The sequence below is a fragment of the Entelurus aequoreus genome, linkage group LG19 (genome assembly GCF_033978785.1).
Source record: "Entelurus aequoreus isolate RoL-2023_Sb linkage group LG19, RoL_Eaeq_v1.1, whole genome shotgun sequence".
NCBI classification, from domain to species: domain Eukaryota; kingdom Metazoa; phylum Chordata; class Actinopteri; order Syngnathiformes; family Syngnathidae; genus Entelurus; species Entelurus aequoreus.
In genome coordinates, this window is record NC_084749.1 from 30829835 (window position 1) to 30974013 (window position 144179).

The 144179-nt window shown below is 41.0% G+C and overlaps 3 protein-coding genes across 7 annotated transcripts in view; 2 read left to right on the forward strand and 1 right to left on the reverse strand.

Annotated features, from left to right (window-relative positions):
• The window catches only part of jak1 (Janus kinase 1), a 58463-nt gene extending 16791 nt beyond the window's left edge, over positions 1–41672 (reverse strand). The window contains exons 1-16 of the mRNA XM_062028264.1: positions 41399–41672; positions 30519–30723; positions 28666–28789; positions 24698–24851; positions 23132–23295; positions 22641–22909; positions 22280–22398; positions 18023–18196; positions 17389–17546; positions 16355–16469; positions 16008–16206; positions 3434–3543; positions 2685–2831; positions 929–1016; positions 709–836; positions 470–608 (exon numbers count right to left, since the gene is read on the reverse strand). Of these exons, the coding sequence (XP_061884248.1) occupies positions 470–608; positions 709–836; positions 929–1016; positions 2685–2831; positions 3434–3543; positions 16008–16206; positions 16355–16469; positions 17389–17546; positions 18023–18196; positions 22280–22398; positions 22641–22909; positions 23132–23295; positions 24698–24851; positions 28666–28789; positions 30519–30699 (2269 nt within the window). The 5' untranslated portion in view covers positions 30700–30723; positions 41399–41672. The remainder of the gene's footprint in view (positions 1–469; positions 609–708; positions 837–928; positions 1017–2684; positions 2832–3433; positions 3544–16007; positions 16207–16354; positions 16470–17388; positions 17547–18022; positions 18197–22279; positions 22399–22640; positions 22910–23131; positions 23296–24697; positions 24852–28665; positions 28790–30518; positions 30724–41398) is intronic.
• A 12085-nt stretch (positions 41673–53757) lies between these two features.
• ak4 (adenylate kinase 4) lies at positions 53758–118301 on the forward strand. Of its 2 annotated transcripts, XM_062028267.1 has the most exons (6): positions 53758–54270; positions 73689–73745; positions 91111–91230; positions 105039–105211; positions 105754–105872; positions 111658–118301. In XM_062028267.1, exons 3-6 carry the CDS (start codon positions 91119–91121, stop codon positions 111779–111781), a joined length of 528 nt encoding a protein of 175 aa, XP_061884251.1. In that variant the 5' UTR covers positions 53758–54270; positions 73689–73745; positions 91111–91118; the 3' UTR covers positions 111782–118301. The 2 variants fall into 2 exon arrangements, with proteins under 2 accessions (XP_061884251.1, XP_061884250.1); XM_062028266.1 differs by lacking the exons at positions 53758–54270; positions 73689–73745 and adding an exon at positions 89564–90124.
• A 13716-nt stretch (positions 118302–132017) lies between these two features.
• Positions 132018–144179, forward strand: part of dnajc6 (DnaJ (Hsp40) homolog, subfamily C, member 6) — an 80791-nt gene continuing 68629 nt past the window's right edge. Inside the window, exons 1-2 of one of the 4 annotated variants that reach the window (XM_062028272.1) lie at positions 132063–132096; positions 132188–132282. The gene's annotated coding sequence lies outside the window, so the exon portion shown is untranslated. Of the gene's footprint in view, positions 132283–132940; positions 132989–142974; positions 142990–144179 lie in introns of those variants that run through there. The other 3 variants (XM_062028271.1, XM_062028273.1, XM_062028274.1) reach the window with 3 other exon arrangements.

A 144179-nucleotide genomic window follows, 5' to 3' on the forward strand; every position in this document is an offset into this window, starting at 1 on the left:
AATTGAGCACATGCAAAAGTGGCCCTTAAGGGTGATATGATTGTTGGGGAAAGTGGAATATAATTAATCTAATGCGTTCATATATTATAAATGTATTCAAATAATAATGCCTACTTATACAGTGCAAATAAACAACTACACAATAACATTATTGTTTAATAATTCATTCTGACATTAAAAGTCAAGCATTTGAAAGGATCTTTAATATGTATCATAGGATTGTTGTGTGTACCAAATAAAGAGCACAGAGAGTGCAAGAAACGAGGCTGCTTGTGCTGCAATTTCCTTTGTGGATCAATAAAATTTGTCTAAGTCTAAGTCCAAGTCCAAGCAAGTGGAAAAAAACAAAAGCAAAACTATTCTGGACAAGACAGTGTGTGTATGCAGAAATAAATCTGTAATCACATGAGTGCCAAGTGACGTATGAAAGAGCTTGTAACCCAAAGTAAGTGTTACGTCATCTACCTACCCTCTCTAGTGAGCACTGTGATTGGTATTCCTGAGTCACTGAGCTTGATGAAGGGCCCTTCTTCATCAGCTTCCAGTCCATCTCTCGCCAGCAAGATGTTCTTGGCACACACAAAACCGTGGACCAACTTTTTGTCCTCCTGCAAAAAAAAAAAAGTATATATATATATATTTTGAGATTTATATTGAGATTTGCTTAAAGCAGGTTTGTGTCTTTCACACTGGGGGTGTCTTTCTTACCAAGTAGCTAAGAGCTGAGGCCAGCTGCTTGGCCACCTGGAACTTCCAAGATGTGCTAAGTGGACATATCTGTCTCCTCATGAACAGATCCAGTGGTCCTTGCTCGACCAACTCTTCCACGATGATATCTGGTACACCACAAAAAAAATTCAAATGAGGTAAGACAAAGTGCTCTTCCATAATACGCACATTATTTAGGTCACTCTTAACAGGCACTTACTCTCCAGATGGCGGACACACACTCCATACAGAAGCACTATATGCTTATGGGAGACTTGCCGCATCATACTTGCGGTTTCAAAAAAGGCCTACCAACAGTAGGGAAAAATTTGAAGAAGAGTAAGGTATTGTATTTTGTGGATACTTTAAGTTATGTACAAACCCCGTTTCCATATGAGTTGGGAAATTGTGTTAGATGTATATATAAACGGAATACAATGATTTGCAAATCATTTTCAACCCATATTCAGTTGAATATGTTACATATTTGATGATGTTCAAACTGATAAACATTTTTTTTTTTGCAAATAATCATTAACTTTAGAGGTTGATGCCAGCAACACGTGACAAAGAAGTTGGGAAAGGTGGCAATAAATACTGATAAAGTTGAGGAATGCTCATCAAACACTTATTTGGAACATCCCACAGGTGAACAGGCAAATTGGGAACAGGTGGGTGCCATGATTGGGTATAAAAGTAGATTCCATGAAATGCTCAGTCATTCACAAACAAGGATGGGGTGAGGGTCACCACTTTGTCAACAAATGCGTGAGCAAATTGTTGAACAGTTTAAAAAACCTTTCTCAACCAGCTATTGCAAGGAATTTAGGGATTTCACCATCTACGGTCCGTAATATCATCAAAGGGTTCAGAGAATCTGGAGAAATCACTGCACGTAAGCAGCTAAGCCTGTGACCATCGATCCCTCAGGCTGTACTGCATCAACAAGCGACATCAGTGTGTAAAGGATATCACCACATGGGCTCAGGAACACTTCAGAAACCCACTGTCAGTAACTACAGTTAGTCGCTACATCTGTAAGTGCAAGTTAAAACTCTCCTATGCAAGGCGAAAACCGTTTATCAACAACACCCAGAAATGCTGTCTGCTTCGCTGGGCTCATCTAAAATGGACTGATACAAAGTGGAAAAGTGTTCTGTGGTCTGACGAGTCCACATTTCAAACTGTTTTTGGAAACTGTGGACGTCGTGTCCACAGAGGAAAAGAACCATCCGGATTGTTATAGGCGCAAAGTTGAAAAGCCAGCATCTGTGATGGTATGGGGGTGTATTAGTGCCCAAGATATGGGTAACTTACACATCTGTGAAGGCACCATTAATGCTGAAAGGTACATACAGGTTTTGGAGCAACATATTTTGCCATCCAAGCAACGTTACCATGTACGCCCCTGCTTATTTCAGCAAGACAATGCCAAGCCACGTGTTACATCAACGTGGCTTCATAGTAAAAGAGTGCGGGTACTAGACTGGCCTGCCTGTAGTCCAGACCTGTCTCCCATTGAAAATGTGTGGCGCATTATGAAGCCTAAAATACCACAACGGAGACCCCCAGACTGTTGAACAACTTAAGCTGTACATCAAGCAAGAATAGGAAAGAATTCCACCTGAGAAGCTTAAAAAAATGTGTCTCCTCAGTTCCCAAACGTTTACTGAGTGTTGTTAAAAGGAAAGGCCATGTAACACAGTGGTGAACATGCCCTTTCCCAACTACTTTGGCACGTGTTGCAGCCATGAAATTCTAAGTTAATTATTATTTGCAAAAAATAAATAAAGTTTATTAGTTTGAACATCAAATATCTTGTCTTTGTAGTGCATTCAATTGAATATGGGTTGAAAAGGATTTGCAAATCATTGTATTCCGTTTATATTTACATTTAACACAATTTCCCAACTCATATGGAAACGGGGTTTGTAATTACATGTTACAGAATGTGTGAAAGTGAAAGCCAATCTCACCAGGGATAAGTCTCGGTGTCCTGAACCAAGCACTTTGAGAACCACCCTAAACTCCTGGAAGGATCCATAACCTGCATCCTCGTCGCCATTTACCCTCAGTGTGCCAGAGAATATGTTAGTTCTTGTGCCCAGTCCGAGGTGTTCCTCCTAGTGCACAGCAGAGAGAGAGAGCATTAGCAAAGCGTCGGTAGAAAGAGTTGGATCAAAGACAAACAACGACCAAGTGGGAAGAGAGCAAGGAGCCAAAGAAAACGAGATCATTTAAAACTGAAAAAGACTGACATTGTGGTGAAATGTTTGCACTGTCAAACAGAGCTGACATTTTACAACAGCACTACACTGATGATGCAGCACTTCACTATGTAGTATACAGGTACAGTTATGATTCATGTTCCTTTGGTTAGACTGCTTTTTTTTTACTTTTAAATGTTTTAACTTATTTTTTCCTGATGTAAGTAATAAGTGGTGATGCTTCTGAGGTAAAGGTAACATTTTTATGTTATGTGTATTTATAAGAAAAAAGAATAAAGGTAATTAGAAAAATCCTTGTTTATTATATATAGCCTAAGACACGCATTGAGGCTAGAAAGTGTGTTTTATTTGATTACTAGATTAAACGAACAAAATAATCAATAGATTACTCGAATACTAAAATACAGTAATCGATACCTGCAGCGCTACACTACAAAACGTTGCAGACTGAACGCTTGCACATGTATTAACAAAGGAGAAACAGAAATTAAGTGTACCTGTTCAATTTCCTCCTTGCTAATGCGATGGATAATGACCTGGCTCTCCTGCATGGGTGTCTTGGGCACTGGTGCTCTATCTTTAGTGACCACCAGCAAGTTAGAAATTTCTGCAGAACACACACTCACATTTCAGTTTCAATTTCATTTGAAGCATGTTGAAAATTCATAAGCGCACATTTTTGATCAAATGATTAAAAGTTCAAAAGGAATGGGAAGAAGCAGAGTTTGTCTGGTTCCACCCTATGCCATAAGAAGCATTTTAAAGAGACCCAACTAAACCCCACATGAGTAAGCAAATGGCGGTGGAGGCAAGGAAAAACTCCCCTTCGGGAGGACACCTTGGACAGAACCCAAGCTCTGTGGGGTGACTGTCTCTACCAGTTCGGTTGGGATAGAGAATCAAAGCAGATGGACAGAGGGTAGCCAGAGACAGGAAATAGTTGAAAGAGTTGAAGTTATTTACTTAATCCATCCCATAGTTTAGTTCCACTAAATGTATTCAATGTTGTGAATACGAACAAATGCTTTGAATTCAGTTCATTCCCAAAATTTATTTTTTTCTTCTCTTGTTGAGAAGTACTGTTGAACATTTCTGGGCAACCCATTGTTATTCGCTTTATATATGATTTTTGCGGTTAAAAAATGTACGAGATCAGTGAATTTCATATAATTTTTTTCCTTATATCTCGACAAAGTAACATGTAAACATGTAAACAGCAGAGAACGGTACAGGGTATGGACTGTATTTTTGTCTTGTTCAATACTGAAATATTTATTGCGGCTTCATGTTGTATGTACCTAATGTGTGGTCTTTAACTTTTTTTTTTGTATTTTACAACCAATAAGTGGCAATGTTAGACTCTCAATTTTAAAATCATAATTGCTGTTTATAGTGATTGTCAATTATTAGGGATGTGCCAGTCGATCAAGCACCTATCAGACGGTTTTTGTGAAAAAGTACATGAATGCCGATGAATGACTTTTAAAGCCTATCACAAACGCCAATCCCCTCTGACTAACTGTATTTATTTTTATTCCCCCAGCTCGCAAGCAACAAGCAACAAATATTGTGTCTCCCCTAAGATAATAAAAATCATCTCCATTCCGAAAACTAAACTGCATTTCTTAGTATCTTAAGTATAATTATCACTGAAGGACAAGGTTACACATGTTAAGACACTGAGAGCAAGCTAGCAGCAGGCATCATAAAAGCTAAGCTAACCGCTAAGACAGCTTGAAAACACAAATAAATCATGCTTAGTAAACTTTAAGAAATGTAAATGGAACTGTGTTACAGCTAAAAGTAAGCAGCTATTAACAGGAAATAAACAAGATTAATAAGAGTTTAGAGAGAGGATAAAACTTGGTGCGTCAGCATTGTTGCAGTCTCGATCTATAAATGTGTGGTGTCCACACAGCACGCTAAAGTGATTAGGTCGACATCTTTATTTTCTCTAAATCCTTTTTGTTGTTTTTGTTCATGTTTACAAACTCGGTGAACACAGGCAGACCAAGTGCAAAAACAAAGGATTTAAAAGAACTAGTAGATAGTATTTTTTGCTTTTGTTTAGTCGTGTACTATTGACTTTGTTTCAATCAAACAAATACATGTAATAAAAAAGAATAAGATATTAGTTTAAATAATGTGCTGACAGTGTTAAACTGTCAATAGCACACACCATAAATAAACATGTACAGTTAATACATGTGATCAGCATAAGTCTTGGTATGTGCCAATCTCAATCATGGATGATCGGTTTTTAAATCTGCAGCAAAATACCTTTATTGAACTATCCCTATTACGGGTGTAACGATTGATCGATACATTGATAGATCGATATATATTCCTAAAATTGAAGTACCGGTATATCGATCTGTGCTCGGCAAGTTTGCCTTCCGGAAGATTGATATTGATCCAAGATCACTTTAAAATGAAATCAATCGACTCTATCGATACTAGAAAAAGGAAAACATTTGGTTGAAGAATGGCAGATTATACATAAATGATAAATGGGTTATACTTGTATAGCGCTTTTCTACCTTCAAGGTACTCAAAGCGCTTTGACAGTATTTCCACATTTACCCATTCACACACACATTCACACACTGATGGCGGGAGCTGCCATGCAAGGCGCTAACCAGCAGCCATCAGAGGCAAAGGGTGAAGTGTCTTGCCCAAAGACACAACGGACGTGACTAGGAAGGTAGAAGGTGGGAATTGAACCCCAGTAACCAGCAACACTCCGATTGCTGGCACAGCCACTCTATCAACTTCGCCACGCCGTCCCTGCATGAAGTTTAACACTTTTAAAAATAAGGACATTGAACGTTAAGTCGATTTTGCCTGTCTGTGACGTCATCAAAACAAAAATGGCGAATAGCTACAGTGGCTGAGAAAGGCCACAACAAACGCAAAAGCCATAACAAACGCAAAAGCCACAACACAATATAATTAAAGGGGCTGTTTGGAACATTTTTACACCAATGCCTAGAGGGCTCCAACTTTCCAATGTATTTCACACAGTATATCTCACCCTGTCAGGGCTTTTCCTACGAAATGACATAACGTACATACGGAACACATCCAAGCGCTTTAGCTTTCGGTGTTGTTAGCTAATAATAGCAATTTGGATAGATGGTGTTAGCTGTCATTGAATGTATATTCTCTCTTAACAACAACATGACTGAAAATGTTTCATTGCTTCACTTGGACTGCTTTTGTATGAGTGCACGCGCTCCATGCACGTAAGTGTTGACGAGACCAGGTGAGTGACGGCCGTGAACACCAATACTTTTTATTCGGGCCGGCAAAAACATTTCATTACATAAACTTTGTAATTGTGAAAAATATCGACAATTGTCAAACAATCAACATAAGCTAGTCGGTGGTGTTCTTGTAATAAATCTTGCATATATAAAATGTTACTGTGAGGAAGTTGCAAACTTTCATTTAATTTAAACCTTTAATTACAACACAACATATTTTAGCTACAGCACGATTGCAAAAGCCATAACAAATACAAACGACAAAACACAATATTTTAAAACAGCAACACAACTTCAAGCCACAAAAGACTCGACCGCCACACCGGAAGTGATAGCGGAGCAAGTTAGGCGACGCACCGACTTACGGAACACAACAACATATAGTGTAGTGTAACACACAACACCTAACTATAAGCCAAGAAGAATTAATTTCCTGAGAAACAAATAAATACAAGAGATGGATGAATGAAGCAATAGAAACTAGGAAGTGAGGTGCCAACACCATCAACAGGGATGAAGAGGCAAACATGCTTCCGCACACCTGGGACGCTGTCCATCATGGCAACGCCACGGCGGAGACATATATGTAAGAATGAGTCAGGGAACTTTATTTAGCAGGTATTTCTACTGTTAAAATGTTGGTTACTGTATTTTTTATGGAAATTTGCTTGTATGTTGAAAATATGAGCACAAAAGCTTTCTTCTAGTTAATTCAACTTAAAGTGTTGGTTGTACTTTATTTAAGTAAGATGTGAATGCATTAACCATTAATTGTTGTTTACTTGTTTGTATCCTAAATCATTTATACATAATTCCCTTACAGGAAGTAACATGAATATAAGAAACTTCACCTACTACCTTCTACCATGAATTAATTAACGTGGACCCCGACTTAAACAAGTTGAAAAACTTATTCGGGTGTTACCATTTAGTGGTCAATTGTACAGAATATGTACTGTACTGTGCAATCTACTAATAAAAGTTACAATCAATCAATCAAAACCTACAGTGTACAGTATCCAGTATTTATTTCACAGTCACCATCCAGCCATCCATCCATCCATCCATCTTCTTCCGCTTATCCGAGGTTGGGTCGCGGGGGCAGCAGCCTAAGCAGGGAAGCCCAGACTTTCCTCTCCCCAGCCACTTCGTCCAGCTCCTCCCGGGGGATCCCGAGGCGTTCCCAGGCCAGCCGGGAGACATAGTCTTCCCAACGTGTCCTGGGTCTTCCCTGTGGCCTCCTACCGGTTGGACGTGCCCTAAACACCTCCCGAGGGAGGCGTTCGGGTGGCATCCTGACCAGATGCCCGAACCACCTCATCTGGCTCCTCTCGATGTGGAGGAGCAGCGGCTTTACTTTGAGCTCCCCCCGGATGGCAGAGCTTCTCACCCTATCTCTAAGGGAAAGCCCCGCCACCCGGCGGAGGAAACTCATTTCGGCCGCCTGTACCCGTGATCTTGTCCTTTCGGTCATAACCCAAAGCTCATGACCATAGGTGAGGATGGGAACGTAGATCGACCGGTAAATTGAGAGCTTTGCCTTCCGGCTCAGCTCCTTCTTCACCACAACGGATCGATACAGCGTCCGCATTACTGAAGACGCCGCACCGATCCGCCTGTCGACCTCACGATCCACTCTTCCCCCACTCGTGAACAAGACTCCTAGGTACTTGAACTCCTCCACTTGGGGCAGAGTCTCCTCCCCAACCCGGAGATGGCACTCCACCCTTTTCCGGGCGAGAACCATGGACTCGGACTTGGAGGTGCTGATTTTCATCCCAGTCGCTTCACACTCGGCTGCGAACCGATCCAGCGAGAGCTGAAGATCCTGGCCGGATGAAGCCATCAGGACCACATCATCCGCAAAAAGCAGAGACCTAATCCTGCAGCCACCAAACCGGATCCCCTCAACGTCTTGACTGCGCCTAGAAATTCTGTCCATAAAAGTTATGAACAGAATCGGTGACAAAGGGCAGCCTTGGCGAAGTCCAACCCTCACTGGAAACGTGTCCGACTTACTGCCGGCAATGCGGACCAAGCTCTGACACTGATCGTACAGGGAGCGGACCGCCACAATCAGACAGTCCGATACCCCATACTCTCTGAGCACTCCCCACAGGACCTCCCGAGGGACACGGTCGAATGCCTTCTCCAAGTCCACAAAGCACATGTAGACTGGTTGGGCAAACTCCCATGCACCTTCAAGGATCCTGCCGAGAGTATAGAGCTGGTCCACAGTTCCACGACCAGGACGAAAACCACACTGTTCCTCCTGAATCCGAGGTTCGACTATCCAGCGTAGCCTCCTCTCCAGTACACCCGAATAAACCTTACCGGGAAGGCTGAGGAGTGTGATCCCACGGTAGTTGGAACACACCCTCCGGTTCCCCTTCTTAAAGAGAGGAACCACCACCCCGGTCTGCCAATCCAGAGGTACCGCCCCCGATGTCCACGCGATGCTGCAGAGTCTTGTCAACCAAGACAGCCCCACAGCATCCAGAGCCTTAAGGAACTCCGGGCGGGTCTCATCCACCCCCGGGGCCTTGCCACCGAGGAGCTTTTTAACTACCTCAGCAACTTCAGCCACAGAAATAGGAGAGCCCACCACAGATTCCCCAGGCACTGCTTCCTCATAGGAAGACGTGTTGGTGGGATTGAGGAGGTCTTCGAAGTATTCCCTCCACCGATCCACAACATCCGCAGTCGAGGTCAGCAGAACACCATCCGCACCATACACGGTGTTGACAGTGCACTGCTTCACCCTCCTATAGCGGCGGATGGTGGTCCAGAATCGCTTCGAAGCCGTCCGGAAGTCGTTTTCCATGGTTTCTCCAAACTCCTCCCATGTCCGAGTTTTTGCCTCCGCGACCGCCGAAGCCGTACACCGCTTGGCCTGTCGGTACCTGTCCGCTGCCTCCGGAGTCCTATGAGCCAAAATAACCCGATAGGACTCCTTCTTCAGCTTGACGGCATCCCTCACCGCCGGTGTCCACCAACGGGTTCTAGGATTACCGCCACGACAGGCACCAACTACCTTGCGGCCACAGCTCCAATCAGCCGCCTCGACAATAGAGGCGCGGAACATGGTCCACTCGGACTCAATGTCCAGCACCTCCCTCGTGACATGTTCAAAGTTCTTCCGGAGGTGGGAATTGAAACTCTCTCTGACAGGAGACTCTGCCAGACGTTCCCAGCAGACCCTCACAATGCGTTTGGGCCTGCCAGGTCTGTCCGGCATCCTCCCCCACCATCGCAGCCAACTCACCACCAGGTGGTGATCGGTAGAAAGCTCCGCCCCTCTCTTCACCCGAGTGTCCAAAACATGAGGCCGCAAATCTGATGACACAACTACAAAGTCGATCATGGAACTGCGGCTTAGGGTGTCCTGGTGCCAAGTGCACATATGGACACCCTTATGTTTGAAAATGGTGTTCGTTATGGACAATCTGTGACGAGCACAAAAGTCCAAAAACAAAACACCACTCGGGTTCAGATCCGGGCGGCCATTCTTCCCAATCACGCCTCTCCAGGTTTCACTGTCGTTGCCAACATGAGCGTTGAAGTCACCCAGTAGGACAAGGGAATCACCCGGTGGAGCCCTTTCCAGTACTCTCTCGAGCGCATCCAAAAAGGGTGGGTACTCTGAACTGCTGTTTGGTGCGTAAGCACAAACAACAGTCAGGACCCGTCCCCCCACCCGAAGGCGGAGGGAGGCTACCCTCTCGTCCACCGGGTTGAACTCCAACGTGCAGGCTTTGAGCCGGGGGGAAACAAGAATTGCCACCCCAGCTCGTCGCCTCTCACTGCGTGCAACGCCAGTGTAGAAGAGAGTCCAGCCCCTCTCGAGAGAACTGGTTCCAGAGCCCTTGCTGTGCGTCGAGGTGAGTCCGACTATATCTAGCCGGAACTTCTCTACCTCGCGCACTAGCTCAGGCTCCTTCCCCCCCAGCGAGGTGACGTTCCACGTCCCAAGAGCTAGCTTCTGTAGCCGAGGATCGGACCGCCAAGTGCCCTGCCTTCGGCTGCCACCCAGCTCACAATGCACCCGACCTCTACGGCCCCTCCCATGAGTGGTGAACCCATTGGAGGGGTGACCCACGTTGCCTCTTCGGGCTTTGCCCGGCCGGGCCCCATGGGGACAGGCCCGGCCACCAGGCGCTCGCCATCGTGCCCCAACTCCGGGCCTGGCTCCAGAGAGGGGCCCCGGTGACCCGCGTCCGGGCGAGGGAAATCTGAGTCTTTGTTGTTTCATTCCCATAGAAGTCTTCGAGCTGCTCTTTGTCTGATCCCTCACCTAGGACCTGTTTGTCTTGGGAGACCCTACCAGGGGGCATGAAAGCCCCCGGACAACATAGCTCCTAGGATCATTGGGACACGCAAACTCCTCTACCACGGTAAGGTGGCAGCTCAGAGAGGAGTTTCACAGTCACACTGGTTGATTTTTTTTTTTTTTTTTGCTAAAAAGTCACACTGGTTGATTTTTTTTTTGCTAAAAAGTTCACTGAATCGTTTTACGATCAAATTGTTCTAAAAAAAAGTGTTTCTGAATCGTATCGGCAACCACAAATGTCAAATCGAATCGTTGTTAAAACGAATCATTACACCACTAATCCATATAAATTATTATTATATGTAATGATTATTTTATTGTTCAAACACAAAAACTGTTTGATTTGACATGGAAAGCAATAACTATGAGCTCTGCAAAGATAACATAATTAACAATGTCCTCTGTAAGCTCTCTAAATAATATAAAATATGGATGAAAAAGAACAACAGTTCTAAAACTGCATCAATGTGGCAATATTGTAAATTTGGTTGCCCTTTTAAGTTCTATAACTTCCCCCTTAGTGTACACTGTGTGAGTGTGTATTTTGCGGGTGTGACGTTGAAAAAAAAACCACCCATTGTAGTTCAGAAAGAAGATCATGCACAATATCATCGTACCAGTATAAAAGTACTTGCCTTAATGCAAACTCCTGATGTAACCAGCAGTCACTCTTAAATCACATGTTTCTAGTGCTAGTATTAACTTAAGCTAGCATTTAGACTTTATTGTTGTATTAAGGGCTTTAACAATACATTAATTGCTGAAATGCAATTGCAAGGATAGATTAAGTGATGGATATAGTCGAACTGGAGAGAAGATGTCAAATCTTTCATATGGAACCCAAAACATAAAAAACTTGCAGCACTGAAGAAAATCTAATTAAACCAACATGTACAGCCTCTCCTTCTGTAAAGTAAACAAAGGAGTTTTAGTTTGGCTGCGGAAACCCACATCTACAACTCTCTTCCTCTCTGATACCAATTTGTGCATGTTAAGAGTGCGACATGCCTTTGCACTCGTGGTCGGGCTGTTTTTGGCACTATGTCACAAATACAACCACCCTGAGTTAAAAGTTATATCTAAGTTAAAAAGTAAGTTAAAGTACCAATGATTGTCACACACACACTAGGTGTGGTGAAATTTGTCCTCTGCATTTGACCCATCCCCTTGTTCACCCCCTGGAAGGTGAGGGGAGCGGTGGGCAGCAGCGGTGCCGCGCCCGGGAATCATTTTGGTGATTTAACCCCCAATTCCAACCCTTGATGCTGAGTGCCAAGCAGCGATATGGCCTTTTTTTAATATCTCAATATTTTTAGGCCATGTCACGATACACGATATATATCGCAATATTTTGCCTTAGCCTTGAATGAACACTTGATGCATATAATCACAGCAGTATGATGATTCTCTGTGTCTACATTAAAACATTCTTGTTCATACTGCATTAATATATGCTCATTTTAAACTTTCATGCAGAGAGGGATATCACAACTAAGTCAATTTACCAAAACTGTATTTATTAAACAGTTATTAAGCAGTGGCACAAACATTCATGCCATTTCAAAACAGAAAGTGCAAGATTGTCAGAGACATTTTAAAACAAGCTATGAGTGCACTTTTGTGCACGATGTCATTAAGATGACATATCAAAACAACACTAAATTAAAGTGCACTTTTTGTACAGAATGCCACTACAATAGTTAAAAACAAATAAAGTGCACTTTTGTGCATGATGTCACACAAGATATTTCAATAACTGTCAAATAAAAATTAGCTGCATAATAGGAAATCAAATTGTGTACGTCCTTCGCTATGTGGTAGGTTCCGGCGGATGTTATCTCCTTATGTCGTGGACTATTTTTTTCATACGGTGTTGATGTGGAAATGGTTGCCTCTGCATTTTGTTGGTGTGGCACCGTACGGAGATGTTGACAAGCGGAGTTTCAAACACTCTTCATTCTCTAGCAGGTGACTTTTGAAATGATGCTACATATTAGCAGTAATGCTAATTTTTGTAGCAACGCTTTTGCGCCACACTTGACAAATTACGGTTGTCTGTTCGACATATTCCCACTTGAAGCCAAACCACTGCCAGACGATGGACACCGTGCTGTTTTTCTTGGGAATTAATTCTTCCTTCATTTGTTACCAGATTTGCACCTTCTTTCTCTCGTATTACCACTCGCACCACAGCTAACGTTACCCATGCTGCTACCTCTCTGCTCCGCTAGGGCGTATACCAGACCTGGGCATTCTGCGGCCCGCGGGCCACATGCGGCACTTTTTGCATCCCTGTCCGGCCCGCGTGAGGCCAATCATAAATTACAAAATAAATTTTAAAAAGTATCTATGTCGAGTGTGCAATACAACGGTGCTGCTTTTGTTTTGAAAAGCGTTATTTGTATTACTTCCGTGTGGACGTATGCGCGTGCGTGATTGTGATTGTGAGTGAATGTGAACAGCTGCAATCACAAATTACAAAATAAAGTTGAAAAAACATCTATGTCGTGCGCGCAATACAACTGTGCTGCTTTTATTTTGAAAAGTGTTATTTATAGGCGTATGTCCATGTGTAACCTGTGAGTGAAGGTGCACAGCGACAAGTGATGCACGGTTACCCCCGAGACGCTAAAAAGAGAAAAGTTGATGACGAATGTCGTGTTTTCAACAAGACATGGACTGCCAAGCAACGTTCCCTCTAAGGTGCGCGCCTGCGCAATTGCGCACTGCTCAAGCGTCCTCTGCGCACAGCAAATATATGCCGCGCACCAAATCAAATCCCATCTGAATTCTAAACAAAATAAACACATTTATTCTGTGTAATTTTGCAATGCAACTTTGAGTGACAGGGACAACAAGCGGCCCTAACGGTGTTCGTCAACACCGTTCAATTGAACACCGTTCAATTATTGTAACGTCTATCGAGATGCTTCGAGGCCAGGAATTATATCGATCACTTTATTGAGCAAAACTGTTTATATTCGGCCATAACCACACCAAAAACATGAGTAAAACACTCCTATCTCGAAAAACTAGTCATTTTCTGCCGTACAAACCAGGCCAAAACCAACTTGTCATCTGTCACCAACACGCATACCACTAAACCATTGGTGCGTTTATGGCCGCACAAAAAGTCGGACAACTCAAACACCACCCAAAGTTACACTATGACTCCTCAGTCATACGTGTGCTTATTTTATTGTCATTTATTATTAATGTTAATTTATTTATGTTAATCATGGAATGCTGTTACTAGAGAAAGTTACAGGAATGCACACTTCATCCTATGCTTACATTTCATTGTGCAACATGAGGATGTTTAGGGGGAACTAAATGTGATCTCTGAAAGGGGTACAAATGATTTCCAAAGCAGTGCTTTTGGTATAAAGTTAAGTTAAGTTAAATGAAAGTATTATAATTATTATTATTATTATTATTATTTATCATACGGTATATATCAAAAATAATATTGAGCAAAATTTAATTGAAATATTGTCCATGTGGCCCTCCAGCAGTGCTCGGGTTGCTCATGCGGCCCCCGGTAAAAATTAATTGCCCACCCCTGGCGTATACGTGTGTGACGTATGTAAGAAGGTGCGTTTGTTTATGTCTCTGTGAGAAGCAGAGACTAGAAAGAGTGAGAAGAGCCTGTAGTGTAATGCCTGCAGCTAAAAGCAAAAGCGTGAGAACGTATACTCGAATATCACGATATAGTCATTTTCTATATCGCACAGTGATAAACCCGCGATATATTGAGTATATCTATATATCGCCCAGTTCTATCTCACACATAATTTTTGCATTTTGAAAGTAAGTCCGTCATCATGCATGTCTGATGCAATAAAGTCATGAACATTCAACAACACTTTGATGCAAAGAGATCTAGAATTGGAAACTTACAGCACATTTAAGAATAGTACAGCATTAAATTTGACAATAATTGATCAGCCATTTATTTTAACAGCAGAAACAAATATGTCAATTTCAACAAAAAGAAACACTATAATTAATTGTTATTGCTTAATCCATATTTTGCACAGATAGACAATCATTCACACTCACATTCACACACTAGGGTCAATTTAGTGTGGCCAATCAGCCTATTCCTAGGTGCATGTCTTAAATAAACTATAACCATGCCACCTAGCTCAATGATATCATAATGCAGAGTTTACAATGGGCTCCAGTGTTCTGTAATATTCTGACACAGCAGTGACTAAAATGTTATACGACTAGTTATATTATTAGTGCATTACAGTGTTAGGAATCCCTAAGCTAAGTGTGCAAATATTTGGGGCTGCTTTATGCAGTTTCATCGAAGAAAATTAGCATAATTGGGTGGTTAAAGTTACAGTGGGGTAAATTATTCTTTAAGGAGGAACAACTATCCCCTTACAAAAAGACATGACATCAATGAAAACATGAAATCAAAGTTATGAATTAATTTGTTTGATTGATTGACTGACAAAAGTATTTGATCCCCTATCAACCAGCACCATTTCTGTAAACCGCACACCAGTGTCAAATTAGCCCTGGTTCTGAATTCATACGGTAGATCGTGGATATTCAGCTGAATTGTTTTGGGGGTCATATTTCCAGAAATCTAAGGACCGGGGGACTGAACTTCGATTTTTAATATTATTCTTGTTTTGTATATTCCGCTACAGCAGTCATTTAATTTTGGTCTATTTATTTTGTTAGAGTTACAGGAGAACACTGTTGACAGTCTTCAAAAAAGATAGTCAAAGATCATTTGTATGACATAACTCTAGTGTTTTTAGAATATACTCCAAAAATGTGTATCTCAAGTTTTTTTAACTGAACTGGCGGGCCACTAGTTAATTAGTACGAATGACGAAAAAGAGGACCTAAAATGGAACCTCAACTAAAGAAATTAAACAAATGACTACTGACTGCATTCAAAGTAAACGAGCTACAGTAACACCTTAGTTACATAAATCACATTACAGAAAAAAAAGTATAACTCTCAAAAAGGAAAGGACTTAAAGGGGTGCCTTGAGGAACGCCTCAATTATATAAATCACAAGTTTGGACTCCAGTGTTCTGTGTTTGCTAACAAGATTAAAATGTCAATGCAAGGACCTGCCAATGTGTCTACAGGGGTACAAGTTCATTTATACAACAAGAACACTCTAATGCCCTTTGAGACACTTGTGATTTAGGGCTATATAAATAAACATTGATTGATTGATTGATTATGTTTTTAGGAATTTGCTGCAAAAATGCCTTCCCCCAAGTTTAGAACTGAACTCTGTGTGGTTTTTTTCTCAGTCTGTATTTAGCCGCCGGGCCGGCTGTTGAATAGCCATACTTTAGATGCTTGGTGAGAAAGAGAACAGTGTTGGTAAATAATCAATAACATCTGCAGTGAATCAAATACGTACAGTATGTAACCCATTGATTATACCTACAACTTACATGTGACAGCATGAGCAAACAACAATCATAACTTACCTCGAGGTTGTGGTGGGCAGCAGCGGTGCAGATGGAACTGAAGATTGTCAGAGCGAAGACTCTGACCCTCCAGGTGCTCCAAGAGCTCTCGGAGTGTGGGTCTGACAATTTCTGTGCCGTACAGTCGAAACTCATCTGGAGTCACCTCAATCTGGAAGTTCTTATAATGTCGCACAGGACGGGATTCCTTCAGGTCATTCTAGAAAAAAGAGGTTAGTTAAACAGCGAGACTAGAGTCAACAAGCTTTGGATACACTCATGAATTATAACTAAGAAAATGACGTTAAACCTAAAACCAAACAATTTAAGATAGTGAGTGGAATAAACCACTTCACCTCATTTTTCACCTCATTGCAGACCACAGTGATGATGATGTATTGGTATTCAGTGCAGCTCCAGCGTAGAATGTACATGCCTTCCTCATTACCCTCCTGACGCAGCTTTTGCACGGCATACTCCGTACTTAGAAGGGAAACAAACAGTCAATTCAATTGAAAGTTGACATAGTGACAATGTTATACTGTTAGTGACAAAATCGTTTTTCCTCATAATCATTGTGCCTAAAATAGTGCAGTAGTGGGATTGATAATAGTTTTAGTTAATCGTTAATTTTAAATATTTACATTGAACAAGAGAGCACAGCCTACCAAGTCAAATTGTGTGTTTTACATACTTGGCCAATACAGCTGATTCTGATTCTGATGATCAATTTCAAGATACTGTATTACTTTAGTGACTGCACAAATTCAACAATAAATCTGGATAAAACATTTGTTCACTAAGTTTTAAATCAGGACAACCGCGCCACGCCATCCCCATTACAGACTCACGACCAGTGCTATATGACCATAAATTTAATTATGAGTGACCAAACTGTGTCTGAAACAATTGTCATGAACAGCTGAAGTAGAGTTACAACTATACATTTCCCACACTAGACTTCCTTTTTCCATCACTTTCCCAAAGTGAATAAACAGCATTCACAAATCATTTACCATGTTGAATGTGTAGTGTACATTATGTCCCTGTACTTCTTTATTAAAATTTTCAGAGCAGATCAAGCCTCTCATAATGGAAGCATGATGCATTGTGTCTATCAGTAGCATTCTGTCCACGGTCGTCCGTAATGTATTTTTATGATATTATCGTTAGCAAGTTTAAATTGTGTACTGCTATCTACAGGAACATAGGTATGAGCAACCAAGCTGTGGTTCTCAGTCAATCTAAATTGTTTGCTTTTACTGTCCCATTAAGTAATGCACGGTGTAAATTCAAATTTTGAAAAAAATGTAATAGTATGTGCCCACAAAGACGGCTTGAGTTAGTTTTTTTTTTAAAAACAGCTAAACCTGGTCACAAAAGTAAATTTGCAAGTACAAACCAGATAGGACCGTGGCAGCCGTAAGTGATGTTGTGCACCACTGAAGAAGGAGCCACTTCCCTGCACAGGTAGTGGTGAGCATCCACTGTCAACCTGAAGTATCCATCCACAAGGGCTGCAAAGGACAACGCTTCAGTCCGAGATTTCATATGCAACTCCTGAAGAGACAGAGGTGATTGAACATCACTATTATTCCTGTTTATTGGGGTCAGAGAGGCCATGCAAGTCCAAGCAGTTCTGCTGTTTGCTAAATGCTACAAAAACAAGAAACTGCTGACCATGTCAGTAAAATAGGTAATAATTAATAGGCATGAACATGGATCTGAGCAACAAGCATAAAATATCCTATTGAAGTGAAGTGAATTATATTTATATAGCGCTTTTCTCTTGTGACTCAAAGCGCTTTTACATAGTGAAACCCAATATCTAAGTTACATTTAAACCAGTGTGGGTGGCGCTGGGAGCAGGTGGGTAAAGTGTCTTGCCCAAGGACACAACGGCAGTGACTAGGATGGCGGAAGCGGGGATCGAACCTGGAACCCTCAAGTTGCTGGCACGGCCACTCTACCAACCGAGCTATACCGCCCCACCAACGCCAGTATAGATATGCGTTGTAATTACTTGTTCATCTCACCATTTTCTTGTGATCTTGTCTGTGAATTGTGACTGTTGCCTCCTTGATGGCAGCGTGCATGATCTCATGAAAGTCACAGAACCTCTCCCAGCCTTCATCAACATCTTTTGTTCTCACTTTCCCATTCATCTTGTTCTTCTTTGACTTGCCCTTGTCTTTGGATATAACTGGCACCTATTTCAACAGCACACACGGGTTATGGTGTATTTTCAGTACACCAGGCAAATGCTTTCACATGAGAAGACAAGTATTTAAAAAGGAATGTCATATAATACACATCTCAATAAAATCCCTATTTGTTGCGGTAACAATGTAACAGAAATACACGCTGCAGTTTGGTTTTAGATCCAGTTACTCCATCGAGACAGCTATTTGCTACATTAGTGAAAGATGAGTTTTTTTGGGCTGTGTTCCTGGATCCTAAGAAGTCATATGATACTGTCAATCATAAAAACTTACTTCCCAACATGTCATAATCCAGTCATTTAGTCAGCAGCCGTCAGTCTGTCCACCAGCCTTTCTCAAGGATCAAATTTACTAATATTAGGACCAATTCCCAACTTTCTAAATGTATGCTGACAACACTGCACTTTTTCTTAATGGTAGTACAGTAGTAACTCAACTTAGGAGTATTTTGAGATAAGAGCAGTCTCTTTGCTAATTGTTATGCTTCAAGTTGCAAGCAAAAATTTGAGGTATAAACATCCCGCACCATTAATTGGCAGGGCAAATGCCACAATGAACCTCGTTAGATCCAACCAAAACATCCGGTCTTACGCTCCAGCATTAGCTTATAACTAGTGATCAACATAACATTATTTTTCCAACTATTGGAAGGAAGACAGTGAGTGAAAGACAGTGATGACAATGAAAAGTGGATGATATTATATTAAATAATAAAGATAAAGATACTGTACACTATATTAAAGAAAAAAATAACATGACTGAGCGTGTCACCATGGTGAAGCGTTTCGAGCGTATCAGTGCTACTCTGCACCCTACTGAAGCAGAAGCAGTCTAACGCCAGCTATGAATGTTAAAATGATATCCCAACGGCAGACAATTTTCCATGAAAATATGAAAAAGCTGCTAATGGTCTGTTTGCAAGGAAGCAGCTGAAAGGAGATACTGTCGAACTTTAATCTCTAAGGTAAATGCTGTACATTATTATTGCATATTACTTCGTAAACTTACTGCATTTGTTAGTAGTACATTCTAATGTAATGTAGGCGTGCAACGATACGTCGACAGTAAAATTTGTCGCAAACAAATTCATTTGTCAACAATAGTCGGTGATGTAATCACTCAAGTTTTTTTCAGACGAAAGTGTGTCAACGTGGCCACTCACAACAACATCGCAGGTAAAAACATGTAAAGTGTGGGAACATTTCACCCTAATTTTGTTAAAGACATGAATCCTTTTGCAAGACCTTGTTTTTTATGGCAGTAAATCCGTTATATCAGAATCAGAATCACTTTACTAATCCCCGAGGGAAAATTAAGATTTTCAGGCCAATCCCATTCAAGGGCAGACAAACATTACAGGGAGACAGAACAGGATCGCTGACGGGTCTGCCAACTTCCGGCGGCCCTTACAAAAAAGGTGAGAAACAGGTAAACGCTGGGGAGGGGGGTGGGGAGTGAGAAAAAAAAATTCAGTCTAAGCCTGGGCCCCTGGAGGGGGGTTCAGACTGAGGCCAAAGGAAAATATGGGAGTGTTTAAAGTGGAGGATGCGATCTAAACGTGGTACTATAGTTAGCTGGTTACCTTGCTAACTAGCTAAAATGTGTGAGACGAAGTTGTGTGAAAAATAAGATTTAATTATCATTTTAGCCAAAGTCCGCGAGCTAAACTTTGTCTATATCAATTCAAGTACTTTATCTTTGTCAAAACTTCAGGTGCGAAGCAGCGTGCATTTGCAGCACAAAAAAGAAAAGCACAATAACAATCAATCGCACACAAACACACGCTCACACACGAACATTAGGTACCATGCTGCCGATATCATAAAATAATAAATATACAATCTTTTATATGCTAAAATGTTCCGAATTATTTGAGTCTATCAGATCGCTAAAATACTAGGGTTTAATCAATAATCAATACGATTCTTGTGTGTAGTAGCCTTTTAAACACATCATCACAAAATGCCTGTTTCTTTTTGAGGAAGTTAGATAGCTACAGTGTTTTGTGTTTGTTTTTATTGCTGCTATTTTAACTGTCCTTTGTTTTCATAAAAAATTATACTTTGTTTTTGTCAGCACTGGGCATGTCCTTGCTTTTAAATTGACAAACCTTATAGTTTTTTGGTTTTTGTAACAGCCTAATGAGCAACACAGTTACTGTATAAATACATATTTCTGAACAAATTAGTCACCTTTGTTAGTTAGCAAATGCCAAAAGTATTTTAAGGTGAATTTAAAAGCATATGGCGAAATTAGAGCCATTGAATAGGTTTATGCTTCACAAACTGATTAGTCGACTAATCGTTAATATAATCGATGACTGTCAAAATAGTCAGTAGTTACACCCTATTGTATTGTTTTTGTACAATATTTCTTATCGAAGGTTGTTTTTCTTTTTAAAAGGCATGTGACATGCTAAAATTTAGCACTTTTTAAGGAGGCCAAGCACTACTTAAATTGATTAAAATTAATTTCAATAAGAGACATTGATTTGAGATACAAATGTCTTGAGTTAAGAGCTCCACCAAAGAACCAAACCGGCACCAATGGAGCCTTACCGAACAACTAGAGGACCTAGACTTTGCAGACGATCTAGCTCTCCTGGCTCACACTCACCAACAGATGCAGGACAAATCACAAAAACTACAAAGAACTGCTGCATTTCTTGGGCTTAAGATCAATTCACAAAAAACAAAGGTCATGCGTATCAATAACAAGAACAATACACCAATAACAATGGACCATAATCAATTAGAGGAGGTAGTCAGTTTTACATACTTGGGGAGCATAATCAGTGTAGATGGAGGAGCAGATGAAGATGTCAAATCCAGAATAGGGAAAGCAAGAACATCATTCAACATACTAAACAAAATATGGAGAGCAAAAAACATTTCTCTCAAAACCAAATTGAAAATATTTAACTCAAATGTCAAATCCATCCTGCTGTACGGATCAGAAACATGGAAAACCACCAATAGCATACTCAATAAACTACAGACATTCGTAAACCGTTGCCTCCGTCGGGTCCTATGAGTCTACTGGCCAGACACCATCACCAATGCCAACCTGTGGGAACTCCCCAAACAAGAACCAGTGGAACTGCAAATCAGGAGAAGGAAGTGGAGCTGGATAGGCCACACACTCAGAAAACCAAATAAATCAATCACCAAACAGGCACTAACATGGAACCCACAGGGAAAAAGAAACAGAGGGAGACCAAGAACAACCTGGAGAAGAAGCACGGAACAGGAGATGAGGGCTGAGGGGCTGTCATGGCAACAACTCGACCGAAGGGCACAAGACCGGAATGGATGGAAGGCTTTCGTCGGCGGCCTATGTTCCTCAGGGAATACTAAGGCCTAAGTAAGTAAAGAACCAATTAAGCTCATAAGTTGAGGTACTACTGTAATGTCTCTCAGGTGGCAGAGAACCTCACTAACTCCATGGCTAATATCACAGCTTGGTTGAAGAATTGCTGCCTGCAGTTTTATACTTCCAAAAACAGTGGCAATGTTTTCACTAGGTCAACAAATTTTGTCAGAGGACAAATATCTGGAGATAATTGACACAAAATTGTAATTTCAATCACACACAAAAAGGATCAATTTGAACCTCAGTAGCTTTAGGCACTTTCGCCATCAAATTTCCACACAAATCTTCTCTCATATCACTTACTATTAACCTGCTTAGTCACAGGCTGGTGTACCATCACTGAAACCTCTGCAATCACAAACTGTAAAAACTCTGAACTAAGAAACCACACGTTACACCCCAGTTTTACAAAAACAGAAAAACGGGGAAAACTCGGGCAAAATATTTAAATCATGTATTTTTTATAAAATTATTCAAGGTTTACCATCCCCTCCTCTTCACCAGTTTGATCTCACCCCTCAAAAAATCAGAAATTTAAACACATTTATATTATGCACTGTCCCTGTAACAATTAAATGAGAAAAAAAGTCTGTGGAATCACCATAAGTAAAACTTTGGGAAATAATAACTAGTTTTGTTATACATTGCACTGGGACTAAGAGTCCTGAAGATAACAGCAAAGATAACAGTTTAACTTACTGTAGAGGACTTCTTCCTCCAGGAAATGCCTGTTGTGCCAGTCACTCGGACTTGTATGTCACGCCACGTATCCACGCTCTGACTTGGGCTCTGTCCTTGCATATGGTTGTAGTAACCAACTGAAAATGGCAATAAAATGTTATTGAAAAATTAACAGTACTGGGCCACCAAACCCAGCAAATTTCAGATTAGTTCAATCATACCACCAATTACTCATAGAACACACATAGTATAATTTAAAACATCCAAATTACATCTGCCCATTATTGTTGTAAAACTACATGCCAAAAAATGCCACACTAAGGTGCAGTATCCTTCCATTGTGACAAAATGTCCAAGAACTACAAATCAGAAGCCTTACCATAATTACTTCCATTCACGACACCAACTTCCCTTGTGACACTAAGCGAAATGGGTTCCACAAGCTCACTACCCAGGCCATTGGTCAGGCCCTCCAGAGTTGCCAGGTACTTGATCTTTAGGTCATACAGTGTAATGTTGCTGCCCTTGACTGTCCTGTTGTTGAATTCGTTGAGGAATTTCTTGAAGACATTATTGATGCGGATGCGGGTCAAAATGTTGCGCTGCTTTATATTGCAGTTCAGTGCCTCTGGGATGAAATTTTTGAAGCTGATGGGATAAAAACAGACAGAGAAAAGAATGTATTGATTATACTTCCCAGTACCCAATATGTTTTTTAAGTGACATGATGCTTTCAACAAGCCTCCTTAAATGCACTTTTGAGTACAGTTAAAAAAAGCTTTAAGATGGCAAAAGTTTGACTGTGTAAAAAAAATTCAAAGACAAAGTCAGATATTCAAGAACTTTCCTTGCTGTGCATCGATGGCTTACTTGATTTCTTGCGTAGCCAGGGGCAGAGGCATTCCCATACTCATTGAATGGTGCGTGATGGCGAGCACAGCCATTCCCAAACATTCGTTTTCTGTCTCATGCTGCTCTGCCTCGGATTGACATGCTCGCAAAGGTACCATACCGATCTGAAAATCATGTTGTCCCTGACGGGAAACATAAAAAAAATAATTAAAGGAATACAATTAAGTAGGGGAAGGCACCCTTATTTAAAACAAAGTACAAATGTTTCTACATGAGTATCTAACAGCTTAATTTTACTACAGCATCAGGACGCCCCCCGCATAAGCTACGCCAACTCGCTCATCCCACTTCAAACTTTTTAGCTGAGCATGAGATACACTTCCAAAAAATGTTTACTTTGCATCAATAGTGACACAGTCAGCAGAGCTGTGATTGGGCTGCATTTTTTTGTACGTCATTGCTGTTATGTAGCATTTCCTGTTGTTTTTTTCCTGCCAAAAGCACCGTTTTAAAAGGTTTTTAGAAGCAACATGCACAATAAAAGTGACTGATGTTCAACATTGAGTATTTCCGATCTGGTTGTGGCTTCAATTGCCATTGTTCACTACATCTAACAGGAAGCTAAATAGCTAGTGACAACACTGCTACTAGCAATTTGGCAGAGAATAGCAAGTTACATGCTCAGCCCACAAGTAATAATTATAGCAGAATTGTGAAGGGACTACGCTTTAGCATAATAATAAAAGACTACAGGTTGATTCGAGGTTTTATTATCAATCTTTAATCATTAGTCACCTATTTAGCATTTCAGCAGATATATTTGATTTAATTTGTTTATCGTACCTACCATATAGCGCCAGCACTTTAGGTGTAGTCTATTAAAATATGTATCTGACTTCACAGTCAAATGTAATAAATGCATATAAAATGAAATGCATTGTGCATTTTTTCACAGTTTAAAACAGCTCTAAGAAATTTTAATGACATGTCTGTAGACATTAAAGTGTTTTCGTGTAGTTGCTTGCGAGTAAAGAAAATGGTGGTCTTTTACCCAGAGAGCTTCCATTGGCTATCTTTTGTAAATAAAACAAATTGTTACGTCATAATCTGAAAATCTAAATTTGCCCATTTTCTTATATAGTCAGACAAGAACAAAAAATAGTTAAGGTCCGATTTACTAAGTCCTTCTGACACATGCTAAATAAAACGCAAAATAGTGCTCGCAAAACGGGGACGAGTGTTGACAAATCCCATTGCGTGTGCTCAATAATTATATTTGCATCTTCTCCTCCCAGTATTTTGGGCGTTTTGATGATCAGCATATACTTTGCATAATAATGAAGACAGAAACACAAAATGGATTGCAAGCCTTATTCTTTTCACTTAACAGACGCAATCCACTTTGCACAAGTTTAGTAGATCAGCTCTGCGTGTGATATCAGGTTTACACGTGGTACACACAAAACTTTAGTAAATCAGGCCCTTAGTTTTTTAATTTCACACTACTGGTTAGGAAGACACAGAGACACAAATAAGTGTGTATAAGAAATTAATAAGTCAGTATAAAATGTGCCCTTTAAATACCTGGTAAAACAGGTAGCGAAGAGATGCAGCATCCAGTAGTGGTGTTCCTTCAGGCGTTTTCTGCTGGTTAAGGCCTCCTTTTAATTTACTGATGCAGTGTCTCCAAACTGGAGATTCACCTTCAGTGGTACCATGCCAATTTCGGAAATAAAATCTGAGAAACATAAAATTGGGCACACAATTTAGCGAGTAATATTTTCAAACACATTAAACACATCGGTAAATATTTACATTCCAGAATGCGTATGTCCACGGTTCGTGAGGGACTGACTTCTTTGGCGTTGAACACGTATGCCCTCTTCGAGTGCAGCAAAGTACCTTATGCCCCACTTAAGGACTTTTCTGGGCAGTTTTCCCAATGAATTTTAATGACTAAAAATTATTTCTTAAAAGTAAGCAAAGTACTTGTTATGCTTAAAATCACTTTAGCAAAGCATCCTAACTAGATTAAAGTACCGTATTTTCCGCACTATAAAGCGCACCGGATTATAAGGTGCACCTTCAATGAATGTCTTGTAGTTGCGAGACCTGTTGTGGCTCAATATTGGTCCATATATAAAGCGCACCGGAATATAAGGCGCACTGTCATCTTTTGAAAAAATTTGAGGTTTTTAGGTGTGCCTTATAGTGCGGAAAATACGGTAACTAAATACATAATATACCATGGATAGTTTGAGTTATTATTTTTAATATGCAATTATTGTTACTTTGCAAAATAAATTTGGATAAAAACTAGTGCTGTCAAATTATATTTTTTAGTCTGATAAATTTCACTTTTGAATTTGGATTACGGGTAATCATGATTAATCACAGATTATCACTTGCTTGCAGAATTCAAAATAACTTTAAAAATTATTTCTATATTTAGATACAAATGCATTTTGCTTAATTTAATCGAATTGAATTATATTTATATAACGCTTTTTCTTCAGAGACTCAAAGTGCTTTACATAGTGAAAGCCATTATCTACATATTTAAGATACATTTAAACCAATGTGGGTGGCACTGCGTGCACGTGGGTCAAGTGTCTTGCTCAGTGACACAACGGCAGTGACTAGAATGGCGGAAGCGGAAACTTGGAACCCTCAAGTTGCTGGCATGGCCGTTCTACCAACAAAGCCACGCCACCCCAATGTCATACAGGAAAATTTTTAAATATGTTACTTGAATGCACTACATCTATTTACTCAAAACTTGCTAACAGTTGTTAAAACAATAAAATCGTTAGGGTGTATTTTGAAATTAAATTTGCCACTGAGCACAACAGTCAGTCTCCTCACTCATATTTGCACTGGCATAAGCACTGACCTGATCACAGAACCTATAACAACCCTCAGCCTTAAATTGTGTAATTACTCTGTTTATATACATGATTAATGCGATAATTTTTTATGTGATCAATTACATGAGTTAACTCGTTATTTGACAGCCCTCATATAAACAAATCTCATCTTAACCCTGAAAATAAAGTACAATTTATCCAATTTTTTTCTAAACTTTCTTTGCTTCAGTCTAATTGCAAATCTGCTATGAATAAACAATTTGATTGGCTGCGTTTTGTCGTGTGGAAGTGGGCTGGGCTGTAACAGCCTAATGAGCAGTACAGTTACAGTATAAATTAGGGCTGGGCGATATATCGAATATACTCGATATATCACAGGTTTGTCTCTGTGCCATGTAGAAAATGACTATCGTGAGTATTCCAGTATACGTTCTCACGCAGTTGCTTTTAGCTGCAGGCATTACACTACAGGCGTTTCTCACTCTTTCTTGTCTCTCCTTCTCACAGTGACATAAAACAAGCGCACCTTCTTACATATGTCACATACTGTCGCGCATGCAACTTCATACGCTCTCGCAGAGCAGAGAGGTAGCGGCATGGGTAAAGTTAGCTGTGGTGCAAGCGGAACGGTGCGAGTGGTAATACGAGAGAGAGATGATGCGAATCTGGTAACAAATGGAGGAAGAAAAATTAATTCCCAAGAAAAACAGCACAGGGTCCTTCGTCTGCCGGTGGTTTGGCTTCAAGCGGGAAGATGTTGAACAGACAACCGTAATATGTCAAGTATGCGGCAGAAGCGTTGCTACAAAAAGTAGCAGCACTACTAATTTGGAGCATCATTTGAAAAGTCACCCGCTAGAGAATGAAGAGTGCTTGAAACTACACATGTCAACATCTCTGGCTTGTTGGGTCCTACACCAAACAAGCAACCAGCACGGACCCAATTGAGCCTGGCGTCTTCCATTTCCAGATGAACACCGTATGAAAAAAATTGTCAACAACAGAAGGAGATAACGTCCGCAGTAAACTACCACATCGCGAAGGACATACACTATTTGATTTCCTATTATGCAGCTAATTTTTATTTGACAGTTTTTGAAATATCTTGTGTGACATCATGCACAAAAGTGCACTTTATTGGTTTTAAACTATTGTAGTGGCGTTCTGTACAAAAAGTGCACTTTAATTTAGTGTTGTTTTGATATGTCATCTTAGTGACATGCACAAAAGTGCACAAATAGCTTGTTTTTAAAGTGTCTCTGACAATCTTGCACTTTCTGTTTTGGAAATGACATGAATGTTTGTGCCACTGCTTCATAACTGTTTAATAAATACAGTTTTGGTCAATTGACTTAGTTGTGATTACCTTCTCTGCATGAAAGTTTAAAATGAGAATATATTAATGCAGTATGAAAAAGAATGTTTTAATGTAGACACATAGAATCATCATACTGGTGTGATTATATGCATCAAGTGTTATTCAAAGCTAAGGCAAAATATCAAGATATATATCGTGTATCGTTACATGGCCTAAAATATCGAGATATTAATAAAAGGCCATATCGCCCAGCCCTATGTGGAAGGATGGAAGCATCACACACAATTTTTTGGCTGAACATCAACACGTGCATCATGTGAGGAATAAAGAAAAGGCTTAATGGACTTCACTTGTGTGGTAAATGAAAATACATGGCAGCTGCGCAAGTGTTTTTGGCAAGAGTCTCACTTTGCATAGAAAGGCTTCTGGGTCTGAGAAATCTGATCTACAGATCATTAACCACATACATTGAAAAAGATATGTTATGCCTTAGACAAGGGATGTCCAAACTGCGGCCTGGGGGCCATATTTTATTGGCCCGTGACACATTCTACAGACAAAATAAACATGTCCTGGATTAGAACAAAAAAAATATGTAACACAAAAAGGGCAGAAAACCTGTGCATCTTACTGTATGAACATGTGTACATATTATGGTCGGGTAAGTTTATATTTGTAAAAACAATAATAATAAATTAAACATCTCAAGGGGATTACATTAAATATTACACCAATTTGTTTTGATCGTAACAGTACAACACAAATCTAAGATGTTTTGTTCAGAGAGTTTAGCATATATTGACTTCATACCGGTATAATGTATAAGTTAAGTATCTTTGTATGTCTGAATAGCTTTGCTTGTTCTGCAAAACATTACATTTTTAAAATCCGGTTAATCACATTTTGATTATTCGCAATTAATCACAGTAAATTACTTGCTTGCATTAATTAAATCAATAAAAAAAAAAAAAAACAATATTTTGACACAAACACAATTTTCCTGTCAGAATGTCACCCACAAACATTTTGTATTGTTTTAGATGGATGCACATCATTTATTAGCTCAAAACATGCTAACAGTTGTATATAAAGTACCGTCGGAGTGTACTTTGAAGCAAAATTTGCCAATGACCACACCAGTCTCCTCAATCATCTTTGCACCAGTGTATGCACTGACCTGATCACTTCCAATGGGTCCCCCCCCTCAAAATCTAAATAAAATCATAGAGCCACCACCATCCTGGTAAAAATCTCCACTCTATTTGGATTGTTTTTTTAAGTCGATTTCATACGTCTGGATATATAATAGGCATGACCTCATTTCAATCATAAAGTCCAATGCATCAATAAACAGAAGGCAATCTTACCTCATACGATAATGTAACTTAAGCCTGGTCTCATCTGTGATCTTGAACTCATCGTTAGGAGGGCACCACATGCCTGTCGTCTCATTGTAGAGGGCAAATAGATTATAGCACAAAGGAGAAATTGCTGACAACAAGGAAAGAAAGAGGGGAAACAATCAAAATTAATCAGTCCAAACAGTATTTTCAGTACAGCGATATTTGGGCAATTTGTTGAATTACTGTTACTAATGGTTGGGGAAACCAATTTGTTTAAAGGGGAACTGCACTTTTGGGGAATTTAGCCTATCATTCACATTCTTTATGTGAGACAAGAATTCCCATGTCTTGTTTATTTGTTTATGCATTCTAATTTGTCATACTCGCAATACCCTAACAATATAGCTAATGAGAGTCATGTATTGCGCCCATAAAAACCTCTAAAAAAAACAAACTTTCAAAAACCGCCAACTCCATTTACATTTTGTGACCTGCATATATTTACTCATTTAGCAACATTGTTATTATAAGAGCTAATGCTAAGGAACTATTTTTTGGCAACATCTTGATCACAGAGAAGTGACTACAGCATATGCAGCTCTCATTAAGTCCGCCATAATTAGTAACAGTGGTATTTTGTTCAAGTGGCAACAGCGGAGGATGAATGTCCCATAACAAGAAGATACAGAAAGAGAAGAAGCCTATCAACTACGGTGTCGACACAGACTACAAAGGCGGACGCACGCAATTTTTCAGGATTTATGCAGATTCCAAATACAGATCAGCAGGTACCAGAAGGTAAGAAAAGTTGCTTTTGCATAATATTGCGAAACAAAACGCCAGATAATATGTCTTATCTTATACACACACCATAATAATACTTGTATGTTGAAGCACATCAAGTGATGCGACTTCATAGCTTACCAAAGTCGTACTAGAACATTTTGATAGATTTTTGAGCGCCGTGTGTAGTGTTCTATATTTTCAATGGAACATATAAAATGTTGGTGTTGCTTACTTGAGTCATATTGCCATCATAGTGCAGCCTACACTTATCTCTTATGTTTGACTGCCATCTACTCATCACACTTATCATTATACCATGTACCACATAACATAGCTTCGAGGTGGGTAAGCTCAACTAAACATATTTGATAGCTCACGAAGATCACCTCCACTTGGTCATTTAAAAAGTAGCTCGCCTGCTAAAAAAGTGTGGGCACCCCTGATGTAGACATAAGCTTTGAGTCTGTCTGCACAAAGCCAAAAATGTTTTAAGTAAATTATTGCATATTGATCCAATGTGTGGCACCTTGAGACAAGAATATGTTGATTGACAGTATAAAACTAACAAGTCTTTCTTAACTCCTTATTTTTGCAGTTTTATGCCTTTTTAATGAACAAAATATAACTCGCTATGGCTATTTTGTCTATGGATGTTCTCATTCATCCAGGTCATTGTATTTACAGGACATTCAATTGATCGCAACTGGACTGTTTGGTTTGCCTTTTGACAGACGTCCTCAGGCAGGATTATTTGCAATTCGAGGAGTAATTAGTCAGATTTTACTTTGAAGCTTTCAATTGTATAATTGACTTGTCTTACTCTTCATTAAAGAGTTGTTTTGCGCCCTCAACAGGATAGTGTCTGTCATGTGGCCTTTCATGGTGGAACAATGACATTCAGTCCAGTTGCGATCGATTGAATGCCCTGAGAATCGCAATTTTGAAAAGAAAAATCGCAATTAGATTTTTTCTCAAAACCGTTCATCCCCAAACACCTCGGACATACTAGTGTTTTTAAACGGTCATTAAGCGATGACTAAAACAGTCATAGAACATGGTCTTGTTTTGCCAGCTAAACAATAGTCACTCACAGCATTTCTTGGCAGCCTCCACACAAAGCTCCTCGGCAGTGTAGCAACCATTGAAGAACTCCAGCTGATGCACGTCTTGTAAGTAAAAGTGGATCTCCAAGCCCCTAGAGGCAGATGGAGAAGTAGGGAGTTGAGGCCTGGGTCTCCCCATTATCCCACAGAGAAGCCTTCTCAACTCCATCACCACAGAGAGAGCATACAGACGCTGCATTGGGGAATGACAAGACAAGTGAAATTACAATGGGGGATCAATACATTTTTTTAAGCTATGGCTTCGTCCACAAACCATTTCCCTTCAAATTCATACAACAGTCCTCATCAGGTTTGGTCACAGTAATTAGTGTATTTGAATTCCCCTGTCTAATAATGAAACTGGCATTGTGACATCCTACTCTGTTCAGCGGTCCATAAACGGACCTTAAAAGGCCTAGAGGGAGCACAGCCTGTAGGTTCAATGTGCACAGTTGAATAGCTTAGTTGCTCAGACAGCAATGTGTTTATATACGATTGGATGTGAAGTGAAGTGAATAATATTTATATAGCGCTTTTCTCTAGTGACTCAAAGCGCTTTACATAGTAAAATTAAGATATGTAATTTCATAATGGGGAAAGACAATGTCTTTTGTTTTCATGTTAGCATTTAAGCTAATGAGCTGGCGCCATTCAGTATATGAGTTTTTCTAAGTGCAATTATCAATCACGTTTTTTTTTTATCATTTTAATTTGAAACTGATACTAATCGTCGGGAGCTTTGCTGCAGTTCTTCCATTAATACCATTTATCATTACATCCCTAGTAATGACTAAAGATGGGTACCAAAACCCGGTTTCATAATAGCACTGGAGCCAACGTAAATGATAGCTGGTTACTAAGTAAATGCAAACTCAGCCACCTGCAGCAAGTGATTGTTAACTTCTTGGAAGTATTGCAGCGTCCTGACAGAAACACAAAGTGTCTGACATTCTTTTAAAACTGTATTGCCACCCTTAACAAGACAACAGCAGCCCTCATAATAACCGCTTTCGTCATAACGCTACCCAGTACCCACAATAACAACACAGCAGTTCCTCATTATGCACCAATGACGGTCATGGCGTGCGAGATGCATTCACAAACCCCCAGAATGACGGGCATCAAACATAAACATAAAGTACTAAGTTGCACATTCTCTATGTTGTGTATATTTTTCTTATTTTTTTAAATGTATTACTTTGTTGTCATTTAATTTATACAATTGTACAACCCTCGCGACCCCAAAAAGGGACAAGCGGTAGAAAATGAATGGATGGACGGACGGATGGATGGATGGATTTGAAGTATTTCAATTACCAGTACGAGTCTGTTCAACATGAATGTCACAAAATGAATAGTTTTTCTTTTTTGACCAAAAAAATAATAAAATGACGTATCAATTTGGTACTAGTACTAATGTAAACGATACTCATCCCCATTACCAGTGGTTCACAATTAGTTTATGTCATGACTCCACCCACCAAGGGAGATCAGTATTTTCAGGGCACCTTGGTATGATTTTGTTTCAAACAAAAAATTCCTACTATAAATATATTGACCGTCCCATCACTAGAAGCACTGACTAGTTCCTTATGTGGATCCAGTCATCATTTCCTCTTTCTTCTAACGTTTGCTAGTGTTATTTTTAAACAGTGGCATTTTGTGACTTATACATACTCAACTGAACTGAACACAATATTCTGAGGCATTGGATTTTACAACATTTGAGGTTAAATATAACCTGCACGCATGAAGACCGTCATTTTCATTTCAATTACATTTTATTAGTAAGTATTCATTCATTTCCGTCAATTTGGCCTGTTGTTTATTTTTTGCTAAGTCACAAAAACAATGCTTCGATGAGGATAAATATTTATGCAATTATTTAATAGCTAAAGGCAACAGATGATTTTGGTAATTACAATATTTGGAATGAAAGTCTGATAAAGGGAAGGCCTAGTTTGGTTTTACCTAAGGAAGTAACAATAAATGGTATTAATGATAACCACAGTTAAACTCCTGATGGTTAGTATTATTGTTTTAAATTAAAATGATCGAAACCCGTGATAGATAGCCACACTTTGATAAACTCACGGACTGACTGGCGCCAGCTTGCTATCTAACATGAAAACAAGACATATTAACATTGTTTCCCATAAACAGTAAACACATTACTGTCTGAGCAACTAGCTATTCAATTGTGCACTTTGAACCTACAAGCTGTGAATGTGTGATTGTTCTAGGAATACAAAACGGAGGTGTTTTTACGGTGCGGTTGAGGACCAGTGAGCAGAGTAGGACGCTACAAAGCCCACCAAAAATAATAAATAATAACAATAATTTAATTTTTCACACACTTAATTTAAATAAATCTTAAAACGCTGCAGTACAAAATCAACTCAATATTTAAAACAATAACATTTTAGCCATCAATATATATATATATAATACTAAGAGTAAAACACTATCAGTGAAGCATCAGAAACGCAAAATAGCGTGATTTCTAACAGTATGTCTATATATATTTGTTTTGAAAAAATAACTCAAACGATTTCAGTGTGTGTATACTTTGCGCACAGTCAACAATGCCGCAATGTATTTGCTTCTTGCATTGGACAAAGAGAGCAAGTCAAATTCCTTGTGTGTTAAACATACTTGGCCAATAAATCTGATTCTGATTCTGCTAATAATGATATCCATGAATGATCATTTTGGTCACGATAACCGTGATGTGAAATTTTCATATTGTTACATCCCCAGTTGCATCACAACTGTGACAACCTGACCATGATGATAATCACGATTATGGTTATCAATATTGAAATCACTGATCACTGATATCACTGAAACTACTGATTATGTTATGTAAAACATTTTTATCGCACTTTCTATTTCAAACAAACACTTTGTGAAGAAGGCTTTCGTTTAATTTCAAAGTCTAACTTTGAATAGAAATATCAACATAAAATAATAAACTCTTGTTGGTTGTGAAAGTTCTCAATTTGATATGCAGCAGAGGCTGCTTTTTGAATGTTAATACCAACAACAATCATCTTAATTTAAGCATGGCAGACAAAATTAGGATAAAAATGTGATTAATTTTGCAACCCTATGTATTATTTGTTTAATAAAATCTCACTTTTTATTTCACATTTAACACTGAGCTGATAATGACAACTGTGTTGTCCAGTTGTTATATTTTGTGGTCTTATATTTCTAAACCTCATTTGTAAGTATCATATAGTAGCCTTTGCATGCAGTTGCAATTCCAAGATGTTAGATGGCAGTACTGCTTAGACTACAGCAGTGGTTCTTAACCTTGTTGGAAGTACCGAACCCCACCAGTTTCATATACGCATTAACAGAACCCTTCTTTAGTGAAAAATATATTTATTTTTTTTCAAATTCAAGACAAAGTTATATGTTTTTTTTACTGGTGCACAAAATGAACCGTGCATGAACATCACCTTGTTCAAAGAACAAAACCAACACAGTGCATGAACTCACAACAAATTACACACCTGCAAATCAGATGGAACATTAGAGGGAACATTGTTTGGGGGTATCCATAATACGGCGATAGGGAGAAGTTTTTATTTACACGATGAGTCGGGTGTGTCTTGACCTCCACGGCGGAGGCTCCGCAGAACCCCTGAGGCCGACTCACCGAACCCCTTGGGTTCGATCGAACCCAGGTTAAGAACCACTGGACTACAGTGTGTTGCTGTAGTCAGGAAGTAGTCTTGGCCATTAGGTTGAATGTGCCAGACAGTCTAGTCCTTTGTTGCCCCCTACAAAGTCTTTAATCTCTAAGTGTTGTACTTATTAAACATCAGCTATTTCATTGTAACATGCAACTTAGTTGTAGTTTTCATTACCAAATATGGAGGTGTTAAAATCTGCGTATAAAATTGCTAATGCTAATTAGCATGTATATGGCATTTCCAATGTAAATTAGCATTAGAGCAGTGATTCATAAACTGTGGTAGCGGGCTCCATCTAGTGGTACGCCAAAATAATCACTTAATTAAATATTTAAACACAGTGTTTCTGTTCAAACGGTGTGTAATGTGGCCAAAAATATTAAAAACACTTACAGTAAAACCCCTACCTTGTTTTTAATGATTACTGGCCTACTACGCTACTGTATTTTCATGTTAGTCATTATGGTGGTACTTGGAGAGCTAAGTGTTTTCTGAGGTGGTACTTGGTGAAAATAATTTGAGAACTATTGAACTACAGAATTTAGAAAGTGGAGCCTTACTGTACATTTGTGCTCTTTTTATCATGAATGCTGGCTTTTTTTTTGGCATGGCAAATAGCAACAATACCAAGAGGCAAAACGGCCGAGTCCACTCCGGTTATTTGCTTAAGCTAATCTGCAACCGGACGTGACATCACTTGCAACAAAGGTATCAAAATATGGCACAGTTTGATTTTGCGTGAACCAGTACCCGGTAGTACCGATGGAATTCTGTCGGTACCTATAAATGTACCAAATTCAATGTCCGTCCCTAGCCTTTCGACAACCCCAATTCACAATCTTCATTGAAATGCATATGGACCATTACTGATGCATTCCACTACCGAAAGTGGAGAATTACAACATTTGTTGACAATATTGATTCTCTCAGCACATTTTCCTGCAGGTTCAATATGGTTGGTTGGTAGCCAGTAATCATCAATCCCAAAATGCAAGGCTATCACAGTTTTAATGTGTTGACTGCAAAGTAATTATGCAATTTCAAAATAATGTATTTTCTTTTATAATATTATAATTGGTTATGATTAACATACTGTGATTTGAACAATAAAAACATTATAATAAATGTAATCCACTAATACATTAAAACAAAAAACATCACATTATACATCAACATGCCTAACAATTTTTGTGGTGGTGTTACAGGAAAATTATTTTACTTGCAATGAGGGGTGCACCGATTTGTCGACAATGTCGACAATAAAATTTGTCGCCGACGAATGTATTCAGCAACAATAGTTGGTGATGTCATCACTTGTGTTTTTCTGGGCGAAAGCCACAGTGTGGCCACTCGCAACAACATTGCAGGTGAAAACATGTCAAGTGTGGGAACATTTCACCCGATTCTTGTTAAAGACATGAATACCTTGCTTATTTTGCAAAGTGGACCTTGTTTTTTATGCCAGTACATCAGTGATACGGTCACATTCAAAGAGGAGGAATGACGTCGGACATCTGGAGGATGCAATCTCAACTCTCTAAGATAGTTAGCTTGTTAACTAGCTAACAAGTATTATACAAGTTTTGTGAAAAATAACTATCATTTGAGCCAAAGTCCGCCAACTAAAGTTTGCCTAAAGCAAATTAAGTAATTTTTTTATTTGTCAGGAATTTCAGGTGTCAAGCAGCATCAGTTTGCAGTGCAAAGAAGAAAGGCACAATAACAAACATCAATCAAACACACACGCCTACACTTACACACATTAGGCACACATTAAAGAAAACATATACACTATTAAAAATGTCAGAATTAATTGAGTCAGATTGCTAAAAATGTTAGGACTTAACCAATAATCATTAATATACCTGTGTGTAGCTTTTTAAAAACATCATCACAAAATATTTGCTTATTTTTAAGAAAGTTAGATAGCTTTAGTGTTTCTTGTTTGTATTAATTGCTGCATTTTTACTGTCCTTTGTTTTCATTAAAAAAATATACTTTTATTTTTGTCAACACTGGGCCTGCCCTTGCTTTTAAATGAACAAAAGTTTTTATAGTTATTTTGATTTCTGTAACAGCCTAATGAGCAGTACAGTTACAGTATAAATTAGGGCAGGGCGATATATATCGAATATACTCGATATATCGCGGGTTTGTCTCTGTGCGATATAGAAAATGACTATATCGTGATATTCGAGTATACGTTCTCAAGCAGTTGCTTTTAGCTGCGGGCATTAAGACCGCAGGCTCTTCTAACGTGTCTCTCCTTCGCACAGAGACTTAAAACAAGCGCACCTTCTTACATACGTCACATACTTGTCATACGCCTTCACGGAGCAGAGAGGTAGCAGAATGGGTAACATTAGCTGTGATGCTAGCGGAGCGGTGCGAGTGGTATTACGAGAAAGAAGGTGCGAATCTGGTAACAAATGGAGGAAGAATTCATTCCCATGAAAAACAACAGGGAGTCCATCGTCGGGCGGTGGTTTAGCTGCAAGCGGGAATATGTTGAACAGACAACAGACAACCGTAATATGTCAAGTAAAAGCGTTGCTACAAAAAGTAGCATTATTGCTCATTCGTAGCATCATTTGAAAAGTCAAACGCTAGAAAATGAGGAGTGCTTGAAACTCCGCATGTCAACATCTCCGGCAGGTGCCACACCAACAAAATGCCAAAGCAACCTGCACATCAAAACCATTTCCACATCAACACCGTATGAAAAAACTAGTCAACAACAGAAGGAGATAACATCCGCAGGAACCTACCACATAGCGAAGGACATACACTATTTGATTTCCTATTATGCAGCTCATTTTTAATTGACAGTTATTGAAATATCTTGTGTGACATCATGCACAAAATTTCACTTTATTATTTTTAAACTATTGTAGTGGCGTTCTCTACAAAAAGTACACTTTAATTTAGTGTTGTTTTGAAATGTCATCTTTGTGACATCATGCACAAAAGTGCACTAATAGCTTGTTTTTTTAAATGTCAGACAATCTTGCACTTTCTGTTTTGGAAATGACATGAATGTTTGTGCCACTGCTTAATAACTGTTTAATAAATACAGTTTTGTTAAATTGACTTAGTTGTGATTTCCTTCTCAGCATGAAAGTTTAAAATGAGCATATATTAATGCAGTATGAACAAGAATGTTTTAATGTAGACACATTGAATCCTCATACTGCTGTGATTATATGCATCAAGTGTTCCTTCAAGGCTAAGGCAAAATATCGAGATATATATTGTGTATCGTAACATGGCCTAAAAATATCGAGATATTAATAAAAGGCCATATCGCCCAGCCCTAGTATAAATACATATTTCTGAATAAATTAGTCATTTTTGTTAGTCCTTGCCAAAAATATATTCAACTGAATTTTAAAGCCGATGGCTAAATTAGAGCCATTGAATAGGTTTATACTTCATAATCTGATTAGTCTTTCATTAAAATAATCGCTGACTATTCAACTATCAAAATAGTGGTTAGTTAAATGCCAAACTAGAAAAGTATGCTGAATTCACTAAACGTGTTACAAAAAAGGTCAATAGAATAATACATAATGTCGGTTATGGAGACATTCAAACCCCTTGTTCATCGATTGAACCAAAAATATGGAAATTCAATGATTTTGCACATTTGCATATGCACAAAGCAAATTAGAACCTGCAACTCAAATGTACAACAATTCTTCTCAACAAAAGAGAAGAAATGTAACCCCAGGGGAAAATCTAATTTAAAGCATTTGTATGCAAGTACCACACACTCTTAAAACCTTTAGCATATTTGTATGTGAAAAACTAAATTATGCATCTGGGGATAAGTTGATTGGCAACACTAAATTGGCCCTAGTGTGTGGATGTGAGTGTGAATGTTGTCTGTCTATCTGTGTTGGCCCTGCGATGAGGTGGCGACTTGTCCAGGGTGTACCCCGCCTTCCGCCCGATTGTAGTTGAGATAGGCTCCAGCACCCCCCGCGACCCCAAAAGGGAATAAGCGGTAGAAAATGGATGGATGGATGCAATGGATTAAGCAAAGAAGTCAAACAATGTACGAATATAATCCAGTTAAAAAACTGTTCAAAGAACAGTCCTGGTAAACATCTTGAACCTCATTGAAAAAATAGTATTGATCTCATTATGTGAATCACAACTTAACTACTTACTACTGAGAATTTTGGTTATTTATTTATACAACTATTTATTTTGTTTGAGCACAGGAAGTGAACATGTGTAGGAAATTGCTATGAAAAAGATAAAGGGTTAGGGTTAAATAAAATCAGATTCTTCCAGAAATGCCCTCCATCCCCAAACAAGCAATCCTGGCGGATAGCAATTTACAAACCCACATAAATAACATCGATAACCCATGGGTGAAATGGACCCTTAAAGTGTGGAAAATGATCATAAAGGAATACAAACTCAAGAGTGATATTGCAGTTCTTAAATGGTGTGCCTATGATACAGAGTTTACACCTAACAAATTAGACTCAAGATTTAAGGACTGGATATCTAAGGCAGTGTTTTTCAACCTTTTTTGATCAAAGGCACATTTTTTTGCATTGAAAAAATCCGGAGGCACACCACCAGCAGTAATCATTAAAAACGAAACTCAGTTGACAGTAAAAAGTTGTTGTTGCAATTGTTGGATATAACTTTAAACCATAACCAAGCATGCATCACTATAGGTCTTGTCTCAAAGTAGGTGTACTGTCACGACCTGTCACAATCTCAATTCTGTACACTGCTGCTGGAATTTTAATTTTCCTGAGGGAACTCTCCTGAAGGAATCAATAAAGTACTATCTATCTATCACGTCGTGACTTATTTGGAGTTGTTTGCTGTTTTCCTGTGTGTAGTGTTTTAGTTCTTGTTTCGCGCTCCTATTTTGGTGGCTTTTTCTCTTTTTTTTGGTATTTCCCTGTAGCAGTTTCATGTCTTCCTTTGAGCGACATTTCCCGCATCTACTTTGTTTTAGCAATCAAGAATATTTAAAGTTGTTGCTATCCTTCTTTGTGTGGACATTTTGATTGTCAAGTCATGTTCGGATGTACTTTGTGGACGCCATCTCTGCTCCACAGTAAAAGTCTTTGCTGTCGTCCAGCATTCTGTTTTTGTTTACTTTGTAGCCAGTTCAGTTTTAGTTTCGTTCTACATAGCCTTCCCTAAGCTTCAATGCCTTTTCTTAGTGGCACTCACCTTTTGTTTATTTTTGGTTTAAGCATTAAACACAATTTTACCTGCATAATGCCTCCGCTATTTCCGACATCTACTGCATACTTGCCAACCTTGAGACCTCCGAATTCGGGAGATGGGGGGGCGAATTTGGGGGGAGGGCGGGGTTTGGTGGTAGCGGGGGTGCATATTGTAGCGTCCCGGAAGAGTTAGTCCTGCAAGGGGTTCTGGGTATTTGTTCTGTTGTGTTTATGTTGTGTTACGGTGCGGATGTTCTCCCGAAATGTGTTTGTCATTTGTGTTTGGTGCGAGTTCACAGTGTGGCGCATATTTGTAACAGTGTTAAAGTTGTTTATACCCTAACCCTCAGTGTGACCTGTATGGCTGTTGATCAAGTATGCATTGCATTCACTTGTGTGTGTGTAAAAGCCACATATATTATGTGACTGGGCCGGCACGCTGTTTGTATGGAGGAAAAGCGGACGTGACGACAGGTTGTAGAGGACGCCAAAGGCAGTGCCTTTAAGGCACGCCCCCTATATTGTTGTCCGGGTGGAAATCGGGAGAAATTCGGGAGAATGGTTGCCCCGGGAGATTTTCGGGAGGGGCACTGATATTCGGTAGTCTCCCGGGAAAATCGGGAGGGTTGGCAAGTATGACCTACTGATATGGAAGAGTATTACACATTTACTTTGCCGAGCTCTTGATAACACCGACACTCAACAACAACACATCATTTGCAGACTACAATTACTGGTTTGCAAAAAATATTTTTAACCCAAATAGGTTAAATTAGACAATCTCCCACGGCACACCAGTGCTTAGTTTTGAAACTATTAAAAGGACATATATTTTAGAAAACCAAGACTTCTATCGATATCTGCAGTTGCGGCATTTTGTTAATATGAAGGTGAAAAGTGTCACAAAGACGAGTATATGTTTGATTAAACTGTTTACAAAAGCCTACAATTCAGAAATTATTGATAGAACTGTTTCATGCTTTTATAAGGGTCTGTTGAATATGAAATCATATTCAACCTTATATATTAAAACAAAATGGGAGAAGGAAGGAGGGATAACTATATCTGAGGAAGAATGGACAATAATATGGAATTATCAATGGACATGTACCAGCTCACCCAAGTGGAGGGAGTTTGGCTGGAAAAGTTTGATCAGATTTTTTATTACACCTTCTCAGAAGTCTCACTAGATAACAACTCCCCTGCCTGCTGGAGAAATTGTGGGAATTCAAATGCAAATCACTACCATGTTGGTATGGTTGGGATATAAACAAAAAAAAATATTTTGACATTTAGGGCAGACAACAGATACATGATGTATGCGAATATGATGTAATGGATAGGAATGTCTGATGCTGGATGTCAATGAAAAATAAATTAAAATAAAAAAAGATCTGCTTCTTCCGACTCCTTTTTATACATGCTGTAATGAAAAACTGAAAATATGTGAGGGGCCATATTGTAATGGCATGCCTGTTCAAAATAAATTAAAACCATAGCAATAGATGTTAATGTAATTAGACTGTATATCTGAGCTTTAAACGTAGGTTCTAATTAATTATGATCGATAAAGCTATGGTGGCTTTTGCAGTGCTCGGAATGCACATTGGCTGAAACATATTTAAAGCTTTGGATACAAAAGTTAAACTATGGTAATGGCGGCATTAATAAACAGGATCTCATGATATTATGTTACAGTTTGTCGCGAATATGAATATTGTTTACGTCTACACTCTACAACAAGGCCTCGTCTTCCTGTCTATTGGTGGTGAACATGATATGAACACATATGAGCCGCTAGCATTTCAACTCCCCTAGTTAGCCAATTCTGTTAGACTGTTTGTCAGAGAGCAAAGCTAACACTTTACACTAAACAACAAATGACAACATACGTGTACATAAGATGCCAGAAAGAGACATAGAATATATATTTTTTCGAATAAACGTCGCGTGTTGTACTCACCTAGCAAGCTTAGCCAGACAGCTGGCAGGTTACTTCCGTTTCGTTTAGTACATTTGACGCTCCGTCTAAAGTTTAAGCTCCTCTCTCACAAGGTTGTTTTTTGAAATAGCTCATCGGAAATTTGAAGGAAAACTGCGTAGTAGAACAACCTAGTATTGTCAAGGTTGGGTTTCTTTATGGGATTATTTGAGAAGTTTCGAAGATACGGACACTAGACTCTTGCTAAGACTTCCTGACAAGTAGCATCCCCTTCTCGAAAACTACGTAGCGGGTGGCTGAACATCACGAGTTCTGATTGGCTCATTGAAATGTCCATCATAATGACGACACCGCCCCCTTGTTCTGCTGTAAAACAAGGCCTGGCTGGACGGGTAGTCTATTGCATTGTTTTCCAACCTTTTCTGAGCCAAGGTACATTCGTTGAAAAAATTCTGAGGCACACCACCAGCAGAAAACATTAAAAAAATGACACTCAGTAGCTGATATTGTCAATAAAAAGTCGTTCTCACTATTGTTGGATATGAATTCAAACCAGGCAGCACGGTGGTACAGGGGTTAGTGTGTCTGCCTCACAATACAAAGGTCCTGGGTTCGATCCGGGGCTCGGGATCTTTCTGTGTGGAGTTTGCATGTTCTCCCCTTGACTGCGTGGGTTCCCTCCGGGTACTCCGGCTTCCTCCCACCTCCAAAGACATGCACCTGAGGATAGGTTGATTGACAACACTAAATTGGCCCTAGTGTGTGATTGTGAGTGTGAATGTTGTCTGTGTTGGCCCTGTGATGAGGTGGTGACTTGTCCAGGGTGTATCCCGCCTTCCGCCCGAATGCAGCTGAGATAGGCTCCAGCACCCCCCGCAACCCAGAATGGGACAAGCGGTAGAAAATGGATGGATGGATGGAATTCAAACCATAACCAAGCATGCATCACTATAGCTCTTGTCTCAAAGTAGGTGTACTGTCACGACCTGTCACATCATGCCATGACTTATTTGGAGTTTTTTTGTGTTTTCCTGTGTGTAGTGTTTTAGTTCTTGTCTTGCACTCCTATTTTGATGGCTTTTCCTCTTTTGTTGGTATTTTCCTGTAGCAGTTTCATGTTTTCTTTGAACGCTATTCCCTGCATCTGCTTTGTTTTCGCAATCAAGTCTATATAAGTTGTGCAGACGCTATCCTTCTTTGTGTGGACATTGTTGATTGTCTGTCATGTACGGATGTACTTTGTGGACACCGTCTGCTCCACACGCTGTAAGTCTTTGCTGTCGTCCAGCATTCTATTTTTGTTTACTTTGCAGCCAGTTCTAAGCTTCTGTCACGTTTCAGTGCACAGTGTCCACACGTATCGGAGAATAAAGTAATACTCTTAATCTTTAGCCTAATGGCATATTTATTACAAGTAGCGGCTGAAAATGGCGCGTCGCACAATGAGAGCGTAATGACGTCACATCCTATGTACGTACCGTAAACATATAGAACATACAGCACAACACAATAGGTACCGTAATGCAATGAGTAAGGGCGCAATCAAAACACAACATTTAACACCCCCCCTCGCCATTAACTCAATTGGTTACCTTGAGAAAGAAATTACAATGCAAGAAAAGAAAATAGGGATCACATGTTGTCCCTCCCCAAATAAACAGAAAAACACACTGCACTTCTAAGTGCCAAACATGTCCTGTTTGAACCTTTTTAGCTTCATCTTGGTGGCTGGCTTTGTCAGAACATCGGCAATCATATTTTCAGTAGGACAGTACTCCAAAATCACTCTGCCACTTTTTATAGTTTCCCTTATGAAATGGTATTTGATATCTATGTGTTTACACCGTTGCCTGTTCACTGGGTTTTTGGCTAGTGCAATAGTGCCTTGATTATTTTCAAATACCTTTGTTTGTGCATAGGGGTATTTGTCAATGCCTCTCAGTAGCTGTCCTAGGTAGATACATTCTTGAATGGCTGATGCCAAAGACATGTACTCTGCCTCACATGTAGATAAAGCAACAGTAGCTTGTTTTCTTGTTTTCCATGAGATTAGAGAGCTACCTTCGCTTAGACTAGCATAATAACCTGATGTGCTTCTCCTGTCAGACACATCTGACGCCCAGTCAGTGTCACTGTACACTCTCAATCCCAGTTTTTCAGTTTTATTTCCTTTGAAACATAACTTGTTTTCTGCTGTACCTTTGAGGTATCTAAACACATGTTTTACTGTATTCCAGTGTTCAACTGTTGGCTCAGCAAAGTGTTGGGATAACTTACTGACCACAAAACTTATGTCTGGACGTGTGCATGTGGACAAGTAAATTAGGCTTCCAACAGCCTCCCTGAACCTTCTTTGATCTGTCATTTTGTCTGCATCACCTGTGTACCCTAGTTTTGGTTCACATGGAGTCTCTCTGGACTTGCAATTTTGCATTTCAAATCTCTCTAAGATTTTGTGAACATATCTCTCTTGAGACATTGTGACTTTACCATTTGTTTGGTCAAAATCTATTCCCAGAAAATGTTTCAATTTTCCTAGATCCTTCATTTTGAATCTTTCAGTGAGCATCATTTTCACACTGTTGAGTACACCATTGTTTTTAGATGCTATGATGAGATCGTCTACCCATACAAGTAAAATCACTTTCTCATAATGCTTCTCTCGTGAGTACACACAATGATCAGCAGAATTTTGTACAAAACCATTCTCAGTTAGACATCTGTGCAACATTGCATTCCAATTTCTACCGGACTGTTTCAAACCGTAGAGAGACTTGTGCAATTTACACACTAGCTTTTCACCTGTGACTGATTCTTTCTCATAGCCTTCTGGCTGTTCGATATAAATTTCACAATCGATCGGGGCGTGAAGATAAGCAGTCTTTACATCAAGCTGGTGCAGCACTAGCTCCTCTTGTGCCGCCTTTTGCATGATCACCCTCACACTTGTCATGTCTGCTGTGGGTGAAAATGTCTCTTCGTAGTCAGTTCCCTTTTTCTGACTGTAGCCTTTCGCTACGAACCTCGCTTTGTATTTATCCGTTCCGTCAATGTCACCCTTGAGGGCATAGACCCATTTTCCCCCCACTGCCTGTTTGCCCGGTGGCAAATGGGTGAGGCTAAAGGTGTCGTTTTCCTCCAGTGACTTCACCTCATCATCCATAGCATTTTTCCACTGCCTTGATTTGTTTGACATTATCGCTTCCTTGTAGGTTTGAGGAATGTCACATACTGCTCTGTAGCAAGAGTCCACGCATGTTACAAATTTGTCCATTGTATCCTCAGTCTCAAACTCCTGTAAGTGAACCGGCCTCCTCCTGGTTCGCGATGGGTTCCTTCTGTTTACAGTGTCAGTGACTCTACCCGTCTGTGTGCGTTCAGTCTGTTCAGGTAAAGTCTCAGAAACACCCTGTAAACCTTGATCTGGTACATTTTCAACCTTGTCATCATCAACACAAATTTCTCTTTCATTAACCCTGGGTTGTACATCACCATACCCCATGTATGACTCACATGTTTGTGTTTCTTTTTCTGTTGCAGTTTTGGTTGTGAATTTTACCAATCTATGTTTCTGAACTTTCTCTTGTTCTAGGTAGTACACTAGGTAGGCTGGGCTGTTTTTATCGTAACCCACAAAAACACCCTGCTCACACCTAGAGTCTAGCTTGCCCTTGGCTTGTTGCTGGTAAGCATAGCACACTGATCCAAATTTTTGCATTTTGGAAATGTTTGGTTCTTTCCCTGCGAACAACTCGTTGGTGTTTTCTGTGTACGCCTAGAGTAGCATCTGTTCCGTACATAGGCCGCCGTCTGTACAGCGTAGTTCCACAGCTTATTTGGTAAGTTACTTTCTAGCAGTAAGCATCTGCCCATCTTATAAAGGGTTCGCCACCCTCTCTCGGCCGTGCCATTTTGGTGTGGTGAATAGGGTGCAGACGTTTCATGTCTAATCCTATTCCTTATTAACAGTGCCTGGAACTCTTTGCTTGTATACTCAGAACCATTATCTGATCTGATGCACCGAACCTCACCGTATGGTACTACGTCAGCTAAGAACCGTTCTGTTGCGAGCACTGCATCACTCTTAGACCTTAGAAAGTACACCATCATGGTACCAGAATAGTAATCAGTAAATATTTGTGCATATTTGTGACCATCGATGCTAGGCGTTTGCATGGGACCGGCTAGGTCAGTATGGACTAGCTCCAAGGGTTTCTTAGCCCTCCTGTCAGGCTCCTTGTTTCTCGTCTGGGTAAATTTTCCTTTTGTGCACACTTCACATAGTTGTGCTGGTTTAGCCGCACTCCCTTTTATCTCCATGCCTCTCACTACACCTTGTATTTTCTGCACATCTTCATAATTACAATGGCCCAAAATGTCATGCCATGTTTGTACATCATGACACACTTTACATAGATCAATATCAGTTTGAACAGTAGGCAAGTAATACAGATTACCACTTTCGTGTATGTCAAACATGCTACCGTCCCTTGTGACCATGCGATTGTCCCCTTTCTCGAAGGTGATCGTCGCTCCTCCATTTGTGGCACGCGCCACGGAAAATATGTCATGTGGATATGTGGGTATGTACAGAGCATCCCTCAGTTATGCTCTGTGCTGTCGTCCAGCGCTGTCCTGCATACAGATGGTCGCTGTTCCTCTTCTCTGTGCTATTTCACTGCATTTGGTTCCGTCTGCTAGCTCCACTGAATGAGAGTCAGGTTGAAACGTGTCATCGAAGCTTTTAAACTTTTCTATGTCATTCACAATATGTGATGTTGCTCCTCCGTCGACCATAATGCCTTTCATCTTCACGTTGCCTGGTGGTCTCTCAATCCTTGCGTCGTTTGCCTTGAAGAAATGGTCCTCTCGGTCGCTGTCTCGTTCCTCCACGACCTTTCTCGCGCCATCTCGTTCCCCCTTTTTCTTGCACAGCGACTCTTCGTGTGTATTACTTTTGCAGTATCCACATCAAACTTTTCTGGAACACTTTCTTGCTTTGTGCCCCTTTATTCCACATCTGTAGCACGTCACGTTGGCATCTTCATCTTTTCTATTGCCAGCTTGTGCCCTTGGTGGACCTCTGCCCTGTTCTACATGGGTCTTCATCACATTGTCTGTAGATTCTGTCTTCTTCATTTTCTCGCTCTCTTCATAAACTCTTAGTCTCCTTTTAAAGTCTGCAAATGTAACTGTATCTTCATTTTGTGTTACATGGACTGCTAGGGGCTTGAAGGATTCTGGTAGCCCATTTATCACCATGGCTACATTTAGTCCGTCACTCATGGTTTCACCAGCGTCTTTTAGGGCCATGATAATGTTCTCTGCTCTTATAATGTAGTCTGTAACATTCTCACCTTCTCCCATTGTGTAGCTTGGTGAGTGATGTGTACAGATTGATGATCCTCGGCTTACTTTTTCCAGAGTAGTGTTCTCTCAGTATTTTCAGGGCTGTCTGCCATCATCTGCAGCCTCGTGTCTTATTAAGGATAAGCTTTTGTCATCAATGAGTCTGATCAGTTCAGCATAACAGTCAGTATTCTTCCTCCTATGTTCAGCTTGTGCTTCTTCATTGCCAGATGGCGCATTCAGGATCGCCTCTTTTAATTTTAGAATGTGTAGATGACCTAAAAATCTTGTTTCCCACAGGTCATATTTTTCATCTGATCCATCAAAAAGAAGTTGCGGGGCTGGTGTCGCCATTCTGTTAGCCATCTCGCGTATTGCGTCGCGAAAAAACTTCTTCCGAGCTTTACTCACTTTATCTCTAAGTTGTCCACAGAAGCTCCGTGTAAATCCGTCACGTTAAACTTCCTCCAACTCTGCCTGGGCCCATAACCTGTCACGTTTCAGTGCACAGTGTCCACACGTATCGGAGAATAAAGTAATACTCTTAATCTTTAGCCTAATGGCATATTTATTACAAGTAGCGGCTGAAAATGGCGCGTCTCACAATGAGAGCGTAATGACGTCACATCCTGTGTACGTACCGTAAACATATAGAACATACAGCACAACACAATAGGTACCGTAATGCAATGAGTAAGGGCGCAATCAAAACACAACATTTAACATCAATGCCTTTTCTTAGCGGCACTTAGCGGCACTCGCCTTCTGTTTATTTTTGGTTTAAGTATTAGATACCTTTTTACCTACACGCTGCCTCCCGCATATTGTGATCGCTACAATGTTCCTGACATCTACAGAGCAATTAGCTACCTGCTGCCACCTACTGGTATGGAAAAGTATTACACAGTTACTCTGCCGAGCCCTAGACAGCACAGACACTCAACAACGGCACATTTGCAGATTATAATTACTTGTTTGCAAAAAACATTTTTAACCCAATTAGGTGAAATTACACAATCTCCCACGGCACACCAGGCTGTATCTCACGGCACACTAGTGTGCCGCGGCACAGTGGTTGAAAAACACTAGTGTAGTCTATTGCATGCAGATGCACGGGCGACAAAAATCCTGCAAAACAACATTTTTAGTATATTTAGCTATTGCATTATGACCACAATAATAATAATAATAATACCTGGGATTTATATAGCGCTTTTCTAAGTACCCAAAGTCGCTTTACATGTTAAAAACCCATCATTCATTCACACCTGGTGGTGGTAAGCTACTTTCGTAGCCACAGCTAGCCTGGGGTAGACTGACGGAAGCGTGGCTGCCAATTTGCGCCTACGGCCCCTCCGACCACCACCTATCATTCATTCAACATTCATTCACCGGTGTGAGTGGCACCGGGGGCAAGGGTGAAGTGTCCTGCCCAAGGACACAACGGCATGGTAAGAGGCGGGGAGCGAACCTGCAACCCTCAGGTTTCTGACACGGGCGCTCTACCCACTATGCCATGACGCCCCAATAATAATAATATGAGATCTAATTAAAGTTGCTTCAAAATCAATGCAACAGTTTGATTGATTATATTATAAGTTTTATTTTGATTATCAATTTTAATTATTGTGGTGGGAGTTTGCAATGGCTTAAATTTTTACTGAATCAGCTACCTAGTATCTTGACCATCCCATGAACTAGATATTTAGTTTGATATTTAGAAACAGCTATCATCATGCATTTTATGTTTGATATTCAGTAATCATATTCTAAAAAAAATAGTGGTATGGCCTCAATTTACAAGCTGAATTGGTTCTTTGATAGAGCTCTTGACTCAAAACACTTAAACCTCAAATCAACATCTCCCATTCAAATTAAATGAAATTTAATTGGTGCTTGCCCGCCCATCCATCCATCTTCTTCCGCTTATCCGAGGTTGGGTTGCGGGGGCAGCAGCCTAAGCAGAAAAGGCCAGACTTCCCTCTCCCCAGCCACTTCGTCCAGCTCCTACCGGGGGACCCCGAAGCGTTCCAGGGGTCTTCCCTATGGCCTCCTACCTGTCGGACGTGCCCTAAACACCTCCCCAGGGAGGAGTCCAGGTGGAATCCTGAGCCCCCCACTCCCCCCACAGTACAATTCTAACATGTAACATGCCTTTTAAAAATAAAAGCAAACTTTTAGATAATAAATATTGCATTTAAAAAATATGATATGATGTACTTATTATATAAGTTGGTAGAGTGGCCGTGCCAGCAATCGGAAGGTTACTGGTTACTGGGGTTCAATCCCCACCTTCTACCATCCTAGTCACGTCCGTTGTGTCCTTGGGCAAGACACTTCACCCTTGCTCCTGATGGCTGCTGGTTAGCGCCTTGCATGGCAGCTCCCGCCATGAGTGTGTGAATGTGTGTGTGAATGGGTGAATGTGGAAATACTGTCAAAAGCGCTTTGAGTACCTTGAAGGTAGAAAAGCGCTATACAAGTATAACCCATTTATCATTTATTTAGTATTATGAAGTAATGTAATATTAATGTACAGCTTTTACCTTGGAGAAAAGGCATTCTAGTATCTTGTTCCAGTTGCTTCTCTGTCAAATACACCAGCAGCAGCTTTTCAATATGAGTGACACGTTTGGTCATGTTTTTGATTATTTATTTTTTTAAATTTGATAAATATCATCTGCTTTTTCTACTCAGCACTGTCTTTCACCCTCACTTTCTTCCTTCTTAAGTTGGAAAAGGTTATGTCGATCTCTAGCTATATGCTAATGAGTAAGACCAGACGTTTTGGAGCTCTTATCGGGTTCACTAATGGTGAGGATGCTTGTAATACAATTTTTTTGCTTGTAACTTAAAGCATAACAATTAGTTGTGAGACAGCTCGTCTCGAAACACTCTTAAGTTGAGGTACCACTATAGTAATGTATATTGGACATATTAAAAACAAAACTAAATTGAAAAATGTTTTAAAATTCAGATAACAATACAGTGAAAGACAGAAATGCTTCACAATGAAAACACATGAACAATACATAATGATTAGGGTTTTCATGTCCAAAAAAGTGTGGGGGAAAAAGTGAAACATATATACTCCCACCCTTTTTTCGTAAATGAACTAGAACAGTGGTTCTCAAACTTTTTTCACCAGGTACCACCTCAGAAAAAACTTGGCTCTCCACTCCAAGTACTACCATAATAAACAACATTAAAATACAGTAGCCTAGTAGGCCTAAGTATTCTTTAAAACAAGGCAGAAGTTTTTGTGACAAGTATATTTAAATATTTTTGACCACTCTAGCAATACACACAGTTCGTACAGTAACACTGTTTGAAAATACGAAAATACAATTTAATCAAGGGATTATTTGGCTTACCCTTAGAGGGAGCCCACAAACCACTGGTGGTACACATACCATCTTGAGAATCACTGAACTATTGTCCTTCCTGGTTGATCACTGTTAATTGGTTCCGAACATGATCGCGATATATTAATTTTCGCTTGGTATAGGAATCAAAAATTATAAATCAAATATTTTTCTAGCTAGAGCAGAAAAAAACAGCTTTCGACCTTTTAAATATGTTTTTCAACATGCTAGCCCTTTAGTCATGAAATAACACCCTTAAGTGACCTTCACTTAATCCAATATAGCAATGCTGCCTGAAGCTGAGCCAATCAGTGGCCACGAAACTTAACAGCAAGCTCTGATTGGTTTGATCTCCTGTAATGGCCAATTGTAACGCACTGTGAAAATGTTCACTGCAAACTCACAGCAAACTTGTGGCTAAAAATTGCATTACGTTTTACAGTAACATTTACAGTATTTTACTGTGAAACAACTTTACAGCTACTTACTGTACCTGCAAAGCTGTGATTTAACAATTAATTCCAATGAAGTTCCAATTAAATGCTGTAACTTCACAGTTATGATTCTATATTTAATTGCAATGAAATTACAACTAACTAACTTCACAATTCTCCTTTTTTTGTTGATTACTCTTTCATTTTAACAGCATAGAACCACTTACTGTAAAATATTGTGCAGCATAGTCCCCGTAAGAGACAAATCAGTTTGAATTTACAGTTATATATATTGTGATATTAGAGGACTATAATTACAGTATATTAACTGTGAAATATACGGGTATCGTAATTATTACACTAATGTGTTGTAATGTTACAGTAGATTTGGATTACAGTATTTTACTGTAATAAATACTGTTATCACATATGACTAATCAGCAGCTTGTGCATGATTAAACATGGTTAGAGTATTGTGTATTGAAATTATTAATAACATACACTTACATTTTCAAGGGTAAGGAACCCATTTATTGAAAGTATTACAGGTTGTATAAAACAGCTGTATAATGTCGTCATGTAACATAACACATAAACATCTATGTAAAAGCAAAACAGAACTTGTAAATGAGTGCAATTTCCGTGAACATATACTCACATTTCTCCCACCGAGCCGAACACACTTTGATCCGCTGCACAAGTGTCAAGTTGGCAGCCATCCTTCAGTTATCACAGTACTGTACCTTCGATGGGGACAGCATCAGCACTGTGATAACTGAACCAGGGCAGCCTGTCAGTCAATTTTAGTGGTTGACAAGTCTCATCCAACTGTCATCTGTAGATGTTGATTTGCAGGTGTGACAAAAAAAGGGGAGAGGTTCAAACCTATACATATAATATACAATTCTTTATACACAACATCACATTAATTTTATTCAGTTTCACAACAATGACAATGATGAACAAATCATATAAGTTGACATTTCCTTACCATTTTTCGAGCAATGGTGATACAAGTGGCATGTAATGACACAATGGCATTTCAAGCCTGTACGAATGCAATAATGAGAAAAAAAATGTCACACGTGCTTTGCAAATAGCTCAGAAATTGTAACTTGTGACAGTGATTACTGTAGGCGATATAACCCCTATACACATATGATAATGTATACAATTACACCATTCACTATGAAGGGTTTTCTAAATGTACTAAATAAACTCTAAATTATTGGTGCATCGCAATAAATTAGAAAATGGTGCAAATTTTTTTTATTTCAGAAGCTCAAGAGATCAATTTATTTCAGTTGCAGTTCATAGCAAATTTGATGAGCTACTGAATTTTTCAGCTGTAAAATAATTACACTGTAAAAATTGATCAGGGTTTTAACAGTATTTTTTCACAGTAAAAGTTGGTAATTCAAATGCACTGTACCATTACAACAAATGACTAAGAAATATGATACCCTTTTGTTTCACAGCAATTAACTTTTATTTCACAGCAAAATAGTGTAGTTATAGTAATCTGTGATATAACAACATATACTGTTAATTCAAAACTGATTTGCCTTAAGGAGACAAGGTTGTACACTCTTGTACAGTAAGTGGCAGTGTACCGTTAAAACAAGAGAGCAATTCACAATAAAATTACATTTGTCAAGTTACAGCATTTAGTTGTAATTTTATTGTAATTAACTATACAATGTACTCGTTTCATTGTAGTTAACTATAACATTTCAACTGTGAAGTTACAGCATTTAGTTTTAACTTCATTTTAATCAACTGTAAAATCACTAAAATGCATTTAGAAATATACTCTAATTTACTGAGATGCACCCGTACATATAGGAAGCCCAAAAATGTTGTGTAAAAATACTTGTGCGATATACAGGAGACAAATATTATTATTTTTACTAAAAGAGAGAAAATCACACCATTATAAAAAGGGTGTCCAAAGAGCGACTAAGGGTAATTTGCAACCCGTGGCACGCTTTTTAAATTGTGTGATTTCAAAATAAAATAAAACGTAAAATATAGGCAAAAATGGGACTAAGTAAAGGGAAAACTGAAATGTTGGCACTAATAACTAATTATACCAACACAAAACTTTGTCCTTAAATATTTGAGTAACGGTGTGTTAGTCTCATCATAAAAACAGAAATTAAAAATACATATTCTTAAATTAGTTCTTTGCAGCAGTTACGTTTACAGAGAATATAGCAATGAGAAGAATACAAAATAAGAAAAAAGAAAATCAAAAATATAAATTTAAAATATTATCAAAATAAACACATTATGCTTGCGAATCAAATTGTGCAATTAAGAGATGTATATGCAATTTGTAAACATACACTGTCATTAGACAGACTAGATCTGGGATGTCCAAAAAAGCAAAAAGACATTTTGTAATGATAAAAAGCTGAAATTTTGATACCAATAACTCAGGGGCGTCGAGCAAGGGCCGCATACTAAAAGTATACTCTGGCCATTTTGAGACGTTTTTATTTTGAGAACAGAATTTATATATATATGTGTGTGTGTGTGTGTGTATATATATATATATATATATATATATATATATATATATATATATATATATATATATATATATATATATATATATATATATATATATATATATATATATATATATATATATATATATTTATTTATTTTTTTGAGAATTTTATATATATATATATATATATATATATATATATATATATATATATATATATATATACGGAAAAGAAAAACATAATTTATATATATATATATAGTATATATATTAATTATGTTTTTCTCTTCCGTATATATATATATATATATATAATGTTTTTCTCTTCCGTGTATATATATATATATATATATATATATATATATATATATATATATATATATATATATATATATATATATATAAAATTCTCAAAAAAATAAATAAATATATATATACACACATATATATATAAATTCTGTTTTTCTCTTCTCCAGCAATCTAATATAAACATCCACGGTCCTTTTAGGGCGTGGCGACAGAGGCAAAGTATGTTTCATTATTCACAGCACTTGCAGAGGCCGAGTGACGTCAGGCTTGTTATGTTTCTCCCCGGAGACTCCGCCCCCTCGGCGTTGACGTCTTGGTCCGACGTGGCAGGCTCCGCCTCCTCTTTGGTCCCACCCTCTGCACTTCATGTAAACAACTCCATTAACCCCGCAGCTCGACAATGTTGAGTGCAAAATAGGGGAGGAAAAACAACAACAACACGGCTATAACGTCGTCATAATTGTTCTACATTAAGTTATTTATGTCTGTTATTAAAAAAAAAAACGCAGTGACGTTCACATAACGTACAGTAGGCTAAAATAAGCTATCGGTTTACAGTTTGAAATTGCGACATACGTAGTGCGCGTTGCACTGTTCTAAACATAAATAAAATACCAGCGCCAATATTTCCGTATGTTACATAATATCCATATGTTTCTTTTAAATGTGAACAGTACGCTTTTACAAAAGCAAAAAAAAAAAAAGTGCAGTGCCAAACGTGAACGCCCAGCATGCGCACACACCAACACACCCCTTTCTGGGTAGAAAACAAACACACAATAATCTAATATCAACATATTTTTTTATAAAAAACTACGACGCATTTGTGTATAAAAGTATCATTTCGGCTTACTTACCTGCATTCCGCCCTCTGTTTACATGAATATCTTTAATGACGCAGCAAGAGGCACACGGAGCAACGTGAGTGTCGCCATTTTTTGTTGTTATTGAATTCTCCAATGCCATGTGACACGAGGATCGTGATTTAAGAAAAAAAAGTCTTCCGTGTGCTAAAAGGGAGAATTAACAGTGGGGAAAAAAAAGAAAAGAAATACGCCTGAAGCACCTAATTGTTGATCCGCCGACTTGTTATGCATCAGTCTGGTTACTGACTGAAGGCGTGCGCAATATTTGACAGCTGAGGGTCGGAGCTGAACTGCTTGCAACAAGTACAACATCACTCCTGTGTGTGCAAATCAGGAATGACAGACTCATGTGCTTCTGTTGCCAGCCAATTAGATAACATCTGAAAAATTAATATCTCTGATCCGTGAGAAATTCTGCCAACAAGTGGAAGATCCCAACTTTACCAAACTGGCAACAGTCATTTTACAGCATATTTAGTGGCCTACTGAAATTAATTTTTTTTATTTAAACGGGGATAGCAGATCTATTCTATGTGTCATACTTGATCATTTCGCGATATTGCCATATTTTTGCTGAAAGGATTTAGTATAGAACAACGACGATAAAGATTGCAACTTTTGGTATCTGATAAAAAAAAGGCTTGCCCCTACCGGAAGTAGCGTGACGTAGTCAGTTGAACATATACGCAAAGTTCCCTATTGTTTACAATGATGGCCGCATGAAGTGAGAGAGATTCGGACCGAGAAAGCGACAATTTCCCCATTAATTTGAGCGAGGATGAAAGATTTGTGGATGAGTAAAGTGCAAGTGAAGGACTAGTGGGGAGTTGAAGCTATTCAGATAGGGAAGATGCTGTGAGAGCCGGGGGTGACCTGATATTCAGCTGGGAATGACTACAACAGTAAATAAACACAAGACATATATATACTCTATTAGCCACAACACAACCAGGCTTATATTTAATATGCCACAAATTAATCCTGCATAAAAACACCTGCGTGTTTGTTATGCTAGCTCCTAGCTCCTCTGCTAGCTCCTAGCTCCATAGAACACGCCAATACAATTCAAACACCTGATCAACACACACAATCACTCAGCCCAAAAGACCGTTTACCTAACCCAAGGTTCATAAAGCTTATATATTTTTAAAAAGTTACGTACGTGACGCGCACATACGGTCAAGTTATCGAATGTTTAGCAGCCAAGGCTGCATACTCACGGTACCTGATATTCAGCTGGGAATGACTACAACAGTAAATAAACACAAGACATATATATACTCTATTAGCCACAACACAACCAGGCTTATATTTAATATGCCACAAATTAATCCTGCATAATAACACCTGCGTGTTTGTTATGCTAGCTCCTAGCTCCTCTGCTAGCTCCTAGCTCCATAGAACACGCCAATACAATTCAAACACCTGATCAACACACACAATCACTCAGCCCAAAAGACAGTTCACCTAACCCAAGGTTCATAAAGCTTATATATTTTTAAAAAGTTACGTACGTGACGCGCACGTACGGTACGGTACGTGTTATGCTAGCTCCTAGCTCCTCTGCTAGCTCCTAGCTCCATAGAACACGCCAATACAATTCAAACACATGATCAACACACACAATCACTCAGCCCAAAAGACCGTTCACCTAACCCAAGGTTCATAAAGCTTATATATTTTAAAAAAGTTACGTACATACTCAAAAAAAAGCCAAAGCTGCATACTCACAGTAGCACGTCTGCGTCTTTGTCATCCAAATCAAAGTAATCCTGGTAAGAGTCTGTGTTGTCCCAGTTCTCTACAGGCGTCTGTGTATCCAAGTCAAAAGTCCTCCTGGTTAGAGTCTCTGTTATCCGAGTTCTTCCATCTTGACTGCATCTTTCGGGAATGTAAACAAAGAAGCGCCGGCTGTGTACTGTTGTGGCTGACTACGTTCGAAAAATATGTCCATTTCGCACGACAACTTTCTTCTTTGCTTGCTTGGCTTCCTTCTCCATAATGCAATTAACATGATTGAAACAGATTCACGAACACAGATGTCCAGAATACTGTGGAATTATGAAATGAAAACAGAGCTTTTTCGTATTGGCTTCAATGTGGAAGGCATACCCGTGTTCGCCGGTCTACGTCACGTGCATACGTCATCCTCAGAGGCGTTTCGAACCGGAAGTTTAGCGGCAAATTTAAAATGTCACTTTATAAGTTAACCCGGCCGTATTGGCATGTGTTATAATGTTAAGATTTCCTCATTGATATATAAACTATCAGACTGCGTGGTCGGTAGTAGTGGGTTTCAGTAGGCCTTTAGTATCCTATATGTGACGTCATCGAATACGTCAGAAGTATTTTATACATTATGTCCAACAAAGAAAATTTCAATAAACATGTAGTTTGTGTTAGACTCTATAATATTGAACTTTACTTATTATGTAGATTAATAATATATACTTCTGATTATTAAAACGGATTTTCGTCACGTGGCAACCAGATTTAATTGTCAATACCACGTTTTTGTTTGCAATAATAATCATCCAACTATGCAACCTTCAAATTCGAAGAAAATGTGCTACCACCGTTGACCAGAGGGTGATGCCATTGACTCATTGTTGTGGTTCCAACCACTGTCAACAAACGCTCTTGAAATACTATTATTGGCCTTAGGGAGGAATAGAGAGTCACTTTGTGCCAGAGGTGGGACCAAGTCATTGCTTTGCAAGTCACAAGTAAGTCTCAAGTCTTTGCCCTCAAGTCTCGAGTCAAGTCCCGAGTCAAGACAGGCAAGTCCCGAGTCAAGTCCAAAGTCAAGACTGGAAAGTCTCAAGTCGAGTCCCAAGTCCTGCATTTTGAGTTTCGAGTCCTTTCAAGTCCTTTTAACCACAGACTAATATTTTTACACAGATTGTGTATGCTTTTAAAACGCTGTATTTATTTATTAAAACAAGTGCATTTGAAATTGCAGGAAAAAAAATAGTGCTGACATTGCAATTCATAATAGCACTATTAACCAGTCATTTTAATAGTTTAAACAATTTTAAACATTTAACTCATTCCTTTCCAGAATAAACACATTTGCAAAAACAAACATTAACATACGATTGGTTGTATTTTATGAAAATAATATTACCACAGAGTTGAGAAGGAGCAAAGATCTTCAATATTTGTATGTGAAAATCACAAATAAATCTTCTGGGGGAGGATGACCCCCCTAAAACACAATTCACCAGCCGCCACTGATTATGATGCATTCTCATTTTAGGCAAAATATAAGACAATACTTTCTTAACAGTATAATTCTAACCAGGAATAAGTTTTCAAATAACAATATTCAAATACTAACATTGTTGGGTAAGACAGCATTTGGTTTTATTCTGAATGTAGTGAAACAAATTGGTGGTTTTAGCTGATATAAAGACTTTCAGGTGTTTATATATGTTTAAGTATTTGGCAGACGCTTTTATCCAAAGCGACACATAAAAAATACATATAAAACAATCACTGTAAACATGATCATTTAAGGGAAGAATGTAATACAAAATATCAATACAAAGTGTCAAGACAGAATAAACTCTCTGCTGCTGCAGCAACAGAGATACAGTCTATAGATATATAGATATCTAATGTATTCATACATTGTTTATGTAGGACATACGCATGTATATATAACCTAATCATATTGTTTCTTCAATTTAAAAATAGCTTACCGTTTTTTCCCTCTTCTCTGGGATTATATTCCCAGTTTTGATCTCGGACGTCTGGTCACTTATAGCGTATAAGAATATTATATTACTGTTAAGCAAACTATGAATAATAAAACTCGCCAAAACATGTGTCCGTTATCATAGCTACACGTATGACAAAAAACCGCGTGAAAATGAGTGGTATTCAGTGAGGTAAAATGAATGAAATGCGTTGACAGTTCATTGCTCCTGCCAAATGAATTGCACTGAGTGGAGCGGATCACCACTCCAAGATGGCGGCCCCGCGTCTCGTCTGCGCCAGTAGACAGTAGCGCTCGATGCTGCGTACCCTTATAAGATGTCTATGGTTATAACGTTAGCAGTGAGTTTACAGCCTCACTGATTTAACTACACAGCAAATAAAAGTCATGTTACTTAGCCAATAAACGTTAGCTTACATTCAAAACTTACCCTTCTTTGTGCAACTTCAAATGTCGAATGAAGTTGGAAGTTGTTGCGTCTCCGTCTGTAATATTCCAACTGCGTGATTTGCATACGCAATTCGTTTTTTGTTGACCAAGTCGTAGTTTTTATACCCGAACGAAACCAACTTTGGCATAATTGTTTCTCACTGCCGCATTGTTTGACAACTCATGTTCGGTGGTTGTCCTGCAATTTGATTGGATGAGAGCTGTGGGATGAAAACAACGTAGATCTAATTTGATTGGCTGTTGTACTGAGAGCACACACGCTGACAAGCAGCACACACGCTGATAGACAGACACACACGTATAAAATGAAAGATACGGAGCGCTCCCAAATAACTTTTTAAGCTTTGGGTTTTGGGGAAAGTAGCAAGTCATGTCAAGTCAAAAGGCTCAAGTCCAAGTGAAGTCACAAGTCATTGATGTTAAAGTCTAAGTCGAGTTGCAAGTCTCTTTACATTTTGTCAAGTCGAGTCTAAAGTCATCAAATTCATGACTCGAGTCTGACTCGAGTCCAAGTCATGTGACTCGAGTCCACACCTCTGCTTTGTGCACTTTTAAAAAGCATATTCAACTATTTCTTAAACCACGGGGGTGTCCAAACATTTTCCACCAAAGGATGCGTACTGAAAAGTCAGAGCATGTTGGGGCCATTGAGATATTTAGAAGATAGACATTTGTGTCAGCTTTGTTGACGTGTATTATTTAGTGTGTGAATGTGTGTGTGAATGGGTGAATGTGGAAATACTGTCAAAGCGCTTTGAGTACCTTGAAGGTAGAAAAGCGCTATACAAGTATAACCCATTTATCATTATTATCATTTATTAGTATTACAATTTATTTTCCTCATTAAAGGCCTACTGGAACCCACTACAAACGACCACGCAGTCTGATAGTTTATATATCAATGATGAAATCTTAACATTGCAACACATGCCAATACGGCCGGGTTAGATTACTAAAGTGCAATTTTAAATTTCCCGGGAAACTTCCGGCTGAAAACGTCTCGGTATGATGACATTTGCGCGTGACGTCACGGGTTGAAGCAGACATTTTGGAATAACACGGTGGCCAGCTTATGTCGTCTGTTTTCACCACATAATTCCACAGTATTCTGGACATCTGTGTTGGTGAATCTTTTGCAATTTGTTCAATTAACAATGGAGACAGCAAAGAAGAAAGCTGTAGGTGGGATCGGTGTATTAGCGGCTGGCTGCAGCAACACAACCAGGAGGACTTTGAGTTGGATAGCAGACGCGCTACCGTGAGTACAGCTTTGGCTTCCAAACATTTGATCGCTTGCCCGTACGTGCGTGCCGCTATGTGCATGTCACGTACGTAACTTTGGGGGAATATATGTTTCTTGCCGACTCTGATGGCGGCCGGGGTGTCGTCGAAAGCTACAACGCCGTCCGCCGCCGCACCGCGCCGCTGTCCTCACCTGTCTGGGTTGACTTCCTCCGTCTCCAGGCCACCGACCGCACCGATCATCGTGGTGAAGTCATTCGTCGCGCCGTCAATCGCTGGAACGCAGGTGAGCACGGGTGTTGATGAGCAAATGAGGGCTGGCGTAGGTGGAGAGCTAATGTTTTTAGCATAGCTCTGTCGAGGTCCCGTAGCTAAGTTAGCTTCAATGGCGTCGTTAGCAACAGCATTGCTAGGCTTCGCCAGGCGGCACAGCATTAACCGTGTGGTTACAGGTCCAGGGTTTGGTAGTATTGTTGATCTTCTGTCTATCCTTCCAGTCAGGGGCTTATTTCTTCTGTTTCTATCTGCAGTTAAGCACGATGCTATCACGTTAGCTCCGTAGCTAAAGTGCTTCGCCGATGTATTGTCGTGGAGATACAAGTCACTGTGAATGTCCATTTCGCGTTCTCAACTCTCATTTTCAAGAGGATATAGTATCCGAGGTGGTTTAAAATACAAATCCGTGATCCACAATAGAAAAAGGAGAGAGTGTGGAATCCAATGAGCCCTTGTAACTAAGTTACGGTCAGAGCGAAAAAAGATACGTCCTGCACTGCACTCTAATCCTTCACTCTCACTTTCATCATCCACAAATCTTTCATCCTGGCTCACATTAATGGGGTAATCGTCGCTTTCTCGGTCCGAATCGCTCTCGCTGCTGGTGTAAACAATGTGCAAATGTGAGGAGCTCTTCAACCTGTGACGTCACGCTACTTCCGGTACAGGCAAGGCTTTTTTATCAGCGACCAAAAGTTGCGAACTTTATCGTTGATGTTCTCTACTAAATACTTTCAGCAAAAATATGGCAATATCGCGAAATGATCAAGTATGACACATAGAATGGATCTGCTATCCCCGTTTAAATAAGAACATTTCATTTCAGTAGGCCTTTAAATTACATATTTTTGCTCTTTTAACTGTATTTTTGTGGATCAGGGTCAGTGGACGAGATGGGACAGTGTGGAGAGGAGGAAGATCAGCTGGAAGGATATGTGGGCCATGGAAGCTAGGCAGTTGAGCTTTGTCATCAGAGCTACATATGACATCCTTCCAACACTAGTTAACCTTCACCAGTGGTTCGGCGAAGACCCGGTGTGTGCCCTTTGTTCCATGCCAGCCACCCTCAAGCACATTCTCACAGGGTGCAAAACCAGTCTCACCCAAGGACGTTACACCTGGCGTCACAATCAAGTCCTAAAGACCCTTGCGTCCACCCTGGAGGACAAACGAGTAACCATCAACTCCCTACCACCACCAGCAGCCAACCACCAGCAGACCATTACCTTTGTCCGCGAAGGGGCTAAGGTAGTCAGGAGCGGCTCCATACCACCTGAGCGAGGCCAGCTATGCTTAGCCCGCGACTGGAGGATGCTGGTTGATCTTGGCCGGCAGCTTGCGTTTCCTCCGGAGATTGCTGTGACCACCCTGAGACCGGACGTGGTGCTCTGGTCCCCTTCACAAAAAAAGGTTTTCATCATCGAGCTTACAGTACCCTGGGAGGACTCAGTGGATGAGGCTTATGAGCGAAAACACCAACGCTATGCCGAGCTTGCAGCTGAAGCACAACATCGTGGCTGGAACACTGAGGTCCGTCCAGTGGAGGTGGGCTGCAGAGGCTTTGTGGCGAGATCTACCACCAAATTGCTTGTAGACCTGGGAGTCCGAGGCCAACGCCTGCGTATAGCCATCAAAGCTGCATCGGAGGCAGCCGAAAGAGGCAGCCAGTGGCTGTTCATGAGGAGGAAAGACCCCTGTTGGGCCCCCAAGTAGCAAGCCAGGAGGTATGCGGTCAGCTTAGGCTTGACTCAGGGAAAAGGACGCCCCTGCCATGCATAGTCCCATGAGAAGTCTGCTGTTCAACACCAAGCGACTCATGCTTAATTGGGATTGACGCAAGCCCTGGGCCGATCACCCTGTGGCTGGCCACCCCTGGAGAGGGCGTCTAGTGATAAGGCCGAAACGCCCAGTGACCCAGGGGCACACTACTGATGATGCGTCCAAATTGCAAAACACCCATCCACCATTTCACCAGCCATCACCAAACACTCTCAAGTATGTGCCAGCACAAAGGAATTTTACAACTTATCCTGTGTTTTTGTAAACTGAGTAACTGGACACTAAGTCCAGTGACCGCTGAGAAAGATCAGCTGACAACAGGGGAAAGTCCTTGTGGCAGCGTGGAAAGACAGCTGACAGGAGGGAATAGACCCCACTGGGACAGGCATGGGCTAGCTTCCCATGCTTGTAGCTTCCCATGCCTTCGCATGTTGGAAGCACCCGTTATAGCTACGAAAAGACGACAGAAGAAAACACCCCTAGAGTCTGCGAGAGTGGGGGCGGAAGATGACTCATCGGCTGACATCACGGTAACAGACCCTGGACCGGAAACGACTATGAGTGAAAGCACAATACAAGAGAGTGACACTGCAACTGCCACAGCTACAACCACGACGACGGGACACAAACTGCAGATATGTCCCTGTGGTTGGAGGAGCATTACATCACATCATGGGTTGAGAGTTCACCAGGGAAAGAAGAAGTGTTTGAGAGAAGAGAGACAGAGGCCTCGCATTGACTACTTTCTACGAAAAGAGTCAAATCAGTCGAATGAAGTACAGCAACTGGACGCAAACCACAGCTTGCAGTACATCAGTACCAATGTCACGGAGGAAGCAAACACAGAGCTGATGACAACGACGGTAGAACCGACCCAACCTCCTAGACCTGCAGTCGAAAGGAGACTAGCAGGGATTAGACTGCATGTGAAGTGGCCCGGTGTCGTGGATAAGAAACTGTGGGAAACAATCAATACTGACCTGGCCCTGTCCCTCAAACAACTACAAGGGACAGTGGAAAAGAAGTTGGAGAGAATGGGGGACATTATCTATCAATATGGGTCAGAACGCTTCGGAGTGCAAGTAAGGAAAGGTGGAAAAAACGTCTCAACCGCACCAGTTTCTAGGAGGCAACATGAGATCAGGCGCCTCGTCCTTGAAAGGAGACAACTTAGGAAACAGTGGAGAAAAGCCTCTGGAGTGGAAAGGGAAGGCATAAATGTGCTCCAAGTCGACATTAAAACCCGACTGGCATCCCTCCGCAGAGCAGAGAACCTACGGAAACGTAGAAGGAAGAAAGAACAAACTAGAACACGGTTCTATAAAGATCCCTTCAAGTTCCTCAAAAGTATCTTCGCAAAGGAAAAAAGTGGAGCCCTTAAAACAACAAAGGCAGACCTGGAAGATCACCTGAAAGCAACGCACTCTGACCCAAGGCGCTATGAATGTCTCACCATCCCTTCAGATATCCCGCCGATTGACCCTCCCGAACATCATATGCCTATCGGCCCTCCAACATGGAAAGAAGTGGAAAACACTGTGCGTCGAGCAAGATCTGCATCAGCCCCGGGGCCAAATGGAGTCCCATACAAGGTGTACAAGAACGCACCGGACATCCTGAGGTTTCTCTGGAGACTCATGAGAACAGCATGGCAAAAGAAGATGATACCCAAAATGTGGCGTAGGGCAGGAGGAGTCCTCATCCCAAAGGAGAAGGATGCAGAGAACATCAGCCAATTCCGTCCAATCTCCCTGCTAAACGTTGAGGGCAAAATCTTCTTCAGTGTCATTGCACAGAGGATGGGCGAGTATCTGCGAAGAAATAAGTACATCGATACATCTGTACAAAAGGCAGGTATATCAGGATTCTCTGGGTGCTCAGAACACTTCAGCATGATCTGGCACCAGATCCAAGTGGCAAAAGCGGAGAGAAAGGATCTCCACGTAGTCTTCCTGGACCTCGCCAACGCCTTTGGTTCGGTGCCCCATGAACTCCTGTGGTCTGCCTTCAACTTCTTCCACATACCGGACACCATCACAGCCCTAGTTAAATCCTACTTCCAGGACATGCAGTTCTGCTTCACAACCTCTGACTTTACCACCTCTTGGCAGCGCTTGGAGGTGGGCATCATGGCGGGATGCACTATTTCACCCCTGGCATTCACGATGGCGATGGAGGTTATCATCCGCGCCTCAAAGTGGGTGGTAGGCGGTCAGCGGGTTGACTCTGGCCAGCGCCTTCCCCCACTCAGAGCTTACATGGACGATATTACAACGTTGACCACCACCGTCCCATGCACCAGGAGGCTTCTCAGAAAACTGGAAGAGAACATCAGTTGGGCCCGTATGAAGATCAAACCATCCAAGTCACGAAGCATCTCAATTGTGAAGGGAGTGCTCTCGGACCTGAAATTCTTCATCGGAGATGACCCAATCCCAACAGTGTCTGAGCAGCCTGTAAAGAGCCTTGGCAGGTGGTATGATGCAAGCCTGAAGGACAAAGACCAGGTGCAACAACTACGTAAGGATATCAGCAGCGGCCTACAGTCCATCGATAACACCCAACTGCCTGGAAAGTTAAAGGCCTGGTGCCTTCAGTTCGGACTCCTACCCAGGATACTGTGGCCCCTCGCAGTTTATGAGGTCCCAATCTCGACTGTAGAGAAGTTGGAAAGAGGAGTCACAGGCTACATCAAAAAATGGCTCGGAGTTCCACGATGCCTTACCACCATAGGCCTCTACGGAGATGGCATCCTCAAGCTGCCCCTCACCAGTCTCACAGAGGAGTTCAAGTGTGCAAAAACAAGACTCCAGATGACACTGAATGAATCCAGAGACTTGGTAGTGAGCAACAATGCACCAACCTTGGCGACAGGGCGTAAATGGAGACCAGCCAAAGCAGTGGAAGAAGCAACAGCAGCCCTCAGACATGCTGACATTGTGGGCTATGTCCAGCAAGGAAGAGGAGGCTTTGGGCTAACAGCTACCCGCCCGGCTTGGGGTAAGGCCACAGCACCAGAACGGAGGAAGATGGTGGTGGACGAAGTACACCGCCAGGAAGAGGCTGCAAGATGGGCCAAGGCAGTCTCTTTGGGCAAACAGGGTCAGTGGACGAGATGGGACAGTGTGGAGAGGAGGAAGATCAGCTGGAAGGATATGTGGGCCATGGAAGCTAGGCAGTTGAGCTTTGTCATCAGAGCTACATATGACATCCTTCCAACACCAGTTAACCTTCACCAGTGGTTCGGCGAAGACCCGGTGTGTGCCCTTTGTTCCATGCCAGCCACCCTCAAGCACATTCTCACAGGGTGCAAAACCAGTCTCACCCAAGGACGTTACACCTGGCGTCACAATCAAGTCCTAAAGACCCTTGCGTCCACCCTGGAGGACAAACGAGTAACCATCAACTCCCTACCACCACCAGCAGCCAACCACCAGCAGACCATTACCTTTGTCCGCGAAGGGGCTAAGGTAGTCAGGAGCGGCTCCATACCACCTGAGCGAGGCCAGCTATGCTTAGCCCGCGACTGGAGGATGCTGGTTGATCTTGGCCGGCAGCTTGCGTTTCCTCCGGAGATTGCTGTGACCACCCTGAGACCGGACGTGGTGCTCTGGTCCCCTTCACAAAAAAAGGTTTTCATCATCGAGCTTACAGTACCCTGGGAGGACTCAGTGGATGAGGCTTATGAGCGAAAACACCAACGCTATGCCGAGCTTGCAGCTGAAGCACAACATCGTGGCTGGAACACTGAGGTCCGTCCAGTGGAGGTGGGCTGCAGAGGCTTTGTGGCGAGATCTACCACCAAATTGCTTGTAGACCTGGGAGTCCGAGGCCAACGCCTGCGTATAGCCATCAAAGCTGCATCGGAGGCAGCCGAAAGAGGCAGCCAGTGGCTGTTCATGAGGAGGAAAGACCCCTGTTGGGCCCCCAAGTAGCAAGCCAGGAGGTATGCGGTCAGCTTAGGCTTGACTCAGGGAAAAGGACGCCCCTGCCATGCATAGTCCCATGAGAAGTCTGCTGTTCAACACCAAGCGACTCATGCTTAATTGGGATTGACGCAAGCCCTGGGCCGATCACCCTGTGGCTGGCCACCCCTGGAGAGGGCGTCTAGTGATAAGGCCGAAACGCCCAGTGACCCAGGGGCACACTACTGATGATGCGTCCAAATTGCAAAACACCCATCCACCATTTCACCAGCCATCACCAAACACTCTCAAGTATGTGCCAGCACAAAGGAATTTTACAACTTATCCTGTGTTTTTGTAAACCAAAAATTGTAAGATTTTATTTTGATATTATGCTTCGGGCCAACAAAGTCCAGGGTCACCAATGGCCCACAGGCCATACTTTGGATACTCCTGTATTACACTTTCCAAGTCATGTTGTCACTTTGACTAATTTTATTTATTTTTTGTTTATTTTTGTGCCTTTGTTTTTAACATGATATTGTCATTGTCCCTCTGTATCCCTGTTTTTCTGTCTTGGGACTGTACAGATTTAAATGAGCAACTATTTTATGTCCGTCTGGGTTTGTTTGGCTGTCAGTTAACAAAACTCAAAAAGTTATGGGCGGATTTTGACTAAACTAATGTCAAAAATTAAATAAGTAACACGTGATTAAATGTTGGGGGTAATCCAGATCATTTTCACTAGTTACAAGGTTTAACTTCTGTGTGTATGCTATCAATCCCGCCTACACTCACAGAGACAAATAGTGGATGACTGGTAAAAAGGCTGACTCCATATATTTCCTTCTGCTTGATGCAAAGAGTGAACCCTCTTGCAGCCTGTATGAAGCGCCAGACAAACTACACAAACATGGACGGACTTGGCAATTTGATTTATTACGCATTTGCCGGGGTTTGTCCGTTTGTTCTCCGAGTAACATAACTCCAAAGTTTACAGCCAGATTGTGTTGAAACTCTCAGGAAATGTCCGAAATGTCCGCTTTAGTATACCTTTTTGGTTGTCGGTTTTCTGTTGACATTTCCTAGTTTACAGTGTTTATGTCTTCCCCCCAATACCAATTGGCTCCTTCTTCCTTTCAGTCTGGCAGACCCTTGGATTCTTTTGAAGTCCTTTTGAGATTTTGTGCTTCTTTATTTTGACCCATCAATACATGTTACGTTATTGTTCCAATGACAATTTCGTTAGTTACGGTGTGGTCATAAGATGCAGAGTCCGACAAAGCTCCAGTTTGCAAGTGTCTTTTAATGGCAGCAGTCCACAGTGTTAAGCGCAAGAACAAAAAAACGCTCTTATTACAAGAGGACTCAAAGAATGCTGGAGCAAAAACCAGGAGTCCAGGTAGTCTAATACAAACTCCGTTTCCATATGAGTTGGGACATTGTGTTAGATGTAAATATAAACGGAATACAATGATTTGCAAATCATTTTCAACCCATATTCAGTTGAATATGCTACAAAGACAACATATTTGATGTTCAAACTCATAAAAAAATTTTTTTTGCAAATAATCATCATAGAATTTGATGCCAGCAACACGTGACAAAGAAGTTGGGAAAGGTGGCAATAAATACTGATAAAGTTGAGGAATGCTACACTTATTTGGAACATCCCACAGGTGTGCAGGCTAATTGGGAACAGGTGGGTGCCATGATTGGGTGTAAAAACAGCTTCCCAAAAAATGCTCAGTCTTTCACAAGAAAGGATGGGGCGAGGTACACCCCTTTGTCCACAACTGCGTGAGCAAATAGTCAAACAGTTTAAGAACAACGTTTCTCAAAGTGCAATTGCAAGAAATTTAGGGATTTCAACGTCTACGGTCCATAATATCATCAAAAGGTTCAGAGAATCTGGAGAAATCACTCCACGTAAGCGGCATGGCCGGAAACCAACATTGAATGACCGTGACCTTCGATCCCTCAGACGGCACTGTATCAAAACTGACATAAATCTCTAAAGGATATCACCACATGGGCTCAGGAACACTTCAGAAAACCACTGTCACTAAATACAGTTCGTCGCTACATCTGTAAGTGCAAGTTAAAGCTCTACTATGCAAAGCGAAAGCCATTTATCAACAACATCCAGAAACGCCGCCGGCTTCTCTGGGCCCGAGATCATCTAAGATGGACTCATGCAAACTGGAAAAGTGTTCTGTGGTCTGACGAGTCCACATTTCAAATTGTTTTTGGAAATATTCGACATCGTGTCATCCAGACCAAAGGGGAAGCGAACCATCCAGACTGTTATCGACGCAAAGTTCAAAAGCCAGCATCTGTGATGGTATGGGGGTGCATAACTTACACATCTGTGAAGGCACCATTAATGCTGAAAGATACATACAGGTTTTGGAACAACATATGCTGCCATCTAAGCGCCGTCTTTTTCATGGACGCTCCTGCTTATTTCAGCAAGACAATGCCAAGCCACATTCAGCACGTGTTACAACCGCGTGGCTTCGTAAAAAAAGAGTGCGGGTACTTTCCTGGCCCGCCTGCAGTCCAGACCTGTCTCCTATCGAAAATGTGTGGCGCATTATGAAGCGTAAAATACGACAGCGGAGACCGCGGACTGTTGAACGACTGAAGCTCTACATAAAACAAGAATGGGAAAGAATGCCACTTTCAAAGCTTCAACAATTAGTTTCCTCAGTTCCCAATCGTGTATTGAGTGTTGTTAAAAGAAAATGTGATGTAACACAGTGGTGAACATGCCCTTTCCCAACTACTTTGGCACGTGTTGCAGCCATGAAATTCTAAGTTAATTATTATTTGCAAAATAAAAAAAAAGTTTATAAGTTTGAACATCAAATATCTTGTCTTTGTAGTGCATTCAATTGAATATGGGTTGAAAAGGATTTGCAAATCATTGTATTCCGTTTATATTTACATCCAACACAATTTCCAAACTCATATGGAAACGGGGTTTGTACAACTAGACTAAGGCTAGGAACAAAGACAAACAAGGTAGCGTCTAAGCAGGTGTAGCAATCTGGTGCATGTCTTGGGATCGCCAATCAAAAACCAAGGGATCTAGTAAAAAACCCCAAAGAGAAACATAGGAGAACACAGTAAAAGTTCAAGACAGGATAACAAAACGCAACACTAAAGTTAAAGGCTTAGTAAAGAAATAGAAAATGGAATTACCAAAAGCCAAATCAACAAAAACAGTCTATAGCCCCCGAGACCACTCGAGCCTTAATGGCCATACTCTTCCCAGCCCAAAGTAGTGTACCTGACAACAAGTCTTAAGAAGTGGTGGAATGTGGTTTACGCAGAGGGGACTGACAGTCTCTTTTGATATGGCGTGGCCGCAGAATAGGCATAAACGCATCCGCAGGCGAGGAGTCCTCTCGGCCAATGTGAGGCGGGTCCCACTAAGCTGCATCGGCTCCTCAAACACAGTAGGCTCTTTGAAGGTGTCCTCAGCTACGGAATGTGACCACAAGAAATAATGGGGTGAAGGCGAGTGTGTCTGAAGCCCTCTGCTTGACCCTTTCACGTAGCCGGGTGACCGGTCGAATGGAGAGTGCGATTAGCTCCTCCAGGTCCTGCTAGCCGTCCCTGGACACTAGTACATCCTTTATCCTGGGGTTGAGACCTGCGTAGAAGACGTCGTACAAAGCATGCTCATTCCACCCACTCTGCGCCAAAAAGGTTGCGGAAAGAGATGGAATAATCAACCACAGAGGTTCTTTCCTTGCAAAGAATTTCCCCTGAAGCGGATTGTCCAAAACGACGAAATTCAGAAAGAAACTCAGCCAGAGAATGTCCTAATTTGGGCTGTTTAACACAGCTAAAGTGACTATGTAGGCTACCTTGGCACGGTCATTTGAATAGGTATATGGCTGTAAGTCGAAAACCAGTTGGCAATGGTGTACAAACTTATTGAACTCACCCAAATCACCAGAATATCTGGTCAGGCGAGGCAAATTGGGTTCTCGGGAAGACAGGGGTAATGTCGGCCAGACCGGTTAGCTTGGTGAAAACTGCCAGACGAGTGACGATCTGCTCCAGGCTGGTAAATAAAGACTTCAAAACAGTATTTAGGTCTCTAAGAGCTCTGTCATGGTCGGCAATTAGTTTCTAGTGCAAAGACTCAGCAGGATCCATTAGGAAGGTGTGATTTGTCTGTTACAGTATGTGCAAAGGTCCCAAAAGTACACATTTGGGACTTAATGAGGAGTCTCAAGGAACCACCAAGAATGGCTGGCTTTAATACAACTAGACCAACACGAGTGAGCAAAGGATAGCATTGATGCTCGAATAAAGCAGGAATACACATTAGTTCCAGGCAGATATAGTGAGTAATAATCTCACATCTTTCTCTTGTAGCAGCTGTGTTTGAAGAAGTTGGATTACAATCAGCTACAGTTGTGCGTCTTGGGACTGCCCATCAGCGAAAGCCAAAGGCTCAAGCAAGAAAATCAAAGAGAAACAAGGGAGTAGAATAAAAGTGCAAGACAAGATAAACCAACCAAACTCAAAACAACAACACAACAGAACTTAACATTTCATTTTCACAGCACTCACTTTGACAGAGTAAAACAGTCCAAAGCAGATTTCCACCAGCTGTTGTAGAGGGGAACATGGAACAAAGAAGAAGCCATTAAATGTTAGGGAGAATCTGCATAATCATCACTCCTTATATCAAAAATGCCAAGATGAAATGAGCATCTTGCCGTGTTTGCCAAGTAATGCCTGCGGGTTTAAATTTGTATATACAAGTTTAAAACTTCTCTGCTTATGACCACAACCTTCTACAGGTGCAGGCATGATTTACTGCAGGGCTATTCAACTACATAATGCAGAAGGCCGTGGTTTCAAGAGCTCAATGTCTCAGGGGCCAGACATCAAAACTTGGATATTTCTTTAGAAAGTGCCTCTGCAGGTTATAGTTCTTTGAGACTGTGTTTATTTATTTATAAAGTATACACATCAGCTCTCACACTGCACTGTCCATAAATTAATTATTCTGCCATCATTACTTGTTTCCAGTGTGTGCAGCTAGACAGATAGTTAACAGCATGAAGAAACAGAAGCTAAGTTTTGTTAATGATTAATGCTCCTTCTTTTGAATTATTTTCCTTCCTCAGTTTTATTTCTTTATATGTCTTCCTTTATTTAGGTTTGAACGACTGAAAATATAGACATTACAAAAGAGAAGAATTATCTTACCAGACAGAAAATAAGCAAATATCACCCTTATTTGAGATATTTAATCTTACTTAGATTTCACTTTTTGCAGTGTATCTGACCTCTCTGTTAGCAAGGAGGTGTGTTACTAAAAGTAGTTCCTCTGTGTTAGCTCGTACAATAACAATATCGCTATAGCTTGGTTAATATGCAGGTCACGGCCTGTAAATTGAGCGTTGATGGAGGTTTTTGGATGTTTTCTAGAATCGATGACTTCCATTACCATTTCCAAATGTTAGCAGTTTTTCATGATTTACAATGTGTAGAAAAAGAGAAAGACAGGCAAAATTCTAAAAAAGATGCAGTTACCCTTTCAATTGTGTTAGCAATTCAGACATAGCTCGGTTGGTAGAGTGGCCGTGCCAGCAACTTGAGGGTTACAGGTTTGATTCCCGCTTCTGCCATCCTAGCCACTGCTGTTGTGTCCTTGGGCAAGACACTTTACCCACATGCTCCCCGTGCCACCCACACTGGTTTAAATGTAACTTAGATATTGGGTTTCACTATGTAAAGCGCTTTGAGTCACTAGAGAAAAAGCGCTATATAAATATAATTCACTTCACTTCACATGGTGGTATTCTGAAGGTCAGTAGAAAAGCAATTGTGGAGTGTATTTGTGTGGGTTAGTTTGCAGGCAAATTAATTTCATGGAGGAACACAAACAGATGGGATTTGACAGGGAAGGACCATTCCTTTAATGCCATAGTGCAGGGATCCATCCATATATCAATTTTCTACCGCTTGTCCCTTTTGGGGCCGCGCGGGGTGCTGGAGCCTCTCTCAGCTGCATTCGGGCAGAAGGCGGCATACACCCTGGACAAGTCGCCACCTCATCACAGGGCCAACACAGATAGACAGACAACATTCACACTCACATTCACACACTAGGGACCATTTAGTGTTGCCAATCAACCTATCCCCAAGTGCATGTCTTTGGAGGTGGGAGGAAGCCGGAGTACCCGGAGGGAACCCACGCAGTCACAGGGAGAACATGCAAACTCCACACATAAAAGATGCCAAGCCGAGGATTGAACCCAGGACTTTCGTATTGTGAGGCACACACACTAACCCCTGGTCCACTGTGCTGGGATATTCAACTATATTGTTTTGGGAGCGACATTTCCATGAAGCTAAGGCCCGGGGGGGCTGGACGTCTCCCTTCACTACTAGTCTTATTTTGTATATTCCAGAGAACTAGCGTCCTCTGCAGTAAACATTTGATTTTAGTCTCTTTATTTTTATCAGAGTTACAGGAGCACTCTGCTGGTGGAAAAGTGTGTAACATGAGTGACTAGTGTTAGCATTTTAGCATTGTACTGTACATATTGTACTGTACTGTATACATCACTCACTTCAAATGATTTTATATTGTGTGCTTCGTCTTTAAATAACATTACCACTGTGGGGTTTACGTTCCGAGACCCCATGCAAAAAAACGTAAATATGGGATGCACCCATAAAAATTGCGATTTTTGACACTCAGGGGTGTCCAAAGTTTTTCCAGCAAAGGCCACGTAGATAAAAATTGGAAGGATGCGGGGACCACTTTAATACATTTTGTACATCAAAGACACTAAAACCAATACAATGTCTGACAATCAATATATGCTAAACTATCTAACCAAAACATCCACATCTTAGCTTTGTGTTATAACTAACAAAGCAAATTAGCGTAATAACAACTCCTTTAAGATATTTAATTTATTCTTCTTATTATTTATTCATGTTATTATTCTGTCAGCTAACACCTTTTTAAGGGGTTTAGAACACTTGAGAACATACCACATTTTGCAAGAAAGTTGTAAACATGTTTATATTGACAGTACGCTAGAAATCATAAAATACCATAGACATTAAGATGCACAGGTTGTAGTTTAGTTTTCAGGTCCCATTTTGGAAGGATTGGGGTCGGTGGCATTTTTACTTTTTTTGTTTTGTTTTGTTGTGTAATGTTCTATTTTGTGACTTTTTATTTAATCTTCAGAATGTGTCACAGGCCATTTAAAAAACGAGCTGAGGGCCGCAAATGGCCCTCGGGCCTCACTTTGGACACCCACTCTGAGCACTATGAATTGGGCCATTATTGGCGTCCTGCCAAATATGTTTATTTGTTCACCCAATTAATGAAACCATTCAGTCTCACTGGCGTAATCGTTGATGCGGTACTTCCTCCACTCTGCAGGGGGCAACAGCGAAGCATACACGCCACAAAGAAGCAATAGGAGAAGAAGACAACAAAAAATTGTGTCATGCATTTACTTGGTAATCAAATACAAACGGTTAAGAAAGGCTACGTTTTCACTGCAGGAGCATAGATCCAGATATGCAGGACACCTCCACAAGCCCGTGGAATGAAGGGCGAGTTGTGGAAGTGTGCAGAACAACTCACTAGCAATTGGAGACATTCTTCTATTGTTTGCCAACAATTTGCCTTTTCGGGGGAATGCATAAATCTGGGGTGTCCAAAGTGCAGCCCAAACCATGGCTTGTTTTTTTAAGGGCCTGAGGTACATTGTACAAATAAATAACCAAAAAGCATAAATTGAGCAAAAAGGCGTAATGTAGCAAGAAAAGTCTGAACTGTTGAAGCTAATAACGTAAAAACAAATATATATTGTCTCTACATAGATGCGTACTGTTTATTTAGCCTTTAAAAAAGACATGCACATGTCGTGGCCAATTACAATTATATTTCAAATGAACAAAAAATAACAACTGTTTTTTTTTCCCACAAATAAGAATCATTTTTGTATGAGAAATCTGCGAATATGCAAGGTCCGAATGTTGAATCGCAACTAGGCAAAGATCTACTGTATTCATTTATGACTGTCATCTTTTTCACAGAGAGAAATGGGCAAATAAAACGAGAGAGGGGAGGTCATTCCACCGCTACTCAGAAAGGTAAAAAAATTAAACATTTCTAAAATCTAAATGATCATTATGGTAACACTTTAGTATGGGGAACACATATTCACCATTAATTACTTGCTTATTAACATGCAAAGTAGTAACATATTGGCTCTTAATGAGTCATTATGAAGTACTTATTAATGCCTTATTCTGCATGGCCTTATTATACAACCAGTAAGCCATTAACTAAGAGTCTTCCCTCAATAACCTCAGAATTATTGCTTATTAGTAACCCTAACCCTAACCCTTATATGTTCCCCTAGTGTCCAAATAACTCTAAATTAAGTCTTTGTTACTTTAATAAGCAACTAATTAATGGTGAATATGTTCCCCATTCTAAAGTGTTACCATCAATATTTATGTATTTGTTATTTTAAGTTTTTCGCAGAGAAACCACCGAAAAAAACAAAAGGAATTCAATGTGATAGTAAGGGGAAAGTACACAACTACAGTGGCACCTCAACTGAAGAGTGTTTTGAGATAAGAACTGTCTCCCCGCTTTACGTTGCAAGCAAATAATTTGAGTTACAAGTATCCTTTGCATAACAAATGCCACAGTGAACGCTGTGAGATCCCGCCAAAACATTTGGACTTACTTGCTACTGCATTAACTTATAGCTAAAGATCAACATAACTTTGTTTTGCAACCATGAGAAGGAAGAAAGTGGGTGTGAAGACAGTGCTGAGAGGAAGAAGCAAGATAATGTGTTTTAATGTACACCATGAGATAATGTTAAACACATCCATTACAATAACTATGGATAACAGTATATCTGCATTTACTCTTCCTTTAACCAGCGTTTGTTTTACAATGTGCACCTGCCAAAAAATGGTGTGATTCATTTGGTTTATAGATGCCATCCATCCATCCATTTTCTACCGCTTGTCCCTTTTTGGGGTCGCAATTTTATACAAATAATTTCTTGAAAAGGGCACAAGGTTTTTACATATGTTTTAAAAAGCAATTTTTTTCTGTGCATATAAACTTACTGAGTTTGTGTATGTGGGGTGGTGAGTCGGTAACGTTAGGTTTAGGGAGGGAGTAATAATAATAAAAAATGGGGCCCCAAACAACAATCTTGTTTAGGGCCACACAAAGCCCAGACCTGTACATGCTCGATACAAGAAAAATGTAATATCAGAATCAGAGTCAGAATAGTTTTTATTGCCATTGTTTTAGAACAGGTTCACAAACTAGGAATTTTTCTTGGTGCAATCGTGCAACATAAAACACATAACCAGTGTTGGGACTAACGCGTTACTTTGTAACGGCGTTATTTTCGGCGGTAACTAGTAGTCTAACGCGTTATTTTTTATATTCAGTAACTCAGTTACTGTTACTACATGATGCGTTACTGCGTTATTTTACGTTCTTTTTTATGTAGTATCGGCTAGAAACTGAGAAGATTTGAGTGTGTTTTACTCAAGAGCTGCAGAAGAGGCGCGGGAGAAGAGGCGTGTGTGTGTGTGTGTGTGTGTGTGTTTGGGGGGGGGCGTGTCTGTGTTTACTAACAAGACATCATGGCGGAGCCAGAAGTCGAGTGTCTTAACATGGAGATATTCTCAGTACTTTTCTTTTGTCGAGCACAAAGAAAATAACATTTTAGTTCAATTTAAGTTGTGTCTTGGATCAACGATCCTATCTACAGCCCAAAACAGCAATTAAAATCTGCTGAAACAGCTACAAAAGCAACATGCTTCGACGAAGCTAGTATAGAGAGAGACACTTCACCTCCAACACCATCTAAGCAACAGCGGCTGGATTTTAACGGAGGGACTGCTAGCCAGGACAAATTGATAGAGCCGTTGCAGCGTATGTGGTAGAAGACATGCAGGCTATTTCTACAGTGGAGTCACCCGCTTTCAGGCAACTAATTCGCATGATATCGGGCATCAAACAGCAAATGGCACGGAAAACATCACAGTGGACAGTGAGTACATAAAAATGGAAAGCGAGCTAAAGAAAACACTCCAAACTCTGCCTCTGCTCATCATTCAGCACTGAAGGTACACACACGCTGTCAATTCTCTTATATACTCTTTCATTCTAGACTTCTAGAGTGTCTGATTATCACATCTAAATGTATAGACTATAAAGTTCACAAACATAAAGAGGGATCCTAGTGGGCCAGGCCAATCTTTCCTTATCTCTAAACTAAAACTGGGGAAATGTGTAGAGTGTTCTGGGCTTCAGACATGATTTTATTTCAGAATTCTTTGAGAGAAAAAAACGCCTGGTTAGGCTTTGTGTATGTAGTGTGTGCCTTCCTTGGTTAACAGCTATGTTGTTATTATGCTGTTTGTTACTTATGTATGTAATGTTGCAGCTATTTAAAATAGTTTTGTCAATTTGTTCTGGTCTGAAACAAATTGGCCTTTTGAAACATATCTTTGTCTTTGTGTGTTGTATGTAGACCACATTGCTTAGCAGAGTTTAGTGATGCAAATGCATGTGAAGTTGATCAACAGATTGTATTATTCTCCAGTGCAATAACAGTACTGAAATGAAGGCTAAAAGGGCATTAAAGGGGACTTTAAAAAAATGAAATGAAAATAGAAGTAACTAAATAGTTACTTTTCACAGTAACGCATTACTTTTTGGTGTAAGTAACTGAGTTAGTAACTGAGTTACTTTTGAAATAAAGTAACTAGTAACTGTAACTATTTACTGGTTTTCAGTAACTAACCCAACACTGCACATAACACAGAATACCGGTAGGAATAAAATGAGCTGTAACTGAGTTATCAGATCTTGTTATTGTTCATGAGTCTGATTAAGCTTTTTCTTTGCCAAATCTGTGTGGAGCCGCAAAAAATTAAAAGCTGTATATAAGTCTTATAATGAAGGCAACACGGGACGTAAGTGTCTATATTAGCTATAATAGCCTGCTATCAAAATGACTATGTGTCGCAGGCTGAAGCAAATCTTCATTGACAGAAATTTTGAAATTTAATATTTATTCTACACATTTTTACAACATTAGAAACCATTAGTAAATCAGAGGCGACTCAGAGAGTGAGATAACTCCTGGAAATTACTGGCTTTTAATGGCCAAAGGTATAGATGAGAAAATGGCAGGCTGTCTTCTTTTAATATATTTGTTACAATAGATGTATTACTTTGGCAAGCTAGGTAATGTTTGCTGTGGTCTGGAACAACATGGTGAGACAAAGAAGGTGTCACGTGGGGGTCGCATATTATGCGGGATCTTTCCTCCAATGCAACACGAACACTCCGGACAAAAACGTGAAGGTAAGAGATGGTTTAATTAACATAAATCATAGCCAAACAGAAAACAAGCAAAAGAAAAGCGTGCCGAACGCACGGGAAGCTAAGACTAACACTAGCACAAAAGTCTGGAACAAGAATACAGAAAACGTGACTGATGCTTACCGCAAACAAGGAGAACAGAACGAGTGAACAAAAAGGCAGGTTTAAATAGCGTCAGTGATGGCAAACAGGTGCGCGTCGGGAACACAAGTGGCAGGTGAAAATAATAAGTAACCATGGTGACGAAACAAACTCACAGGTGCACAAGCAATAACAAAAGGAGTCCAAGACTAACAGAAAACACAAAAACATGATCCGGCCCACGGATCATGACAGTACCCCCTCCTCAAGGACAGATACAAGATGTCCAAAAAACAAAAAAAACAAGCAGGGTCAAAAGTCACGGGCGGGCGGAGGGAGGACTTGGAGGTGGGTCGCCAAGCCAAGTGTCCCCGAATCCACCGAGGCAAAGTCAAGTGGCGGCGGCGAGTGGAACGCCGCTGCAGCCGGCGAGGAGGGCGACCAGGGAATGGCCACATTCGTGGCCGACGGGGAGGTGGGCGCACTTGGCGAGGCGGACGACCACGGAGCGGCCACATCCGTGGTCGACGGGGAGGTGGGCGTCGGCAGGCTTGGACGCAGTGGACAAGGCAGGCGTGGTAGCAGGTACAGGCGGCGAGACAGGCGTGGTAGCAGGTACAGGCGGCGAGTCAGGCGTGGTAGCAGGTTCAGGCGGCGAGTCAGGTGTGGTAGCAGGTTCAGGCGGCGAGTCAGGCGTGGTAGCAGGTTCAGGCGGCGAGTCAGGCGTGGTAGCAGGTACAGGCGGCGAGTCAGGCGTGGTAGCAGGTACAGGCGGCGAGTCAGGCGTGGTAGCAGGTTCAGGCGGCGAGTCAGGCGTGGTAGCAGGTTCAGGCGGCGAGTCAGGCGTGGTAGCAGGTACAGGCGGCGAGTCAGGCGTGGTTGCAGGAGCAGGTACCGGTGTCTGGCGTGGAGCAGGTACCGGTGTCTGGCGTGGAGCAGGAACCGGTGTCTGGCGTGGAGCAGGTACCGGTGCCTGGCGTGGAGCAGGTACCGGTGTCTGGCGAGGAGCAGGTACCGGTGTCTGGCAAGGAGCAGGTACCTGTGCCTGGCGAGGAGCAGGTACCGGTGCCTGGCGAGGAGCAGGTACCGGTGCCTGGCGAGGTGCAGGAGCAGGTGCCTGCCGGGGTGCAGGAGCAGGTGCCTGCCGGGGTGCAGGAGCAGGTGCCAGCCGAGGTGCAGGTGCCAGCCGAGGAGCAGGTGCCAGCCGAGGAGCAGGCGCAGGTGCCAGCCGAGGAGCCGGCGCAGGTGCCAGCCGAGGAGCAGGCGCAGGCGCAGGTGCCAGCTGAGGAGCAGGCGCAGGTGCCAGGCGAGGAGCAGGCGCAGGTGCCAGCCGAGGAGCAGGTACAGGTGTCAGAGATGGTGGCGTCTGCAGGCCCACCGGAGATGATGGTGGCGTCTGCAGGCCCACCCGGGCAGAGGTTAGCCATGAGCATGGCGGAGGTGGTCTAGCCGGCGGTAGCGGCTTAGCATGCCGAAGGACTGGTGGTTGAGGACGGGCTGGAGGTTGCGGCTTGGCAGGCCGAAAGACTGGTGGTGGCGGCCGGGATGGAGTTTGCTGCCTGGTTGGGCGCAGCTGAGGCACCCCACCAGCACAGCTCCCGGCCCCAGCCCCCCCCTCAAGGGGCGGATACCAGACGCGCTCCTTGCGGTCTGGAACAGTCTTTAAGGGTGGGTGGCGGGAGGTCAGGAGGGGGGCAAAATCCTCCCCTCTAAATTGTCCAAAATGTCATTTCCCATCCCCCACCTGAGGTCTTTTGGGAGGATGAGAGGAAAAAGTCACTGACGTGGGCGGGGCTAGACTAGGGGGCGGAGCTTGGCACTCAGAAGGAGACTGTGGCTGACATCTAAATTTCAAAATAATGTCCTGATAATGTTTAATTTTATAATTAAAGTCTTTAGGAGGTTGCTGACAGAAAGAGTCAGAAGAATTTAAAAAAACATCTTCGTCTCTGACGTCATCCACAGTGGGCGGGATGACGTCATCCGTGCGGGTCTCCAGCTGACTGACAGCCCAATCGGTGAATTGCTTAGCAAAATGTGTGATGGGATTACCTAATGGGTGAGGGCCGACATCCGGGCAACTGAGCTATATACGGGTTCTTCGAGCCATAGCAACGAGACTGGCGTTGAAAACAAACCGTTGCCATTACTCTTTAACCTGTCGACCTACGCTGGTTAAACCCGTCATTCTGCCTCCAAAATGCCGAAAAACTGTGTTGTTATTGGTTGTGCTAACCACAACTGGAAACAGGGAAAACAAAGGTTGTATTTTGTTCTGCCAAAGCGCGATAAAAGCCCACAAAGACGAGACAAATGGCTCGCAGCTTTACACCGGGAAAACGAGGACGGTTCTCACTGGAGTCCCCCAAAGTCCCGGGTCGTGTGTTCGGATCACTTCGTTTCTGGTAAATATAAGGAACAAAAATCCACCTTCTTAACCACAACTTGGCTATACCGTCCGTGCTAATGTTGTACTTGTTGAATTTGTACCTTATAACGTTCGACAGCTGAAGTTGTTGTTGTACAAGCCCTTTGAGACACTTGTGATTTAGGGCTATATAAATAAACATTGATTGATTGATTGATACAAAAATAACATGCGGTATATACTATATAGTCTATAGCCTAGCTAGCTATTTTCGAAAACCGGACAACGAGAGGATACCAAAGGCAGCGTTAAGATGGACACCACCGGGAAAACGTAAGCCAGGGCGGCCAAAGAACACCTGGCGAAGAACAGTTGTACTTAAACAATATATGTAGCCCTCAAATCTCTCAATATTTTATACACTAACACTTGATCTTGTTGTTGATAACTTCCGCGTCTCTTTCTTAGTAGCGCGCAGGCTAAGCTAACTAGCAAGCTAAGCTAAGCCTGAGAAGCTTTAAAGTTCACTGAGACGAGTCTGACGCAAATAATACATTTTCGTTTTTTCACACGATATGCGAATAAGTAAAAATGCGTAAATGAAGGATTTAACGCCGACTTCCAAGCCACAACGCTCGTTAAATGCTTTTTCTGTCAATGCTTTGTTCGCTGTGAGCTGGTTTGTTTTCAACGAATTCCCGGTTGCTAGGGTATTGGTAGGCGGAAGTGACGTAGGTCCGCCCTCACCCATTTTGGCGGCGAGGAATACTGGTCTGGCTACAACTTGCTTCGGTCCGGGGGAGGAGCTTGCGGGAGCGACGCGTCATAACGGCGAAACGAAGCCTCTTTGGCTGGCTTCCGTTTTTGCTGACGCGTCCGGTACTGCGGTGGCGCGACAATGTCCTCGGGCCATACGGAGTTGAGTGGGATCAACTTTCCATTAGGACCCCACATCAGGTCCTGGCGCTCCAAGGGGGAATAGCGGAGAGTCTCCGCCTCCATTGACTCCAAATCTAACCACATACCTAAATCCAGCTTCTCGAAGTTCGTGGCGGAAGAACTGTATACTGTTCTCCTTATGTCACGTGGGGGTCGCATATTTATGCGGGATCGTTCCTCCAATGCAACACGAACACTCCGGACAAAAACGTGAAGGTAAGAGATGGTTTAATTAACATAAATCATAGCCAAACAGAAAACAAGCAAAAGAAAAGCGTGCCGAACGCACGGGAAGCTAAGACTAACATTAGCACAAGAGTCTGGAACAAGAATACAGAAAACGTGACTGATGCTTACCGCAAACAAGGAGAACAGGACGAGTGAACAAAAAGGCAGGTTTAAATAGTGTCAGTGATGGCAAACAGGTGCGCGTCGGTAACACAAGTGGCAGGTGAAGATAATAAGTAACCATGGTGACGAAACAAACTCACAGGTGCACAAGCAATAACAAAAGGAGTCCAAGACTAACAGAAAACACAAAAACATGATCCGGCCCACGGATCATGACAGAAGGAGTGGAAGAGTTTACATGTAAACAAACTGTTGCGTCACAGTCCACACTATGGTGAGTTCAAGAACCGCAGAAATTAGTAGGACAAAACGATGTTCACCAAAAAACATACTAAAACAAAAATTTATTTTTCCCCCATCTTTTTCCATTTTCAATCCTTTTTTAAAAATGTTCCACGGAGCCACTAAGGCGGCACTAAAGAGCCGTATGCATATAACGTCAAGTTGTTTTTCCACTCTACTGGTACTTTAAAGGTCAGCTTTGATGATGTTAAGATGTCTGTGTTGATGTTGAATTAAGTGTTCAAATGTAGAGATGTGATGTTCTAGAAGGAATCTAGTCTTTTGAACAGCTTTCTTAAGTGAACGATGAGAACCAATCCACAGCTGCAAGCCGTTTGTTTGCGATCCATTTTATATGCACTCACAGACGCAGCGTCTGCAATATTTGTTCTAGCTGTGGTTACTTTTTTTTTTTTTAACATTTATACATTTTATTCTTGTTTGCGTTGCCAAATCCCGCCACCGTGAACCCAGGGCACACACTCTATCAGTATCACACTTCAAACTTCCCCTTTGAAAAGCTGTGCACTACAAAACTACTCATTGTAGCCATTAATCCTGACTTCCTAAATTTTGATTAAAAAAAATAAAAAATCAACAGAAATTGTTTTATTAATTTTTGTTTGGTAAGTTAATCTTTTATATATTATTCATGAGTTAATGTTGCTGATCAATTCGTGTTTATTTTTGTATAGTGAGTTTATTTATTTTACATTTCAGTATCAAGTGGCTCAAATCAGTCAAAAAATATTCATAGTTAAAAAAAGGATACTTTTTAATTTTTTTATTTTTGTCAAATCAATGCGCTTTAAATCTTTTCTGTTACAGACTAAACAGTGTTAATAATCTTATTGTTTGTTGTAAGTTGATCTATATATTTTTTCTTTTTTGTTGTATTCGATGTCAATAAGGATACAGTGTTATGCAGAGGTGAACGTATATCAATTTTATAGACCAGTGATTTTCAAACTGTTGTACCAGTGGTACGCTGCCTCCGTCAAAATAATCACTTAGTTCAATATTCAAACACAGTGTTACTGTTCAAACTGTGTGTAATGTTATAGGGGCCAAAACTAATAAATATACTTGTTAAATAAAATCTCTGCCTTGCTTTTAATTAATATTTAGGCCTACTAAACTACTATATTTCAATGTTGGTCATTATGGCGGTACTTGGAGAGCCAAGTGTTTTCAGAGGAGGTATCAATCAATCATCAATGTTTATTTATATAGTGTTATGTCTTAGACGGGGGAAGGAGACGGCACAACAGCGGAAGTACAAACTCAATGTTTTTCTTGAGTGATTTATGATTACGTAGGGTGTGTATGCTACTATGTGTTTGAATGTAAACTATGTGCTGGAATTAACATATGAAGATACCGTAAGGGGTGTTGTCATGCGTGTTGAATGGTGGCGTCCAAATCCAGAGGGAGAAGGCAAAGAGGTCCGGGGGTCCAAGCGTGGTCGTAGTGCAGGAGAGAGCGTCCAAAGTCCAGGCAATGTGTCGGGTAATCAGGAGGGCAATCAGGGTTCAGGGGAATATGGCAGCGGGAGCTGAGACAGGGATGCAAGCGAAGCAACGTTCCGACAAGGAGTAGTCAGTGGCGAGGCTCTTTATCCTGTCGTCCGTAATCACTGCCAGGTGTCTTGATTAATGATTGTCTCCAGCTGCGGCGGCATGTGAGTGCGGTCTGCACAGCGCGTGTGGGTGCGGTCTGCGCAGCGCGTGTGGGGGCGTGTCTGGACGTACTCAGAGTGGAGCTGCTGAGTGCTCCTGCAGATGAGGGAGGAACGGACTGTGCGTGTGTCATGACAGTGCCCCCCCTTATGCGAGACCCCCGACGAGCGCCGAAGAGCTCCTGGATTTGCCCGATAGAAGTCTTCTAGCAGAGATGGGTCAGCAAGGTGGGAGGCAGGAACCCAAGACCTATCTTCAGGCCCATAACCCTCCCAGTCAACTAAATAAACTAACCCCCTACCTTGCCGACGGACCCCGAGAATATCCTTAACGGTCCAAACGGGGTCCCCATTGTCCAAAATCCTGGGAGGGGGGGGGGATCAGGTGAAGAAAGTGGGGAAGTAGTAACTGGTTTGATCTGCGAAACATGGACCACGGAATGTCGCTTGACTGAGGGAGGTAAAGAAAGTTTAACAGCAGCAGGGTTTATTATGGCCTCTATAGTGTATGGCCCTACAAATCTGGGTGCGAGTTTTCGAGATGATACCTCAAGATGAAGATCTTTAGCCCGTAGTAGAACTTGTTGACCCGTAGAATACGAGGGAGCCGGGATACGTTGCTGATTAGCACTGCGGCACATCTTTTCAGAGTACCTGATTAAAGAAGCCCGGGCGGATTTCCAAACTTGCTGGCATCTTTTGATGTGTGTACGGGAAGAGGGAACTGCAGCTTCAATCTCCTGTTGAAGAAACATAGGTGGTTGGTAACCTAAAGAGCACTCAAAAGGTGACAATCCGGTAGCCGAACTCTTCAAGGAATTGTAAGCAAATTCGACCCATGGCAGAAACTTGCACCACAAGGATGGTTGTCTGGCAGATATGCAACGTAGCATGGTCTCAACACTTTGATTTGCTCTTTCTGCTTGACCGTTACTTTGAGGGTGGTAGCCAGAGGTAAGACTGACCGTGGCCCCAATTCCCTTGCAAAAGTTCCGCCACACCCGAGAGGTGAACTGGGGACCACGGTCCGAGACGATGTCCACAGGAATGCCGTGTTGTCTGACTATGTGGGTTGTGAGAAGATCAGCAGTCTCGGCAGAAGATGGAAGTTTGTGTAGAGGAATGAAGTGTGCGGCTTTAGAAAAACGGTCAATAATGGTGAGAATAGTGGTGTTACCTTGGGAAGGTGGAAAACCAGTGATGAAGACCAGAGATATGTGTGACCAAGGACGACTGGGAACAGGAAGGGGAAGCAGCAGTCCTGCCGGCGGTCTGTGGGAAGGCTTATTATGTGCACAAGTGCTACAAGCAGCAATGAACTCACGGGTATCATTGGCCATGGATGGCCACCAGAACCGCCTGCGGATGAAGGATAGGGTACGCTGAAATCCCGGATGGCAGGTGAAAATACTGGAAAGTCCCCAGTCCAGAACTCGAGGTCGTAACTCACGAGGGACGAAAAGTCTGTTGGGAGGTCATCCCTTGGGTCCCGGACTTACTCTCAGGGCTTCCTTGACCAGGCCCTCCACTTCCCATGTGACCATGCCAATAATTTTGGAGGGAGGAAGGATAGTCTCTTCCGGGATGTTGTCAATGGTTTCCTCTGAGAACTGACGGGAGAGGGCATCAGCCTTGGTATTACGGGAGCCCGGTCTGAAAGATAGAATATAATTGAAGTGACTAAAAAATTGGGACCATCGTGCCTTTCTGTCGTTCAGTCTTTTGGCCGACCGGACATGCAGCAAATTGCGGTGGTCTGTGAGGACCTGGAATTGATGCTTAGCTCCCTCTAGCCAATGTCTCCACTCCTTCAATGCCTCGTGTACAGCGAGCAATTCCCGATTCCCAGCATCATAATTGCGTTCAGCAGGTGATAAACGTCGGGAGAAGAAAGCACATGGATGGACCTTGTTATCCTGCTTGGAGCGTTGGGAGAGAACTGCACCTATACCAGAATCTGAGGTGTCCACCTCAACAATGAACGGGCTGTCCGGGTCTGGATAAACGAGGATGGGTGCAGAGACAAAACTTCTTTTGAGACACCAGAACGCCATTCCTGCTTCACGGTTCCACTGGAAGGGGACATTGGTAGAGGTAAGTGCATGAAGAGGTGCAGCCAACTTACTAAAGTCCTTAATGAATCGCCTGTAGAATCCGGCAAATCCAAGGAAGCATCGCAACTCAGTGCGAGTAGAGGGTTGAGGCCAGTCCACCACTGCCTTCACCTTTTTTGGATCAGCCTTAATATGTCCTTTTTCAATTACAAATCCCAAGAAGTCAACAGAAGAAGAGTGGAACTCACATTTTTCAGCTTTGATGAACAGACGGTTCTCCAGAAGGCGTTGTAGGACGAGACGGACGTATTGTTGATGCTCCTGAAGGTTCTTGGAGAAGATAAGGATGTCATCCAGGTAAACGACAACAAAACGGTCTATCATGTCTCTGAGGAGGTCGTTAACTAGGGCTTGAGAAACTGCAGGAGCATTGGTCAGACTAAAAGGCATGACCCTATATTCAAAATGCCCTAAGTGAGTATTGAAGGCAGTCTTCCACTCATCTCCCTCCCTGATTCGTACCAGATGATAGGTGTTGCGTAGATCCAGTTTGGTAAAGATGGTGGCCGGAGTGAGGGGTTCAAAAGATGAATTGAGGAGGGGTAACGGATATTTATTCTTTACAGTGATGCTGTTAAGTTGACGGTAATCAATACATGGCCGAAGGGATCCATCCTTCCTGCTGACAAAAAACCCCCAGCGGCCACAGGTGACTTGGATGGTCTGATTATACCAGAGGCCAGGGACTCGGAGATGTAGTCCCTCATAGTTTTCTTCTCAGGAAGGGAAACGTTGTATAGTCGGCTGGATGGAAGGACTGCGTTGGGAATAAGATCAATAGCGCAGTCGTATGGTCTGTGGGGTGGAAGTGACAGTGCTTGATCCTTACTGAAGACTGTGGCTAGGTCATGATATATCTCCGGGACTTGGGAAAGGTCAACAGGGGGAGATATCGATCTGGGTCCTTCGGAATGTATCACAGCAGAACGGAGACAGTTAGCATGACAATGGTTGCTCCAGGCCAGTATCTTGCCAGTGGACCAGGAAATGTGGGGGTCATGTAGACTCAACCATGATCGGCCGAGGACAAGGGGGGCTACCGGGGCATCCAGGACCCAGAAGCTGATGGTCTCTGTATGGTTACCAGAAAGGGTAAGGGATAAGGGTTTAGTGCGATGTTTGATAGGCCCTAAATGGTGACCATCTAAGGCTTGGGCAGACACAAAAGTCTCTAAGGAAATTAACGGAATACCAGATTCTGTGGCATACCTTAAGTCGAGGAAACTCTCGTCGGCGCCGGAGTCCACATAGGCCTCCACTGATAGTGTCCTATCCTCCCAAGACAATGTAGCAGGGAACAGAGTACTCGGGGTTTGCCTGGAAAAGATTGTGGGGATTGTAGTATGGCTCACCAGTATCCCCTTGACTGGTGAGCCCGATCTTTTGGCCGAGATGGGCAGTTGCGAATATGATGGCCCGCCATACCACAGTATAAACATAGGCGTCGTTGAAACCTCTGTTCCCGTTCCTCGAAGGAAAGTTGAGATCTACCTATCTGCATGGGTTCTGGGGAAGGACTAGGACATGGATTAACTGGGCCTGTCTGTCTCGTGAGGTCCCAGCTGGTAGAACGAGGAGGTCTTGCCACAGTCGTGCTGCCGAAGTCGCTGTCCCTCTCCGCTTCTCTTTCTGAAAGTCGCTGATCAAACAAGAGGGCTATTTCAATTAGCTCGTGACTAGAAGACGGCCTGTCTCGCATCAATCCATCCTTTATATTCTCATTAAGGCCTCTCCTGTAGGCACTCAAAAGATCCCCTGTCATCCCAACCACTCTCAGCTGCCAAAGTGCGGAATTCTTGGGTGTATTTAGCCACGGAGCGGTGACCCTGTCTGAGGGAATGAAGCCTATCTGCAGCATCTCTTCCATCCGCGGGATGATCAAAAACAGCAAAAAATTCTTTACGAAACGCAGAATAATTAGAGTTAAACCCCGAAGACTTGCTAAGGGCGGAAGTGGCCCATTTAAGGGCAGGTCCAGAAAATAAGGAAAACATAAAGGCTATCTTTGCCCCATCGTTAGCATAACGAGATGGTTGGTGTTCAAAAATAAATTCACATTGAACCAAGAAGCCACGACAAAGTTCAAACTCCCCCTCAAAAATCTTAGGACTGGCTATCTTTGGTTCGCGAAGGGAAGACGGTCCTTCGGGGACAGGTGCCTCAGAAGAGCTCAAAATGGGAGTGGGAGGTGTCATCTGACCTTTACTGAGGTTGTCCAATCTTGACAGCAGATTAGCAAATGCAACATCAAGTTTGTCCTCCAAGGTGGAAAATCGGGCCTGATGTTGTCGAAGGACAGACTGGATGGCAGATAGGTCTCTAGGAGGGGAAGTTCGGACCAGAGTACCGGGTGGGGGATGTTTTGCGCCGTCTGGTTCCATCTTGGTCGGAACGTTCTGTTATGTCTTAGACGGGGGAAGGAGACGGCACAACAGCGGAAGTACAAACTCAATGTTTTTATTGAGTGATTTATGATTACGTAGGGTGTGTATGCTACTATGTGTTTGAATGTAAACTATGTGCTGGAATTAACATATGAAGATACCGTAAGGGGTGTTGTCATGCGTGTTGAATGGTGGCATCCAAATCCAGAGGGAGAAGGCAAAGAGGTCCGGGGGTCCTAGCGTGGTCGTAGTGCAGGAGAGAGCGTCCAAAGTCCAGGCAATGTGTCGGGTAATCAAGAGGGCAATCAGGGTTCAGGGGAATATGGCAGCGGGAGCTGAGACAGGGATGCAAGCAAAGCAACGTTCCGACAAGGAGTAGTCAGTGGCGAGGCTCTTTATCCTGTCGTCCGTAATCACTGCCAGATGTCTTGATTAATGATTGTCTCCAGCTGCGGCGGCATGTGGGTGCGGTCTGCACAGCGCGTGTGGGTGCGGTCTGCGCAGCGCGTGTGGGGGCGTGTCTGGACGTACTCAGAGTGGAGCTGCTGAGTGCTCCTGCAGATGAGGGAGGAACGGACTGTGCGTGTGTCATGACATATAGCCCTAAATCACAAGTGTCTCAAAGGGCTGCACAAGCCACAACGACATCCTTGGTTCAGATCCCACATCAGGGCAAGGAAAAACTCAACCCAGTGGGATGACAATGAGAAACCTTGGAGAGGACTGCAGATGTGGGTGACCCCCCCTCCCCCCTCTCTCTTGGTAAGACCGGTGCAATGGACGTTGAGTGGGTCTAGCATAATATTGTGAAAGTCCAGTCAATGGTGGATCTAACATAATAGTGAGAGTCCAGTCGATAGGGGGGCCAGCAGGAGACCATCCCGAGCGGAGACAGGTCAGCAGCGCAGAGATGTCCCCAACCAATGCACAGGTGAGCGGGCCACCCCGGGTCCTGACTCTGGACAGCCAGCACTTGGTGAAAAAAGTTTGAGAACCACTGTTATAAACAAATGATACTTTTTATTAGGGCTGTGAATCTTTGGGTGTCTCACGATTCGATTCAATATCGATTCTTGGGGTCACGATTTGATTCAAAATCAATTTTTTGTCAATTCAACGCGATTCTCGATTCAAAAACAATTTTTTTCCCGATTCAAAAGGATTCTCTATTCATTCAATACATAGGATTTCAGCAGGATCTACCCCAGTCTGCTGACATGCAAACAGAGTAGTAGATTTTTGTAAAAAGCTTTTATAATTGTAAAGGACAATGTTTTATCAAATGATTGCAATAATGTACATTTGTTTTAACTATTAAATGAACAAAAAATATGACTTATTTTATGTTTGTGAAAATATTGGACACAGTGTGTTGTCAAGCTTATGAGATGCGATGCAAGTGTAAGCCAAAGCCACTGTGACACTATTGTTTTTTTTGATAAATGTCTAATGATAATGTCAATGAGGGATTTTTAATCACTGCTATGTTGAAATTGTAACTAATATTGATACTGTTGTTGATAATATTAATTTTTGTTTCACTACTTTTGGTTTGTTCTGTGTCGTGTTTGTGTCTCCTCTCAATTGCTCTGTTTATTGTAGTTCTGAGTGTTGCTGTGTCAGGTTTGGATTGCATTGTTATGGTGTTGTTGTGTATTGTTTTGTTGGATTGATTAATAAAAAATAAAAAAAAATATTTAAAAAAATTAATAATAAAAAAAATGATTTTTTAAAAATGAGAATCGCGATTCGAATTCGAATCGATTTTTTCCCACACCCCTACTTTTTATAGTCGCAGCAGAGAGGAATTGTTGTCTTTCCATAAAATAACTGAAAAGCACAACCCTAATGGAGTGTTTACAATTAAAAAAAACTACAAAAATAAAAATATAGTCAATATTTCAGATTCATTTCCCCCAAAAAAGTAAATTTAAATTATTCTGATCAAAATATCACATTATAACAGCTAAAAGTGATTATTCCGTTGTTTAAAAAGAAACAGTTAAAAAAAAAACTTAAACTGAGTGAAACGTTCAAGTTTGCTAGGTTTGCCGCTGTCAAGTGGAACGAACCATTTTGCATTTTTGATAGGGGTGTGCTTAATCTTGGACGTTCTTAATTTGATTCAAGCAAGCTTTTTTATACAATTGAATGACAACATTTATTCATTTTTTTTAAATTGTATGACGTTTTCTTTTAAAATGTAGATATTTAAATGACAGAAAATCATATTCAAACTTTACAACAGCCCAAGCCCCCGCCTGTGCTCGAGTCCCCGGTACAACAGCCCCAATTCGGCGCCCTGGTGCAGTTTAAAAAGCTCCTCACTGTAAACACGGTGAAAAACTACAAGTGCCACGTCACCCCGCGGCGTGGGCGTGAATCATTCGTCCGCATTTCTCTTGGATGATGTGAGCAGAGAAATGGGGCGTTGTGGAAACGCAGATATTCATTCGTGGATGAACAGGCCAAGTTACCGTATTGTATCCAAGAGAGGAGCTTCAAGAAAGGAAGGAAAGGTACCCCGCCTCTTGGTCAAAGAGTACTGACACTGCAATGGTCAAAGAGAGACGACCAGAAGACTTCGAACATAAACAGAAATTGGCAAAAGACACCATCCAAACATCCGAGGGGAGGTTTTACCTTTCATGCGTGGAACTGGTTGGGAGTGTTCCCTTCTAATTCCTTGGAAAGCACTCTCCGTCTTGGTGTTTTTTTTTTTTTTTTTTTTTACATACATTTTTTATGAGCAAGAAGAACATGGCTAAGTTGTTCCGAGCTGCTATTATGGGTCCTCCAGGGTCAGGTAAAGGAACCATATCCGAGAGAATTGCGCAAAGTTTTGGCCTGCAATATTTATCCAGTGGGCACTTTTTGCGTGAGAGCATCGCGGCAAATACAGGTAAGATCAAACATTTTAGAACACGTCCCCCCCTCCCACCCCTGTATTTTTTTTTTGCACGAAATGATTTCCTTGTTCAAGGCTGCATGCTTAAAATAAAAAAAACAGTGCGTGTGAATACTTAACCATCTTCGCATATGTTTTTTTTGGATCAGTAAAAACTGCATTTAAATGCATCTTCCAATAAGGAATCAACTGGATGTTTTGCATGGGCCAAAGGCATACTCCTACTAAAACTGGGTGTAAACACTGTTGACTTGAGTGAAAACATGTGTGCTTGTGTTTATAGGACATTTCTCCCCTTCAATCCTCAGCAGCAGTGTCCATTATATGTTGTTGGAATCTTCCCAGCAGGGACAAGGCATTGATACAACGTTGATTATACATACATGTCTTGTTAAAAAAAAAACTGACTTTCTAACAACATTGCAAAATAGTTGTATTTGTAAATTGAGTGTGTGAATGTTAGTGTTGTTGTCTGCCCTGCGATGAGGTGGCGACTTGTCCAGGGTGCACCCCGCCTTCCGTCCGAATGCAGCTGAGATAGGCTCCAGCCCCCCCCCCCCCCCCCCCTCTCCCGCGACCCCGAACGGGACAAGTGGTAGAAAATGGATGGATGGAGATAACATTAACGGTGGATCCACATTGTTGGTTGGAAAATGACCAAAATTCAATGGTCGAATCAACATTGTCAAAAAGCATGTTACAACGTTGTATTTGTGTTGTAGAATATTGTTTGGTAAATGATCAAAATTCAGCGGTCAAATCAACGTCAGAACCTAACAAATGTTTGAGTTGCTAAACGTCAGACCCTAACTTAACAAGTTCTCAACGTTGTTTGACAGTCCGGTTGGGGATAGCAGGGGTTTTTGTGTTGACACTTTAAGAGTCAGCAGCTGAATAATAATGAAACTTGTTGTGGCTATAAAATGAATACAAATGCACATTTACTGTCTACTAACTTGAGTTGATTATTTGTGAATCAGAGGCAGGTATGCAGGTAAAGACCTATGTGGAGAGAGGCATGCTGGTGCCTGATCATGTGATGACCAGGCTGATGATGCCCAGACTGGAACAATTGAGTGGCCAAAGCTGGCTTTTAGATGGTAAGAAAAAATTGCATATCTATTGTATGTACTGTACTATCTATATGTATTTGTTTAAGGCTGCAACCATGCATGCCAAAGATGGGAAAGGCAAGCTCTCTCTTAAATGGGATTGGCCAAACCTTTTACGGCCCCTTATAGACCTCCGTATTTAAAAAAGAATGCATGTCATATGAAGTGCGGTTTGCCTTCTGGCAATAAAAGAACCATCTGTACAAAATACGCATGTACTGTATCCACTATAATAAGGTCTGTACTCATAAATAGCGAAGTAAACTAGTAAAATGTACATCAAATTATAGATGAAGGATGTATGTAATCTTTTGATCCTGTAATGTAGGGTACAGATGTTTACAATTTAGTGGCATGTTTTTATTGATATTTGTCAATCTTACTGGTTGTGGAGACTTTAAAACAAGGACGTCAATCTCGATTCATTGAGGGCCATAACATAGGTATGGCTGCTTTCAGAGGGCATAACAGTGAATATATATATGTAAATATTAACGTATAATTGCTAGGGGTTCTTCAAAAAGTATGTGATCTCCATTGAAGATTAATGCTTTTCAATGTCTATCTCCCCCCACCACCAAGCTGACAAGGTAGCAACTAATTGTTTATCTCCATACACCGTGTAGAGCCTAAAGTTAATAAAAATCACCTCCACTACGGTTAATATACTGCATTTCTTAGTATCTTATGTATCTTTATCAAGTATTATTATCACTGGTAGCCGAGGCTAAACATGTTACACGCTGAGAACAAGCAAGAGCAGGGATGCTGATAGCTAAGTAAGCCACTAAGATAGCTAGCAACAGAAGAAAAAGGGGCTTAGTACTTTACTAAGCACTAACAAGTGTAGGAACTATTTTGTTTCCATTGGTGACTTTGTATCAGAACCAACCAACGTAACGTGTGGAGTCCCCCAAGGTTCAATCTTGGGGCCGACTTTATTTAACATCTATATGCTCCCACTCGGACAAATCATGCAAAATAATAACATTGACCATCATTGCTATGCCGATGACACCCAAATCTATGTAGCGCTATCACCAAATGACTATCGCCCCATAGATCTTCTGTGCCAGTGCATTGAGCAAGTCAAACACTGGATGTGCCAAAATTTCCTACAACTAAATGAAGATAAAACTGAGATAATTGTTTTTGGTGCTAAAAAAGAAAGGTTTAAAGTCGTCCAACACCTTCAATCACTGTCCCTGAAAACCTCAAATAAAGCCAGAAATCTTGGGGTTATTTTAGATTCTGATTTACATTTCGACAGTCACATCAAATCAGTAACAAAATCGGCCTACTATCACCTCAAAAATGTAAAAAGACTTAGAGGGCTCATGTCAGCTCAAGACTTTGGAAAAACTTGTACATGCCCTTATTACCAGTAGGCTAGACTATTGTAATGGTCTCCTTGCAGGTCTTCCCAAAAAAACTGTCAGGCAGCTACAGCTTGTTCAGAACGCTGCTGCTAGAGTTCTAACAAAGACCAAAAAATGTGAGCACATTACACCAATTCTTAAATCCTTACATTGGCTCCCTGTACATCAGAGAATTGATTTCAAAATCCTCCTGCTCACATATAAATCACTACATGGTCTAGGGCCCAAGTATATTACTGATATGCTCCCACTATATAAGCCCTCTAGATCACTAAGATCTTCTGAGACCAATCTGTTAGCGGTTCCAAGAGTAAACTAAAATCAAAGGAGAGCATCATTCAGTCACTATGCAACAAATAGCTGGAATAAACTTCCTGAAGATGCCAGACTTTCCCCAACTCTGACTACTTTTAAAACTAGACTGAAGACTTTTATGTTCACCTTAGCTTTCAACTAAATCTTTTAATCTTTTAACTTTTAACGTATGTTCACCTTAGCTTTCAGCTAAATCTTTTAATCTTTTAACTTTTAACGTCCGCACTGTTTTTATTTTTATTGTCTGCATTTTAATTTTGCTTTTATTTTCTTTCATTTCACTTTGTTGTCTGTGAAGCACTTTGAGTCTGCCTTGTGTATGAAAAGCGCTATACAAATAAAGTTGCCTTGCCTTGCCTTGCCTTGCCTTGCCTAGATAGAAGCGCATTACAACAGAATGTAAGCAGCTATGAACAGGAAATTAACAGGTATATTAATAATAGTTTAGAAAGAGGATAATATAACAACAACTGTTGGTGTCTCAGCATTATCGCAGTCAGTACACTACACGTAAGAGGGTGGCTCGATCCATAAATTGGTGGTGTCGACATACTATCATTATATGATCAATACCAGAGTGATCAGATCGATATATATATTATTTTTATAAATATTTTTTTTTTTTTTTTTTTTTTTAATGTTTACAAATTCAGAGACACAGGAGGATTTTGAGGGCACAACGGATTTTAAAGAGTACTCACTAGTAGTTTTTCATTTTGTTTAGTTATTGTTCACTTTATTTTGATCAAAAAAATGTGTGTAATAACATAGAATAAGGAACTACTTAAATATTGTGCTGATATTGTTAAACTGTCAATAGTACTCACAAAAAAATGCATGGAAAATGTTTTAAGTTAATACATGTGATCGGTGTCGGTATTGTATCAGCCGATCTCACTCATGGATGATCAGTATTGAAATTGGTAGCATTAATCCCTGATCGCAACTGTCATTAATGTCACGACAGAATTGGACTTTATTTTCTATTCTGTGAACAATATTGTTTCCTTTCCAGCTTTCTTATTTTCAGTGCTACTTCCTGTTTGCCTCACTACTGTGGCCCCAGCACTGTCTCCCACACCTGTCCCTGATTGGCAATCTGAGCACACCTGTTACAGGTTGCCATTCAGGCTTCTTTGTTAACCAGCCTGCTCTGAACACAGGGCTTGACCATTGTTTCTTGTTGTAATTGCATGTTCCCTGTGCACTTCCAAGCTGCACTTTAGCTACCTTGTTTTTGACATAAAGTCATGTTTACCTGTGTTACACACCTGCCATCTCTGCATCCTCTGCAACAGCAACATCCCTGATAATCGCCTCATGAGATTATTGCACAATTGCTTATGCATTTGATTATTATATTTTTTTACCCACAAATTGATGAATAACTTGCTTTGAAATCATAAGTCAGGGTGACAAGCATATACAAGTGTTCATCTTTATTTGAACAAAACCAAAACCAAAATGTTGCTCTACAGTCACTTTTGTAACCCGTTCTTTGAGTCTGTCTGCAAGATGCTGGATTCTGGATGCGTTCCCAAATTGAAAATGAAGCCCCACCCACCCTTTCCAAAATTGTCATAATTTATCTTTTGAAAATGTACACTGTTTAAATATATATTGTGAAGTTGTCAACGCTATTTTTTTTCCAGCTATGGTCAAAAATTTACTTCATAAGCATTATATAGATTCACCCGGCCACAACATTAGATACACCTGCACACTCTCAGATCAAGTCAGACAATCAGTGTTGGGACTAACGCATTGCAAAGGTAACTAGTAATCTAATGCGTTATTTTTTATATTCAGTAACTCAGTTACCGTTACTACATGATGCGTTATTGTACGTTATTTTTTATGTAGTATCGGCTAGAAACAGAAGATCTGAGTGTGTTTTATTGGAGCGCTGCAGTGTCGTCCTTCTGAATGTTCTTGTGTCACAAGCCGGAGATCTTCTGAGACCATGTCAGTGTGTGTGTCTGAGTGTGGGTGTGGGGAGGGGAGGGGGGGGGGGGGGGCGTGTCTGTGTTTACTAACAACGGAGCCGCAGTCGAGTGTCTTAACATGGAGATATTCTCACTTCTTTTCTTTTGTCGAGCACAAAAAAAAGAACATTTTAGTTAAATGTAAGTTGTGTCTTGGATAAAAGATCCCGTCTACTGCCCAAAACAACAATTAAAATCTGCCTGGTTAGGCTTTGTGTATGTCACATGTGCCTTCCTTAGGTGAAGCCAGGTTTACAGCTATGTTGTTATTATGCAGTTTGTTACTTATGTATGTTATGTTGCAGCTATTCAAAATAGTTTTGTCAATTTGTTCTGGCCTGAAATAAATTGGCCCTTTGAAACATATCTTTGTCTTTGTGTGTTGTATGTAGACCACATTGCTTAGCAGAGTTCAGTGATGCAAATGCATGTCAAGTTGATCAACACATTGTATTATTCTCCAGTGCAATAACAGTACTGAAATGAAGGCTAAAAGGGCATTAATGGGAGCATTTAAAAAAAAAAAAAAAAGTAACTAAATAGTTACTTTTCACAGTAACACATAACTTTTTGGTGTAAGTAACTGAGTTAGTAACTGAGTTACTTTTGAAATAAAGTAACTAGTAACTGTAACCAGTTACTGGTTTTCAGTAACTAACCCAACACTGCAGACAATACAGCAGTATTAATGTCATGTGCATGCCAAGATGAAATGAAAATATTACTTTATTTTACTTTTTGTTGTATTTCCTCATAGCCTGAAGCACATTATTTCCCGGCTATTGTAGGCCGTATAAAACAATGTGGCGGGCCTTGAGTTTGACACATGTGCTTAAAACGGTTGATGCAGACATAACTACATGTGTAAATAAATAAAAAAAACTACTCCAAATTTCCACCAGCAAACTGTGTATGTACACAGACATACCGGTAGTCTTTTTGAGGTACGTTCAATAAAAATGAACAAAAAATATGTTGTATTTTGGTGAAATATTCCAACAGACTCAGACTACAAACAGGTCAACGTGGCTTTTTTAAAGTTAAATATTATCTAGTAAGTGGACAGACATTTAAACATCCAACTGATTGTTGTTTCACAGGCTTAAATGAAGCACTGCCAGTATAATCATTAAGTAAACAAATCCGTTTTAGTTTGGCCGGAGAAAAGAGCAGTCACTTAAAGGTCACACACGAATGAGTACATGCATTACATCAGTGACGTGCGGCGAGGTTCATACCTGGTCATTTCTTTAAACGTTAACTTCTTGTGCTCTAATCAATGTTACTACAGGTTGCTCATTGTGTGGATAAGAAGAAAAAAAAGAGAATAATTCACATTTGGTAAAAATGTTCGAACAGCCACCGTAGCTGTGCTTCTTTGCAGAAAGATGGCAGCCAGTCTGTATTGTCCATTTAGCAAGAATAATGATGTCACACTTACTGTACATTAAATACATTACACAAGCTGGACTAAGTCATGTTGTGAATGTTTATGCAAACTAAACCTTATATTGGCGACATGCGGACAGAAATGGCCACGTGTCCTCAGCCCATTCAGGCCTCAGCGCAGTGGACTAAGCAGAGAAGAAAAACTCACAGGTTTCTGGGCTGTATTTGATCATTAAATGTGCAAGTTCAAGGTTTTTTACATAAAGGCCTACTGAAATGAATTTTTTAAATTTAAACGGGGATAGCAGATCCATTCTATGTGTCATACTTGATCATTTCGCGATATTGCCATATTTTTGCTGAAAGGATTTAGGATAGAACAACGACGATAAAGTTTGCAACTTTTGGTCTCTGATAAGAAAAAAGCCTTGCCCCTACCGGAAGTAGCGTGACGACACCGGGGGAAGGACTGCTCATATTTTCCTATTGTTTACACCAGCAGCGAGAGAGATTCGGACCGAGAAAGCGACTATTACCCCATTAATTTGAGCGAGGATGAAAGATTTGTGGATGAGGAACGTGAAAGTGAAGGACTAGCGTGCAGTGCAGAACATATCTTTTTTCGCTCTGACCGTAACTTAGGTACAAGCTGGCTAATTTGATTCCACACTCTGTCCTTTTTCTATTGTGGATCATGGATTTGTATTTTAAACCACCTCGGATACTATATCCTCTTGAAAATGAGAGTCGTGGAACGCGAAATGGACATTCACAGTGACTTTTATCTCCACGACAATACATCTGTGACACACTTTAGCTACTGAGCTAACGTGATAGCATCGGGCTTTACTGCATATAGAAACAAAACAAATAAGTCCCTGACTGGAAGGATAGCCAGAAGATCAACAATACTACCAAACTCTGGACATGTAACTACACGGTTAATGCTTTCCAGCTTGGCGAAGATTAACAATGCTGTTGCTAACGACGCCATTGAAGCTAACTTAGCAACGGGACCTCACAGAGCTATGATAAAAACATTAGCGCTCCACCTACGCCAGCCAGCCCTCATCTGCTCATCAACACCCGTGCTCACCTGCGTTCCAGCGATCGACGGCGCGACGAAGGACTTCACCTGATCATCCATGCGGTTGGCGGCTAGCGTCGGCTAGCGCGTTTGCTATCCAAGTAAGTCCTCCTGGTTGTGTTGCTACAGCCAGCCGATAATACACCGATCCCACCTACAACTTTCTTCTTTGCAGTCTCCATTGTTCATTAAACAAATTGCAAAAGATTCACCAACACAGATGTCCAGAATACTGTGGAATTTTTAAATGAAAACAGAGCTTTTTGTATTGGATTCAATGGGCTCCGAATACTTCCGCTTCCACTGTTGTCACGCGCAAACGTCATCATATCGAAATGTTTTCAACCGGAAGTTTGCCGGGAATTTTAAAATTGCACTTTATAAGTTAACCCGGCCGTATTGGCATGTGTTGCAATGTTAAGATTTCATCATTGATGTATAAAAACTATCAGAGTGCGTGGTCGGTAGTAGTGGGTTTCAGTAGGCCTTTAAGAAAATGTAAAAAAAAAAAAAAGGATTGGAATTACGCAGAAAATCAATTTATATCAGTTCAATGAACAAATATTTATATTTATTTTGCATTATCATTATTCTTCTTTTGCCTCCCCTGTCCGCACGTCCCTGCAATGCATGTACAGTATTTAGCTTTTATTAACAGTATGTGAATCTGACAAGTTGGCTCAACTATCAAGACATGTGTATCTTAGATCAGAATTCTTAACCTTTTTGACCTCAGGGCCCAGTGTTTCCACTACAGAGAGGCCTGTGGCCCACTCATATATTAACACATGGGGCGGCGTGGCGAAGTTGGTAGAGTGGCCGTGCCAGCAATCGGAGGGTTGCTGGTTACTGGGGTTCAATCCCCACCTTCTACCATCCTAGTCACGTCCGTTGTGTCCTTGGGCAAGACACTTCACCCTTGCTCCTGATGGCTGCTGGTTAGCGCCTTGCATGGCAGCTCCCGCCATCAGTGTGTGAATGTGTGTGTGAATGGGTGAATGTGGAAATACTGTCAAAGCGCTTTGAGTACCTTGAAGGTAGAAAAGCGCTATACAAGTACAACCCATTTATCATTTATTAACACTGAAATAGTCATCTTAGTCTTGATTTTAATCATATTCAATAATTATATCCAACCTACTTATAGTGTGCAACCATTTCAAATGATATAAAAACATGTGCTAATCACAAATATAATTGTTATTTAACACATACACCTTAGACTTAGGTCAGGCGGATTAGAAAAATAAGTTGGGACAAGCGGTAGAAAATGGATGGATGGATGGAAGTTGTAGCCAAATATACTGCATAAGAAGGAACTCTGCATAAAAATTTACGAAAAACTAATTTACACACATACATATACTGTAAGTACCATGACTAAACTGACAATAAAAATGAAGTGCAAACAAAAATACAGCTTCACCACTTTAGTCATTTCTGTGCTTAAGAAACTTCTTAATGACTTTAGCTCCAGATTTCTTCTGTTTGTTTGATATTGTCATTACTGCCACAAGTGGTGGAAAGGTGTATTACAACTGAGGCCAATATTTCAACTTCATTATCTTGATTATCAGTGTATGCAACCCTGCCTTTACTTTGACTCGTGAACTTGAGCGCTAACCTATTATTTAATTGGAATGAGACTATTGTTCATATTTGAGGGTGATAGCATTAGCTTGCTTGTACAAACAACATAGACATGACTTGTCTAACTTGCCTAAGGTTTACTAAACTTCTTAGAGTGGCAGAAACTCTTAACTTGGACTGGAGCTATGGTTTATTATAGTATTGGAGTAATTTCTCAACTAATTTATTCAATTAATCAAGTGATCAAATAAAACATTTTCTAGCCTCAATGTGACTTTTAGGGAAAATAATTAAAATAAAGGATTTTTCTAATGCCCTTTATTTTTGTTCATAAATACACATAAAATTGAAATTGTTCTTTTGTAACAGTAGCATCACTATATATAACTTATAGGTTGATTGGCAACACTAAATTGGCCCTAGTGTGTGAATGTGAGTGTGAATGTTGTCTGTCTATCTGTGTTGGCCCTGCGATGAGGTGGCGACTTGTCCAGGGTGTACCCCGCCTTCCGCCCGATTGTAGCTGAGATAGGCTCCAGCGCCCCCCGAGACCCCGAAGGGAATAAGCGGTAGAAAATGGATGGATGGATGGATTAGAAAAAAAGTAAAAAAAATACAACCTGTGTAGCCAGATGAACATGAACAAGGTAATAGATAATAAACAAGGAACCAAACTAAACAAAAGCTTAGTCTAATGAGGTATGATAAATAGAGTGACAAGGTATTTTACAATTTAAGACAAACCCTTTTAAAAAGTTATGTAATGGAGGAGTGGTGTTTGATATTTGGACAAATACCTCATTAACATTCAAACTGTAGATGCTAACATGTCCCCACATGTGTTTGAATACAATACTTGGTATGTAATCAACCATATTAAAATGATGTTAGCTGCCAAAATTTAATTTTACTTTGTTTCTGCTTGTTTGCTGCTGTTAAATATGCAAGATGATTTCTAGTAGCTGCATCATTGATGCAGTACTATTGTGAAATGCCAGCTCTGTTTGACAGTGCAAACAGCACGGTGGACAGGGGTTAGTGCGTGTGCCTCACAATAAGAAGGTCCTGGGTTCAATCCTGGGCTCGGGGTCTTTCTGTGTGGGGTTTGCATGTTCTCCCCGTGACTGCGTGAGTTCACTCCGGGAACTCCGGCTTCCTCCCACCTCCAAAGACATGCACCTGGGGATAGGTTGATAAGCAAAACACTAAATTGGCCCTAGTGTGTGAATGTTGTCTGTCTATTTGTGTTGGCCCTGCGATGAGGTGGCGACTTGTCCAGAGTGTACCCCACCTTCCGCCCGAATGCGGCTGAGATAAGCTCCAGCACCCCCCGAGACCCCAAGAGGGACAAGCGGCATAAATTGGATGGATGGATGGATGGATGGATGGATGGATGGATTTCTAGTAGCTGCATCATTGATGCAGTACTATTGTGAGATGCCAGCTCTGTTTGACAGTGCAAACATTCTTTTTCAGTTTCAAAAGATAGCAAAACCTCTCTCATCTTCTCTGATGATTATTTTTCTGAGCCATCGCTATCTATCGGGACTCCACGAGTCCTGTCCCCCTCCCCACACACGCAGGCCACATCACCGGCAGCGCAAGCGAGATCACCCAATAGGCGCACTGCCCTAGCAATACAATGTCCACGTATTGAAACGAATCATCGAAGCAACAAAATACAATTCTTTTTTCTAATCAAATTAATTGATTTAATTGATGGATTGTTGCAGCCCTACTCATAACGTACGGTAAAAAACAAATGCAATGTTTGTGGCAGTGTTGGGTGGCGGTCGTCGAATTTGCCATGATGCATTTGCGAAAAAAGAGTAAAAAACATGAAAAACAAAAGATGTTTACAACTACAAATTACTTTTCTTCTGTTTATTTTTCTCATTTTTTAAATGTGCGTGCTTTTAATGAGGCAGAGGCCCACAGCAACAACCGCTGCTCGTTGAGAAGAGAGAAACATGCTTTCATTTCAGGGTTTCAAAACCTCTCCACTAAGATTTGTCGTTGGTTGCTTTTTTTGAAAAATAATATCTCTAGAGCAGGGTGGACAAACTCATATTCATCCTGGGCCACATCTCAGTTACAGCAATCAGGCAAACAGCACGGCTTGAAATTGCCAAACTAATAAAACGTAACCATACAAATGTAGAGTGTAATTGCCTCATGATATTAACAATCACCCCTTCATTTGATTGTTATCATTGTTTTCCAACTAACTGATGGAAAACCTGCTTTTGCATCACTAGTCAATGTGCCAAGTTCAGCTATCGTGGAATTTATTTCAAAAGGGGTGACAGTGATTGACCAAAGATAATTCAGTGGATGTTGCATCTAATAATGGCACTTTATTCAGTTAAGAAGAAGTGCAGCTCTATGCGGTACAATTCAAAATTAAGAAGATGATGTGCCTCATTATTTCCAAGCGTTATTGGGCCACATAAAAAGATATGGCGTGCCAGATGTGGCTCTCGGGCCTTGAGTTTAACACCAATGCTCTAGGGCAGGGGTGTCAAACGTACAGGTTTCATCCGCAAGATGCGTTTGCTTAGTATAAAAATGAGCTGCATTCTTTAATGAAAGAAACTGATGTTCTAAATGTGTCCACTGGATGTCGCAACAGCAATTTAATTGTAACCCACGTCACACATCACACTGTTTAAATATGACGTGTCAGCCGACTTTAGCGCCCTCTGTATTGGCTGCGTCTACTCCAATCAGTGCAGGTTCAAGCAATCAGCTGCTCCTTTTGTGGCTGGCAGCAGATGGCGGCAGACTGATGCTGTATCGACGCACAATACCTTCTTTTATTGTAAATTATCCACTCAACGGGTAAAATAACAAGACTGTAGATGCAAAGACTTCAGTCAACATGACTATCATCTTTGAATTAGAGTTCTTTGCAGCGCTTGCAATTGGTTGAAGGCATGATGCGGACCCTGAACTCCATTGTAAAAATTTATTTTTCTACATTTGTTGTTTGTTCTATTTTATTTTATGCTTAAATCTAGCATGGCTAATGTTGTCATGTTACATTTAATTTGGGTTGTATGGTGTCATTTTGACAATTTGATTATATTAGAATTGTCATATTTGAATGATGATAAATAAATGTGTTGTGGCAGTTGAGGATTTCACCAATGCAGAGGTTTGTGGAAACACACTGTTGCTTTTCCAAACACGTCTCTGATAACATGACTGCCAACATGAGAATGCTTAACAGGAAGTGCTTAAAGTTTAATGGATGTGTAAATATACTGGGACAAAGTCTAAGTTAAATCATGTTCTTCATGGTGTTTTTGAAACTGCACCATTTTTTTTCTCAGAATCTTTAACTAGAAGTGTTTTGTCAAAGGAGTTTTGGTGATATGTTTATTTTCAGAATGTGCTTGTTCTATTTTTGGCCAAAGTAAGACAAAGAAAACAATTTTTAAGTTGTCTTTATTTTTAAATTATTATGCCATGAGTTTGACACCCCTGCTTTAGAGGGTTCTGATTACTTGCTAAATATAACAAGAGAGTTGCTAAGTTGGCTACACTTCCTGTTTTTTCTTCTTATTCTCTGGCAGACCAGGTGCATTTGAATGTTTACTGTGTGAGTGAGGATTTATTTTACTGCATGTTTTGTACAAGTAATTGTTTAATAATTGTTTTAGTGAAAATAACACATTTTACACTATCAAAACATAAATGTACATGTCTTCCTGACACATTTCCGGCTGGGATTTGAACGCAGTGCTTCTACTTGTAGTCTTATAAAAACTATCAACAATCTTGACAATCTTCAACTATAATTGTAATATAGACTACTGGAGTCTATATAGTATATCACACAAGTGAGTACACTATTTCACATTTCAGTATCTTTATTGCGTTATATATTCACAAGGGCCAATACTGTTCTATGAAAGGAAAATTAATTAATCAGTGGGGATATTTGTTGACTGCTGTTCAAGCCCAGCATGTGCATGTAAAGGTTTAGGGGGTGAGTTTCCTGGATGGCAGCTAGTGGGGCTGTACGGTAGTAGGTTGTGTAAACCTCGCTTCCCAAAGCCTTAAGAGCTGTGCAGAACAATGACTTGACAGCCTGGGATGGACCGTGCATAATGACCACCGTTCCACCAGTACTTGTATGGGTTCTCTCTGGAGAGAACATTGTTTTCAACACGATCATCTCAGTGAGGACACCGAAAGCTGTTTGTGTTTCGGTGTTAAATGTAGCCAAGCGAGAGTACGTCAAAACCACAAACGATAGCAAACCACAGAGATGTTGTTGTCTTTATGACACTTGTGCAGAAATGTGTGCATTACACCGCTACAGAAGCCTGTCACATTGCTTCCAAACACTGTACTGGGATCTCCTCACTTATTTTAACAATTGTATTCCATACATGGTTTTGAATTACACTTTCCCAGGGTGCGCCTCTCATAGTTGGCGGGGAGAGGCTCCATTTCACCGGGTTGATAGTGCTTTTTGACCAAGGGTGTCAAAGTAGTTTTCACTGAGGGCCACATTGCAGTTATGGCTGCCCCCAGGAGGCCGTTTTGTGACCGTGAATAATATATAATACAAATGTATAGGATTCGCCTCAAGATATTACATTATTGCCTATGCATTTGATTTTACTGTAAAATTTGTGGTGGTTATATATATTACAATATTAAAAATATTGTAATATATATTACAATTACAATAATATGTTATTGTCACACAATATATTACTGTAAATGGAATATAACAACTACCAGTGTTTTTAGAGTAAAATTAATGCAACTAAACTGCCAGTTTTTTTTTTTTTTACTGTAAAATCTCTGTTGTTTTTACAATGCATTACTTTAAATAAAAAACAAACAAACAGTACCACAGTTGTTTTTACTTAAAAAGCTGGCAGCTCAGTTGCCAGAATTTTATTGTAAAGTTTGTCAGTTTTTACAGTGTATAATTTAATGGATAACCTGGTTTTAAATCATAAGTCAAGCAAATAATAACATTTTTATTTTAACACAATTTTTTTTTCGAATGTATCTATTGTGTTGGCACTGCGATGAGGTAGCGACTTGTCCAGGGTGTACCCCGCCTTCCACCCGAATGCAGCTAAGATAAGCTCCAGCAACCCCCGCGACCCCGAAAGGGACAAGCGGTAGAAAATGGATGGATGGATGGATAATATTTTGTTGCATTAATAGATAATATTAAAGTTCAAAAGATATGCAGATATATATATACAAGATATGCATGCAGTACATGCATTTTTAAATGTCAAAATGGAGAAAACAAATGCATTTAGGAAGAAAAGATAAAGCATTGTACTATAAGGCTTTTGAAGGCCACATAAAATGATGTGGTGGGCCAGATCTGGCCCCCTGACCTTGAGTTTGACAGCTGTGGTTTATACAATCTTGTTTATGTTGTATACATGGGAAACAGAAGGAAACTGCTACAGTTTAAATTTTACTCAGTTATTATGTAACTAGAACCTTTTTGGCAAAAGTAAGGTCCTGGACTGATCATCAGTAAATCACAAGGTGCAATAAAGACAACCATCTGACCTACTTTCGCACCTATAGGCGATAGTCTTTAGTTAAACATCACTGTTTTTAGACTGTGGGAGGGTAGCAATGGTGTACTTTGAGAAAACCCACAAAAGCACTAAAGAAGCATGTCAGCGCAACACAAAAAGACCCTAGCTGACAGTTGTTTTGTACTTGTTTTTTTTAATCAAACTTAAAATTTAAATTAATGCATGTTTGGACCTAAAAATAAATAAATGTTCAATAATATTTTGTTTGTGTGCAAAATAACAAATTGAGTAATTAAAACGTGGAGTTGCATATGTTCCTGGCTTGTCTCCGGCCATCACTAACATTCTGCGCCACGGGTGACAATGAGAATGTCCGGGGAAAGGTATATCCTTATCAGTGGCAAAGCAGGAAGGAGCATTTGCATTAAAACGTCATATGGCCTTGTTTAAAAATGCGTAACTGCATGTTTGCTTGTTGTGTCACAATATCCCACTCCTCTCACCTCTTTCTCCTCTCCAGGTTTTCCACGGACACTTGCACAGGCACAGACCCTGAACAGTTTGTACCAGCTTGACATGGTCATCAGCCTCAACATCCCTTTTGAAACGCTTAAAGACAGACTCAGTGACCGCTGGATCCACCCGGGTAGCGGCCGAGTATACAACATGGGCTTTAACCCGCCGAGAGTGCAGGTCTGGAAATCTAAACCATGAAGTGAATTGTGATCTTGTTTTTAGCATGACCCTTGTTTATTTCAGCTCACATATTCATATTCCAGATATTGTGTCTTGCAAACTGCTTAATTTATACAATACAAGTAGGCCTACTGGTAAACCCCCGTCTTACATGTGCATGAAACAAACATCCAAATAAAGCACACACTGTTCACTTCTAGGTTCCACTTTTTATTGCTGTTTGGAAATGCTTCTATCAAAAGCAAGCTTTTATCTGTCAGTCTTACTTTCTGTGAAGTGAAAACATTTGCTTCCTTTATGCAGGACTCGTGACATTCAGCCTCACAAACGGTTTTCCTTAACAGGAAGATGAGTCATGGTCATATTATTGCTCTGTAACTTTATCAAGCAGGAAATGAGAGCAGATCATGTGATGCAAAACCTTTATGGAACTTTAGTGTGTTTGTTTTTATCCAATCAAAACTTTTCATTTCAAGATTGTTTTATGTGGTGGTCTGTTTTGTTGTTTGAGCATGGATGTCATGCCTTTTCATCCTCAGGGCAAAGATGACGTCACCGGGCAGGACCTGATTCAGCACGATGACGACAAACCAGAAGCTTTGATGGCCAGACTGAGACACTACAAAGATGTGGCTAAGCCCGTCATCGACTTATACAAGTTAGTGAATTACCACAATATTTGACATCCATTTTATCTATGTATATAACATATAGGCGCACCCACGATTTGATTTTGCGTCCTATGTCCACTGTAGAGGACACTGGTTTTTCAGAGGATATGGCAATGTTTAGTTTCTTTTGAACATGCATACACGGTTACATTGGTATACATTGCATCAGAATCAGAATCAGCTTTATTGGCCCACTATGTTTATAACACACAAGGAATTTGACTTGGTAGACTATGCTCTCTTTGTTCAATGCAAAAAACAAAGAAAAACGTAACAACTTGTTCAGTTACACAATTTAACATGTCTGAAAAGGAGTAGGAAGAAGCACAGCTATATCCTACCTTCTGCTTATTATAGCAATTACCAATGTACTATTTTTTTAAGAGTAAAAGAAAAAGATAAAGTTGTGTAACAGAAAATGTAATAGTGTTTGTATAGTAAGTAGCTTTTATAATACAGTAGCCTCCCGTTATTCTTCACACCGGCTCAAGCACTTGGCCAGTAAACAAGCACTCAGAGCGAGCTCAGCCGGACTGCCTTCAGATAATGTTACAAATATCTGACAGACCAAGAGGAACATGCTCAAAAGTATAGTAAAGCTCCACTTTTCAAAATGTGTTTGCTTAAAGGCCTACTGAAACCCACTACTACCGACCACGCAGTCTGATAGTTTATATATCAATGATGAAATCTTAACATTGCAACACATGCCAATATGGCCGGGTTAACTTATAAAGTGCAATTTTAAAATTCCCGCTAAACTTCCGGTTGAAAACGTCTATGTATGATGACGTATGCGCGTGACGTCAATCGTTGAAACGGAAGTATTCGGACACATTGTATCCAATACAAAAAGCTCGGTTTTCATCGCAAAATTCCACAGTATTCTGGACATCTGTGTTGGTGAATCTTTTGCAATTTGTTTAATGAACAATGAAGACTGCAAAGAAGAAAGCTTTAGGTGGCATCGGTGTATTAGCGGCTGGCTGCAGCAACACAACCAGGAGGACTTTGACTTAGATAGCAGACGCGCTATCCGACGCTAGCCGCCGACTGCATTGATGATCGGGTGAAGTCCTTCGTCGCTCCGTCGATCACTGGAACGCAGGTGAGCACGGGTGTTGATGAGCAGATGAGGGCTGGCTGGCGTAGGTGGATAGCTAATGTTTTTAGCATAGCTCTGTGTGGTCCCGTTGCTAAGTTAGCTTCAATGGCGTCATTAGCAACAGCATTGTTAAGCTTCGCCAGGCTGGAAAGCATTAACCGTGTAGTTACATGTCCATGGTTTAATAGTATTGTTGATTTTCTGTCTATCCTTCCAGTCAGGGGTTTATTTCTTTTGTTTCTATCTGCAGTTAAGCCCGATGCTATCACGTTAGCTCCGTAGCTGTGAATGTCCATTTCGCGTTCTCGACTCTCATTTTCAAGAGGATATAGTATCCGAGGTGGTTTAAAATACAAATCCGTGATCCACAATAGAAAAAGGAGAGAGTGTGGAATCCAATGAGCCAGCTTGTACCTAAGTTACGGTCAGAGCGAAAAAAGATGCGTCCTGCACTGCACTCTAGTCCTTCACTCTCACGTGCCTCATCCACAAATCTTTCATCCTGGCTCAAATTAATGGGGTAATCGTCGCTTTCTCGGTCCGAATCGCTCTCGCTGCTGGTGTAAACAATGGGGAAATGTGAGGAGCCTTTCAACCTGTGACGTCACGCTACTCCTGGTACAGGCAAGGCTTTTTTTTATCAGCGACCAAAAGTTGCGAACTTTATCGTCAATGTTCTCTACTAAATCCTTTCAGCAAAAATATGGCAATATTGCGAAATGATCAAGTATGATACATAGAATGGATCTGCTATCCCCGTTTAAATAAAAACATTTCATTTCAGTAATTTACATTAGATTTGCCATAAACGTGCTAAAACTTATTATTTATGATTTTACAAAACTTCCAAATTTGATAATAAAAACTGCAACTAAGATGCATGTTACAATCAAACCACTGGTGTGTAATAAGTACAATACTTACAGTTTAAACACTTTGTTGTTTTTGTTAAAATACTTTCACACAAATTCAACTTAATAGCAAAGATTACTTGTAAAAAGGCTCCAAAAATCTATACATACGTTTATACAAATCTGTTATTGTGAATTAGCATTAACATATTTTTTATATTGTTTTGCGATATTTATTCAAGTGTTGCTCCTTTTTGTACAATGGACTTTGGATAATTTTTCAACTGTTTAAAGACTTTTAATTACTTTTATATTAAAAACGACCTGCATCAAATCTAGCATATTTTTCTAATGTTATTATAGACTGTACTCGTGTTTAGAGACTACTTCTGTCCCTAGATGTCCGCAACGAAAAGCGAGCTGCAGCCAGCATGGTGTCACATTTGCTTGGCGCTGTTGCACCAGTTGGACTTTTTTAACCTTAAAAGCCACCACACAACACAATTTAACATGTCTGAAAAGGAGTAGGAAGACGCACAGCTATATCCTACCTTCTGCTTATTATAGCAATTACCAATGTACTATTTTTTTAAGCGTAAAAGAAAAAGATAAAGTTGTGTAACAGAAAATGTAATAGTGTTTGTATAGTAGGTAGCTTTTATAATACAGTAGCCTCCCGTTATTCTTCACACCGGCTCAAGCACTTGGCCAGTAAACAAGCACTCAGAGCGAGAAAATATATGCACATTTTGTAGATTGCTGTCCACGGGTATATCTGGGATATATTAAAGTTATGTCCACATTGCAGACATGCTGACTACGTTCCAGACAATCAATGTAGTATGAAGGTACTGTATATATATGTATATATATATACACCTTCATACTGCTGGTGGTAATATTTTTTGTTTGTGTGGTTTTGAATTGATGTTAATTTTTCCTATGATCACAAACGCACCGTCTGTGCTTGAAAGAGGATTGGTGGAGAATGAAGAGGTGTTGTTGTGTGTCCGGAGAAGCACTGAGACAAAAGTATTTGCACGGGAGGTAAAACCTCTTGAAATTGTAGCGTTTGTTAGCATAAGATTGGCAATAAAAGTTAAAAATAGTGTATGTGCGTTCACTCCAAAATGGCGACTTAAGGTACCCAAAGGTTTTTCTCCTTTTAACATATTCATAAGTGTTGGCCCTGCGATGAGGTGGCGACTTGTCCAGGGTGTACCCCGCCTTCCGCCCGATTGTAGCTGAGATAGGCTCCAGTGCCTCCCGCGACCCCGAAGGGAATAAGCGGTAGAAAATGGATGGATGGATAAGTTCAACCTTCTGTAGCGGCATCATTGCCTTTTCTGACTCTTAGGTTTCTTGCTAAAATCATGTGAAGGTGAAGTACATTTGCAGTCATTTTAGGGAATAAATACAACCCCCCAAAAATTGAAAACACACAACCGCAAGAAGATTGCAAGTGAATGTGAGATGCACACATGCTTATTTCCTGTGGATATGGTGCCATCAGCAGGTAGTACAGGGTACAAACAAAAACACTCAACCAGTCTGTATTATTATGCGGTTATGTATTATTACATTTTAACATATCTATACAGTTTTGCTGACTTAAGATGAATGGTATGGGTTATCTGCAAAAACAACCCCAAAAAAGACTAAAGTACAATGGGCGTGGGTGGGTTTTCTCACAAACCATAAATCTGTGGATTTGGAGATCGCAGACACTGTGGTTCAACGTTCTTCTTCCTATACACCTTATGGGCATGATATACCAAAGGTTTGTGTGTATTAAAACATGTGCAAACTTGTTAGCACACGCAAAGTTGATCTACTGAGCTTGTGCACAGAAGATTACATCTCTTGAGCAAAATAGAGAGTGCTATCTATTTAGCGTGTTTGTCTTCATATATATGTTGATCATCAGAACACCCAAAATACTGGAAAGGGGTACTGCAAATATAATCATTTAGCATTCGCAGTGTGATTTCTCAAGGCTGAAATTGATCTGCGGGCACTATTTTTCTTGCATTTGGATCGTTTCAGACGCAATATGACAACACCGCACAATTAGCTAGCTCAAAGTAGGTTCTGTTGTCTATTTTGTATATATAGCCGAGAAAAGGTGGTTCATATTATATTTGTGTGTTAACAACATGACAAAACGCCACTGGTGGGAACTTATGATGTCATAAATTTGAGGGAAATGAGTGTCTCCGTGGTTGCAACTGGTACACATGTAAATAAAAGGTTGTACTGTTTCTTGAAATGGCTCATATTATAACTGTGCGGTATGATAGTCCAAGTGATCTAGTTGTCATATATGTGGACATTATGGGAATTTAAAGGCCTACTGAAATGAGATTTTCTCATTTAAACGGGGATAGCAGGTCCATTCTATGTGTCGTACTTGATCATTTCGCGATATTGCCATATTTTTGCTGAAAGGATTTAGTAGAGAACATCGACGATAAAGTTTGCAACTTTTGGTTGCTGATAAAAAAGCCTTGCCTGTACCGGAAGTAGCGTGACGTCACAGGTTGTGGAGCTCCTCACATCTGCACATTGTTTACAATCATGGCCTCAAGCAGCGAGAGCGATTCGGACCGAGAAAGCGACGATTTCCCCATTAATTTGAGCGAGGATGAAAGATTTGTGGATGAGGAAAGTGAGAGTGAAGGACTAGAGGGCAGTGGAAGCGATTCAGATAGGGAAGATGCTGTGAGAGGCGGGTGGGACCTGATATTCAGCTGGGAATGACTAAAACAGTAAATAAACACAAGGCATATACTGTATATACTCCGCTCTAACCAACTGAGCTAACCGGCCACGATGTATTAACCACAACACAACCAGGCTTATATTTAATATGCCACAAATTAATCGCGCATAATAAACACCTCCCCCATCCCGTCGATATAACCCGCCAATACAAATCAAACACCCGCAAAACAAACTCAATCCCACAGCCCAAAGTACCGTTTACCTCCGCAAAGTTCATACAGCACATATATTTCCCCAAAATTACGTACGTGACATGCACATAGCGGCACGCACGTACGGGCAAGCGATCAAATGTTTGGACGCCGCAGCTGCGTACTCACGGTAGTGCGTATCCAACTCAAAGTCCTCCTGGTAAGAGTCTCTGTTGTCCCAGTTATCCACAGGCCAATGTGTATCCAACTCAAAGTCCTCCTGGTAAGAGTCTCTGTTGTCCCAGGCCAATGGTAAAGCTTGTCCCAGGCCAATGGTAAAGCTTGACTGTCATCGTTCGGGAATGTAAACAATGAAACACCGGCTACAACGTAGCCGCTACGTGTTTGTGTTGCTGCAGCCGGCCGCTAATACACCGCTTCCCACCTACAGCTTTCTTCTTTGCTGTCTTCATTGTTCATTAAACAAATTGCAAAAGATTCACCAACACAGATGTCCAGAATACTGTGGAATTTTGCGATGAAAACAGACGACTTAATAGCTGGCCACAATGCTGTCCCAAAATGTCCGCTACAATCCGTGACGTCACGCGCAAACATCATCATACCGAGACGTTTTCAGCAGGATATTTCGCGGGAAATTTAAAATTGCACTTTACTAACTTTGCCGTATTGGCATGTGTTGCAATGTTAAGATTTCATCATTGATATATAAACTATCAGACTGTGTGGTCGGTAGTAGTGGGTTTCAGTAGGTCTTTCAGGTTTATGTGTAATACAAATACAGCACCCTGTTAAACCACTCGAAGGCCTAGTATGCCGGTACTAAAGTTTTTATGACAAATTGTGCCCATAACTTGTTCTTTTGTCTCTACTTACACAGGTCACAAGGAATCCTGCACTCATTTTCGGGTACAGAAACCGATCGGATTTGGCCGTACATCAACTCTCTCCTCAGCAAGATGCACACAAAGCCATTACATGCTTGTCAGAGTCAGGCGCCCTGAATCTTGGAAAAGACCGCAGAGAACATCAAGAAAGACGGTCAATAGGTCGTCATCCAGGTCTTGTTCATCATTGGAATGGAGAAATAACAGTCACCCAAATGCTTTATAGATATTTGCAATGATATAGTGGAATTATATTTAGTCCAACGCTCACCCAGATATAAGAACAATTTTAGTATGCTTCAAAACAGTCTACACAAAACATTCGTATCTGATTACACAAAAAGACTTGAGCTGCATGCATGCAACAATGGCAAAGATATGGAAACAGTCGCTTTTTGATGTAGTTCATCACCCTCACAATGTGTGAGTTCAATTTAAACTTTGCATATCCTAACGCAACATTTTTTTCCCGCTATCTCGAGAATCTCAAATCAGAAGATGGTCACTAATAGTCCACGAGACTTATTACATAAAGGAAGTTAAACTGGAGCAACAAAGCAGGACCTGGTGTATAAACTAGTGTAGGGGTGCCCAAACTTTTTTTCTCCAAGTGCCAAATTGAAAATGTGTTAATGAGCTATGGACCAAACCCAGCGATTATATGTGTCAAACACAAACACAAAGTTCCTTTAAATTAGTGCAAATAAGATGGATAGATGAAGGGCTGCCCATTGCTAAATTGGTGCCCTAAGCACTGCCTTATAACCTTTCACATAATTTTTTACAGTTTCACTCATCTTCAATTTAATTAGATGCCTAAAATGATTTAATGGGAAAGAAATTGTTCAATAACTGCGATTGGCTGGCGACCAGTCTAGACTGAAGTCAGCTGGGATAAACTCCAGCTTAACCGTGGCGTATAACAGAGATTTGCAAACTTCGCTTCTTGCCACCACTTACATTCGGGATCAAACCCAGTTTGACTGCCTTGCAAGATAAGTGCATTAATGCTGCACGCCATGGAAGATTGAGCAGGAAGGGGCTTGCTTAAGTTCGGAGTAAAGTTTTATAAAAAGGCGCCCCGTCATTTAATGGTTACTAGGGATGTAACGGTAGCAAAATCTCCATCCTTCCATCCATCCATTTTCTACAGCTTGACACTCATATTCACACACTAGTGTTGCCAATCAACCTATCCCCAGGTGCATGTCTTGGGAGGTTGGAGGAAGCCGGAGAACCCGGAGGTAGCAAAATCTCACGGTACAATATTATCACGATATTGAGGCCTGTCAGGCTTGGACAAAGGAAGGGACTCAGATGCAGAGATGGGGGTTCTAAATAAAGCTTTTATTTTGAAAAACTCTAACCTCCAGAGCAGAGAATATTCAATCACTATGAGGTACAAAAACAGATAGCGAATAACGTTTCCAAAAAAGGGAAAAACCAAAAATTACTCCAAAAGGAGGAATTACAAAAAATAAGACGAATGATAATTAGCACCGGATCTGCTATAAAAACTTTTAACAAAAAGCGCTCCAACAGGAGGAAGAAAATAAGGCCTATCAAACTTACTACACTAAATCTTATTCTAATAAATGTAAACAAAAAATCACTCAAAAACTTTGAGGAAGGAAGATCATTTAGGAAAAAATTATAACTCACCACTGCGGTTGAAAAAAGGCTAAATAACAAAAGTCGCTCTGAGGGAGGAAAAAGTTAACTCAAAATTACAGCTTGAACAATACTGGATACACGGACGTAGTCGTGGGACGAGACAAGGCATGAACATGAACGTGGATGCAAGACAGGCACGAAAGCTCGAGACAATCTGGCACAGAACAAGGGGAGGCATGGGCTTATATGGAACATGAGGGTAATGGGAAACAGGTGGAAACAATCAAGGGTCAGGGATGACGTCAGACTGGTGACACAAGAGGAAGGGCCCGTGATCTGAAACAAGAGGAGTTGCTTTTCAAAATAAAACATGCAAATCACAAGACAGAAAAAACCAAGACAAGACTCTCCTCACTGCGGTGTGACAGTACCCCTCCCTTTAGGGCAGACACCTGACGGCCCAGATTGTCCGGGATGGTCTCTATGGAAATCCTCAATGAGGGTGGAGTCCACTATATGCCGAGAAGGCACCCACTGTCTCTCCTCCGGTCCGTACCCTTCCCAGTCCACCAGGTACTGTCTGCCCCGGCCCCTGCTGCGAACTGCCAACAACTTCTTTACTTTGTAAACAGGACCGCCCTCAATCATCTCGGGTGGTGGAGGGGACGTGGTGGCTGGAACCAGCGGGCTTACTTTAACGAGTTTCACTCGACTGACATGGAAGGTTGGGTATACACGCAGGGACCGGGGCAGACGGAGTCGTTCAGCAGAGGGTCCGATGACTCTGGTGATAGGGTACGGACCTATGAATCGTGGTGCTAACTTTTTGGACGGTACTTTGAGCCGCATGTCTTTGGTCGAGAGCCATACTCTATGCCCTGGCTGATATGCAGGAGCGGGTCTCCTCTTGCGATCTGCTGTCTTCTTCATCCGGTCTCTTTGTCGGATCAGCACCTGACGAGCTGCTGCCCAGATGCGTCGGCAACGTCGGACCAGGGCATGTGCCGAGGGGACCGATGCTTCCGGCTCATTGTCTGGAAAGACTGGAGGTTGGAAACCATAAGCACTTTTGAACGGAGAGAACCCTGTGGCCGATGTAGGTAGTGAATTGTGTGCATACTCAACCCAGACCAGGTGTTTGCTCCATGTAGAGGGATTCTGGGACACCAGGCACCGGAGGTTGGTTTCCAGTAGCTGGTTGAGGCGTTCGGTCTGGCCGTTGGCCTCCGGGTGATAGCCTGGGGTCAGGCTGGCCTTAGCTCCTATGAGTCTGCAGAAATCCCTCCAAAACCGTGATACAAACTGGGGCCCCCGGTCAGAGACAATGTCTTTCGGGAAGCCGTGAATCTTGAACACATTGTCCATCATGATTTCTGCCGTCTCCTTGGCGGAGGGCAGCTTCGGCAAGGCAATGAATCTCACCATTTTGGTGAAACTGTCCACCACTGTTAGGATGGTGGTGTTACCTTGAGAGACCGGGAGCCCCGTGACGAAGTCCATGGAGATGTCGGACCACGGTCTGGAGGGAATAGGTAGGGGCTGCAATAGACCCATACGAGATCCGGATGATGTCTTGTTCCGGGCGCAGACCGAACATGCCTCCACGTACTCCCGAACCTCCGGCTCCATGGATGGCCACCAAAATCGCCGAGAGATGGCGAACATCGTTCTCCGAACTCCCGGGTGGCATGAAAGCAGGGAGGTGTGAGCCCAATGGATCACCTGTGAGCGCAACCCAGTCGGAACAAACAAGCGACTACCTGGGCACCCACTAGGTGGCGGGGTTCCACCATTTGCCTGCTTCACCTCATCTTCTATTTGCCAGGTAACCACTCCAACCACACGGGACAGTGGAAGGATAGATTCTGATTCCTTGGCAACAAGCTCGGGGTCGAAGCGTCGAGACAGGATGTCTGGCTTGACGTTTTGGGACCCCGGCCTGTAAGAGAGAGAGAAAGAGAAGTGGTTGAAAAAGAGTGCCCACCTGGCCTGGCGAGAATTGAGTCTTTTAGCCTTCTTTATGTACTCTAGATTTTTATGGTCTGTCCAGACAATGAACGGAAGATCGGCCCCCTCAAGCCAGTGTCTCCACTCTTCAAGGGCGAGTTTAACCGCCAACAGCTCACGGTTGCCGACGTCATAGTTCCTCTCTGCTTTGGATAGACGTTTAGATAGGAAGGCACAGGGATGCATCTTGCCATCCTTCTCTGACCGTTGGGATAGGACGGCTCCGACTCCTTCGTTGGAGGCATCCACCTCTACCACAAACTGGCGTTGCGGGTCTGGCATGGTGAGAATAGGAGCCGAAGTGAAACGCTGTTTGAGATTCTGGAATGCACTTTCAGCTTCTGGAGTCCATCGGAATTGTACCTGAGTGGAAGTGAGGGCATGGAGAGGAGCCGTTATAGCGCTAAACCCTCTTATAAACCACCTATAGAAGTTAGCAAACCCTAGGAACTGCTGAACCCTTTTACGGCTATCAGGAGTGGGCCAGTCGGTAACTGCATTAATCTTAGCCGGGTCCATCTGGACCCTTCCCGGAGCTACTATAAAACCCAAGAAAGAAATAGTGTTAACATGAAACTCACTTTTTTCTGCTTTGGTATATAACTGGTTTTCCAATAGTCTTTTGAGGACCCTAGTCACGTGCACTTGGTGGGTCTCAATGTCTGGTGAATAAATTAAAATGTCATCTCGGTATACATACACAAATTGATCAAGGAAGTCTCTGAGTACATCATTTATCATAGTTTGAAAAACAGCGGGTGCGTTGGTGAGTCCGAATGGCATGACAAGATATTCATAGTGTCCACTGGGAGTATTAAATCCAGTTTTCCACTCATCCCCCTCCCTTATACGGATCAGGTGATAGGCATTACGAAGATAGAGTTTGGTAAATAGCTTAGCTTGTTGGAGTTGGTCAAATACTGATGTCATGAAAGGAAGGGGGTACCGGTTCTTTATGGTGATGTCGTTGAGGGGACTGTAATCGACGCATGGTCTCAAGGATCCATCCTTTTTGCCCACAAAGAAGAACCCGGCACCTGCTGGTGATGAGGAGGGGCGGATCAGCTCTGCTCTTAATGAGGCTGTGAGGTATTCCTTCATGGCCGCCCTCTCTGGCCCGGAAACAGAATACAGGCGACCCTTGGGTATGGTGGACCCTGAGATCAAGTCAATGGCGCAGTCGTATGGACGGTGCGGAGGAAGAGACATGGCTTTGGTTTTGCTGAAGACTTCTTGTAGCTGATGGTAGCATCCCCATGCTACCATCAGTGTTCAGGTCCGGGTACTCCGATTCTGTGGTGGGGTTTGCAGAAAACAGGTTGAGTTGCGCTACACTTCTTCTTTGTGTAGCACTGATGAAACAATCATTAATACAGTCCTTCCCCCATGCTTTAATTTCACTTGTCCTCCAGTCTATCTGGGGGTTGTGTTGAATCAGCCATGGTAGTCCCAAAATCAACGTGTGTGAGGCGGCTTTGAATAGATATAAACACATTTTTTCCTCATGGTCTTTTAAGTTAAATGCGGACGGGTTCTGTGGCATGAGTAATCACAAACAGTTCCTTACCATCAAGAGCTTTAGCTCTCATGGGTCGATCTAATGGTTCAGATTTGATCCCTAATTTAGCAGCCAAAGACCAGTCCATCAAACTCTCGTCTGCCCCTGAGTCAATAAGCGCCCCAATGTTTGTGACGGTGTGATGTTTTACCTGAACTCTGGTGAGGGTACGCTTAATGGGAGTAGAAGTAGCTTGTTGACTCACTCCTATGGGTCGTTTAATTGGACAAGTGGCGACGAGGTGGCCCGGCTCCCCGCAGTAGAAACACCTCCCTTCCAGCTGTCGTCTCTGGCGTTCCTCTTGCGTCAGCCGCGCTCTCCCCAGCTGCATAGGATGCTCACCTTCCATCAGGGAGCTGGGATGACTCGACTTGGGTGAAGCTGTGTAGAAATCCGGTCCGTGTTGCGTCTGATAATGTGCCGCTCCTACCGTAGTGGTTGCTCGTGCGCTCCGATGTCGTCTGAGCTGTGTAAGTCTGTTGTCAGTACGGATGGCGAGCGCAATGAGCTCGTCCAACCCAGCAGGTAAGTGTAGTGGAACAAGTAAATCTTGAATAGGTACGGCCAGTCCTTTCAAAAAAGTGTCATAAAGAGCAGCGGAGTTCCATCCGCTCTCTGCCGCTAGCGTGCGGAATCGGATGGCATAATCACAAACCGAGTCTCGACCTTGCCTCAGTCTGCTCAGCTCCTGTGCCTTCTCTCGGTTATCGGTGACAGGATCAAACGTCATTCGTAGTGCCGTCTGGAAATCCGTGAGTGAGTTGCAGATGGCTGAACCTCGGCCCCATTCGGCGGAAGCCCAGGCCTTGGCTCTACCCGTCAAGTGGGAGATCATAAAAGCGATCTTCGCTCGCTCAGTGGGGAAGGCGTGAGGATTAAATTCAAAATGGATTGAACAGTCTATCATAAATGCTTTGCAGTGTCCTGTTTCACCTGAATAGGATGCTGGAGGTGCCAATTCACTTCCGGCTCCAGCGAATGACGTAGGCGGTAGGTGGGCAGGTACGGGTGCTGATGCGGCGGATTGAGGAAGTCGCAGGACCATCTCCTGCAGCTGGGTGGTTAGTCGGGCCATATGCTCGGCCATCGCCGTATGGAAACCTTGGCGTGAGAGGCGGGTTTCCTGATCCTGTATGGCGGCGGAAAACTGTCCTTTCTCTGCTGAGTCCATACTGGCCAGATTGTAATGTCAGGCTTGGACAAAGGAAGGGACTCAGATGCAGAGATGGGGGTTCTAAATAAAGCTTTTATTTTGAAAAACTCTAACCTCCAGAGCAGAGAATATTCAATCACTATGAGGTACAAAACAGATAGCGAAAAACGTTTCCAAAAAAGGGAAAAACCGAAAATCACTCCAAAAGGAGGAATTACAAAAAATAAGACGAGTGATAATTAGCACCGGATCTGCTATAAAAACTTTGAACAAAAAGCGCTCCAACAGGAGGAAGAAAATAAGGACTATCAAACTTACTACACTAAATCTTATTCTAATAAATATAAACAAAAAATCACTCAAAAACTTTGAGGAAGGAAGATCATTTAGGAAAAAATTATAACTCACCACTGCGGTTGAAAAAAGGCTAAATAACAAAAGTCGCTCTGAGGGAGGAAAAAGTTAACTCAAAACTACAGCTTGAACAATACTGGATACACGGACGTAGTCGTGGGACGAGACAAGGCATGAACATGAACGTGGAAGCAAGACAGGCACGAAAGCTCGAGACAATCTGGCACAGAACAAGGGGAGGCATGGGCTTATATGGAACATGAGGGTAATGGGAAACAGGTGGAAACAATCAAGGGTCAGGGATGACGTCAGACTGGTGACACAAGAGGAAGGGCCCGTGATCTGAAACAAGAGGAGTTGCTTTTCAAAATAAAACATGCAAATCACAAGACAGAAACAACCAAGACGAGACTCTCCTCACCGCGGTGTGACAAGGCCAGGGTACAATATTTACTTAAAAATTCCATAGAGTGTAAAGTGATATGGCTGCAATGTTTATGATATAAACATCCAGAGTAACAAGAGTAAAATAAAAATTAGTATCTTTCAACTTAAATTTAGAGAAACAGTGTCCACTGTAATATCATTTTTTTTATATCACTTTGGAAAATGCTGATTCTCAGTAAAGTTAACTAATAATTTAACGTTAATTAATGTAAATACCACGAAAACTGATGCTTGGCCTTGCTGACATTAAATACATTTTCCTGGTGATGGTTTTTCATGTAGCTTCTCATATTACTTCTCACCTCGCGTGTAGTGTCACCAAACTGTATTTTTTTTTTGTCCGCGGCGTATTTCCTACTTAAAACATGGATAACAAATCCATTTAAACCACGAGTTGATTCAATATTACTGAAAAATAAGGTTTTGTTTGTCCGTCTGTTAGTAACATAACTCAAAAAGTTATGGACAGATTTTGATGAAAATGTCCTATTTCTCTTCCTTTTTACGACCTCTCACACACAGACCTCGCACGCTTGCGCTACACAGGACATTTTGGGAAGTGTAGTTTACTTTTCAGACCGGCCAATTCAAACATGTCAGAAAAAAACTCCACTGACCAAGTTTAATTTTTACGGTCACGTACACGTACATCACGGCGTTATTGTGAGGATTTCAATTTGCGGTATTTACAATACCGTTACATCCCTAATGATTACCATTTGATCATTTTCATCTTCATCATTATTTTACATGTCTATTTATGCAAAATGGGGGCCCCTACAGGTCGATACGCACAGCACAAGAGCTGCGTAATGGGTAGGAGCAGCTCTGGCTTGATAGCAACTGGTTAGTCATCGATGTTTGTGTGAGCTTGAAAAAGGTCAGTATGTGTTCAATTTGGGAAGCCAGTCTTTGGCGGGCCAAACTAAACGACTCGGCGGCCCTTTCGGCACCCTTGCACTAGTATTTTTAAAACCGCTGAACCTCTTAAGGTTTTGAAGACAGACCTATTTGTTCACGTTGCAAATCCATTTCCCCCATAGAAATAGGTTAAAGTTCAAATAAGCATTTCCAGAATAAATTCCAGTCTAAAAGACAGCTGTCATATATGTCTGGTGTAAACCGCCACTATACCGTAAAATCATATTAAAATAAAATGAAAACCTTTGGTGCGTAGCAGACAGCATTCCTGTTCTTTGGCCATTGTCACACTTTTCCTCTTTGTCATTGCTGTAGTGTTATCACATAAACACTCATTTAAGCCTCTAGATGCTTACAATGCTCATTTAAATGCTTACTTCTGCCACAACAGAAACTGTTGATGCAAATTTTGCAGAAATTTGCTTAGTTTTGGGGTGTTCTAAATTAGTTCCACTGTGTAGCAACAGGTCTCTTTTCCTTTCTCGCTCCTGATTTGTGGTGTCATGGACGGCAGTTGAAAGGGTCACTTTTCAAAAGGTGTAGGTATTTGCTGTATATCATGTGCTATGTGCACTAGGCAGCTGCTGTGTAACTATGCTGTGGAATCATGTTACTTGTTACTATTTTGTTACTATTATCTAAGCTGATTTAGTAGTAGGATCATGCATATTTATCCATGAACAAGAAATACACATCCCTCTTATTATGTTTGCACTAGGATGCTGCAAACCGTCAACTAAAAAGACTCTCTCATGGCTAGAATGATTACTGTATTTTTCGGAGTATAAGTCGCACCGGAGTATAAGTCACACCTGCCGAAAATGCATTAAAAAAAAGGAAAAAAACATATATAAGTCGCACTGGAGTATAAGTTGCATTTTTTGGGGAAATTTATTTGATAAAACCCAACACCAAGAATGGACATTTGAAAGGCAATTTAAAATAAATAAAGAATAGTGAACAACAGGCTGAATAAGTGTACGTTATATGAGGCATAAATAACCAACTGAGAACGTGCCTGGTATGTTAACGTAACATATTATGGTAAGAGTCATTCAAATAACTATAACATATACAACATGCTATACGTTTACCAAACAATCTGTCACTCCTAATCGCTAAATCCCATGAAATCTTATACGTCTAGTCTCTTACGTGAATGAGCTAAATAATATTATTTGATATTTTACGGTAATGTGTTAATAATTTCACACATAATTCGCTCCTGAGTATAAGTCGCACCCCCGGCCAAACTATGAAAAAAACTGCGACTTATAGTCCGAAAAATACGGTACCTACGCCCAGAATACTTGTTGCAATGTTTTACTTCTTGAAATTGCAGTGTGTTTACCCTTAAAATAAATAGTATAATTTTTGGGGGGGTTCTATGACCCAGCCAATGGCGAAAAACCCCCGCAAATAATGAACGCACCTAATTTTAAAAAATACTAAAAATGGTGAACTTTTAAAAAAAAATTACACTCCCAATCAGGGGTCTCCAACAGGTATCTTAAGTCCCACCACCTGATTTTGAGTAGCTCACGCAAGTCAAATAATATTTGCTTAATACCTTTTGTGACATTTGATTTTAATTATCTTCTAAGCGAAACAGGACATCAGTTCTTACGTTTTTGAAGGGCGTAAAAACATTTTTTATTTTTTTTATTTTTACTTTTGTTTAAAGTTTACAAAAATATCAGTACTTAGAAAAAATATTAAACATGTATTTTTATTTTTTTTATATGACCCTTAAAGGCCTTTTGATCAGATAATGTCACATATGAGTAAAATAACATTTACTGTTATGCAAATGTATATACAATGCATTGGGGCGGCGTGGCTTGCTTGATAGAGCAGCCGTGCCAGCAACTTGAGGGTCCCAGGTTCGATCCCGCTTCCTCCATTCTCACACTGCCGTTGTGTCCTTGGGCAAGACACTTTACCCGCGTGCTCCCAGTGCCACCCACACTGGTTTAAATGTAGCTTAAAGATATAGATAATGGGTTTCACTATGTAAAGCGCTTTGAGTCTCTAGAGAAAAGCGCTATATAATTCACTTCACTAAACTTATTAAAAACTATGACATCATTTGATTAAAATGATTGGAAAAAATCGTTTTGGTATTTTTGTTGAGGGGTTGAAGATGATTGAAAAGAGTTGAGCAAAAACAGTAATATGAACGTTTTTATGCCCTTTGAAAAATTAAGGCCTTTTATGTCCTGTTTTGTGGGAATGTGGAATAACTGCGGCGTGTATGCACCTGTGAGAGAATTTGATACTGCAATGTTTTAATTTATCCAAAAAAAACAACATCTTAGTGAAAATCATGTACAATGGAAGAACACAACAAAAGAACACAAGTAAAAAGGTATAAGGGAACAAAAATTTGGCCTTTGCCCCCTAAAGGAATACATTTAATGATTGAATGTATTTTTAGTGCTGTCAAACAATGTTTTCATATCAGATTAATCCCACTTTTAAATAATTGCGATTAATCGCGGAAAATTACTTGTTTGCATGATTTTAAACTAACTTAAAAAAAAAATCCCAATATTAGTGACAGAATGTTGTACGTGAACATTTTTTATGTTTTACTTAAAACCCTTTAACTGTCCGCGGTTAAGACATGTGCAGTGCAATTAAACTGTGATTAATGTGTTCAGACATGATTATTACAATGTTTTTTATGATTAATATCGCATGGCGTTAACTTTGACAGCCCTAATATTTTTATAAGTGTTCAACTCTGACATTATGCCTCTATGTAATGACAAATACCCACAAAATAAAAAATAAAACACAAATAGCTCCCCTCACCGTTTTTATTGTCAAAGCTGCTCTAATAGTGATGCATGTTGGAGACCCTTGCTCTGTCTAAATCATATAATAATCCTCTCAAACATATAAAACATATTTTACTATAGGAAACCAACACAGATTTGTACTTACAAAACGTGCAGTTACACAACATCACATCTTGTCAAAGCATTTTTCGGTGCTGGAAAATGTCAAGTGATCACTGCATCACTATTTCCCCCCCTGCAGATAGTGCCATCACATTTAACTTTGTATTTGAAGTTACCATAAAAAAAACACATTTCTTACAGCAAATAGGCCAGGATCTACAGTAGGAAGGGGATTCATATGGCCCTATTCGCCGCAGTTTACTGACAAATTGTGGGGGAGGGGTACACTATTCACTTTAGCCGCCAGACGGCAGCAGAGTGTTAAATATTTTAAAATGTGTTTTGTGGCAATTCCAACTTTGACCACTGCATCAGTTGTTACGTAGAAGTGGCGCTTTCCATCATTTTCGGCAGACCGCATTGCAAAATGATTAACTCCTCACCTTCCTCTCACGCGAGATTCACCAAGGATTGGGTCCTTTTGAGTCCCTTCCCTACTGCACCTGCTCTATAGCTATGTTGTTTCGCCAGTTTTCGCTTCATTATCTTCAATCCACACTCGTGACAAGTAATTACCGGATGTATCACATTTCGCCTCCATGTGCAGAGTCCGGTGCCAAATGCAAAGATTGTGTATTTTTAAATGTATTATTTCACACGCCGCATTGCAGTCCTTCTCCACATATTTAGTCATCTCTGCTAAGAAACAAACATCTAAGTATTGTTGCAGAAAAAATATCCATATTTACTGACTATAGTGGCTTAGCAGCTAAGAATGTCATTGTTTTTTTCCCTCTGTTGTTCAGAATGCTTTTATGTCTATGCAAAAGGTCAACAGATGTGACCCTCTTTTGGGAGTTGTAAGATTTGTTTTTGTGTGGAAGACTGAATGTGACCACACCTGAGAGTTTGACTCAGCATGTGCGTGTGGTTTTGGACAGAAGACTGAATGATTGGGTGGGGTAGAAAGATATTAGTGTTCACGATCATGCCACGCTGCTCTTGTGCAAGAATTGGCTTTTGTTAAGTTTTGCTATTTTAATAGGAATTATAATGATCTTCTTACATTCCGAACACAATAAAAACATATTTTTCCCCCATGCCGGACTTATTGTCTGAATGTGATGAGGTTAATCCCTTTAAATCAACTCAGACAGGTGAGTCCAAAGTATTTTTCTTTTCTTTTCATTGGCCTGTTTCAACTTTACCTTGATTAGATTTTAGCATGTAAACAAAAGGTGACAAATATCATTTTAAAGGGCCTACAACTTTTATTTTTTTCTGCATGCCGCCTTTGTTGGACAAGCCTGCTCAGCGGCCTTGTGGTTAGTGTCCGCCCTGAGATCGGTAGGTCGTGAGTTCAAACCCCGGCCGAGTCATACCAAAGACTATAAAAATGAGACCCATTACCTCCCTGTTTGGCACTTAGCATCAAGGGTTGGAATTGGGGGTTAAATCACCAAAATGATTCCCGAGCGCGGCGACCGCTGCTGCTCACTGTTCCCCTCAACTCCCAGGGGGTGGAACAAGGGGATGGGTCAAATGCAGAAGGTAATTTCACCACACCTAGTGTGTGTGTGACTATCAGTCTTTAACGCTGAACTAGGAATATTTTACATCTCATGCACAGTTTGCCCTCACCAAATTGCTACCGCTGAGCCTGCATTATGTCTCCTCTGACACGCAGCATCAGACGGACAGGTAATAACAATGTTGGTGAAGATCCTCTGCAAAATGAACCACAACATTAGCGTCACTAAAACATTACGTCAGTACTGGTCCGACGTTTCCTACACAAAATAGAAAGAGCTCAAAGCCTTGTCCATATGTTTATTGACAGGGAGAGAAGACATACCTGTCAACATTTGCATTTCAATAAATAGGAAATGTGAAAAACAAGGAAATGTCATTTTTATCACAAATCATCAAGACAAATTCAACAAGTTAACTAGTTTTGTTTCACTTAAAGTCCTAATTATTAAGATGAAAGGTGGATCTTAATTTGAGCTGAGACAATCTGATGAAATATATATTTGTTGTATATTATTAATGTGATGCTCTACATGGTCAAAAAACTGAAAAAAAGGTACATTTTACAGAAATAAATGTGTACAATATATACATTTATTTAAAACAAATGTAGGCATTGTACAGATTTTTTCATTAAAATAAATGTACAATACACATATATTAAAATGTGTGTATTGTACAGATTTGTTTAATTAAAATTAGTCATTATACACACATTTATAAAATACATGTATTTTTCTTATTGATAAAATGTGTAAAATTCATAAAACAAATGTCACAATTGTACACTTGTTTTTCTTATTGATAAAATGTGTAACATTTGTAAAATAAATGTGTACAATACACACTTATAAAATACATGTATTTTTATTATTGATAGAATGTGTAACATTCATAAAATGTGTAAAATGCACACATTTATTATTCTAAATGTGTGTATTGTACACATTTGTTTTTCTTACTAATAAGTGTAACATTTATAAAATAAATGCATACAATACACAAGTAAATGTGTAAACAATACACACATTCACAATACACGTATTTATAAAACAAAGTGTCTATTGTGTGTATAAAAATTAATACTTATACTTATTTTTATAAAACTAATTTGATAGATTTTTAAATAAAATGGAGATGTACAATACACACATTTAGAAAAATAAATGTGTATTGTACATATTTATAAAATAAATGTGTATAATACAGATTAATTATATAAATCTGTGTATTGTACACATTTGTTTTATAAATACAATTATTTTAAAAATGTGTGTAATATACACATTTTATGAAATAATCTTTTTTAAATGTAATGATTCTTTTTAAAATGAATATTTATTTTATAAATATTTGGACAATACATTTATTTGATAAATATGTGTATTGTACACAATATGTAAAAAAAGAAGGTGTGTACAATACATATTTGTCAATTAAATTTAATACATTTGAGTTTGTTTTTATTACTATACATTGAAATTTACCCCTTTGTAATTTTTATTTTAATAATTTTATGAATAATATGTGTAATGGTGATACATTTTTTTGTATGGTTTAAGCACCTGTCCCCTAAGGTGTCTGTGCACATGCCTGTTTTATAAGTCAGAAAAGAGGATAATAGAAAAGTAGCTATATAGAATGTGGAATATTATAAACCTTACACTCGCATGGATGAACCATGACTTGGCTTATATTCCATATGCAAATGTTAAATCATATATTGGACTTTCTCTTAACTTTTTTGTAAACTTGCGGAAAAAAAACATTTAAGGCGAAATGACGGAATGCAGGAAAGTTATGATGCTGTAGTCCAGCGGTTCTCCAACTACGTACCACCTCAGAAAAAGACTTTGCTTTCCAAGTACCACCATGATGACCAACATTAAAATACAGTAGTGCAGTAGGCCGAAGTATTCATTAAAAACAAGGCCGATGTTGTATTTAACAAGTATATTTATCATTATGAGCCACTAAAATACTACACACAGTTTGAACAGTGATTATTTGGCGTACCACTAGATGGAGCCTGCTACACAGTTTGATAATCACATTATAATGTAATATCCCTAGGGGTTTCTATGACATGCGTTGATGTATTTGACTGTTCATTTTACTATCTGATGGAATTGTGTATATTTAAAATGTCAACAGATGTGTGGTTTACTATTTGCCTTTATATACACTATATTGCCAAAAGTATTTGGCCACCTGCCTTGACTCACATATGAACTTGAAGTGCCATCCCATTCCTAACCCATAGGGTTCAATATGATGTCGGTCCACCTTTTGCAGCTATTACAGCTTCAACTCTTCTGGGAAGGCTGTCCACAAGGTTGCGGAGTGTGTTTATAAGAATTTTCCACCATTCTTCCAAAAGTGCATTGGTGAGGTCACACACTGATGTTGGTCGAGAAGGCCTGGCTCTCAGTCGCTGTTCTAATTCATCCCAAAGGTGTTCTACGGGTTCAGGTCAGGACTCTGTGCAGGCCAGTCAAGTTCGTCCACACCAGACTCTGTCATCCATGTCTTTATGGACCTTGCTTTGTGCACTCGTGCACAGTCATGTTGGAAGAAGAAGGGGCCCGCTCCAAACTTTTCCCACAAGGTTGGGAGCGTGGAATTGTCCAAAATGTTTTGGTATCCTGGAGCATTCAAAGTTCCTTTCACTGGAACTAAGGGACCAAGCCCTACTCCTGAAAGACAACCCCACACCATAATTCCTCCTCCACCAAATTTCACACTCTGCACAATGCAGTAAGAGATGTACCGTTCTCCTGGCAAACTCCAAACCCAGACTCGTCCATCAGATTGCCAGATGAAAGCGTGATTCATCACTCCAGAGAAGGTGTCTCCACTGCTTTAGAGTCCAGTGGCGACGTGCTTTACACCAGTGGTCCCCAACCTTTTTGTAACTGCGGACCGGTCAACGCTTGAAAATTTGTCCCACGGACCGGAGGGGGTGGGGGTGGGGGGGGGGGGGTATGGTGTTTATTTATTTTTATTTTTTTTGTCATAAAAAAATACAATCATGTGTGCTTACGGACTGTATCCCTGCAGACTGTATTGATCAGTGGCGTGCCGTCACTGGAGGCAGGGGAGGCGGGGCCTCACCTGCCATCATGGAAAGAAAAAAAAAGTAAAAATAAAAAAAAATAAAAATTAATTGTTATATGTATCCAGTGATTATACTAAAGTTATTTTCCATTTAACTTCACCAGTTTTAGATTATTTTTATTTTTATTTTCACATTTGCCGTTCAAACACTGAGAAGAGACGGTGCGGTGATCAGCAGCTAGTTGAGGAACGTCACTGCGTTGTGCCTCAACATGGATTGTGCACAATGACTCAGCTAACTGCTGAGCTGCTGTGCAGTGAGACCGTATTGCTGTATGAATTATATTATACATTTCCATAGTTTAGTTAGCTGAGGTATATAATGTACAGTGTATTTTGTCAACAACTATATGTGTGTAACGTATTTTTAGTGCTGAGCATTCATAAAACTGCTGCGAAGACACACTGTGTGAGGCTCGTCTCATAACCCCGCCTCCAGGTGCCAAGCACCTCCGCCGCAGAATGCACCGCCCGACGGGAGCGCCACACCAACCAAAGCCCACACCCAAACCCTCCACGTGCAAGACCGAATCCACCCAAAAAAAGTCACTTAACAAGAAGCCAAAAAGTGCAAAAACAACAATGCTCGCGCTGCAAGAGCCGCGAACGACCGCAGGGACACAACATTATGTACACCTGCACTGCAGGTTCATATGTTTGTAAATCTGACTGTGATGATGCAGTCGTGCCTCACCAGACATTAACCTCACCGCACGCCACTGGTATTGATCTATATTGATATATAATGTAGGAACCAAGCAATCAAGAGCCTCAAGAACAGCAAGGCACCAGGACTCAACGAGGCATCTGCTGAGTTGCTGAAGCACGGTCAAGAGGTGGTCGTGGAGAGCCTCACGCACCTGTTCAACCTGATCTGTCATGCCGAAGAGGTCCCTGCCGACTGGAGACGGGGGGTTATAGTGACGCTGCCAAAGAAGGGAAACCTTGCAGACTGTAACAACTGGCGGGGCATCACACTGCTGTCGATCCCAGGCAAGGTTTTCTGTAGTGTGCTGCTCCAACGCCTAAAAGACGAGGTAGATAACATCTTAAGGGAAGAGCAAGCCGGCTTCCGAAAGGGAAGGTCCTGCGCGGAACAGATCTTCACTCTTCGCAACATCATAGAACAGTGCCAAGAACTCCAGACACCACTCATCATCAATTACATCGATTTCAAGAAAGCCTTTGACAGCATCCACCGGGAATCACTGTGGCAGATCCTCCAGCTATACGGTATACCATCAAAGTACGTCAACATCTTCAGAGCCCTGTACCACAACTCCACCTGTCGAGTGAAAACCACCAACAGCACAACCGACGACTTTCACATTGTGACCGGGGTAAGACAGGGTTGCATCTTGTCTCCCTTACTGTTCATCATTGTCATAGACTTTGTCATGAGGAAGTCTGTCGTCTGAGCAAACCTCGGCATTAAGTGGGGAGGGGACAGACTGGCAGATCTGGACTTTGCGGATGACTTGGCTCTGCTTAGCCATTCCTACGCTGCGCTCCAAAAATTGACCAACAATCTGCATGAGCAAGGGGAAAAAGTCGGCCTACGTATAAGCCAAGAGAAGACCAAGGCCATGACCGTCGCACAAGACCAAAACGTTCCACTGCTCACCGTAGGCGAACAAGGCATAGAGTACGTTGAGAACTTCACGTATCTTGGAAGCAACATCTCAAACACTGGAGACGCAGAAAAGGATGTACAGACCAGAATCGGAAAAGCTGCAGGAGTCTTCCAACGCCTCCGGAACATCTAGGCATCAAAATCTATCAGTACGTCCACAAAGCTGCGCCTCTATATTAAAGTTAAGTTAAAGTTAAAGTACCAATGATTGTCACACACACACTACGTGTGGTGAAATTTGTCCTCTGCATTTGACCCATCCCCTTGGGGAGCAGTGGGCAGCAGCGGCGCCGCACCCGGGAATCATTTTGGTGATTTAACCCCCAATTCCAACCCTTGATGCTGAGTGCCAAGCAGGGAAGTAATGGGTCCCATTTTTATAGTCTTTGGTATGACTCGGCTGGGATTTGAACTCCAACTATATGTCAGTGGTCATCCCTACAGTGACCTATGCCTGTGAGATGTGGATGAAGACATCAAGCATTACTAACAAGCTGGGTGTCTTCCAACGACGGTGCCTCAAATACATCTTGAGGATCTCATGGAGAGACCACATCACCAATGAAGAGGTGATGAGAAGGGCAGGGGTAGCACCATTGTCTGACATAGTCTCTGATATGAGAAGGAAAATGGCTGGACACATACTCAGACTGCCAAGAGAGAGACCGGCAAGTGTGGCAATGGACTGGGTGCCAGAAGGGAGAAAGAGGAAGAGAGGACGGCCAAAGAAGACGTGGAGACAAACAACCAAGGAAGACCTGAGAGAGATGGAAGTCAGCTGGCATGGAGCAAAAAGGGTCGCCAGTGACCGGAACAAATGGAGGGGACTCGTCGCCCAATGTTCCAACAGGAATGGGAGGAACTAAGTCTAAGTAAGAAAGTAGGAACCAGAAATATTAATAACAGAAAGAAACAACCCTTTTGTGCGAATGAATGTGAATGAGTGTAAATGGGGGAGGGAGGTTTTTTGGGTTGGTGCACTAATTTTTTAATGTTTTTATGTAGATTTAAAGGCCTACTGAAACCCACTACTACCGACCACGCAGTCTGATAGTTTATATATCAATGATGAAATCTTAACATTGCAACACATGCCAATACGGCCGGGTTAGATTACTAAAGTGCAATTTTAAATTTCGCGCGAAATATCCTGCTGAAAACGTCTCGGTATGATGACGCCTGCGCGTGACGTCACGGATTGTAGAGGACATTTTGGGACAGCATTGTGGCCAGCTATTAAATCGTCTGTTTTCATCGCAAAATTCCACAGTATTCTGGACATCTGTGTTGGTGAATCTTTTGCAATTTGTTCAATGAACAATGGAGACAGCAAAGAAGAAAGTTGAGGTGGGAAGCGGTGTATTTCGGTCGGCTGCAGCAACACAAACACGTAGCCGGTGTTTCATTGTTTACATTCTCGAAAGATGACAGTCAAGCTTTACCATTGGCCTGTGGAGAACTGGGACAACAGAGACTCTTACCAGGAGGACTTTGAGTTGGATACGCACACGCGGTACCATGAGTACGGAACCAGAATGTTGCCATAAGCATTTTGTTTAATTTGTATGTGTAACGCAGTACGCAGCTGCGGCTTCCAAACATTTGATTGCTTGCCCGTATGTGCGAGCCGCTATGTGCATGTCACGTACGTAACTTTGAGGACTTTGGGGAAATATATGTGCTGTATGAACTTTGGGGAGGTGAACGGTACTTTGGGCTGTGGGATTGAGTGTGTTGTGCGGGTGTTTGATTTGTATTGGTGGGTTATATGGACGGGAGGTGGGAGGCGTTTGTTATGCGGGATTAATTTGTGGCATATTAAATATAAGCCTGGTTGTGTTGTGGCTAATAGAGTATATATATGTCTTGTGTTTATTTACTGTTTTAGTCATTCCCAGCTGAATATCAGGTCCCACCCGCCTCTCACAGCATCTTCCCTATCTGAATCACTTCCACTGCCCTCTAGTCCTTCACTCTCACTTTCCTCATCCACGAATCTTTCATCCTCGCTCAAATTAATGGGGAAATCGTCGCTTTCTCGGTTCGAATTGCTCTCGCTGCTGGTGGCCATGATTGTAAACAATGTGCAGATGTGAGGAGCTCTTCAACCTGTGACGTCACGCTACTTCCGGTACAGGCAAGGCTTTTTTTATCAGCGAACAAAAGTTGCGAACTTTATCGTCGATGTTCTCTACTAAATCCTTTCAGCAAAAATATGGCAATATCGCGAAATGATCAAGTATGACACATAGAACGGAACTGCTATCCCCGTTTAAATAAGAAAATCGCATTTCAGTAGGCCTTTAATAAAAAATAAAAATATATTTTTTTTAAAAATTGTTTTAATTTTTTTTATTTCTTGTGCGGCCCGGTACCAATCGAGCCACGGACCGGTACCGGGCTGTGGCCCGGTGGCTGGGGACCACTGCTTTACACCACTGCATCCCACACTTTGCATTGGACTTGGTGATGTATGGCTTGGATGCAGCTGCTCGGGCATGGAAACCCATTCCATGAAGCTCTCTGCGTACTGCACGTGGGCTAATTGGAAAGTCACATGAAGTTTGGAGCTCTGTAGCGACTGACTGCAGAAAGTCGGCAACCTCTTTGCACTACGCGCTTCAGCATCCGCTGACCCCTCTCTGTCAGTTTACATGGCTGAGTTGCTGTTGTTCTCAAACTCTTCCATTTTCTTATAATAAAGTTGACTTTGGAATATTTAGGAGCGAGGAAATTTCACGACTGGATTTGTTGCACAGGTGGCATCTTATGACAGTTCCACGCTGGAAATCACTGAGAGCGGCACATTCTTTCACAAAAGTTTGTAGAAACAGTCTCCATGCATAAGTGCTTGCTTTTATACACCTGTGGCCGGGCCAAGTGATTAGGACACCTGATTCTGATCATTTGGATGGGTGGCCAAATACCTTTGGCAACATAGTGTACCTTACCTTACCTTTTTGTTTTTTGGAGTTTTCTTCAATTGCAGATGCGTGACACTGCAGAGCCCACGCAGATACTCCAGTCCAGGTTTTTACCAGGCTGCTCCAGTCCTGGCAGCTCAGACATGATGCGCTGAGGGGCGCACTTCAGCACATGAGTCCAAGTCCACGTTCCACCCAGCTGCATCTTCTATATAGGGATTTTACCACCAAGCCTTGATGGGATGCAGCGTGTTGCTTCCACGGCAAGGTGCGCTGCCTCCAATGCACTCGCATGCATGTTTATCGGTACAACATGAAACGCTTTGATCTTTTGACTTGCAACGAATGACAACACAAAGGTCGCCGCTGTCAGACGCGGAGATCGAGGAGCGCATCTCTGCAGTTGGAAGACTCTATAGTACTCCGGGGAGACTGCCTGAAGCTACCCTGAAAGGTAAAACCACATCTAATCGCATTTACTCGTGCAATCGTGATTCGGTGCATGCGGTGTGATGTTATTTAAATGATGCAATCCTGAACTACGGTGGTTACATAATATGTGGGATGACTCTGAACACTAACGGCGACGTCATCGTGGACTTGATCTCGGGGAGCACCTTGCATTATTCGTTGCTGCAAAATGACATAAAATAACACGATCATGTTGTTATTTGAATTATGGGACGTATCTCCTAATGCAGCCATTCAATCACGTGATCTTGTCCTACATTGTAAAACTCCACGCTAGTGGTTTGTGTGGTGATAATAACGTTTATGCGGTTTATTTTTATGTGCAACAGTGATGTGTTAAGAGCAGGTTTATCTGGTGGCAACACTGTTACGTCACGCACGTCACGTGAGCGGCTTAGCGGGGTTCACGCTCCCTCCCGAGCTTACCTCTCATACTATTAAAGGTCAGAAATATACACCAGTTGTTTTGTTGACCAATATTGCAATTAGGTCACCGCCATTCCATAGGTCTACACTGCTTTATATGATGCTGGTGTTTATGTTTATGTGAGGAGTCCCCGTGTTCGTGGACGTACCCTTGCCTTAAAGGTGATTGGTAGAGATTGCGGAAGTGTTCTTGCGCCTGCGCAGTGAAACGGAGACAGACCTGTGCGCGCGAGAGGAGACGGGTTGAGGGATTTCCGCATGCGGTGAGCTTAAAATCTGCTATAAAAGTTAAAAAGTATTTTTGATAAGAAAGTACCTACTAGTGATGGGTTGATGAGGCGTCATGAATCGTTTCAACACATTGCAAAACTGTATTGATACTGTGTCAGTAAATACTGACATCTGCTGGACATTAAAAAGCCCTACAGGCAACCTATAGACCGACTCAACTGACACTGATTTTATGACCTAGTACAGACCTGGGCATTCTGCGGCCCGTGGGCCACATCCGGCCCTTTGTGCGTCCCTGTCCGGCCCGCGTGAGGCCAATCATAAATTACAAAATACATTTTAAAAAGTATCTATGTCGAGTGTGCAATACAACGGTGCTGCTTTTGTTTTGAAAGGCGTTATTTGTATTACTTCCGTGTGGACGTACGCGCGTGCGTGATTGTGAGTGAGTGTGAACAGCTGCAATCACAAATTACAAAATAAAGTTGAAAAAACATCTATGTCGTGCGCGCAATACAACTGTGTTGCTTTTATTTTGAAAAGTGTTATTTATGGCCGTATGTCCGTGTGTAACCTGTGAGTGAAGGTGCACAGCGACAAGTGATGCACGGTTTACACCCGAGACGCTAAAAAGAGACAAGTTGATGAGGAATGGCGTGTTTTCAACAAGACATGGACTGCCAAGCAACGTTCCCTCTAAGGTGCGCGCCTGCACAATTGCGCACTGCTCAAGCGTCTTCTGCGCACAGCAAATGTATGCTGAGCACCAAATCAAATCCCATCTGAATTCTAAACAAAATAAACACATTTATTCTGTGTAATTTTGCAATGCAACTTTGAGTGACAGTGACAACAAGCGGCCCTAACGGTGTTCGTCAACACCGTTCAATTGAACACCATTCAATTATTGTAACGTCTATCGAGATGCTTCGAGGCCAGGAATTATATCGATCACTTTATTGAGCAAAACTGTTTATATTCGGCCATAACCACACCAAAAACATGAGTAAAACACTCCTATCTCGAAAAACTAGTAATTTTCTGCCGTACAAACCAGGCCAAAAACCAACTTGTCATCTGTCACCAACACGCATACCACTAAACCACTGGTGCGTTTATGGCCACACAAAAAGTCGGACAACTCAAACACCACACAAAGTTACACTATGACTCCTCAGTCATACGTGTGCTTATTTTACTGTCATTTATTATTAATGTTATTTTATTGATATTAATCATGGAATGCTGTTACTAGAGAAAGTTACAGGAATGCACACTTCATCTTATGCTTACATTTCATTGTGCAACATTAGGATGTTTAAGGGGAACTAAATGTGATCTCTGAAAGAGGTACAAAGGATTTCCAAAGCAGTGCTTTTGGTATAAAGTTAAGTTAGGTTAAATGAAAGTATTATTATTATTATTATTATTATTATTATTATTATTATTATTTATCTTACGGTATATATCAAAAATAATATTGAGCAAAATTTAATTGAAATATTGTCGAAGTGGCCCTCCAGTAGTGCTCGGGTTGCTCATGCGGCCCCCGGTAAAAATTAATTGCCCACCCCTGACCTAGTATATACAATAATATAAACCAAGTCATTGTATTTCATTTAGGATTATTTCATATCTTCATTTAAATAAAAATATATTTTTATCTTTTGTATATACAGTCAATAAATAATGTGAACATTAACTAGGGATGTCCGATAATGGCTTTTTGCCGATATTCCGATATTGTCCAACTCTTAATTACCGATACCGATATCAACCGATACCGATATATACATTTTTTTTTTATTATTTATATTTTTTTTACACATTTTTATTTAAAAAAAAACAGTTTTTCCAACGTATTACATTTTAGACGATTTCTCTTCTTAGTTATTATTTCTCCGGCTGTAGAAAAGACCCGCTCACAGGGCACAGAGGAGGCGTCAGTGCGACACAGTTTGCGTATCGGTCACGTGACCGAAACAGCGCATGGTCGGTCACGTGACTTTCTAAAAGCGGTACGCGCACCGACACAGGGTGTTGCTCAATGAGCTCGACGCATGCGCCGATGCATCGGTATTGCCGGACCCATCACTAGTACCTACAAAGTAATACACTGTATAACGTCGCTGGATGTTTGTTCTGGCATCCCAGCATGCCTTGTAGCACTTTCCGCAAATGTTATTGTTCCGCTGTGTGTGTTTAATTGACCTGTAATGTGTGGCGCCATTGCGGTTAATGTACTTGCAATCATAGACATCTTATAAGTAGACGCAGCATTGGCTGCTGTGACGCGAGAAATTCGGCCGCCATCTTGAAGTGGGGATGAGGAGCCGGCGAGCAGCCTAAACTGACAGTTGACCGGTAGAAAACAAAGATGCCGTGTTTTCCTGCCATACTTGCCAACCTTGAGACCTCCGAATTCGGGAGATGAGGTGGGCGGGGTTGGGGGGGTGGGGGGGGGGGTTTGGTGGTAGCGGGGGTGTATATTGTAGCGTCCCGAAAGAGTTAGTGCTGCAAGGGGTTCTGGGTATTTGTTCTGTTGTGTTTATGTTGTGTTACGTTGCGGATGTTCTCCCGAAATGTGTTTGTCATTCTTGTTTGGTGTGGGTTCACGGTGTGGCGCATATTTGTAACAGTGTTAAAGTTGTTTATACGGGCACCCTCAGTGTGACCTGTATGGCTGTTGATCAAGTATGCATTGCATTCACTTATGTGTGTGCAAAAGCCACATATTTTATGTGACTAGGCCGGCACGCGGTTTATATGAAGGAAAAGCGGACGTGATGACAGGTTGTAGAGGACGCTAAAGGCAGTGCCTTTTAAGGCACGCCCCCAATATTGTTGTCCGGGTGGATAGCTATAGATGACATCTGCCTATTACCTGACACCTGACATGTTAGCTACTTCTCTTTGTTTTTAATGTCTATTTTCTATTTCCTGCTGGATCTACTCTCTATTTTATGCTGCTGCTGTCACTGTATATACTGTAATATTGTACATGGTCATTGGTATGTATTGTATATATGTTATAGACATAATATAATATATCTGTATATATATTATTCTGTACACATATTATGTATATATTCGTATATATGTTCGATTTTTTTATCGCTATATTAGTCTATTTATACCTGCATTGTCCTTTCCATCCTTACACTTTCCATCATTGTAACTGAGCTACTGTGTTGAACAATTTCCCTTTTGGATCATTAAAGTTTGTCTAAGTCTAAGTCTAAGTCTAAGTCTAAATCGGGAGAAATTCGGGAGAATGGTTGCCTCGGGAGATTTTCGGGAGGGGCTCTGAAATTTGGGAGTCTGCCGGGAAAATCGGGAGGGTTGGCAAGTTTGTTTCCTGCTCAAATGAGCGGACTGTTGAAAATAGGAATCGGGGGATTAATTTTCACAAGTAAGATTTAACATTAACGTAATATTGGTTGTATTTTGTGAAAATAATAATACCACAGAGTTGAGGAGCAAAGATCTCCAATAGTACTGAAATCGTAGCCACTAGCAAACAAGAGTATGACCATAATAGAATTACTTGTCAATTAAATTAATTACATTTAAAAATGTCATACTTGAATAACATAAAGTTTAAATAAATGATGAAGATAAAGATTGTAAAAGCCAGATTGGGGGTTTTAGCTGATATAAAGACTTCCAGGTGTTTATATATGTTTATGTTTAAGCATTTGGCAGACTCTTTTATCCAAAGCGACATACATAAAAAATACATATAAAACAATCACTGTAAACATGATCATTTAAGGGAAGAATGTAATACAAAATATCAAAACAAAGTGTCAAGACAGAATGAACTCTCTGCTGCTGCAGCAACAGAGATAGAGTCTATAGGTCCCTAAGATATATAGATATCTAATGTATTCATACATTGTTTGTGTAGGATATACGCATGTATATATAACCTAATCATATTGTTTCTTGAATTTAAAAATAGCTGACCGTTTTTTTCCCCCTTCTCTGGGGTTATATTCCCAGTTTTGATCTCGGACGTTTGGTCACTTATAGCATATAAGAATATTCTATTACTTTTAAGCAAACTATGAATAATAAAACACGCCAAAACATGTGTCCTTTATCATAGTATGATAAAACGTATGATAAAAAATTGCGTAAAAATCAGTGGTATTCAGTGAGGTAAGATGAATTAAATGCGCTGACAGTTCATTGCTCCTGCCAAATTAATTGCACTGAGTGGAGCGGATCACCACTCCAAGATGGCGGCCTTGCGTCTCACCAGCGCCAGTAGGCAGTAGCGGTCGATGCTGCGTCTACTTATAAGATGTCTATGCTTGCAATTGTAAGATATACTGTCCTGCAATGGTTATACCGGGGCTCTTTAGCACCGCCCTAGTGGCTCCCTGGACCTCTGTCAGAGATGTGTGAAAATAGAAAAAGATAAAGAAAAAAAAATATTATTTTGTTTTAGTGTATTTTCTGTAGGACAAAACACATGACACAAACCTTCTTAATGGTTAGAAATCCCACTCTTTATGTTATACATGCTTCACTGATGAGAGTAGTTGGCAAGCACCGTTTTGTCCTACTAATTTCAGCGATCCTTGAATTCACCGTAGCTTGTTTACATGTACAACTTTCTCCGATGCTGCCACAGAAAGACGTGTTTTATGCCACTCCTTCTTTGTCTCATTTTGTACACCGTTTTATGCTGTGCGTGAATGCACAAAGGTGAACTTTGTTGATGTTAATAATTTGCTGGAGTGCTTATCAGGCATATTTGGTCAGTGCATGACTGCAAGCTAATCGATGCTAACATGCTATTTAGGCTAGCTGTTTTGTACATATTGCATCATTATGCCTCGTTTGTAGGTATATTTGAGCTAATTTAATTTCCTTTACTTATGTATTCAATGTGAGGCCATCTAGAAGGCTTTACTGACAACAACTCGTGATCTGATTGACTATCGCAATTATCTATCAACTGTATGTGTCCGTTCACTTACAGTGCACAGACGCCCGCATTGTTGATTCTGAAGGCCTTGGGCAGATTTCCTACAGCATGGCAACATAAGCTAGCTGAATTCCGATTGGATAAAAACTCTAACCTAAAAACAACAGCGCTGGAAGGAGCATAATATGACATGAAGAGAATATGAATACTTTTAGATATTTATTGAAAGTAAATAAAAAAATACTTTTATCTTTATTATGATCATGATTTCTGGTTATGTTAGGCCAGCAGAGAAGGCCTTGCTGGCCCTGACAGCCCACCACTGGTAATACCTTATTGCGATGCTTTGACAGTGAAATCACTATTTTGAATTGTTCCTCGCCTAAAAATAACTTTGTGGCACATTCAAAACTAGACAGGCTGCAGATTGCTTCAGTGCAAATTACAACGTTACTGCACCTTTTCGCACAAGAGCATTATAGCAGTATAAAAAAAATATAGCCTACACATAATACAAACCCCGTTTCCATATGAGTTGGGAAATTGTGTTAGATGTAAATATAAACGGAATACAATGATTTGCAAATCATTTTCAACCCATATTCAGTTGAATATGCTACAAAGACAACATATTTGATGTTCAAACTGATAAACATTTTTTTTTGTGCAAATAATCATTAACTTTAGAATTTGATGCCAGCAACACGTGACGAAGAAGTTGGGAAAGGTGGCAATAAATACTGATAAAGTTGAGGAATGCTCATCAAACACTTATTTGGAACATCCCACAGGTGAACAGGCAAATTGGGAACAGGTGGGTGCCATGATTGGGTATAAAAGTAGATTCCATTAAATGCTCAGTCATTCACAAACAAGGATGAGGCGAGGGTCACCACTTTGTCAACAAATGCGTGAGCAAATTGTTGAACAGTTTAAGAAAAACCTTTCTCAACCAGCTATTGCAAGGAATTCAGGGATTTCACCATCTACGGTCCGTAATGTCATCAAAGGGTTCAGAGAATCTGGAGAAATCACTGCACGTAAGCAGCTAAGCCTGTGACCTTCGATCCTTCAGGCTGTACTGCATCAACAAGCGACATCAGTGTGTAAAGGATATCACCACATGGGCTCAGGAACACTTCAGAAACCCACTGTCAGTAACTACAGTTGGTCGCTACATCTGTAAGTGCAAGTTAAAACTCTCCTATGCAAGGCGAAAACCGTTTATCAACAACACCCAGAAACGCCATCGGCTTCGCTGGGCCTGAGCTCATCTAAGATGGACTGATACAAAGTGGAAAAGTGTTCTGTGGTCTGACGAGTCCACATTTCAAAATGTTTTTGGAAACTGTGGAAGTCGTGTCCCCCGGACCAAAGAGGAAAATAACCACCCGGATTGTTATAGGCGCAAAGTTGAAAAGCCAGCATCTGTGATGGTATGGGGGTGTATTAGTGCCCAAGACATGGGTAACTTACACATCTGTGAAGGCGCCATTAATGCTGAAAGGTACATACAGGTTTTGGAGCAACATATGTTTCCATCCAAGCAACGTTACCATGGACGCCCCTGCTTATTTCAGCAAGACAATGCCAAGCCACGTGTTACATCAACGTGGCTTCATAGTAAAAGAGTGCGGGTACTAGACTGGCCTGCCTGTAGTCCAGACCTGTCTCCCACTGTAAATGTGTGGCGCATTATGAAGCCTAAAATACCACAACGGACACCCCGGGACTGTTGAACAACTTAAGCTGTACATCAAGCAAGAATGGAAAAGAATTCCACCTGAGAAGCTTAAAAAATGTGTCTCCTCAGTTCCCAAACGTTTACTGAGTGTTGTTAAAAGGAAAGGCCATGTAACACAGTGGTGAACATGCCCTTTCCCAACTACTTTGGCACGTGTTGCAGCCATGAAATTCTAAGTTAATTATTATTTGCAAAAAAAAATAAAGTTTATGAGTTTGAACATCAAATATCTTGTCTTTGTAGTGCATTCAATTGAATATGGGTTGAAAAGGATTTGCAAATCATTGTATTCCGTTTATATTCACATCTAACACAATTTCCCAACTTATATGGAAACAGGGTTTGTACATGAATACAATAGGAATGAAATAAATAAATACAGGATAGGCTCCAGCACCCCCCGCGACCTCGAAAGAGAGAAGCATTAGAAAATGGATGGATGGATGGACAACTAGAGTAAAAATTAAGAAACTATATAATTGTCAAGGCAAAATTACATCCATAATGTTACTACATTTCCTTTGAATGTATCTCATTTTGTGTTTTTATTTTTTCTCATTGTGGCTCTAGTCCAGTTAGTTGGCGCAAACAAATATGAAGGCAAACAAAAATGGCTGGAAACTGCAAATCGGTTCGTGTCGTTTACTTAAAAGACCCGTTCAAAAGACCTGAGTCGCTCACGAACGTCACATCTTTCAAATTTACCGAGGGGAAAAAAGCACATTATGCATTACAGCCAAAATATACATGTTAAACTGAGAGCATGCAAACCTGTTGCATGTCCATCACAGTCCATGTATGAGGCAGACACTTTGATGCACAATTACTCCATTCAAATCTTATCTACTGTCTATTGTTTTTCAATCAAATTAATAACAGTGCAGTGAATTAAAATCAATTAATCCCAATTAAATATCATTCATTTTTAATTTACATTCATTATCTTTTATTTTAAAGAAGGGAATTAATATGCCATGTTTATTACATTTAAGATCATGTTAATTTTAGAAAAAAACTGTTTTTTGTCTTTTTTGCTTTGGCGTAAAGAAAACTTTTTGAAACTGCATGGAATAGAAAAGCAGTGTAAAATGCAACATGTCGGTCATGAAGTTTGCACATTGGTCTTCTTTTGCTTTATTTCGGACCTGTTTTATGGTCACTTTTGTATTGTTTGTTTTTACAAGTAATTCTGCCTGTGCTTCAGAGTGTCATAGTGAGACTTTATTGTCCACTTGTCAGCATGTTGTCCATAATGCAGTGCAGGTTGTGCAACAACAAGTAGTAAATCTAGTAAGCGGAGGTACTTAAACTCAGTATTGTTAACATGTTAAAGATCAAGGACGCGCAGAGTGCTTGTTTTGTAATGCAAAATATCCCATCTGCATAAGTTCTTGGTCTGCTACTCACTGCGTTGTTTTGTTTAGCTTTCTTACATGCAGCAGTTGCTGTATAACTGTTACAGATATCCTTAGCACAATCCATAACAATTTGTTGAGAAACTGTTTAAAAGTATAGATGTGTTGTATATCTTTTTTTGTACATTATTGTAGCCATTCATCCTGACTTCCTCACAAAAAAATCAGCCCCAATTGTTTTATGAATTTTTGTTTCGTAGGCTAAAGTGTTTTTTATATTGTTAATTGTTAATGTTGCTGATCAGTTTTATTTGTTTATTATTTATTGAGTTGATTAATTTTGTGTCATAGTTGGTCAAAATAGTTTAATTAAGGAATACGTTGTTTATTTATTTCAGGCACATTGATGGACTTTGAACCTTTTCTGTTACAGACTGAAAAACAATGTTAAAATTGTTGTTAATTTTTGTAAGTTGACCTATATTTCTTTCTTTTTGTCGTTTTAATGTTAATAAGGATACAATGTTATGCATAGGTGTATTTATAATTTTTTTTTTTATAGAGTTACAGAAAATAAATTATAAGCTGTCCCCTAAGCTAATCATAATTGCATCCAGTACTGCAAATACACTGAGCTTATTAAGTAACTTTATCACTGGAGGACAAGGCTGAACATGTTACACACTGAGAGCAAGCCAGCAGGAATCATGCTAATAGCTAAGCTAACCACTGAGCCAGTTTGGAACAACACCAAGAAATAAGTGCTTAGTGAAGTTTAAGAAGAGTATATGAAACCACGTTACAGCAGAAAGTAAGCTGTTATGAACAGGAAATTAACAAGTAGATTAGTAAGAGTCCATAGAGAGGATGATATAACTGTTGGTGTGTCCGCATTGTCAGTACACAATATGTAAGAGGAGGACAGGTTTATCCATACATTTGTGCTGTCGATACCAAAGGTAGTATCATTATATGATCGATACTAAAATGATTATAGATTGATATTTTTATTTCCCCAAAATCATTGTGTTGTTTTTTTTGTTGTTAATGTTTACAAACTTGGGGAATTATGCCCTGCAAAAAGATTGACTCAGAGGACAAAAACTAGAGAATTTAAAGTGAAGGTAAAGTTAAAGTACAAATGATTGTCACACACACACCAGGTGTGGTAAAATTGTCCTCTGCATTTGACCCATCCCCTTGTTCACCCCCTGGGAGGTGAGGGGAGCAGTGGGCAGCAGCGGTGGCCGCGCCCAGGAATCATATAATAGTAGATTGTAATTTTGGTTTAATTATTGTGAACTATTGTTTTGTTTTTGTTTTATTTCACTAATTATAAATTGAAAGATTTACTGTTAATACATGTAATCAGTATTGGTATCGGCCGATCTCACTCATGGATGATTGGTATCAGAATCAGCAGCATAAAACCCTAATCGGAACATCCCTTATTTTTTACCATTCAGGTTAATATGGGGTGATGTAACTGTCCAGGTACTGGAATCATAACACTGTCCGTCTGTTCATATTGTAACAAATCTGGCCCAAAACTTTTGCACAGGACTGTAAAATATAACAATCACATTTGAACATTTTGAAATTCTAATTATTATTAAAGCAATTTTTACAATGGGCCATGGGCTAATGTAATGTCACAGAGATGTAACGTGGTTGCAGGTTCTCCTCTTTCTTGTTAATTCCACACATTCATTTCCAGCCCAGAGTGGTTACAGGAAGCCCTGCAGCAACAATGAAGCGGCAGTGCACTGGGTCCGGGCTATGGAGGGGGTATCGCTCCTTCCTTTTGGACATTCCGTTCCCGCTGTGCTCTGTGCTTCCGTCTGCTCCAGAAAGAGAGTTTCCCAGGCTCATGTCCACTTTTCAGAAGCATGCGAGTGTTGCCAGGGGACAAGGCAAAAGAAGGAAGCATCCCTGGTCCGTGTATTGCTCAGCACAGACTTGAAGCAGGGGTTTTCAACTCGCCCCCCATTTGCGGTACGCTACTCAATTTCTTAGTTGAGTGTAAATGCGGACCACTCGGCTTAGAGATGTCTCTGAACGATGTGTTTGGTAGTTTGTCTTTTCAATAGTGGGCCAATTGTGACATCACAAATTGACAGATGTACTTATGTGCTGTCGGCCAGCCTCCTCCCCAGTGTACATTTTTATAAGATTAACTAGGATACTTTTGGATCAGGTGGGGTGTGGTTACATAGGCACCGATCTACATTTCTGCCAGTGGTGTGTGTATTAGTGTTGTCCCGATACCAATATTTTGGTACCGGTACAAAAAGTATTTTGGTATTTTTCGGTACTTTTCTAAATAAAGGGTACCACAAAAAATGTGATTATTAGCTTTATTTTAACAAAAAAATCTAAGGGTACATTTAACATATGTTTCTTATTGCAAGTTTGTCCTTAAATAAAATAAAATAGTGAACATACAAGACAACTTGTCTTTTAGTAGTAAGTAAACAAAAAAAGGCTCCTAATTTAGCTGCTGACATATGCAGTAACATATTGTGTCATTTATCATTCTATTATTTTGTCAAAATTATGAGGGACAAGCAGTAGAAAATGAATTTTTAATCTACTTGTTCATTTACTGTTAATATCTGCTTACTTTCTGGTTCAACATGTTCTATCTACACCATCCATCCATCCATCTTCTTCCGCTTATCCGAGGTCGGGTCGCGGGGGCAGCAGCCCAAGCAGGGAAGCCCAGACTTCCCTCTCCCCAGCCACTTCGTCCAGCTCCTCCCGGGGGATCCCGAGGCGTTCCCAGGCCAGCCGGGAGAGATAGTCTTCCCAACGTGTCCTGGGTCTTCCCCGTGGCCTCCTACCGCTCGGACATGCCCGAAACACCTCCCTAGGGAGGCGTTCGGGTGGCATCCTTACCAGATGCCCGAACCACCTCATCTGGGTCCTCTCGAAGTGGAGGAGCAGTGGCTTTACTTTGAGCTTCTCCCGGATGACAGAGCTTCTCACCCTATCTCTAAGGGAGAGCCCCGCCACCCGGCGGAGGAAACTCATTTCGGCCGCTTGTACCCGTGATCTTGTCCTTTCGGTCATAACCCAAAGCTCATGACCATAAGTGAGGATGGGAATGTAGATCGACTGGTAAATTGAGAGCTTTGCCTTCCGGCTCAGCTCCTTCTTCACCACAACGGATCTATACAGCGTCC

Bases quoted from the DNA above. Each gene is read 5' to 3' on its own strand.
- ak4 (XM_062028266.1), top strand. From the start codon at position 89,968: ATGAGCAAGAAGAACATGGCTAAGTTGTTCCGAGCTGCTATTATGGGT. The intron at 90,125-91,110 runs GTAAGATCAAAC...TTTGTGAATCAG, and splicing joins GAGCATCGCGGCAAATACAG to AGGCAGGTATGCAGGTAAAG. The intron at 91,231-105,038 runs GTAAGAAAAAAT...TCTCCTCTCCAG, and splicing joins CCAAAGCTGGCTTTTAGATG to GTTTTCCACGGACACTTGCA.